General features: G+C 52.9%; 8 protein-coding genes across 11 annotated transcripts; 2 read left to right on the top strand and 6 right to left on the bottom strand.

Moving 5' to 3' along the window:
- Nucleotides 1-15,399: 15,399 nt before the first annotated feature.
- DGUOK (deoxyguanosine kinase) lies at nucleotides 15,400-17,866 on the bottom strand. Its single transcript, XM_086477253.1, has 7 exons — nucleotides 17,788-17,866; nucleotides 17,268-17,380; nucleotides 17,000-17,181; nucleotides 16,413-16,560; nucleotides 15,908-16,023; nucleotides 15,685-15,784; nucleotides 15,400-15,462 (listed from the first exon to the last, which is right to left on the bottom strand). The coding sequence occupies exons 1-7, from the start codon at nucleotides 17,864-17,866 to the stop codon at nucleotides 15,400-15,402; spliced, it is 801 nt and encodes a 266-aa protein (XP_086333379.1).
- A 1,024-nt stretch (nucleotides 17,867-18,890) lies between these two features.
- On the bottom strand, nucleotides 18,891-21,209 carry ACTG2 (actin gamma 2, smooth muscle). Of its 4 annotated transcripts, XM_086477271.1 has the most exons (8): nucleotides 21,031-21,209; nucleotides 20,802-20,930; nucleotides 20,601-20,711; nucleotides 20,117-20,201; nucleotides 19,854-20,015; nucleotides 19,575-19,766; nucleotides 19,156-19,337; nucleotides 18,891-19,034 (listed from the first exon to the last, which is right to left on the bottom strand). In XM_086477271.1, the coding sequence occupies exons 1-8, from the start codon at nucleotides 21,154-21,156 to the stop codon at nucleotides 18,891-18,893; spliced, it is 1,131 nt and encodes a 376-aa protein (XP_086333397.1). In that variant the 5' UTR covers nucleotides 21,157-21,209. The 4 variants fall into 4 exon arrangements, with proteins under 4 accessions (XP_086333397.1, XP_086333396.1, XP_086333393.1 ...); XM_086477270.1 differs by lacking the exon at nucleotides 19,575-19,766 and having other exon boundaries at nucleotides 21,031-21,156; XM_086477267.1 differs by lacking the exon at nucleotides 20,601-20,711 and having other exon boundaries at nucleotides 21,031-21,156.
- Nucleotides 21,210-25,994: 4,785 nt separating this feature from the next.
- STAMBP (STAM binding protein) lies at nucleotides 25,995-39,393 on the bottom strand. The gene is made up of 10 exons (XM_086477252.1): nucleotides 39,364-39,393; nucleotides 37,239-37,479; nucleotides 32,533-32,608; nucleotides 31,785-31,880; nucleotides 30,725-31,100; nucleotides 29,869-29,993; nucleotides 28,763-28,900; nucleotides 27,497-27,609; nucleotides 26,971-27,070; nucleotides 25,995-26,555 (listed from the first exon to the last, which is right to left on the bottom strand). The coding sequence occupies exons 2-10, from the start codon at nucleotides 37,451-37,453 to the stop codon at nucleotides 26,499-26,501; spliced, it is 1,296 nt and encodes a 431-aa protein (XP_086333378.1). The 5' UTR covers nucleotides 37,454-37,479; nucleotides 39,364-39,393; the 3' UTR covers nucleotides 25,995-26,498.
- Nucleotides 39,394-39,757: 364 nt separating this feature from the next.
- DUSP11 (dual specificity phosphatase 11) lies at nucleotides 39,758-44,526 on the bottom strand. The gene is made up of 9 exons (XM_086477114.1): nucleotides 44,486-44,526; nucleotides 44,093-44,168; nucleotides 43,056-43,187; nucleotides 42,333-42,456; nucleotides 41,790-41,850; nucleotides 41,423-41,469; nucleotides 41,171-41,246; nucleotides 40,771-40,899; nucleotides 39,758-40,485 (listed from the first exon to the last, which is right to left on the bottom strand). Exons 1-9 carry the CDS (start codon nucleotides 44,518-44,520, stop codon nucleotides 40,221-40,223), a joined length of 945 nt encoding a protein of 314 aa, XP_086333240.1. The 5' UTR covers nucleotides 44,521-44,526; the 3' UTR covers nucleotides 39,758-40,220.
- Nucleotides 44,527-47,190: 2,664 nt separating this feature from the next.
- Nucleotides 47,191-53,349, top strand: LOC104352494 (prominin-2). Its single transcript, XM_086477053.1, is given in 22 exon segments — nucleotides 47,191-47,407; nucleotides 47,625-47,674; nucleotides 47,799-48,001; nucleotides 48,123-48,243; nucleotides 48,437-48,500; nucleotides 48,586-48,675; nucleotides 48,782-48,981; nucleotides 49,068-49,168; nucleotides 49,170-49,282; nucleotides 49,399-49,558; nucleotides 49,675-49,827; nucleotides 50,181-50,304; nucleotides 50,850-50,941; nucleotides 51,027-51,111; nucleotides 51,239-51,385; nucleotides 51,469-51,540; nucleotides 51,615-51,872; nucleotides 52,269-52,349; nucleotides 52,555-52,623; nucleotides 52,773-52,862; nucleotides 53,065-53,171; nucleotides 53,286-53,349. Coding segments are annotated over 22 exon segments (2,661 nt in total).
- Nucleotides 53,350-66,856: 13,507 nt separating this feature from the next.
- Nucleotides 66,857-67,651, top strand: PRNP (prion protein (Kanno blood group)). The gene has a single exon (XM_009958848.2). It carries the CDS (start codon nucleotides 66,857-66,859, stop codon nucleotides 67,649-67,651), a length of 795 nt encoding a protein of 264 aa, XP_009957150.2.
- Nucleotides 67,652-76,679: 9,028 nt separating this feature from the next.
- Nucleotides 76,680-87,249, bottom strand: RASSF2 (Ras association domain family member 2). Its single transcript, XM_086477138.1, has 11 exons — nucleotides 87,134-87,249; nucleotides 83,915-83,997; nucleotides 82,594-82,669; nucleotides 82,275-82,426; nucleotides 80,627-80,715; nucleotides 78,910-79,061; nucleotides 78,722-78,823; nucleotides 78,490-78,541; nucleotides 78,256-78,377; nucleotides 77,443-77,540; nucleotides 76,680-77,223 (listed from the first exon to the last, which is right to left on the bottom strand). The coding sequence occupies exons 2-11, from the start codon at nucleotides 83,971-83,973 to the stop codon at nucleotides 77,154-77,156; spliced, it is 972 nt and encodes a 323-aa protein (XP_086333264.1). The 5' UTR covers nucleotides 83,974-83,997; nucleotides 87,134-87,249; the 3' UTR covers nucleotides 76,680-77,153.
- Nucleotides 87,250-96,722: 9,473 nt separating this feature from the next.
- SLC23A2 (solute carrier family 23 member 2) lies at nucleotides 96,723-124,125 on the bottom strand. The gene is made up of 15 exons (XM_086477136.1): nucleotides 123,990-124,125; nucleotides 123,262-123,360; nucleotides 117,816-117,932; nucleotides 116,438-116,595; nucleotides 111,826-111,914; nucleotides 110,255-110,325; nucleotides 108,924-109,105; nucleotides 105,926-106,046; nucleotides 105,062-105,218; nucleotides 102,800-102,947; nucleotides 102,094-102,199; nucleotides 99,005-99,134; nucleotides 98,710-98,847; nucleotides 97,552-97,647; nucleotides 96,723-96,999 (listed from the first exon to the last, which is right to left on the bottom strand). Exons 1-15 carry the CDS (start codon nucleotides 124,119-124,121, stop codon nucleotides 96,767-96,769), a joined length of 1,977 nt encoding a protein of 658 aa, XP_086333262.1. The 5' UTR covers nucleotides 124,122-124,125; the 3' UTR covers nucleotides 96,723-96,766.
- Between the last annotated feature and the right edge of the window lie 252 nt (nucleotides 124,126-124,377).

Raw genomic sequence — 124,377 nt, 5'->3', positions numbered from 1 at the left:
CATTTATTTTTTTAATCTGTTTTTCCTCTTTTTTTTTTTTTTTTTTTTTTTTTTTTCCGTTTTAAATGCCTTAAACAGAGGGAAGGGAGGAAAAAATAAAATAACCACACACGCAGAGCCTGGCTTGGAGGGTTTCCAGCCTGGGCTGCGCTCCCTGGGAATAGTCCGGAGCTGTTTATAACCCGGTGAGTGCCGGGGGGGAGCCCCGGCGGGGGCACGGTGCCGGATTCGGGTACGGCTCTGGCCGGGCAGCACTTACGTGTGCGGGGCGGGAGGCGAAGCCGGAGGCGACGGCGGGACAGTCCGGGGAGGAAAGACGAAACGAGTTGTTCAAGCCTCAGCCGCCCCGGCCCTCCCCGCCCCCTGCAAAACCAGCTGGAGGAGCCATTAGCCCCGGCGCTGCGCGCACGTAGGGATGGACGGACGGACGACGGAGGGCCCCACGCCAGCCCCCACAGCCCACCGGCACTGGTCGGGCCCCCAAAGGCGCCTCAACGCCCCACGGCGGGACATGGGGGGGGACCCTGGCCCTGCGAGCCGGCGGGGAGGGACGGCCGCAGCTCCACCAGCTCCGGCAGGGATCGGTAGCCCCCGCCGCTGGTGGCCCTATAGATGCCACTGCCCTCTAGACCCTGCTGCCCTATAGATACAGTGACCCACAGAGCCAGCAACCTGCGGAGTCGGCAATCTTGTACATCTAACCACCTATATATCCAGCAACCCTATATAACCAGCAACCTACATACGCAGTAATCTTATATCTCCAGCAGCCCTATATATCCAGCGATCTTATACATCCAGCAATCTTATATGTTCAGCAACCTGCATATCCAGTAACCCTATAGATCCAGCAATTTGTTACATCCAGCAACATATATATTCTGCAATCCCATCTATCCAGCGGACAAATATATCCAGCAGCCCCGAACACTCAGCACCCCTAAATACCCAAGCCCTATATACCCAGCAACCCCATATATCCAGTGACCTATACATCCAAGAACCCTATATAGCCAGCAGTCTATACATCCAGCAGCCCTATATAATCAGCAATCTTATACATCCAGCAGCCTTAGTTATCCAGTAACTCCCCATATCCAGCAACTCATTATATCCAGGAACTTGTATATTCCACCATCCCACATAGCCAGCAGACCTATATATCCAGCAACGCTATATATCCAGTGACCTATACATCCAATGATGCTATATGGCCAGCAGTCTATATATCCCATAGTCTATACATCTGTATTTCAAATTACTATTTTCAACCTCCCCACTGGGCTGTAAGAAAAATGAACTAAACCCCCCCAAAGCCAGCAGGGGAAGAGGTTTTACATCCCTCATCCTCCAAAAACACCCGATCACCCCTGCTGGGGCCCCAAAATTTCCCCTGTACAAATATTTTGGGGGGTTATTAAATCCCTTGGCAGGTGCCGAATGGCTCAGCTGCAGAGAACGGAGAAACTCGGTGCATCCAAAGCAGCTTGGAAGACGCCGCTTGGTGTCATCCCACCGCAAAAAATGCTCATTTTTATTAAAAGTGCAGAATTTGGGAGCAGGAGGAGAGCAGAGGAAGGCTCGACCGCACCGGCGGGGATGCCGAGCCCTTCCCGGTGGCATCTGGGCGGCAGGGGGGATGCACACACAACACGCCGTGTGCCGGGGCTGCGGCGAGGGCACGGCGGGGTGTTTGGGAGGTCAGCGGGTGCCGCTGCCAGCCAGCGGCACGGGCCGGCCAAGAGGCAGGAGGCAGCTTGGCTGCCGGCCCCGCGCCGCGCCGGTGGAGCCCGGCCAGCCCCGGCTCTCGGCTTGTGGTTTTCCTGCTCTGGCAACAACCCCGGGGATCCTCCGCCGGGACGGCGGGTTGGGGGGCACCGCCGGGGGGAAACCCCGAGCATCCCTGAGCGCAGGAGACCCTACAATAACAAACCGCCTGGCTGGTGCCACCAAAGGGCCTTGCCGGGGAAGGAAACGCTGCCGAAATCACACACACACATCCCCATGGGGACTGATGCTCCTGGGGGGCACCGCCACGCCTCGCCGGACCCCAAGAGATGGGAAAAAACCCTCTCGCAGTCCCAAACCACCACCACAGTCCCCAGGTACCGGTGGGGCCGATGCCAGAGACGAGCCAAACAGAATGGAAGCCCCAAATGCACGCTCAACGCCCCCGAAAATGGAAAATAAAGGAAATCTAGGAAGCCCGAGCGCTGAGCCAGACCCCCGATAGCCCCCGGCTCCCCCCCGGCCGGGGTACCCACCGCACCGGCTCGTGGTCCCTCTGCCTCCCGGCGCCGCGGGCAGCCGCGGCTGCCTCTCCCGCCTTGTTTTCCAAGCTGTTTCCATGGCCCCAGCTGACCCCAGCGCTGGGTCTGAGCTGCTCGCTCCTGTCCTCATTTAGCCCGGAGAAAAGCCGGAATAGCACCGATGCCGAGGGAGCTGAGCTGATTTACGCCGCGGGAAGCCCGGCTCTGCTTTACGCAAGCCCTGGGAGCGCTTTTGGGGACCCCCGTAGCCGTAACCGCTCTCCAGACGGCGCTGGGGCAATTATTTCACCCCCTTTTCCTTCCCACCATGGTACAACGAGCCAGTTGAATGCCCTAATACTCCCACTCCCGGCTCCTACACCGGCATCCTGCCAGCGCTGGGAGCTTCCAAGGGAGATGGGAGATTTCTTTTTTTCCAGGCGGAAAAAAATTTGTTCCCATCTCCATGCTCCTCATTTCCTCCAGGAGAACTTTTCCCTTTTGGAGGGGCCGCAGCAGGGATGCTTGGGGCGGGGATCCTTGGGGCGGGAATGCTCAGGGCGGGAATGGTCAGTGGGGGGATGCTGGGGGAGAAGATGCTCCGGGTCAGGATGCTCAGAGCGGGGATGTTCGGGTGAAGATGCTCAGGGAAGGGATGCTCAGCACCGGGGACGGGCGAGAGCTGCCCCAGCAGAAGCTCCCACCAGAGCAGCTTTTGGGAAGCGAGCTGCCACGGCCAAGCCACGGCGTGCGTTCCCACTACGGCGTGCCTTCCCACCGCGGCGCGGAGCCGAGCCGGGAGCCGCCAGTTGGCGCGGGCAGGGGGGAAAGGCTTGGCACGGCACAGAGCCGCGTCATGCTGCCGGCTCCGGCCGGGCAGGGAGGGAGCTGAGCTCTTGAAAGGGAAAAGAAGGAGGAAAAAAAACCACGGCGCTATTTTTGTTTCTTGGAGCGGTTTTTTCCTCAAACACAGCTGGCTCCTCTCGTGCCGGCACTCGGCTACCAGATTGGCACTGGGGCCGGCTGGGCAAAGCCAAATCGCTGGCTGGTGGGGAGCAGCAGCTCGGTGGGGAGCAGTGCCTGCTCTGTCCCTGGGGAAGGGGAGGGAAGGAGGGGATGGGGAGGAAGGGGAAGAGGAAGAGGAAGGGGAAGAGAGGGAAGAGGAAGAAGGGGATAGGGAGGAAGAGGAAGGGGAAGAATTGAAAAGAGAAAGGGAAGGGGAAGGAGAAACAGAAAGGGGAGGAGAAAGGGAAGGGGAAGGAGAAAGGGAAGGGGAAGGAGAAAAGGAAGGGGAAGGAGAAAGGGAAGGGGAAGGAGAAAGGGAAGGGGAAGGAGAAAGGGAAGGGGAAGGAGAAAGGGAAGGGGAAGGAGAAAGGGAAGGGGAAGGAGAAAGGGAAGGGGAAGGGGAAGGAGAAAGGGGAAGGTGAGAAATGGCATGGGGAAGGAGGGGAAGGAGGGGAAGATGGGGATGAGGAAGAAGGGAAACAAGGAGAAGAAGGGGAAGGGGATGGGGAGGAAGGGGACAGGGTCAGGGAGGAAGGGGTCGGGAAGGAAAAAGGACCCACTTGGGAAGGAAGAAGGAAGGGGGTAGAGCGTGGGCTGCAGGAAAAAGGCCTGGGGCCTCACCTCGCCTCTCGCCCTGCCCAGCAGCATTTGCAGTCCCACCCCAGCCGCCCCCGCGGGGCTGGGCCGGATTCCACAGCCCGGCTGCCAGTGTCCCCAACAGGACTGGCCTCGGCCCCCTCCCGGCCCCTCCAGCCCCACCACCACCCCTGGCAGGACATTTCCACCCTGGCGATTGCTTTGCATTGCAAAATGGGGATGAAAAGCCAGTTTTTCAGGAGCGAGGAGGAAAGCTGCCCCACACCCGAGCACTCACCGAACTGCACCCCAGTGTTCAAGGCTTTGCCCCCCTGGTTTGAGCGGGGGAGTGTCCCTGCATCCTCCTGGCCCCCGGGTGCAAGTCAGGGATGTGCCACCCAGTACCCACGGGGGCTCGGCTCCCCTCCAGCCCATCCCTGTCCCGTCATACCTGGGGGATGCCGCAGTGTCCCCCCCTCCCCGGGACGTGGGGGTTCCTCACGCCGCCGCTGCCACCGCCGTGCCGCACAGCCCAACCTTTCGGCAGAGGAGGAGGAGGAGGAGAACCGTGTGCGCCACCGCCCTCCCGCCCGACAAGCGCGGACAAGTCGGCGGCACGATGGCCGGCGGGCAGGAGCCGGGAGATGAGTGGGAGCCCGGCCCTGCCCCGTCTGGGAGCAGTGAAAACGCCGGCTCTGCCAAACCCGGAGCTGGTTTCACCACCACGACCCGTTCCCCGTGGGGAAAAGCATCTTGCAGCAGGTGGGAGATGCGACCCTTCTGGATGAAATCCCTTTTCCAAAGCCGGAGGAAGACACGCGGGGCGGAAAACATGCGCCGGCGGCACGGACATCGGCTCAGCAACAGCAAAACCATTTTGCAGCATGCTGTACAAAAAAAAAACCTTTTTCTGCCCCAAAATTTAAAGCTCCCCTCCATCCTGGCTGCCTCCCCGGGGGCCGGTGGCGCTGAGTCAGCGCCGGCACTGCTGAGTCACCACAGCCACCTCAGCCCTGACGCCAACCGGCGATGAGCTCAGCCGCGGGGGCTTCGGCACCTCCACGCTCACCGGCAGCCGCGGCACCAGCACTGCCGGCCCCGGGGAGCCGCACGGCGAGGCTTTTGCCAGCACCTCTGCCTACATTTTGGGGTCTCACCGGCTTTTCCTCCCCAAAACGTCACCCATCCCCACAATCGCGCTGATCGGCATCATCTTGAATCCAAGGCTACCGAAACGCGGACGCCGGCTGGGCGAGGAAGCCCGCAGCGTTTCAGCTCTCCCACCCTCCAACTGGCGCCACGGTCCTCTCCGAAAACACCCCATCACGGACCACCCGCGAGCTGGGCTGGCAGCTGCCCATCACCGTCCGCATCTTCCCCACCTCGCTCACCGAACGAGGAACGAGAACGATAAAAGAAGGGGGGGAGGGGGGGGGAAATATCTAATTTTGCCTTTTTTTTTTCCCCCGCTGGGGTCATCAGCACCAAGGGGGATGTGCCGACGCCGCCTCCGGCTTCCCCGGCCCGGTGACGGGGTTGATGACTCACGGGGAAGGAGGGGGGGAAGCGGCGCGTGCACGGGGCCGTCATGTTTGTAAACCTAAAAAAAGCCATGTGCGGGCAGGCAGCGTGCTCCGGCCGGCAGCACCGGCTGCCAGCGGCTGCAAGCGAGAAGCACGGGGACAGGCAAGGGACAGGCAGCGGCTGCCTTCGTGCCGGCATCCCAACCGGGGAAGACTCGGCGAGGCGCCTGGCATGGATGGAAGGCGTTGGCCCCGCCACACGGGCTTGCGTGGCGACGGCTGTAATTGCTGCGGCTCTACGAGGGCTTTAATTGCAACGGCGTTAAATGCAACGGCGTGAGGTGCGACGGCGCGAAGTGCGACGGCCTGAAACGCAGTGCCCGTCACCGCAACACCAACCGCGGTTTCCAAGAGGCTCAGGGTCTTTAAAGCCCCTCGCCCTGGCGCTCCTCATCCCCCTCCTGCACCCCATCGCCTTCCAACAGGCGATGCAGCTCCCAGGATGCTCCTCCAAATTTTCAGCCAGGTTGGGAAGCTGGGAGCTGCGGTGACCTGGGCCGTGCCACCAGCAGCCACCAGCTCTGTGGTGAGGAACCCTCCAGCCATTACGCAGCATCCCCCGGGCTCCGTGCTGATGACTGCAGCAATTACAACTTGCTCCAATCCTCTTTTTTTTTTTTTTTTTTTTTTAAACAGCATTTTCAGGGCTTGGGGTGGTTCAGGGTTTTTTTTTTTTCCCCTCATTTGGCTGCGATGGAAATTGCAGGCTCAGGAGCTCGCAGTCCCCAGCTCCCCCGTTCGACAGCAAAATCTCATTTAATCAAAAGATGCGGCGACTGGATGTGCAGAGGCACTTCTTTCTCTTTTTTTTTTTTTTTTTTTTCCTCCCCTTAAGAACTGCCATTTTAGCTGTAGCAAACAAACACACCGCATTGTCCCCGCGACACAACTCCTTCCGACAACCTGGCAGAATCCTGCCTGAAAATTCCCGCTGCCTGCACGCTGCCAGCCCCGTCCCACCACCGCCGAGCATCCCGGTTCCCTGGGAAAGGGGATTTTAGCCCCGGGAGAGAGGAGAAAATTGGGGTTGAGCTTGGTTTGCGGGGCTGGCAGCAGCGTGGCGGGCAGATGTGGAGCGGGGACGGAGCCGATCGCAGCTGTTTCACCTCCAGCCTCTTCCCGTTTCATTTCATCTCCCCTTGGATGCCGGCCCAGGGAGGGGAGGGGGAATAAAATAAAAAAAAAAGCTCTTTCATCCTCAAAAATGGTTTGGCACCCTCTTGCACTGAGCTCAAAGCAGCGAGATTAAAGAGCTGGCAGAAGAGGGGAGAGGGGGGACCAGTCCCCAGGAGGGCCGGGGTTTGGGGTGCATCGCATCCCAAGCCGCGGCGGGGACAGCGAGGGGACGGCGATGATGGGCTTTGGCGCTGGCGCCTTTGCTGCCATCCCGTTAGAAAGGCTCCCGGCACACATGTGGAGCGAGGGACATGGCAGGGACCCCAGCACGCACGGGGCAGGGAATGGGGAGCCCATTGCCACAGGAATCGGGATCCGGGATGCCAGCACATGAAGGCAGCGGACTGAGGACCCCAATTTCATAGGGACAAGGACAAGGGAGGCCAGCACACACAGGCACAGGACTGGGGACCCCCCATGGCACAGGGATGGGGAGTGGGGACCCCCACATATGCAGGAAGGGGAGCAGGGACCCTGACACTGCAGAAACAAGGACCCCAGCATGTGCAGGCAGGGGACAAGGGACACTATTGCCATAGGGATGGGGACACTGGCGCACACGAGTGGGGGCCAAGGACCCTGATGCAGTGGGGATGGGGACCAGGGAACTCCCACACACGCAAGCAGGGGGTCAGGAACCCTGATGCTATGGGGACAAGGACACACAACGCCACAGGGACAGGGGGCTCTGGCACACATAGGCAGGGGACCGAGGACCCCGACACTACACGGATGGGGACCAGAGACCCCAGCACACACAGGCAGGGGGCCAGAGACCCTGATGCTGTGGGGATGGGGACCAAGGACCCTGGCACATGCAGGCAGGAATCCAAATATCCCACTGGCATGGGGACAGGGACATGGGACACCAGCACACGCACAATGCCATAGGGATGAGGACCAGAGACCCCAGCACATATGGGCAGGGGATTGAGGACCCTGATGCCATGGGGACAGGGACTGGCGACCCCAGCACATGCAGGCAAGGGACCGAGGACCCTGATGCCATGGGGACAGGGACTGGCGACCCCAACACATGCAGGCAGGGGACTTGGGGACCCCAGTGCCATGAGGACAGCTCACTCCCAGCATGCCAGCGCTGGGGACACCCCGGCGAAGGCTTTTAGGGACACAGACCCACAGCACAACCACACGTCCCAGAGGCACCGTGCCACTGCTTCGCCATCCCCAGTGGGGCCAGCAAACCCCACCAGCAAAGGCCAAAGTAGGGGGGGGACATTTTGCCTTCCCAAGGTCCCATAGGCTCCTCCTCCAAGCCACCTCTCCCCTTAATTACCTGCGATAAAGAGTCCAAGTCGACAATCCGAAAAACAAACCTCGTCACAGTTAATTAGGTGCCAAAGGCCAAGAGCGGGGCTCGTTTATGGGGCCACCATAACAACCTGCGAGGACTCTGCTCCGGCGCTGCCCATCCCTCCCCAGCATGATGCAACCTCGGGGCCGCACCGGCACTCACCGCACCCCGGCACCCCGCGGTACCCAGCACCCCGGCACCTGCGATAGGAGGTGCTTCGCTCGGCTCCGTCTCTGTCCCCACAGAAGTCACCGGCGTCTCCGCGGCAGGGGGAACGGTGACGGCGTTCTGTCCCTCTCACCGGGCACCCGGTTCATCTGCCAGCACGATCCTGCCACGGGATCCCCCCACGGCAGAGGGGAGCCCCGAAATCTAACGTTCGCCCCAGATGCAAAGCATCCGCGGATCCGGAGGCAGCTCCGGCGTTGGCGGGCAGGCGGGCGCACGCGCCGGCGCATCTCGCCGGGTGCGAGATCTGAAGCATCCCCGTCCCTCGAAAAACACGTGGTGCCGAAGCTGCTCACCGCGGACTCCAAACTTCGGGGCGGCCGCACGTTTCCGCACGCTCTCCCTGACCTCGGGGATGTCCCCCAGTGCCACCAGCATCCGCAGCCGGTCGGATCCTGCCCGTCGCCAAACCACGACGCTCTTGGCATGGGGACAACCCAAATCGCCGCCGCGGCTGGCGAATGAGACCCCCTCCGAGCCGCCTTTTCTCCCCACCTCCATCCTACCCCCGTTATTCCCGGTGTGACGAAAAGCAGGGGGCGGCGGGGGGGATGGGGGGGTCCGACCCCACCGGACCCCGTGTTCTCGTCACGACGAAGGGATGACAGCTGCCAGCGGTCGCGTTACGTCAGGGTGACGTCACGCCAGGGGAGCCTCATCGCCCTTGTTAGCATCACCCGCCGTACCTCTGAGCTCAGCACATTTAGGGGATGGAGGGGAGGCGAGAGGATTAATAAAAAATAATAATTAAAAAAAAAACCCAACACCAGAGCTGAAAAGCAACGGGGTAATAAAGATGGGGGGGGGGGGGGCCACATTAGGGCTTACCCCCCCCAACCCCCATCCCCCCCCCCCCCATCCCCCGAGCTGCCGGAGAGAAAGAAAAGGGCTAAAACCGGTCCAAAATCACCCCGAAGGGGAGCGGGGCAGAGCCGGGGCCCGGCCGGGCGGTGCGTGTGTGTGTCCGTCGTCCCCCCCCCGCCGGCCCCGCCGCTTTGTCCTCCCGGCCCCGCCGCGCCTCCGCGCCCGCCGCGGCTCATCCGCGCCCGCGGAGCCGCAAAACACGCGCAAACACCGCGAGGGGGGGGGGCGGCTTCACCCCCTTCTCCCTCCCCCCAGCGCGCCCCCGCGGTTGCATGTCCATGGGGGGGGGGGTGGGGGGGGGTGGGGGGTGCGGGGTGGGATGCGGGGAGGGGGGGGAAAGCACGGGGGGGAGGGGTAAATGGGGGGGTGGGTGCAGGGTAGGGATGCAGGGGAGGGTATTTTCTGTGGGGAGCGGGGGGTACTTACCTCGCCGCTCCCCCCGCCGCTGCCCCCTCGCAGCCCCCGCCGGGCCCCGGCACGGATCCGGCCCTCAGGAGGAAGCCATCTTGTCTCCCTCTCCTCCGCGCTCCCTCACCGCCGCCCTGCTGCAGCCGGGGGGGTGTTTGACCGGCGCATCTCTTCTTCGCCCCCCCCCCCCCACACCTCCTCCTCCTCCTCCTCCTCCTCCTTCTCCTCCTCCTCCTCCTCCTTCTTCCCCCCCTGCGCGCAACTCTTTCCCCCCCCCCCCACCCCACGCAGCGCGACACCGCCCGCCCGCTCCCCCCGCCGGGGCCGCGAACCGATCGCGGCCGCTGCGCAGGAGCGGGGGCAGCGGGGGGGGGGGTAGCGGGGGGGGGGGGTGGGGGGGGTGGGGGGGGACGACGGGACACGGCACACGGACACGGACCCCGACAGGGACACGCAGGGGAGGCACCTCCTCCGCACACCGCAACGCTCCCGCCGGTGCCGCTCGCCGCCCCCCCTCCCCCCCCGCCCCCCCTAAAAAAAAAAAGGGGTAACAGGGACCCCAAACCCCGGTCGTGTGTGTGTGACCCCCCTGGGGAAACTGAGGCAGCAGCCCACGCTGGTGAGTGGGGGCAGCAACACGCAGGGGCCGGACCGTCTGTAGCAGCCAGGGCATCCCCAAAACCACGCTTTGCCCCCCCCCCCCCCCCCCCCAACTATTTTCCTGCTGTGAAACCCCCGGCGCCTTCGTTAATTTGGGGTAGTTGTTAATTTAGGGACGTCGTTAATTTGGAGACATCAGAGCTTGGCGAGGCTTAAACCCCGCCCAAGAACGCATGCGTCGCCCCCCTTCTCCCCAAAATCCAGGCCCCGGTGAGAAAAGGGGGGGCAGGAGGGGGCATTTTCCCATGGGAATGGGCCGGCGAAAGGGTTAAGCCAGGGCTGGAGTAAAACAGCCCTGATGGGATCCGCACCAGCTTTTCCAACCCCAGTCCGGAGCTGGCGGGTCTCAAGATACACACATGTATTTTGGGGGGGGGGTTGGGGGGGGAAGGAAAAAGGGGAGCGGGAAAGCCAGTTCCCCCAAAGCCTTCCCCACCCAGGGCTTAGAGGGGACGCTCTTGGTGTGCTCCAGCCCGCTATGGGTTTTTGGAGCCTATTTCCAGCCGAATCACGGGCAAAACTCCTACAGACTCAAAGGTCCCAAAGGTTTCCCAGGAGCATCCCAGTAAAAACAGTTTTCCCAAGGGATTTGCGGCAGAAAGGGGCGATCCAAGGAGCCCCAGGCCTGTGTAACTCCCGGTGGGACGGATAAACCAGATGCCGAATCCAGGTGGAAAATGCAACCACAGACCCACAGACCCACCCCTGGGATATTTGCTCGAGCTCGTCTCTTCCCGAAAAGGCCACGCGTGAGCCCAAGAGCCCTCTGGCAACGCCAAGCCGGAGCCCACCGGGGATTCGACCTTTGCTCCGAGCGACGCGACTCCCACGGGAATAAATAGGATAAACTGGTGCTGGGAACTGGTTTTCCCCCCAGTTTCCAACCTTGCACGACGGCGCTGCGGGCTGTGAAACCCGCGGCCAAGCTCGGCACCGCCGTGCAACACGTCGCTGCAAAAAAACCACGGTGGGGATTTAATTAACGCAGGCGCCACCTTCCTCCCATCCTCCTCCTCCTCCTCTGGCCGGACAGGGCAGCGTGTCCGCCGGCATCCACCCGGCGATTTGCTCCCGAGTCATTTTCGCTGTTAACATCACAGCCGAGATCTGAAATATTTTCAGCGGAGGCATGGTAACGGCGAGCATCGCTCCGGATTAACCGAGGACATCCTCCCCCCGGCAGGCGGGCGACGGTCCTTCGGGTGACACCGGGATGCACCGGCCGAAAATGGGGTGAACCCTGGCCAGTCCTTCATCCCATCCATCACCCTGATGCTCTTTTTGGAGATGCCAGACCCGGTTTGGGGTGATGCCCGTGAAAAAAAAAAACAAAAAAACCAACCCACCCCAACCCAGCAGGGAAACCCCTCGAGATGGACAAATTTAGTAACTTTTATTAGTAATGCTTTAAATGAGATTATCCCTAATCTCCAGCGTTTGGCACCGAGACAGCCTGCCCAAATTCAGTTAGGGGCTTTCATTTCCCAGTGCCGGGGATGTGCCGGGGACACCTTGAGCTGCGTTGTGTCCCACTGCCACCCAGCAAAGGGGTTTTGGGGTCCCGGTGTAACCGTTCCCGCCGGGAATGGAGTTTCCCGTGGGGTTTATTTAAGGTTTGACCCCCCCAAGCTGGGGGAGATGGGTCAGAGCATCCTCCCCTCCACCAGCCCCGATCTTTGCCGGGTGGTTTGGGTGGTTCTTGTTGGAAACCGGCGGCTCCCTGGCACCGAGCAAGGCTTTGCCGTATATTTTACCACAGTGGTAATAAGCGGGTTCCCAGGACGTTGATTAGTTATGCAAATAGCAATGGAGCTGCCTGGGGAGGGCGGGAGAGGGTCCGGTGGTGCTGCGGGATGGGGAGCAGAGCAAAAACTCGACCTCCAGCGTCTTCCCTCCTCCTCCTCTCCCAAAACTCTCATGGATGGAGACGCGTCGCCCGGCGTGGAAACCAAACCCCAAGGGACACAGCACGAGCGTGGCTCCAGCGACGGAGGTGCGAGGCGAGACGCCGGCTTTCCCGGGCCCAGCCAAGCCGGAGGAACGGGAAGAACCGGTGCCGGGGAAAGGGGCTGGCTCCCCGGCTCGCTTTGTCTGCCAAACCACCCCGGGAAAGGTGCCAGGACGTGGGAACCGTGGCACACCCCTCGCTCAGCCGCCGGCACCACCGGGACCAGCCCAGGGTGGGCAGGGACCCACCAGCACTTGGGTTCCCAGGGAATCCCACCACTGCCGACCTCAGCTCCAGCAGCATCTTTATAAATCGCCTTTTTTTAGCACGTCCACCCCGGAAAAGTGCCGGGGCTCAAATCCCCACCGTCAGCCGTTTCCACCGGCGCTTTGCCAAGGGCAAAGTCCTTCCCCCTGCCCTGCCATGTGCCAAGCGCCAGCCGAGCCGCCTATCCCCACCGCCCCGTCCCATCGTCCCACCACCACCACCCCAAGGGCAAAACCTGCTGGATACAACTCGAGGCTCGCAAACCCCCCCCCCCATACCCCAAAAAAAGCAAAAGCAGCAGCATTTTTTGAGGGGAAGAAAGTCCTAAAAATAACCTCCCTCCAAGCCAGAGATGTTTCTCCTTCCCCACTTCTCCGCTGCAGAGGCCCCCCCAGCCGGAGCAGGTCCCCCCTTCAGCCGTCCCCCTGCCTGCTTGGGCACGACGGGCGCGATATTAGAAATCCCGGTTACAACCACCCCGGCCGGTAAAACCAGAAGCACCGAAGGAAGGCGTTGTAATTTTTGGTGGAGAAAATGCCGCGACTTGTTAGCTTGGCGATGCTCCCCCCCGGGCACGGCTCCATCCTCCCCACGCACCCTCTTCCTCACCACCCCCTATTTTTGGGGGGACACCCTCCCCCCCCGACGCCGATAGCACTGGGGTGGGTTTCAAGCAGCGTTTTGCTCTTTTATACCAAGAAATTCAAAGTAAAGGTGTGTTTTGCCCCGTGCATCCCGCTGCCACCCAACCTGCGGCGGTGTTTTGGGGACGCCCCAAGGACCAGCTGAGATTTTGGGGGGGGGGATTAAGGCATCAAAGTGGCTTTTAAGGCAGCAGAAGGTCCCATTTCCCGCGGAAATACCCTTAAAAAAAAAAATTGAAACCATCAACCAACCAAGCAGGGGCTTTCCCTGCCCACCCCGGCGAGCCCCCCTACAAGTTACAGTGACGTTACAACCGCCGCAAAGAGGCCACAAATCACCCCAAAAAGGTGAAGGCACCCAGCAAAGGGAGGGGGGGATGGACGCAGATGGCTTGGGGGGGACTGGGGGAGCACTCACCTCCCGGCGAAGCCCCTCGCACCTCTCCATCTCGCTAACGTTAGATTTCAGGGCTCCCCCCCGCCGCGGAGGAGCGGGGGGAACCGGTGGCTGGACCGGGCTGGCAGATGAACCGGGTGCCCGGCGAGAGGGACATAACGCCGTCACCGTCCCCCCCGCCGTGGGGACACCGGTGACTTCTGTGGGGACAGAGACGAAGCCAAGTGAAGCACCCACGGACGCGAGTCGCCCCGAATTTAATTTCCACCCTGTTTCCACCCCCCCGGGGGCGGCCCCCTCTGACTCCCCACCCCTCCTTCCCCTAAACTCCCACCAAACCGGGGTGCTGCCACCCCCTCTCCCCAATCCCACCCACTTCTTTTTTTTTTTTTTTTTTTCCCAACCTCATTTCGCTTTTGCTTTTTTCCCTCCCCCCCCCCCCCCCCCTAAAACCACGCAGCTTCGCACAACTCCGCCCCGCCGCCGCCGCACAACTTCGGCAACTTTCCACGCATCTCTCCCCCCCCCCCCCCCCCCCCCCACGATTTAAGATTATTAAAAAAGCATTTACCAGAAAAAAGGGGTACGGCACCCCCTTGGAAACGGGGGGCCGAGCGGGCTCGACCCGGAGCTAAGCTCATACACGGCGGCGTTGGGGTGATGTTGGAGGGGGGGGGGGGAAGGAAAAGTGGGGTTGAAATGCAGCGGCAAATTTCCTCCCCCCCCCCCCCCCCCTTGCACCCCCCCACCCCCACCCCTCTAGGTGGGTGTTGCGGCGGAGCTGCACGTTGGTGCTGCAATTCTTGCTGCTGCTGCTGCTGCTGCTGCTGCTGCTGCTGCTGCTCCTGCTGCTCCTTCCTTTGTTCTGCAGGCGCCCGCTCGGGGGGACCCGCCGGCCGGGCCGGGGGGCTCAAGGGCAGAGCCCTGCGCCCCCTCCCCCCCCCACCCCCCCCCCCAATACTTTGCAGCAAGCAAGGGTTGGGGTGGGGGAGCACCCAGACACTCTGGGGTTATTGGGGGGGGGGGTGTGTTTGTGCACCACGGTAGTGGTGAAGGGAAGCTGGGAAAGGGGCGGGGGGGGGGGTTGCGGGTTGGGGAGGGGGGGGTGTGGGGGTGTTTATTGTGGGGGTGTACGGGGTTGTCGCCGTAGGGTGGTGAGCCGTGGGTCCGTACGAGGTCGACCCCACGTTGATGTCCCCGCTCTCTTGTTATTGTAGGGTCGCTGGAGAAAACCCCGGGGGTGGCAGGCGGGCTCCTGTGCCCCCTCCCCTCCATCCTGCCCCACAGCCCCCTGCAATCCCCCCACCTCAAACCCTGTCCCATAGCCCCCCAACCCCCTCCCCGGCAAAAAACACCCAGCGGGTGCCAAATCCCCGTAGTTTTCCCCCAAACCCAGCCCAGCCTGATCCACACCTGTCCCCCCCCCAACCCATCCCGTTCCCCACCACCACCTCCAGGGGATCACCTCCGCTCCCTCAGCCACACACACACTAAAATCAGAGGAACAACATCCCCCCCATGGGACAGCACCCACTGGAGGACCCCCCAGCTCCCAACCCCACGCTCCCCCAACCTGTGGATCAAGACACAAAAAAATCTCGACGTCGTTTTGTTTTTAATTTAAGGGAAAACCAAAAATAAATATAAAATCTGGGGGCTGGTGTAACTTAAACAGGAGCCACGATGATTTTCCGTTGGAATTTAACCAGTGCATTAAATCCACCTTACGGAGCATCCTTGGCTCCAGCATCCCTGGCGGGGGGATCCCAATAGATGGGGAGGGGGTCAAGGAGGTGACCCAGTCCCCCAGGTGCATGGGGGAGCGTGGGGAGCACACCACGCCGCCCCGAAGCTCGTCACACGCCTGCACCTCCGATTATTCGCCTTAAAACCATCCCGTGCTGTCAGCGCTTTAAATACACCCCTGGCCCAAAAGAAAAGGACCGAGGGGGACAGTTGGGGACCAGGACTCGCCCCTTGGTGTCAGGATCTTCGGCCGGAGCTGGCGGTGGTGATGCCCTTTTCCCAGCTCCGCCGCTCGGCGCAGGTACCGGTGGGCAGGGACGATGCTGCCATGGCTCAGAGGGGGTCGGGGTGCGATGGCAAAGCCTCGGCTCGCAGCGCCGTCACAAAAGCCTCCACCTGCAAGGACAAACCGATTGAGAGCGCGGCACCGGGACGGCACCAGGATGGTGCCAGGATGGCCGAGGTTCAACCCAGCTCGGACCGAAGATGCGGAAATTATTTTTTCCACGGAGAAATGAAGATAAGGTGGAGGCTCAGCGGTCAGCACAACCCCCACCGCGCTCCCGGCGCTCCCGGCAGCGGGATGCCACCGAGCCGTGCCACCTCGGCCGTGCCCACCTGTGCCATGAGGCCGCCCTGCACGGCCACGTCGTGCTCAAAGTCCTTGTCCACCTCCAGCACCAGGACGGGCGCGTGCTTCATGCCCGCAAAGTGGACCCTGACCAAGGGAAGGAGAGAAGGGGTTAAAACAAATAAACCCCCAAATCAGGAGGGGTCACCCCAAAACCACAGCGGGTCCAGGTGCCAGGGGGGAGCGCGGCAGGGACGGATTCGGACTCACTCCGTGGTCTTCTCCACCAGCCAGCGCTCGTGCTGGGCGTGGAGCTGTTGCAGGTACCCCAGCTGGACGCCCCCCTCCTCGCTCCTCGCCCTCCGCCGCAGCCGCTCCAGGCACGTCTGCACCCACAGGAGAGACGGGAGGGTGACGGGAGAGACGGGAGGGTGACGGGATGGGAGAGATGGGAGGGTGACGGGAGAGATGGGAGGGTGATGGGATGCGGGTTTCCAACAAAGCAGCCCCAGGGGAAGGACCACAGCCGGGCATCAGGCATTCCTAGAGGATGCTGCAGCCCTCCCTCCCCAAAATCCACACTAGGACCCACAGCAAAACTCCCACTGACATTCCCATGGGAACGGGAGCAGGCCCCGCTCCTCCAAGCCAGTGATTTATGGTTAAAACCCACCATTTTGGCAATTCCAGGAGCTCGCCAGGCTCAGAGCTGAGCCGAACGCCTGCCTGCGTTCCCCCTCCCTGCGGAAACAGGGGGGCTCTCGCCGGCACCCACCTGCGGCGTCGCCCGCAGGTAGAGGAAGCCGTGGAGGGCGGCGCGGGGCCCCAGCTGCCGCACGAGGAAGCCGTGCCAGTCCTGGTAGATGGCCCACTCCAGCGGCTGCAGGTGGCCGGCCTCAAAGAGGTTCTTGGCAAAGATGTACCTGGGAAGGGATGGAGAGAGGGGACAGGGCAGCTGGCATCGGGACCTCCAAGCCATCCAGGCAGCTCCACGGCCCTTTTTTGCATCAACTGGGAACCGCACGTGTTCAAATTAAGGTAGAAATCCTTAATTTAGGGCTGAGTGATGTCAGGGGGGACACACAGCCACCCCACCACAGCTCACCGCTCCTGAGCCCACCCGTCACCCGAGGGATTGCGAGCCGCTGCCTGACACGGGTGAGGATGGGCCAGCCACCAGCAAAAATTATTCGGGGGATAATGAAGCCCCAAATTATCCAACAAGAGCATTTCTGTAATTAAGCACCGCTCCGGGCTTCACCGGGGACGGTGGCTTTGCTCACGCCGGGGCTCCCAGGGGAGTGGGGATGCTCGTTATCCCGTTTAATCCCTCCATCCCTCTTCTTTCCTATTTTAGGGTACCTGTCGCTGTAGACGGAGCGCTCGAAGACCTTCACGGGGTGGGGGGTGCTGGGGAGCTGCTCAGGAGGTGGCTCCAGCATCGCCTTCAGCCGGCTGATGCAGGAGAAGGTCTGGAAGGTGTAGGACCACCGCGCCGGCTCCTGGTACATCATCTGGAGAAGGTTGGTGGAACCCACGGACGCCTACGGACGAAGAGCTGGGGGGTGAGGTTGTCCCACCGCGGCGCGATGCCGAACGGTGCCGCGACGCAGCCGGTACCCGCCGTTACCTCCGCCGTGCCGCCGGCTGGCACCTTTCGCCATTGTGCCACGGGTTCGGTCACCAAGTGCCACTCGGGGAAGGTGGCCCCCAGCAGCTTCAGGAAGGTCGATTTCCCCACGGCTGCGGGGAGGCGGGGAGGGCAGCGCAGGGTGAGCGTGTGCCCCCCCCCCTCCGGCTCCTGCTGCGGGTTTTTGGGGTGTCCCCCCACTCCCCCAGCCAGGGTTTTTGGGGTGTGTCCCCCCTCACCCCAGCCAAGCAGCAATAACAATTAACTACAGACATCAAATCGGACCCCGAGAGGCTCCGGGCTGCCCCCTCTCCAAGCACCCCAAATCCCCCCCCGCTGCCCCCTCTCCAAGCACCCCAAATCCCCCCCATCTCCATCGCTCCCCAAATCCTCCTGCCCCCCCCCCCCCCCCCAGGCAGCCCTGTGTACCCCAAATTGCCTCCCCCCCCAAATGCCACCGACCCCCCCCAGCACCCCGGGGACCCCCGTTGTCCCGTGTGCCCCCGCCCCCCCCCGGTACCGATGTTCCCCTCCAGGGCCAGGCGCAGGGCGGCCCCGCACCGCCCCATCCCGCCACCGCTTCCGCCTTCCCGCGTCATATGCTAATGACATGGTAACGGCCGGCGCGCGCTGCGTGACGTCAACACGCGGGAAGCGGAGCGGGGGGGGGGGGCTTGGGGGGGGGCGGGGGAACAGCCGCGGAAGCGGCAGCTGGAGGCGCGCGTGGTGCTGGGGTGGGATGGTAATTTATGCAAATGTGACCCCGCCCACAGCATGTTCCGGCAGCGCTGGAGCGGGGGGGGGGGGAGACAGGGCGGGGCATCAACCCGGGGGGCGGGGCACCAGCAGGGGAGTCGGGGGCACCAGTATGGTGGGGTCAGGGGTACCGCCATGGGGTCAAGGGCATCGACATGGGGTTGGGGGCACCCACGTGGGGGCGGGGCCACCAACATGGGGGTTGGGGGCATCACACAACATTGGGGGCACCAATGTGGGAGCGGGGCCACCAACACGACCTTGGGGGCACCAACATGGGGGCGGGGGCAACAACACGAGGTCAAGGGCATCAACACAGGGTTGGAGGCATCAGCATGGGGTTGGGGGTACCAACATGGGGTCAGGGGTACCACCATGAGGTCAAGGGCATCAACGTGGGGTCAGGGGCACCAATGTGGGGTCGGGGGCACCAACATGACATTGGGGGCACCGACATGACATTGGGGGCACCAACATGGGGTCAAGGGCCTCGTTACGAGGTCGGAGGCATCAACACAAGGTTGGAGGCAACAAGATGGGCTTGGGGGCAACAACACGGGGTCAAGGGGATCGATATGGGGGGCATCAAGGCAGAGTTGAGGGCATCAGCATGAGGTCAGGGGCACCTACGTGGAATCATGGGCACCAACATGAGGCCAGGGGTCCCCCGTCCCTCCCCCTGTTACCCTCAGCCCCCCCCCTCAACCCCTCCCACCTCCCACCTCCCCAAAATCTCCCAGAAAAGGGGCAGAGCCTGGAGAAAAGGCTTTAATGCACAGTGGGCGGCAGGGAGGAGCAGCAGGGACCGAGGAGGAGCAGGACACCCCAGCCCGGGCAAGGGGGGCTGCCGCGGGGCAGGGAGGGGGCTTAGAAGCATTTTCGGTGGACGATGGAGGGTCCGGCCTCGTCGTACTCGGGTTTGCTGATCCACATCTGCTGGAAGGTGGAGAGGGACGCCAGGATGGAGCCACCGATCCACACCGAGTACTTCCGCTCCGGCGGGGCGATGATCTGCCAAGACATGAGCCGTGAAGATGCACCCCTTGGTCCTTGCCCCCCCCCCCCCCCCAACCTGCAGCCAGAAAGGATTTGGGGTGTTGAGGACCATGGTTTGCCCACCACCACCACCTACTTTGATCTTCATGGTGCTGGGAGCCAGCGCCGTGATCTCCTTCTGCATGCGGTCGGCGATGCCGGGGTACATGGTGGTGCCGCCGGACAAGACGTTGTTGGCGTAGAGGTCCTTGCGGATGTCGATGTCGCACTTCATGATGGAGTTGTAGGTCGTCTCGTGGATGCCGGCTGACTCCATGCCTGGGGTGGAAGGGGGCTGTCAGCACCCTGACCCCCACCCATGACTCCTCAGGGCTTCCCAAAAGAACCATGGGGTCACCCATGGGCTCGTCCCCCCAGTTTGGGGTGCAAAGTGCTTGGGGGAGTCCCAAAACGCTGCTGCGGGGCACCCATGGGAGCTGGTTGCCCATCAGGGGGGGTGGTGGGGATGGGGGCAACCACCTAGGGGGCAGCCAGGACAATTCAGCGTGGGCTCACCAATGAAGGAGGGTTGGAAGAGGGTCTCGGGGCAGCGGAAACGCTCGTTCCCAATGGTGATGACCTGCCCATCGGGGAGCTCGTAGCTCTTCTCCAGCGAGGAGGAGGAGGCAGCCGTGGCCATCTCGTTCTCGAAGTCAAGGGCCACGTAGCAGAGCTTCTCCTTGATGTCGCGCACGATTTCCCGCTCGGCTGCGAGAGACAAAGGCGAACGGGCTCAAGGCGGTGCCGTGGTGGCACTGCAGGGACCCCCGACACCCCGTACCCCCCTCCCCGTACCCGTGGTGACGAAGGAGTAGCCCCTCTCGGTGAGGATCTTCATGAGGTAGTCGGTGAGGTCACGGCCGGCCAAGTCGAGACGCATGATGGCGTGGGGCAGAGCGTAGCCCTCGTAGATGGGCACGTTGTGGGTGACGCCGTCCCCGGAGTCGAGGACGATGCCTGGGAAGGGGGAGAAGGTGAGGGATGGGGCTCGAAGCCGGCTCGGTCCCTTCCCCATCACGGATGGTCTCCGGGTGGTAGATGCCGCGTGTCCTACTCACCGGTCGTGCGGCCGGAGGCGTAGAGGGAGAGGACGGCTTGGATGGCGACGTACATGGCGGGGACGTTAAAGGTTTCGAACATGATCTGGGAGGGAGGGTGAGAAGGGCAGCGGGTTACGGGGGAGCACAGGGATCCCCAGTACATCCCACCCCGACCCACGGGGGCCGTGCATTGCACGGAAAAACACGCGGATCCTTGCGTTGCGTGGGAAAAACAGGTGGGTCATGGCGTCGCACGGAAAAACGGCGGGTCCGCGTGTTGCGTGGCAAACCCCACGGGGCTACACGGTGCAGAGAAACCCGTGGGTTCACGCGAGCGCAGCGCCCGGAGCTCCGCCCTTAGGAAAGCCCCAAGCTTCACCCCACCGCCCGCTCCTCCCCGCCCCACCGGTGCCTCCTGTCTCGCTAAATCCCCAAATCCCCCAGCCCTTCCTGTGGTTTCGGAGGGTTCCTGCCCATCCCTGGGGGTCCCACGGCACCTTACCTGGGTCATCTTCTCCCGGTTGGCCTTGGGGTTGAGGGGTGCCTCGGTGAGCAGGGTCGGGTGCTCCTCGGGGGCCACACGCAGCTCGTTGTAGAAGGAGTGGTGCCAGATCTAGGGCGGGCAAAGGAGAATTGGGGTCTTAGCCCAAACCAAAGCTGGGGCCAGCACCCACTCCCCATCCCGGGTCAGGGGGCGTCTCACCTTCTCCATGTCATCCCAGTTGGTGATGATGCCGTGCTCAATGGGGTACTTGAGCGTGAGGATACCCCTCTTGCTCTGCGCCTCGTCGCCCACGTAGCTGTCTTTCTGCCCCATGCCTACCATGACACCCTAACGCCGGCGAGAGAGACGGCCTCGTTAGCCTCATTTCAGTGATTACAGCAGGGTGGGGGCTGGCTGGGTGCTGCCGCTCACCCCCCTGGGTACCCACCTGGTGCCGGGGCCGCCCCACGATGGAGGGGAAGACGGCGCGGGGAGCATCGTCGCCGGCAAAGCCGGCTTTGCAGAGGCCGGAGCCGTTGTCGCAGACCAGGGCGGTGGTTTCCTCCTCGCACATGGTGGGGCCGGGAGCGGTTGGCGTTCAGGGGGACCTGGGGGAAAAGCTGGGGCGAGGGGGGGAAAAGAGTTAAAGAGCGGGTGGGGGACAGGGTGACGCCGTGCCACCGCGTCCTGCTCTGGGTGTCGGAGTCCTCGGGGATGCGCAGCCCCACAAAATCCTCCGCGGGCTGTGCCAAGGGGCGGCCACCGGGTCCAGCCCCCGGAGTGGCGATGCTGGGAGCGGGGTGATGCTCGTTCCCCATGGGTGCTGCTCCACGCCGGTGCTGCTTCTCCATCCTCCACCAGCCAGTGCCCAAAATGGGTGCCAAAGCCTTCTGGCCCCGCTCGCCCGGCGGTGCTGCTCCCCGGGGAGCGCCGGTGTCACCATCCCCAGCCGGTGCCCCCCAGGCGGGCAGGGGAAAGGCAGGCGATGCCTTCTCATCCGGCCCCGTCTCCACAGCCCTTTGCTGCTCTGCCCTCGCATCCTTTCCCAAAAATGGGAATAAAACCAGCCCTTTCCAGGGGGTGCCCCACTCCGCCGGCAGATGCGCTCCCGAATCCAGAGGAAAGCAGGCAAAAACCTCAAAAGGAGCCCAAAAAGTTAAAAAAAACCAAAATCGCAGGGATTTCTGGAAAAGCACGACCCGCTTTGGCCGCAGCCCAGCTCTCGTCACCTCCACGGAAGCCCCCGGCTGCGGGGTCGTGCCGGGGTTGACACCCCACCTCGTGCCTTGCAAACCAAGTGGGGGCCACCCCATAAGCGCTGGGGCCCCCCCGAAACCCCCTGGGGTGTTTTTCCTTCCCCCTCTCCCGCAAGCAAAAGGGAAACCAGGGCTGGGCAGTACTCACCGTGGAGGCGAGAGCTCCTTTCCTCTGGGACCCAGTCCCGATGTGCCTTTGGTATAAATACCAGCAAGCCCGTGAAACCTCAGAGGCGGATCCTCTCTAAACAAAGACCCTAAATAGGCTAAGTGATGGTGTGTTAGCCATATGGCCATATAAGGTGTTTTATTTCATTAAATTGACCTTAGACTGATGGTAGGACCCAGCACAGTTAATTATTGTAAGAAAAATGTATGCAGGGATGCTTGGGAGGCAACATCTCATTTGTGAGCCTGTTCCTTTTATGCTCCGCTCCGATAAACAAGCAAGGCACAAGTCCTTATAAGCGACGGTCTCGGCAAAAAGGAGGTGGAAGCATCTCCAGTTCCTGGGGACAGCGTGGAGAAACCCCACCCGGGTGGAGGTGGGTGTCGGGGCTCTGCCGTGGGGGATAACCCGGAGCCGGGATGGGAATTTGACATCACTGAGACGCTGGAAACGCACCGGGTTGGTGCATCGTTTCCTCCCGGCCTCGGTTCCCCCCCGTGTCTCCCTGGCATCTGGCACCTTTGGGATGTCTCTCCCTGGGGTTTTCTCTCTCTGCCCCCATTTTTGGGCTAGCGATGCCCCAAAGCCCCTCGTTCCCCCAAAGCTTCGGCTCGAGCAGGGCCAGGAGTCGTGGGTCCAAAGCCCAGCCCTGTGTCACGGGCGCACCCAGGCCTCACCCTCTCCCCGGGAGGATTTTGGAGGCAGGATAAGCCCAGACCCGCCCTCCGCCCCCCCCCCAGGGACAAGGGGGGTGCTGCTGTCCCCTGGCTCCCCTGCCCAAATGCAGCGTGGGGTGGGGGGCAGAGCCACCCCTGGCCCTGCAGATGCAGCTTTGGCAGGTGGCACAGGGGTCCACGGCCATCGCAGAGGCCAACCAGCGGCTGCCAAACTCCCGGCTGCCTTTTTAAGGGCAACGGTCCCACACCGGGGACTCTCCTCGAGCACCCAGGGGCAGGGGGGAGGCAGGAGAGACGCCCCCAAAGCCACCACCTCAGAGCTACGGGGACTCGGGTTGCAGATGGGGAAACTGAGGCACGGGGTGCCTGGGCTGCCTCCTGCTTTGCTTGGCGGGGTCCCGAGCTGTGCTCAGGGCAGGGACATCAAGGCACTGGTGCAGCAATAAGGACCAAGAGCTGCAGGGTGCCACCACCACCACCAGAAGGGACCCAAGAGTCCTGGTGTCCCCCCCTAATCCTGGAGGGAGGGAGGGAACAGACTCTGGGCTGTCACCCCCTGGGGGCAGGACAGGGACATGGTGTGTCGTGTCCCCCCCCCCCCCGCACACACAGCCCCCTCGCACCTCCAACAACATCCCCAGTAAAACAGCTCTGCCCCAGTTATCCCTTTTCCTCTGGGAAAACCCCAGCACCCAGGGGCTGGATTTGTCCCCACCGCACGCCCCAAGCCCCGGGGACCTGCTGCCGCCTCGCATCCCAGCCCGGTTCCCTTGGGGTGCCGCCAAACATGAGGTCACCGAGGCAAAAGGTTGCCATATATGACATGCTGAAAAAAAAAAAAAAAATTAAAAAAAAAAAAATAAATTTAACCCCAAACCCAGCAGAGAGAGGGGAAAAAAAATGGATGGAGGCCGCAGCCCATGCCGGCACCGGGATAACCCCACGCAGAGGGAGCACGGCCCGTGCTGGGGCCTGTGCGGTGCCGGTGGCAGGACCCTGTCCCACCTGAGGGGAGGGTGGGGGGGGGACTGTGCCCAAAGCCACCGAGACACCCCCAAACCCTCTATCGACCCCAGCCCCCCGCTGCATCGCTTTTCCGCGCCGGGCGCTTGCTCGAAGCTCCCCATCCCCGCAGGATCCCCCAACCGCCCTGCCGCAGGGCACGGCCGCCGGCCGCCATGGGGCCACCTCGGCACGGCCAGTTTGAAGCTGGAACCGTGGCGGCAAAGCCCCGAGCCGGAGCAGGCGCGCAGCCTAAAAAGGAAAGGTTCGGCCACCGCAGCCAATCCAGCCGCCGTGGGGAGGGTGGCCGGCGGCCCCGGGATGCTCGCAGGAACGCCAAGCATCCCACGGCCCAGGCGAGGCTGGGCCGAACGTGGGATGAGGAGGGGGGTGAGCCCCGGTTTGCCGTGGGATTTCAAAACTCCCGGCGTGCCGGCCGGCCCTCGGCACCTCCGTATAAGGGGAACGTTCGCGCTTTAAACCTCCGGGGCTGCCGCCGAGGATGGAAGAACCCAGGGATGGGAGCTCGGGCAGGGATTTGGGTCTGTTCCCACCCCGAGGCAGAGATAAGCATCGCTCCCTGCCTGCAGGAAACCTCCCAGAACACGCAACGCGCACAGTCCAGCAAACCACTCCTGCAAAGCGTGGGTTCCGTTCGGGTTTAGCTCCTGTTAAGATCCAACCCCCCCCCGGTTTCGAGTGATTTTAAGGTCGCGCAGTCACATCTGGTGCAGCTGGACAGACAGGGCGGGTTAGCGGGACACAGGCAGTAGTGCCAGGGTATCAGCATCCACCCCGACGCACAAACTGATGACTCAGGGACTTTTCAGCGAAAAAATGTGATTAAAAACCCGCCAGCTCGGAGAGTGGGGCTGGGTGCGCGGCAGCAGCTGCTCGCTGACGTGAGAAAGGCAGCCCTTGCGCAGGGCCGCGCCGCGAGGCAGCTGAGAAATCCTCCACCAGGGTTTATCGGTCACTGGGACGACTGACGAAGGAAGCAGCAGATTTGCCACCGGCTCCTCTCCCCAGCTGGTGACCTGGGCTCAGACCTGAGCCCTTCAGGGCTGGGGAGTTGAGAGAAATTCGGTGCCAAAGTCGCTGCCCGATTGCAGGAGCCGCTGCTTCGCAGGACGGGCTTTCCCCGAAGGAGCCGCTGCGTCAGGGCGGGGGGAGAGCACGCTGCTCCCTTCTGCGCAGAGTCCTGGGCTGAACAACGCTCCACCGAGGTCGCAACCCCCCCCCCTCCGAGCGTGGTTTAAATAAATTCAGTCTGAAAGACAGTTCCTACAGCTGCCCTCAAGTCCCTTCGCTTCCTCCCCCCCCCGCCCCGCCGGGGGTAGCCTGGTTCCAAAACTGACTGCAAAAACGCGGCCAGTTTGTCACGCAGGAGGCAAGGAGGGGGCTGGTGTGAATAAACCCCTAAATAAATTGATTCCCTCGCTGCTGTCAGCCACGCCGGACCCCTCCAACCCCCTGAGCGAGCTCAAAGACACCAAGTGGCAAAAAAACCCCGAGCCCAGAGACCACAATCCGTCCGTGTTAAACCAGAGCCTGTTGTATGTAGGAGTACGCGGACACGCCCCACGGAACACGGGTGTATGCGTGCCAGGTGGGGAGGCGACTCCAGCCTCCTTCCCCTCCCCGCCCGGCCATGTGCTGATCATCAGAGCATCCTGCTGGAGGATGTGGAGAGGCTCCGGATCACGCTCAGCCCTTGGAGGCCAGATGCCTTCCACCTGCCAGCACCAATCCTTCCCTTTCCGCGCCGGCAGCAGCAAGGGCGGAGGCTCAGCACGGAAGGCGGCAGGGAAGGAAAAATCCCCGCTTGGCTTCTGACAAAAGTCATTCCGAGGAGGTCCCCGGCTGGCGTACCGCACAACGGTGACGTCACGGAGCGCTTGATTTTGGCAAGGAGGGACTTAATACTGCTCCGAGGAGCAGAGATGCAACAGGGGGCGGTGGTCTTCGAGGATGGAAGGGGGAAAAGCCGCTGGAGTGCCGTACCGGAGAGGCAATGGCCTCGCAGAGCCTTCACACGGCAGCCAGGAGACCGAGAGCCTCCTTTGCGGTCATGCCAGCAAGAAACCAAGGCCTCACCGGGCAGCCTGAGCAAATCCCCCACATCCAGGACAAGGAATAAAGTAACCAGACACACCTCACCGCTGCTGGAATGAAGCATCCAGGCACCTTCTCCCCCAAAACAGGGGTTCCCAAAGGAGGTTGGGGCCCCTTCTTACCTCACCAGGCAAAGACCCCAAGTACCAGCAAGCAGGACTCGCTCCAGCTCAAGCGACAACAAGCTCTTGCATGGGGTGAGAGGGGTTAGGGAGGTTTAATCTTAAACTATAGCAAAGGCTTAGCTACTCCAGCCAGCTGCCCTGAGACCACAGCAACCCAGAGAGAGGCGGAACAAAGCATGGGTTAACTGGGGCAAGTCCCGCTTCAGAAAGTGCTCGAAGAGGTTTCCACACCTCGTGGCTGCAGCAAATCACAGGGAAGCCCCCCCAAGAAGCTGTTCAAGCCACAGATTAGAGTATTAAACGATTTGCTTCAGTGTTAACTTCTGTCTTTGAGTTTCCAGTTCGCTTTTCCCCACACCTTGATCCTCAGCACCGCTTCGCCAGCCCGACGCCAGGCACTGAGGTTTCACGTGCTGCTGCTGAGGCCAGGGTACCGATTTCACCGTGATTACCGGGGAAGGACGGGGAAGGATCACTACACGGTAGAAATCATCTGCTACAGGAGGAAAAAAAAATTCCCAAGGCTTAGAAGGAAGGTAGATGGTTTTCTGTAAACGGTTACGGCAAGAGGCCTATCGGAGATCCATCAGGACCACGTCTCTCTCAACCACTGACACGTGACTGCAGGTCTGGAAGAGAGGGGAAGAGAAAGAGGGGTCGGGGCGTTAATTCAGATGTTCCCAGAGCTCCTCTACCTCCTGACACAACCTCCACCCTGTGTCCTTTGCAGAACAGCTCTCTCAGACCAGGAATCCTGCCCGTGCCACACAGAGACCACGGCAGGACACAACTACAAATCTCCCTCCCTCTCAAATCCGGCCTTTTGCCGCTCCCTTGACCTGTTTCTGCAGGGAAGCGCTCTGCGTCGCACCTCCGCCACACGCTAACAAGTCAGAAAGCTTCTGCCCCTCAACTCTAGGAAGAGACAAGCCCCTGCCAGGCTGAGACCCTCCTGTCCTGGGTCACAGCCCAGCACCTCAACACAGACATAAATTCAAGTGTCCAACACGCCGACTCGCGGTCCAGCCCCGTGGGGTGACTTACAGTGAAGAGCGGGGGGTCTTTGGAGTGCGGGTGGAATCCTTTCTGCCGGCAGGAAGAGATCTCCTGCAGGCCATGCTCCGTCAGCTTGAAAAACCCCGTCCTAGGGCAAATAAAACACAAGCTCTGGGTAGCTCAAGCCTCTACAAACAGAAGCACCTCCTCCGGGGTCTCGAGGAGGACGCTTGAGTCTGCTTCTCTCGAGCGAGAGCGGAGATGGGCGCTGCAGGACGCTCCTCCGCCCAGCCCTGCGGCTGTGGGCCAGTCTCCCTTCATGGGTGGGCAACCATTGCCCAGACACGACCCCCCCCTCAGCAGCTCTGACGAGCTGTCGAGTCACGGACGCTCTTCCAGCCTCTTTCGGTAAAACTTTCACTGCGTGATTTGACATTTTATTCCCACATCAGGAATCTGAGAGAGGAAAGGTCGTGGTAAACAGCCCTTCAATACCTTCTGAAGGGGCCAGGCCTTTGGGTGGGGCAGCAGAGGCAGAGGGAAAAGGCCTTCCCTACCCCACATCCATACTCACTCCTGGTATTTTGGAGAACACACAATAGCAATGGACTCTGGCAACATCATCTGGTAGGAGCAGTGCGTGTGTAGGTCGACGCTGGAGAGGAAGGCTGTCTGCGTGGGGTGGGTCTGAAAAGCAGGGCAACAGAGAGGAGAGGAGGTTACAGCAGCTTTGGAGAGCTAGTCCAAAGGGACCATGTCTGCCAAGAGAAAGTTGTGCGAGAGAAGAGACACAGCTCCGTGGGTGGCACAGAGGACACGCTTGCACCCCTGAAAATGGCTTGGATTGGCCCAAAACATCTGCTCCTCTCTTCCATTTGGAGTAAGTACAGGAGCAGCTCTACAGTTCTGGCCCTATCTCATGGAAAGTCCCACTTGAAGGCACAACGCAGGGCACTTCACACGTTTCTGAAGTGCAGCTACCCCTGGGGCACAGCATCACCAGGCACGTAACACACTGCTGAGGCACTTCAAGAGATCCCATTCCGCCAAGATTTGTATGATCACGGAGAACCACCACCTTACCCAGCTCGGGCTAAATTTCACAGCCTAACTCTTGCTGAAAGGTCTTTCTCCTTTTCCTTGCTAGGTTTTTGTTGCCAAGACCAGCAGGAAGGGTCAAAGGGATTCTTGGGGGGGGTCTCTGAACGTCACAGGGCCGCCACTGAAGAGTTAACACCAAAAGCAGACACCCCGCACGTACCAGGCACACGCAGCAGGCATTTATTTGCCGAAGCCTGCAAGGCAGCTGCTGCTTTCGAGAGATTACTCAGCAGCACCAAACATTTTGCTTGGCACCGATCCGACTGCCAAAGGCTCCGCGGGGACAGGCAGCAGGGCAGCGCTGCAGCCAGCGGAGGAATCTGGAACTGGCACATCCCACGGCAGAGCAGCGCCCAGCTGCCTGCGAAAAAGCAGCGCTGCTACGGGGGGGAAGCACCATGGGAGAGGCCCTGCGCTGACAGCAGGAGCTCGGGATGCCCTGATGGTGCCTCTGGAGTCAGCTTTGAATGAAACACGAGCTTCACGCCCAACATCCCAGTTTCAAAGGGCCTGATGCTTTAGGAAGGGACCTAAACTGAAAACAGATCGGGATTTTCTCCAGCAGCGTGAGTAGTGATTGAGACTGCACCCGAAGAAGAAATCCAACCAGAGGATGCTGCCTGCTCCGTGCCATCTCCTCCAGTAAATTCTCCTCCAGTAAATTCTCCTCCACGCACCCCTTTCCCTCCTGGCTGAACGTGAGACCAGTTGGGCAGTGAAACAGGAATGAGAGACTCACATGGATCCAGCCAAGCGTAACAAGGCCGTGCTGATCCTGGATCACAAAGAGCTCCTCCTCATTCTCCGTGTTGCAATAATCGGGGCCTCCGTGCTGCTTGGGCACGATGACGTGGGTTATCGTGAACTCGTTCCTCATCTGCAAGGCAGCACGGGGAGGCTGTTACCCACCAGACGCCCCCCAAGCAGGAAACACTGCTGCCGCCCGCTGGGGCGAGGGTGATTTCCGAAGCTTTGGGAACACGGTACTTCTGTGTTCATCACTCAGGGGCACAGCCAGGGGAACGGCAGCTCTGGAAACAAGCCCACGGATGCATCTCCCGTCCATTTACAGGTCACAGAAATGGTAACTGCAAGCTACTGACAAAGGAGTCGCAGGATTTTCCGAGTCTGAGCATGACCCACGGCTTTCTACTTCATTTTCCCTGCTGTGTAGGGCACCCACAAGAACTCAGAGGAGTCCTGGCCACCCACCGAAGCGAATGCCTCCACTCCCTAGGAGATGATGCCTCATACTCAAATAATCACCAAGTGCCTGGAAGCAGCTGGACTGCAGAGATGTGCTACATCAAACAACTTCATTTCGAACCAAACTTCTGCGAGCAAAGCAGCCCCAAGCGACTCAGAGGAGACAGGCTGGAGCTGCCAACAGAAACACCCTTTGAGGGAGAACTGACTGTCAGTGTTTGCCCACCCAGCCTCTTCTGGGTGAGGGTCCTAGTCCACAGCTGGGGCAACCTCAGTCCTGCTGGTACCAACAGGAGAAGTCACCAGAGCTGCCAGTCACCAGCAACGCGGGAGGGCTTGAAGGTTGTACCCAGCACAGAGTCCCCAACAGGAGAGGGGAAGCTGAGCACCCCCAGGGACCTGGTGGCCGGCACCTCACGCAGCGTGAGGAAACCCTAACGTGGAAGGGAGGCAAAGGAGAGGCAGCTCATCCCCAGTGCTCACGTGAAAGCCTAGTCACCCGTGAAACTGCACTCCAGCCTTCTGCTGTCAAAATCAGCGTCCTCCAGCCCTTTTCCAAGCTCTTGCACACCTTGACAAAAGGCCCCTGCGCCACTTCCAAGGATTCTTTGGGAATCTTCATTAGGATTCCTGCCTTACCAGCTTACCGCAGAGGATCCCACACGTCTCTACACCCCGGATGGTGTTGGCATCAGCCAGCTGGAGGAATTTCTGGCAGAGCTCCCTAGGGACGATGACCTGGCGAAGGACATCCATACTCGCATCTGTGGGAAGAATGGGAGGACAATGAGCAATGACAGTCGAGGATGCTGGAGAAATGGTCCCTCAGGTCAGTACCAGAAGGGACTAGACTGAGAAAATTCACCCTGGAAACATTAACTGCTCTAACATTTACCCTCACAACAGCAGTCCCAGACAAATGACGTCATTTGGACATGTCATAAAGGACACTCACTACCTCTTTCAAAACAGGGACACGTAGAGAGAAAGAGACATTCAGCAATGTATCAAAACCAAGTATTTTGTTAAAGAAAACGAAACTACAAACACTTAAAAAATGTCATTTAAGTAAGATGCGTCACTGGTCAAGAACCAGTAATTTGGAAACGTCTGAATCAGTATTTTGGAGCCATATTTGGCAGAAGAGGAGAATTTGGTCCAGAGGAGAATTCAGTCAGCCTAGCCAGGACCTAAATCTCCATCTCCAACAAGCATTTGGATCTAGGAAAGCCAAATAGGCTGTAGACTCTAGAACAGCAGAGATTGGGCTGAAGGAGCATGGGGGGCCAATTCCCAAGAGGACACAGTTGCTCCCAGCCCTGCAAATCTTTACCGAACAACGGGAAGAACATTCCGTGACTCGGAAGGCCAAACCCCCAGAAGGGATGGAGCCAAGATCAGATACTTCCAAGAGCCTCCTAGACAAATCAGCTCCTCAGCGGCTGTGTTTGGCTCAGCCCCAGCAAGGGAGAAGGGTGCACTGAGAGGTACTAACTGTTTTCCATGCTCCCCAAAGCACCAGGTTTCAAAGATCTGTCCACAACAGGAGGTTTGGATGAGACAGTTCCCACCGATGGACTCGCAGGGTGAACTGGCGAGACGGGAACCTTTGGGATTAAATCAGTTGGGGGCTTTTCCACACCAGGGATGAGGGGTCCATCCAGAGCCTCGGGACTCGGCTCTGGCTTTCCGAACTCCTGCACTATCCTTAGTCGTTCCTTCTCCAGCTCCTGTCGTCGAATCATCTCCTCGAAGGCATGAAACTGCTCTTGCTCTGCCTGCTGCTGCTTCATCAGGGCTACCCGATTTCTCTCCTCTTCCAGCTGCTGCTGCAAAGCCAAGTTGCGTGCAAATTCCTCTTCCTCCTCCTTCTGCAAGGAGAAATACACCAAGGGACATCAGCAGAGAGGGGCTCGAGGCAGAACACGAAGGCTACGCGCTGCAAGACCCTCAGCAACCCCAGGCTGCTTCTAAAGGGTCTGCGAAAGGTAACCAGCAAACAGCACTCCCTGCAAGGAAGCTTCAGGGATCCGCACTTCCAGCAGGAGAGCCAGCTAGACCAGGGCCGTAAAACTGCTGCCTCACCCTCCCCTCTTCCACGGAAATATAATTTCAGGCTGATTCCTCTCTATCCTATTTCTAAAAATCGCGCTTGTCTGCAGCAAAACTGACTGGAGAGTTTCCTGCTTTGCCCACAGAAGCCCAGATCCTTGCCCGTGCTGTCACCAGCCGCCTGCTGAGTTTCTGGATCATAAGACCTAGACCTCACGTCTGCCCAAAGAGAAAAAAAACCAACCAAACAACATTCCCAGCTCCGACTGCCTCCAGGATGCGCAATGAAAAGACGCCTACGACAGATTCACCTACGTCACGGCAGCAGAGACAGGATGGGGACAGCCCTGGGCTGCAGGTGACAAGGCTGGACCCTGCAAGCTGGGGCTACCCAAACTTCACACCTCAGAGCACCCAGGGAGCCCTGGAGACCTGCCCTCTTCCAAACCCTTTGTGGCTGAGGGTCTTCGGGGAGCACAGGCCTCCAGTCTCCTCTCACTCACCTTCTGCTCCTTGTATTTAGCATAGTCCTTGGCGTACCTCTTTAACAGCTCCTCCTTGAGCTCTTCAGCTCTGGGGAAGGCTACTTCTTTCAGTTTCTGAAGGGAGGAAACACAGGCAGTCATATGAGTGGGACAGCCCCAAGGCAAGAAAAACAAGACCCGAACAGATGCAAGAACCAACGGACACGTAGCACCCAGAGATTAGAAACCACCCGCTCGTTCACGAGGCAGGAAGAGCCGAGCAGCTCCACCACCACGCGTGGACAGGCTGGCAGGCTGCAGACAGGCACGTTGTGGCCGGGTGGCACAGGCAGCCCCGCCAACAACACCGAGCAAGAGCTTAGGCAGCCTTGTCCTTTGCTGTTCTGGTCAACGTTGAGCAGAGGAGCAATAGCTTCTCGTAGCTGGGAGCAATCTCCGAGGATCCCCTTGAGGACCACCACATTGAGCATCCAGCTACCAGGCATGGAAAAGCCACGTGGTCTTCAAAAGCAGGGAGTTAAACAGGAAAGAAAGGACACGCCAGTGCTCAACCGAAAGTAAACTGGACAACCACAGCCAGCCCAGCACAAGTACAATTGGGTAAGAACCCAAACCATAACTCCCAAGGGGTCAGACCGCCTGGTCAAGCCAAGGCTTCTCAGCGTTTCTGTGGATCACTCGGCCCAGGGCCACGCAAACCCAAGGTCCGTGACCCCAAAACATTTCCGACAGCAGCCGTTAAAGACTTGGCACCGTTACTACTTACTTTCACCGTCTCCCTCTTTTCGGGTATGACAGCACTTTTGTAATCACGGTGCTGCGGCAGCTTCTCAATGAAGAGCCTGTAAAAGCAGGAGAGAAACTGCATTTCTGAACCACAGTAGAAAGGGACCAACTCAAAACAGCAAGTGGCATTTTGGGGGTACGGATCATTCCCTTCCAGCACTGTCCCCTTGCTCTGCCACCTCCCTGGGCCCTGTGCTCCCCACAATCGTCTGCCTTCCTGCAGGAAACCCTCCGTCATACAACGGCCTTCTGAGATCTTTATGGCACGCAGGAGACCTCGCTCAGTCCCAGGGTGGTGCCTCGCACAGATTTTTCTTCCACCTGGACTTTGGACACAATCCTCAGGGATAAATACATTTGTTTTGAACAGAAACATTAATAAACCGATCTAAAACACCAAGGATGCTGGCAGCGATTCAGGAAGGTCCTTGGGCACCTGCCTACACCTCTGTGGGCATCCAAGGGGATTACACACAAGCTCAAGGACTCCGCTGACTCAGTGCTCACACCGTCCTTCTGTACGGGGGAAGGAACAGTTTGTGCAAGAGATGGGAACATTAACTCAGACCTTGAAAAGAGAAAACTTGCAGGTAAGCTAAAAGCAAGTCCACAGCATCCCCAGCTGCTGCACCAGCAGCCTTTTATCTCCGTGGCCCAAGCACCCCGGAAGGTCAGGGCAATGTTTCAGGCAGAAGGGCTACTTCTCTGCAGACTCCTGGGAGGGAAATCAAGACTTAGCTCAACATCACCCTGCTCCCAGCACAACTACAAACAGGTTAATCTTTGGTTTCTCTACAAACAGGGTAACGTTTCTCCCCCTTTCCAGGGAGCTCTGCAAGACACAGGGGTGAAGATGCAGAGAAAGAGTACTGCAAGCACTAGAACAAGGCAAAAAGCCTGAAATATGGGGCAATTCTCTCTGGCTCAGCTCTACGAGGCTCCCAAGGCTTGAAGCATCCCTGAGTTATCTCTGTGAACGAGTCCCCAGTGGTGCACTAGCTGACTGCATGCTCAGGGTGAGCTCATGGCGAGCTTAGCTGGGTCCTTGTCTCCTGGAAGCGGAGCTGTGCTTGCTCTCAGAGTCCACAAAGCCTGCGGGCTAACGCAAAAAAACCCTGCCCTCCTTCGTGGCTCTTTGCTACACCCCTTCAGCACCCAAAGGAAGACACCCTCCAGCTTCTTTAGAGAGCAGCCTTGCACCCAGGCACAAGGAATTAAGAGCAGTGAGGACTAGACTGTGCCCCAGGGAGCAGCACAAATCAATCAAGCAGAGCCAAGCAGGAAAAACTCAGGGGGGACAGAGCGAGAACGCTCTTCAAGCCGAGAAGCCTCCGTGCGCGCAGTAAATAAACCCAGCTGCTTCAAAACCTCAGTCCTCTGGGAAAAGGAAGGACTTTTTGCAACCCCGAGTGCTCCTGGTTGCCACGGAGAGCTGGAGGATGCTCTCGCCAGAGCCTGCGGGATCAGCATAACCGTGTCACAGCCCGGAGCCACGGAGAAACCATCGCTCCATCTGAAAACGCCCAGCAAGGTCCCCGGCTCCCGGCTGGTGGTTGCGAAGTAGGTCACTGTGTCGAGGAGACAAAACAAGGCTGTGATCATTGCCAACAGCTAGCAGATTAAAATGGAAGGGATTAATTAAGAAGGATTAAGAGCAGATGCTGGCCTGGGGAGGATGGAAAAACCAGCAGAGACAGCTGGGTTTCCACAAGTCAGGAAGGGGGGAAAAAAGCGGGCAGCACTACGAGAAGAGGACTCAGGCAGCCAGAGGAAAACTCTGGGGCAAGACCAGGCAGCGGCAGGCTGGGGATGGAGGCAGGGGAAGGGCAGGAACAGCTCACGTTTCCTACCGACAGCCCAGCTGAGGCTTGGCAAGACTGAAACCTGCGGCTCCCCTCGCCAGGAGTTTCGGGTTTTGGGCTTGTTCAAACCTCCGCCTGCTCCCGAGTCCACTACGAGCAGCAGCTGTTTGGCACCGAGCAGCCACATCATGGGCTATTTTTAAGCGCTGCCACGGCACGCACGCCAAGCCGGCATCTCTCAAGTCCCTTGCAACACCCCACACAAATCCCCGGAGCCAATCCTAGCAGCTCACAGCCACGCAGGCAAACCAGGAGCCCCAACACCACAGAAAATTCATGTGTCTCTTTTTTTTTTCTTTATTATTTGGCTCTAACAAAATCAAACTTAGCGTGTGCCTGATGGTGATTCAGGGAAAACACCCACTCTGACCCACGGAGAAGCCGTTCAAGAAGACAAGCAAGCTGATGTGAGAAGATACACGTGTTGAAAGTCCAGCCTGGTTATTCTTAGAGATAGCCATGCTGCCCTCCCGCCCCCCACGAGGGCTGGGCAACAAGCCTCACTTCTGCATGGGAAAGAGAGGTGCTGTGCAGCCAAACGACCTGCATGAGATCGAGCAGGTGGCCAGAGGCCAAGCAGGAAACTGGCTGCCTCAACGGGAATCTCCGTACAGATCTGTCTTGAGATTACCCCGTGTCTAGACAAGATTGTCTCAAAACCGATGGCTCTCCAAATCTGGCGCCACAACGCAGACCTCATCGCGTAACTGAGGCCTCGAGATCAGCCTTGAGGAGTGCTGTGTAGGGAAATAAAGAGAAATCCAGCTTCCTAAAGCCACAGGGACCACGCCTTGCTCCCAAGGACGATGTGCTCACTCCCACCAAACACACCAAGCCACGAGCCTCTCAGGTACTTCTCAAGGCTGGAGTCCTCCCCTTCCCAAAGGGGCAGCCTGACGCAGAAAGTGCCTGCACTAAGCCACACACTCCGGCAGGGAGCTGGGCTCTGAGAAAGGAGCAGCCACAGCACCGACTGCAGATGTGGGCTGAAACACCGGGGAAGAATCCCAGTCCTGTTTCCAGAAAGGGGAGAGCAGAGCAAGTCCCGTGAGAGGCTCCAACGACCAGCACCCTGCTCTCGGGGCCGTGGGGAAGGAAAACCCTAGAAAACCCTACAAAACCCTGCATCAGGCCTACTGCTTGAGCTACAGCTTCACATCTTCATTTAAAGACATGAGATGGTGACACGGAGTTTGTATCTTGAGACAAGCCAGGACAGAAGCTCATATTCATCAGCACTAGACAAATTGCACCGCTGAGGGAAAGTTTTTTCACCTTCCCAGCAACCCAGCAGCCAGGCTAACGTAAATGCCCCGAGCATCTGAAAGCTGCTGGTGAGAAAACACGCCAGCACCTAGCGCTGCTCTGCTAAAACAGCGAAGGTGCTTCTAGTTCAATTGTTTAGTTAAAGCGTTTCTCCTTCGGCCACGGCGACGCAACGAGCCTGGAAACCTTCCCGAGAGGGTTTTACACTTCCCAGCTCCCTGTGCAGCCTCCCAGGGCACTCGCTACGATGCCCATAAAAGCTCAGCCAGCACAAAGCGGGAAGAAAAGCTAATCAGAGAAAAATGCATTGGATTTAAGAGGCAGGAACCCTGCACACTGGGACAGGGAGAGAAAATGCCCACGGAGATGCCAGCCACACTCTGGATAAGCTAGTAGCGTAGGCACAGCAAAGACCATACCAGAGCGGCACTGGGGGAAAGTGGGAGCAACAGGCTTTTGGCCAAAACCCTACAGGATCAGGACACTCTGTGCCGTTAGGATATTTTCTGAGGATCCAAGGTTTTGGCCCTTTAAACACCGACAGGCACACGTTTGCTCTGCTCGGACACGACCCAGACCTGACGCCGTGTCACCACGTTGGCGTACGCTCCGGCTCGGCGGGCACGGCAGCGGGGTTTCAGACCTCATTTTTGGGCAGCTGCGGAGATGACAGCAGGAACCTGCGGCTCTGCACTTGTCTACAGGGAATGTAGACCCTACGGCTGGAGACCTGGCGGCTGAAACCCCAAACAGGGCGTTGGCTGGGTTCATACGCGATTCGGAGCTTTCCAGAAGAGTGCTCAGTACCCAAGAAACTCACCAGTCAGTTGGGATCAGGTTCTCTGGAACCAGAACTCTTCCCCACGTCGCTCCTGAGAAGGGCTAGGGTGTACGCGTGCGTATTTGGGGCCAGGGGGTTATATTCTTTCCGAGATGTAAAACTAAACCTACAACTGGATCCTACACCTGAAGGTGGAACTTGCTGCCTGTTGTAAAAGGCTGTAGTAACTTAAGTGTAGAGCAGACTTCTCCTCCAAAGGCGGTTTGTCAGACAAACCACCAACCAGCCCAGATCCTTCCCAGGCAGATACCTAATAGGGAGGTCCTTGACCACAGATCTTTGCCAATTCATATGATGTCACAGCCAACCTAGCGCCAATCAAGGCCAATCTAGCCACTCTGCGGTGATAAAACACCACGAAGCTTCAATGAACAGCGAGCTAAAACCTCCCTCCTGTTGACAGGAGTCTCTACTAGCAGAGGGACAGAGGGATCCAAGATCAGCCTTCAAAGGGAACTTTTAACAGACGCCCAGCAAAGAGGTGAGCGGTGGGTCTGTGCCTCGCACCTTCCTGATGTCTCCTCGCCAGTCTAACCAGCTGCAGCCTCACCTCTGTGGGAACCGAAATTCAAAAGGAGCAGAGCTGTGGACAGAACCCAGTTCTTCCAGCTCAGCCAGGCCTCACGATGTTTAGACACGCTCAAAATAGGCCACACCAAACCCACAAGGCCTCGTGTCGACAGGGGTTACTCGCAAACAAAGCTGCGCTGCTCTTACGTGATGTATTTGTTGTACAAAATGAAGGCCCGCTCGATGTTGCCTTCCTCCGAGTAAATGGTCGCCATGCGGAGGATTTCCACCCCGGAGCGGTAGTAGCGGCGCGGTGGGATGTCCTCGTTCACTTCCACGCTGCTTCCCACATGGATCAGCCTCCGTACTCGCTCCTCCGGCGGGAGGCTGACGTCGGCGTGGTCGGGCATCACGACACACATCCAAGCTACGGCGAGGCTGACAAACTCTGTGGCGGGAGGAAAGTCAAGCGCCTCAGAACCAGCATCAAGCAGGTAAGTCATCCAGTTTCCTCAGGACTGCCCCTCCTCGATCGAAATCACCCCCTCATCAGCAGAAAAGTGTTTAATACCTGGGCCAAGCTAGGCCCTGAGGGTGGAATCTGGGAGAATCCCAGCTCTTTTTGGGCACAGTGCTTCGATATTTACCTTTATGACCTGAAAAGCAGCCACGAATTCAAGGTCAGTCCTTAGTAATTGATCCCAAGCAAGGGTTTGACCCACCCAAATCCCACCCAAAGTAGCGCTTCCGTCCCCGTTGTCGCTCCGCACAACACAACTAGTGCCGGTCACTAGTCTGGGGGGAGATGGCCCAAGTGTCTCATTCAGACCGGAGCAGAAGCAGCTTCCCACAGGGTTTCGACACCGCAGCGCTGACTGCTTTGCTTACGCAGCAGTGAGAACGGAGCTGAAGGCCATCCTTCCAGCCGCTGCTGCTCAGCAGATCTCTCCTTACCCAACAAGCTCAATCCCAAATTGCTCCTGCCTGGGCACAGCTACAATCCCTTTCTCCCCCGTGCTGCGGGAGGCACACCCGTCCCCCCAGGAATGCACCTCGACCTGCTCCGTGCATCTGCCTCACGCTTGGCTCCGACAAATCCCTTCTCACCCACGGCACGAGCCGGCAGAGGAAGTGCTGAGGCTACAGGACAGCGAGCCCAGAGCCCCCCCATAATGCTCTTCCCCCTACACCAAAAGCAGTTTTCCTCTGGAAAATCACCCCGGACCAGTGGGAGGGTTAAAGCTCCCCATGAAATCCCAGCGCTGAATCCAGAGCACCTCGAAAGCCTTCAGCAACGCGGCTGCCACACGCACGTCATGATTTACTGCGGCTCCTTCCGAAGTGGGGGAAAGGTCCTGAGCTAAGCACCACCTGAGGATCCTGAGGTGCAGAGGAGTTGCCTTTCTGGGGTTACGTTGGAGCAGACCCCCTTTTTTAAGGCGGGCAGGCCCACAGTTTTTCAGCCTATGTCCTGGAGGAGCCTCCATAGGTCTCTTACCCTAAATACGGGCTGTCGGGTTGGGTCTGGCTATGCCAAAGCACTCACTCCCGGGGTGTGATAGAGCCACAGCTGAGTGGGCTTCAGCTTCTCCTCACTGGTGCTTCTGCTGGGAGGGTGGGTTCAGTTGCTCCCCCAAGCCAGAGCTCTCAGTCACCTCCCCGAACTGAAGCCCCCTCCGACAAGTTCTACAGTCCTTCTCCCCCAGGAGGGAACAGACACCGCTCACACACCATAACTCCTGGTGCCCGCAACCCACAGCTGCCCCCCTAATTCCTACAGCACCCTTCAAGATAAAGAGAGTGCCCAAACCACCCCTCCCCGAGCTGCCAGCCCCAAAACTACAGACAGCCCCAGCCATTGCCCACCAAGAGAGAGAAAAACACCCCCCCCCGCAAACCAGAGCCCTCCAGAACTCCCACAGCACTCCCAAGGGAACCCCCCAGGACCGCCTGTCCCTCCCAGAACCGCCTCCCCCTGCCCTTCCCCTCTAATAAAAAAATCTATTAAAAAAAGGAGTAGAGGACTGCGCAAGCAAAGCCCCCATGGGCTCCCAGCCCCCCCCAACACAGCGAGGCGAGCCCCAAACCGGATCTCCCTTCCCAAAGGGAAAAACACCCACACTCAGAGCCGCCCTGACCGGAGCCTCACGAAGGGAACCCCTAGACGAGACATCCCCCGCCCCCCCCCCCCCCCGGCACCAACCGGAGCCCGCCTGGCCCGTCCCCCCGGGAATGGAAGAGAGACACCCCCCCCCCCCGACCGGTGCCACCAGCTCCCCCCAAACGAGGAAGGGACCCCCCCACAGCCCCCGGGCCCGGGCCCGGGCCTGACCTGCCGCCGGGAGGGCGCCGCCAGCCTCCTCCTCCCCTCAGCGCTTCCGGGTTGTTGTCGAAACGCCCACTGCACCGCCCCGCCTCTCTTGCAGCAGCCAATCAAGAGCCTCTGCAACATCCGGGCATGCCGTTGCCCTCCCCACTTCCGCCCGGTCGAGCTGCCGCCTACTTTCCTTGAGCGGAAAGCCGGGCGTCATGACGTCAGAGCCCGGCCCAGCCCCTTAAAGGGGCAGCTCCCTTCGCGGCTGCACGGCTCCCTTCCCACCCCGAAAACACGCCTATTCGTCCCAAAACGGTCCGGTGGCGAGGCCAGAGCCCACCGCCCCCCCCCCCCCGCTCGGGCGATTCCTGCCGGGCCCATCCGGGGGGAAAGAACCGTTCCACACCAGGGGTCCAGGTTTACACACGGCAGAAATTTACTTTAGCAAAAGTGGGTGAAAAGGCCAAAAAAAATATAATCATCTATAGCTTCAGGCTGAATCCTATTTCTTGTATTGAGGAAGTCAAGGAAAAGCCCTTTTTGTTGCAAGATAATGCTCCTGAGGATTATTCCAGCTCTGTTCGGGTCCACATTTATTCTCCACGTCCCTACGACTCTGGTACAACGGAGGATTAAAAAGTTTCTGTGTGATTTGTAAAAGTACCAAGAGGGGGAGTGGGCGGGGAATCAAAAATAAAATACTAAAACCCACCCAAGAGCTGTGTTAAGGTTAAGAACACCTGCATTTGCAGTTCCCGACTGCTGGTGGAGGTTGCAGCAAAAGCTGCTCGTTCAAGCGGCGAGAGACCCATCTCGGAGCTCCTCCGGGGTAAAGACGCAGCCCCTGGACGGGTTTTTGTTGCCCACAACGTCCCCTACGCTGTCACGACAGGTTTCCGGTGCCGGCGGCGGCGTTTTCTGGCCACTTGCGCTTCCTGGGGCGGGCAGAAGTGGGGGGTCCGGGGGGGAAAGCAAAGTCCGTTGCGCGGCTCGTTGGCAGGCATGGCCGCCCGACAGTTCCTGGCCGCCCAACTCCACGGCCGCCTTTGCTCCGCCGCCCCAGGCTCGTACGCCAGCTCCTGGTGTCGTGCCGGCGCCTTGGCGCCTTGCCTGCGGTTCTTCTTGGAGCCGCTGGAGTTTCTGGAAGAACAATTCAGAAGTCGGGACCTGAAGTCGCGTCCACGGGCACAAGCGCGTTCGAGCTCTGCCGCTGCCGGCACAACGAACGCTGAGCTCTGCTCTAGACAACTTTTGGGGAGGTTCTTCTCTCCCACCGCAGAGCTGGCAAGGCAACAGGCGCTCTCGTGGGCGAGCTGCTGCTCGGCAAAGTGCACGTTTAGGTTTCTTCAAGAGACAAAAGCAGCTCTTTTTGGTGGCGCCGGCTCAGCTGCCCGGCACGCGCAGAGGCAAGAAGCAAACACCTACCTGGGCCCCGCCAAGGGGGACTGGTTCGAGAGATGTGGATGGGGCTTGGCCACCTTCTCTCTAGCGTTTGGGGTAGCGCTGGCTTTTTCTTTGAAGGGGTCCGAGCCCAAACTCCTCAGGCCGCAGCTCCTTAAAAAGAATTCCGTCTGTCTTACCTGTGCCCACAAACCATTCACCGAGGGATCACAGCAGCTCTTTTACACTTAAACCCGCCCCTTTGCATCACTGCTCCCCCAAAAATGGCGGGCAGCAGGCCTGGGGAGATCCTTCAACCCCAGTCTCCCAACTGCCCACCTTCCTCCTCACCCACCGGCCCTTTCCACCCCCTTCCTAGGAGCCACTGACGTCAAACATCTCTTGCCTGACAGCAGCTCTCCCTCGCGCACACAAAAGCACTTACTTTTTCACAGATCTCTTCCGAAGATCTTGGATATAGTTGGTTCTCTCTATAGGGTGCCCTCGAGCCCTGTTGAACACTGGAGAGAGACAGGTCTGAGTCACCACCGCGGGTCACCCTTGGGGCTGCAGAGCACTTAAACCCTTTAGAAGGACCTTAACCCCTTCAGCCAACCCTTCAATCGATTCTGGCCGTCTAAACCCGCCAGCCCACGACCAACGCTTCACATCTGACCAAGAACAGACACGTACGTACACTCGATCGCAGCGTTTGGCTCCATGCCTTCGACGTCAATCAGGTACCTGAACAGATCAGCAAGAAAGCCCTCATTACACAGCGAACCACGGGAACAGCGACAGGTTAGCGATGATTCAACAAGAAAAGAGCAACTGGGAAGTTTTTACACCTTCTATTTACAGGCCAGAACGGAGCATCAGCGTTTAGCCTGCTGAAACTGGGCACAAAAAGTGCCCCCTAACGACAACCCTCCTGAAGCTGAAAAGCTGTAAATCCTTGCGAGTCTGGGACGATGGAGATCACCCGACTCGTGTTTCGCTGGCCCAACCCTACCTCCTCCTGGGGCAACCAGGAGCTGGCACCGCCGCCTCCGAGGACCACTCACCTACACACCAGGTAGCCGGTTCTGTTCAAGCCGTGCGTGCAGTGAACGCCGATGAGTTTGTCTGTAACGCACAACCACCGGGTCAGAGCGAAGGGCTCCTCCTCCCACACCCCACCAGAACAAGCCCTTTCACATTCGCCCTCTGACGGAACAGAAACGACCACCCGACACCACCACGCTGCTGGGTAATTAGTGCCAGCTCGTTAACTCATGTAATTCCATGAGCTCATCTGCAGGGAAGATGGATTTGAGCCCCACAAAAAGCCGCCCCGCGTTTCCCGAGCGCTGACACCTTGCTGCTTACACTGCTACCAAGAAGCGATCGGTATTTACAGCCAGTCTGGAGATGGGAGTCTCAAACTCAATTAAAACCCGACTCACTGCTAATTACCAGAGCTCCAGCAGGAATTCCTTTACCATAACAAACCATCGACGCTCACGTGCCAAGAGAACGAACGGAAATTCAGGCTTTTCATTCAAACACCACCGGTCTCCGAGTCTCTAGCGCCCAACAGCAGCGACACAAGGGAAACCCACACTTACCGTTGTCTTTGTTGTCTCTCAAGAACTTTTTGACAACGCACTTGAACTGAAAAATGGTCTGTCTGTTCGGTATTTCGTGTCCCATTGTCAAGATCTTTGAGTAGCAGAGTGTGTCTGGGAGCTCCTACAAGGAAGAAAGTCAATAATTTCCAGATAAAGCACAAGGATTCCTACCCATTAGAGAACCATGGACCATAAGCCACAAGATGATGAGCTTTTCAACAAGCCCAGAAGAGCAGCAGCACAGTTTTAGGTAAGAAAACCTCCGTTTCACTCCCTTGACGCAGTACCAACACCCCAGAGCAGTCTGTTTGCACCTCGTGTTTCTTGTGCCTTTGCTCTTCCCTCCCTGGGGAAGAGGAAGCACGCACAGAGGCTGGAACACCATCCCAAGCAATCATCCACACATTTGATATCACAAGCCAAAGCTGGTTGTGATCAGCTCTTTGCTCAGGAGAGCCTATAAACAACAGCTTTAGGGTATCCCAAAACTTGCCCCGGTTGGCACAAAGAGGATCTGCACGATGGGGGTTGAAGTCGCCAGGCCTGTACTTGACGGAGGACAACGACCCCATCCCGATGCGCCTCCAACGCGTCACCTCATCCCCCTGCCGGAGGATCCGAGGGCCTCACGCTCTCCTGGCAAGGAACACCTCCCACTCCATCAGCACCACCAGGGCTCACGCAGGGCGTCATTTCCCCAACAGCAAGACCAAGACTGACCTCTGGCCTGTAGTAGCGAGTCGTGTACGTCAGGTCAATGATCAGGCCCAGCTCTTCCTTCTGCTCTTTGATTTTCTTGATGAGGTCATGAGGTGAAAATCTGTCCTCTGGGTGAAGCTTCTGATCAAAGCTCTGAGGGGACATAACGTTTTTAGAGCAGATATTAAACTCAGGTGGCATTGTGGCTGGTGGGCAGAGGTCCACGCTGCAGAACGTCCCAAAGATCACCCCTTCAAAGAGAAGGACGCAGGCAACGAGCAAAGGCGGACGAGGCTGACACACAAGTTATGCTGAGCCCAACCAGAACGCACTCAGGCCCTCACTGCTTTGGGACTGCTCAGATGAGGGATTCCAGGACTGACCGACGACTGGAGCCCGGGCAAAGCACTGCAGCGCGACAAACACATCCCAAAATTGAAGTTGTCCTTTGGTGAAAGCTATAAAATACGCTTGCAGCTCGAATGGAGGTGAGCAAACGGCACTGCTCCCCATCACAAGCTCTGCCACCCCCACGGACATGACACACACCGATTGTTTGAGGTATACCTGTTGAGCTCAAATCACTCTGGAGCAGAGCTCGCCCCAGCACAGCAGCAGAGACCTCCAGGCACAGCCGGATGGGCAGCGGCGCTGCCCCACCAGCTCCTCGCGGCCTCTGCTCCCAAAATTCGGCTCTGGCACCGTGTTTTTCAGGCTGTTCATCTGGCACCTGGCAGCAGTGGTGGGGGCTGCCCACACCATCACTCCTGCCAACACCCAGAAAGCTGCTGCTGACCCCCAGGAGTCACCCCTGGTCACCCCCACAGCACCAACACCACTGCGATCCCATCACACGCTCTGAGCGCTCAAACAGCCGTGGCCACGCTGCGCTCCTGCCTCCCCCAGGTTATCACCCACCCAAAATAAACACCAACACGATCTACTGACCCTTTTTCTCATTCTTTGGAAGGAATTCGCTCATCAATTCTCCGCAGAGCGACACCTTCCCGCAACCGCTTCCCGCCCCGAACAGGCCCAGGGTGTCAGCAGCCACTTACCTTCCTCAGGGGGACCTTGAAGGCGATGAAGCGGGTGCCTGGCATCCTCCTGCCCAGCGGGACGTAGTCGGTCCACCTAAAGCCCGCAGCACGGAGGCGTTAAACGGCTAACTGGGAACCGGCCCTGCACTCCTCCTGGCCCGGGGACCCTCATCCCGCGACGTGTCCCCCCCCCAGGCTTTAAGCTACGGCTCCCCACTGCCCGGGGGCTGCGATCCACTAAACGTAACAGGCCCCACAGCGCCGCCGCTGCCAGGGCCCGGCCGGGCCCCGCGGCTCCCGGCAGCACCGGGCCGCACGCCCCCGCAGCGCCCCGGAGCAGCCCCCGGGAGGTCCCAGCCCGGGAGGAAGCTGCGGAGCTGCGCGGGGAGAAGAGCGAGCGGCCGAACTCACCGCTCCGGTACGCGGAGACCCCTCCGGCCCACCATGATGGCGCCGGCCCCCGGCCCGTCGAGCGCCACTTCCGCTTCCGCCGCTGTCACCCCGCGCGGCCGCCGACCACGCCGGTGAAACCGCAGAAGCCCCGCCCACAGCGAGGAGGCCACGCCCCCCCCCCCGCGCGGCAGGACCACGCCCCCTGGCCGGCGGCGTGTGAGGCTGTGGCGCCGCCTTGCGGTTACGAGTGGGTACAACAGCCCCGGAACAGACACGGCCATCACCGCCCCAGCGCCAGCATCGCCTTCCCAGAACCAGCATCACCGCCCCAGTAACAGCATCACCTCCCCAGTACCAGCAGCACCGCCCCAGCGCCAGCATCCCCTTCCCAGAACCAGCATCGCCGCCCTAGTACTAGCAGCACCATCCCAGCGCCAGCATCATCTCCCAGTACCAGCATCACTGCCCCAGTAACAGCATCACCACCCCAGTGCCAGAATCACCGCCCCAGTACCAGCAGCACCTTCCCAGCACCTGCATCACCACCCCAATACCAGAACCAGCATCACCGCCCCAGTATCAGCATCACTGCCCCAGTAACAGCATCACCACCCCAGTGCCAGAATCACCGCCCCAGTACCAGCAGCACCTTCCCAGCACCTGCATCACCACCCCAATACCAGAACCAGCATCACCGCCCCAGTATCAGCATCACTGCCCCAGTAACAGCGTCATCGCCCCAGTACCAGCACCACTGCCCTAGTGATGGCATCACCTCCCCAGCGCCAGCATCACCACCCCAGTAACAGCATCACCTTCCCGGCACCTGCATCACCAACTCCAGTACCAGCACCAGCATCACCGCCCCAGTACCAACACCAGCATCACTGCCCCAATACCAGCATCACCCCCCCAGTACTAGAACCAGCATCACCTTTCCAGCACCAGCATCACCTTCCCAGCACCAGTGTCACAGCCCCAGGACATGCATCCCCACTCTGCGCCAGCACTGGCACCAGCATCCCCACCTTGGCACCAGCATCCCCAGTACCAGCATCCCCTACCCTATCCTGGTACCGACATCCCTGGTATCAGCGTCTTTACCCCAGTACCAGCACCACCCCCCCAGTACCAGCATCTCCCACCCCACCAGGAGCAACCCCCACAAGTACCACCTGGGGACCTCCACAAAGAGCCACCCCACGGACTCCCCACCATGGGCACCCACTACCAGGACAGTTCAACTGCACCCGGGAGAAGCGTTTGCCCCTTGGGCCAGAAAGAGGGAGGACAAAACCAACCCAAAAGTACCCCCAACCGCCCCCCATCGGTGCAGGACACACGTGTCGGCATCACAGGGTCACTGGTACCAGCTCCATCCCTGCCCCTCGGACACGAAAATCACTTCCCCTAAGAAATACCATGGTTGGGATGGGAAATTGTTGGTGTGGAAAACCATCGTGGGGATGGGAAATCATCACCGGCATCACCGTCCCCGTCCCAGCACCAGCGCGAGAGGCCGGGGCTCCTTTACCGGCTGCAGACACATGTACATACATACACATACATGTACCACGCACGTCATTGCTCTTCAGGCTCCACACTTTCCTGGCCCTGGGAGTTTTGTCCCACAACAGGGACTCACCCAAGGCAGGGCAGGATTTTCCAGTCGGCACCATCTCGTTCCCAAGAGGGTGGTGGGGAGCAGCACCCTGCGCCCAGCCTGGAAAGATGCTGCCAGCATCTCCAGCTGGGAGAAAAGCCCCTTTTCCGGAGGGAGGAAAACCACAGGGATTAGCATCAACGCCGGGAGGACGGAGGCGTCAGCAGCCGGTGGCAGCGAAGGGCTGGCTCGACTCGTCCAGCTGAGCAGGGGGCCCAGCTCTCAGGGTGCCCTGCGGCCACCTGGGCACACGGGGGCTGTTCCCCCTCCCCCTGCGTCAGGGAAATCAGGTTGAACCTCCTTCGTTCCCAGCCAAGCCTGTAATTAGCACTCGGCCCACGCTGGCGAGCAGGATGCGACCCTGGGAAGGAGCCACGGCCGCCTCGGGGTGTGAGGCAGGGACCGGCTGAGTCCAGAAAACTCATCTCACATCTGGCCGGCAAGCAGGCATCGCTAGCCGGGGCTCACCGTCCCTCTCCACGTGATCCCCCCCCCTGTTTTCTCTTCTCCTTCCCAGCCCGTTGCTCCCTCGAGTTTTGGGATGCTTTTTCAAAGGGCGATCCTGCCCCGTGGGGACCCCGTCTCCAGGCACGGATCCACCCACTAGGGCTTTCCCCCCAGCCAAGGGATGCCCAAAGCCCAGATCCCTCCTTCCAAGGTGGCTGTGGTGGGGACGAGCACCCTCCAGCCTGAGGACAGGGGCTTCACCACCACCTGGCCCTCTCCTCAAAACCCCAGGGGGGATTTGCCACCCGTTTTAGGAACGGCCTTGACCGTGGGGACCCCACGGCGGTGACTCAGGGGTGCCGGAGGTTGTGAAACAGGCCCGGGATGGTTTGGGAGACGCCTCCACGCAGCCCCGCCAAGCCCAGCCGCCCCGGGGAGCCCGTCAGGGGAACAAGCCACGGCAGCGTCTGGGCTTTGCGTGGCTGCCGACCTGTCAGGCAGGTTTCCCAGAGCAGCGAGCCGAGCCGGAGAGAGCCACCCGGCGCTGGGCATGTCCTTCCACCCGCTCGCAGGCTGACGGAGCCCCCCTGGCTCTCTCCTCACCGCCGAAGCCATGCGGGCAGCTGGGTTGCTGCTGGCTTGGGCGCTGCTGCAGCCTGCCAGCACCCAGCAATGCCACCTCGCCAGCCCCGGCGGTGTCCTCCGCTTCACCGACACACACGCCGAGATTCGGGTGCCGGCGCTGCACCGGGTACCCAGCTCGCTCGATCCCCTCTACGGTCTTGTCCGGCGCTGCCTGGACCTCATCCAGCAAAACCCCCTGCCCACAGGTGAGTCCTGAGCCGGGGAGCTGGGACCCCACCGCTGCTGGTGCCGGGACTCTTGGGGTTTTGCCGGCTGCAATCACCGTGTCCGGAGCTGCTCCGGGGGGGTCCGAGCTGCTTCACGGAGGGGGATGCTCTCTCCATCCTGGCCCTGCTGCTCGGGGAGGGCTGGGGGTGCATTGGGTGGGACTTCTTTTACCAGCGCCGTGGTTTTCTTTTGCAGAGCTGCTCAGGGCAGCCCTGAACGACCCCGGCTCGGTGCGGACGTCGCAGGTGAGCCGGGACACGGCGGGAGGGGATCCCATGGGGATGGCACCCACCCAGCGTGGGGCACCCGGGCACACGGAGCACCCTAAGCTGGGTGCATTGGTGCTGACTGGGCTCTCCCATCACATAGGTGGTGCAGTACGAGCTAGGCTACGTCGTCTGTGCCGTGGTGGCTCTGCTCTTCACCGTGGCTGTGCCGGTGGCCGGGATGTGCTTCTGCTACTGCCGGAGCCGCCGGCGGTGCGGGGGCCGCTTGCGTGCCCACCGGCGCTCGCTGGGCTGCCGCCGCCACTGCCTGCTGGTCTGCCTGTCCCTCACCTCCCTTGTCATCCTGTGAGTCCCCCAAAGCACCCCACAAACTGGTCCCCTCGCCATGGCTCGGGGGGAAACCGCATCCTACAGGGCCGGGAGGCTCTGCCGGGCAGCCCCGTCACCGTCTCCTCGTCCCCGGCAGGATCAGCGTCATCTGCGCCTTCGTCACCAGCCAGCGGGTGAAGGGGCAGATGGAGCCGGGGCTGGGGGCCGTGCCGGCCACCCTGCGCACGCTGCGGCAGCACATCGCCAACGTCCCCCAGGTGGGTCCCCAAACGGTCTTCCCCCCGGCGTGGGGTGCAGCCCAGGGGTGGCCCCGTTTCCCTCACGGAGTAGTTTGGGAGGCGAGAGGAGGTGGCGCGGTGGCATTAAAAATATATTTTGAATGGCAAAGTGGGGCTTCCTCCCCTCCCGGCGGCTGCCACCCCCAGCCGACCGGCTCCTCTCTCCTGGCAGGGGGTGCAGATGGTGGTAGACCAGTTCGAGGTGCCGCGACAGCAGATAATCTCCGACCTGGGTGGTAAGCACCGCACTGGGCACTGGCGGGCACCGTCCTGAGCTTCCCACTGGGATGAGACGCTGACAGGGCACCCGATGCCTTGCAGGGCTCAGCCGGAGCGTGGGGCTCTCCATCCACGCGCAGCTGAAGGCCATGACCTACGCGGCGCTGGCAGACCTGCAGGACAGGGCTGGAGGTACAGCTGAGCGCAGCTTTCCCCCGGGGCCGGTGCCGAAGCCTCGCCGGAGAGCCGGGGCGGGCGAGCGGAGCCGTGTGAACTAGCCCTGGGCTTTCTCTTTAAGACCTACAGACCTCGCTGCACCATTTACAGATTCTCGACAAGATGGTGCGGGCGCTGGCGGCAGCACGGGCCGAGCTGGAGCCGGCGCTGCGAGAACGGCGTCGGCGCGTGGTCGCGTTGCTGGACGACCCGCGCTGCACCTCCTGCGCCAGCGTCCTGGGCAGGGCACAGAGCCTGGAGCTGGGCGCCGACTACGGCAAGGTGGGAGCGGGGGCTGGTCCCCCACCGTCGCCACCACCATCCCTCTTGCAGCCCTGAGGCTCACGGCTTGTTTCTTCCGCTCCAAGGTGCCGTCGGTGGAGAAGGTTTTGAAGGCGCTGGCCGGTCTGCCCCGAAGTGACTTCGCGGAGATGATTCGCCAGGTTGGGGGGTCGGGGTGAAGCAGGGGGTTGTGGGCAGCCCCGTCCGAGCTGTTCAGCACCCCCTCTTTCCTCGCAGGGCAATGGCACCTTCAACTCCATCCCGGAGCTGGCCGTGGAGAGGATGGCACAGGTCATCCAAGGTGAGTGGGACGGCGGGACTGAGCGGGGACACCCTCCATGGGGCGCATCCCAATTTGGGGACATAGGGTGGGACACAGGGAGCATCCACCCCTCCAGCGTGGCCTTGGCCCCGCAGATTTGCGGGACGAGATGGCCCGCATGGCGGAGAAGGTGCAGTCCATCGCCGATGGCTTCCCCCTCCCTGACTACACCCGGCCCGTCAGCGAAGCCCTGGTGAAGGCAGAGGACAGGAGCCAGCCATACCTCCGGGAGGTGGAGCGCTTCGAGCAGTACAGGTGACACTGGGGAGAGCGTGAGGGGGCAGAGATGGGTGCTGAGTCCCCCTCCCCAGGCCCCAGCTGGTGCACCAGCACCGTATCTCGAGGCTGTGCCCTGCTCTTCTTTCCTCCAGGTGGATCGCGGGCACAGTGCTGTGCTCCATCATCCTCCTCATCCTCGCCTGCAACATCACAGGGATGGCCTTGGGGGCGTACGGGCTCTCCAAGCGGGAGGACCCAAGCGACTACGAGTGTCGAGGAGAAGCTGGCGCCAAGTTTCTCCTGGTGTAAGCATCTCCCCGGGTGCTGGGGTGGGGGTGCCACCTCACCCCCCGCCCCCAGAAACAGAGGGGCAAAGCCAAGGGAGGGACCGGGAGTCGGCCAAATGGAAAAGCTTTTGAAGCCGCCGCCTGCGCCGGCGGGTTTGGGAGAAGCCGCTCCTCCCTGGGAGCTGGCAGCTCCCGCACCCCAGCCCCGCTGCCCGGCACACCCCGCTCCCGCGGGCCCTTCCCAGGCAGGCCGGCATGCCCGGGCGCAGGAGGGAGCCGCGGGGCTGCAGCCGGCCGGGCAGGTCCCCACAAGCCTTTCTGCCCGCTCGGGTCTGCGAAGCCGCCACCGGCGCCTCCTCTCCCTCTTTCAGTGGCGTGGGCCTGGCTTTCCTGTTCTCCTGGCTCCTCATCCTCCTGGTTTTCGCCACCTTCCTGGTTGGGGGCAACATCCAGACGTTGGTTTGCAGGAATTGGGTCAACCAGGAGATTTATAAGGTGGGTGGCCACGCATCCACCCACTACCCCACAAATCTCCGCTTGCGTGCACCGAAATGCCTCCAAATTCTCCGTGTCCTCCCCTTAAACCCATCCGGAAAAGCCCCATCCTAAACCAGAAGATTAAGTTTAGGATTAGGTCCTTGGATTTGCATCAGCAGCAGGGAATTGCCCTTGTGCTGTTAATTCACTTGAGGCGATGACGCTCCTACCTGCAGGACTTCTGTCCTCTAGTCCTCGGGGATCCCTGGAGTGCTCGGGGCTGGCGGCATGCTGTGACGGGGCTGGGAGCAAGGTTGGGAATGGGATCTGGGCTCATCTCACTGCACATGCAGGCAGGTCCCTGCACGGGGCTGTCCGCTGCTTTCCGGCCAGACGCTGCCCGGTGAGGTTCTGCCACGGGAATCATACAAATAAAGGCAAGATTAGCTCTGGCTGGGATGGGGTAGCCCAGGACATACCTGTGAGGGAAGAACATCCCCAAAATCATTGCTGGGAATGCCTACGCCTGACCCTGACCCTCTTTTTCCTCCTGTTTGGCCCAGTTCATCGACACCCCCGGGAATCTGCCTCCATCCATGAACCTCACCCGCCAGCTCAACCTCAGGAGGGATTCCAACCTCAGTGCCGCGTACCGGTGGGTGCTGCAGGAGCCCACCTCTGCCCCTATACATCCGAGGGCTAATTTGGGGTCATGCCACCCACTTCCCTTTGCCTTGCAGGGAGTGCAAAAGCGGCGCGGGGCTGTGGGAGGTGCTGCAGCTCGACAGGTCCTATGACCTGGATGAGCACCTAAAAACCCCCAAGGTGAGGAGGGCTGGCTCCAGCCAGAGTTTCTGGTAACGGTGTGAGGATGTACGAGCTTTACTGGGGTTAATGGGATGGAGATGCCCGGCCCCAACCCCACAGCATCCCCTACATCTCACCCCTGCAGTACACGGCTGATTTCCAAAAACGCCTGGGTGACTTCACGGCACGGCTGGGCGACGTGCGGCTCCTCCGCAGCGAGGGCAGGCAGGACCTGGAGACCTTCGCCCGCAGCGGCCTGGATGAGGTGGACTACGGGCGCTTCCAGGAGGAGGTGAGGGGATGCTCATGGGAAGCTGGTCCCCACTGGCTTCTAGGGCTGGATTTCGGGCAGCTGCCAACTCCATCTTCCCCCAGATGAAAAACCCCGTGGTGCAGACCAGCCTCCCCGGCTTGGCGAGGAGCCTCGAAGGGCTGCAGAAAATGCAGGTGCGTGGCGGGGCGGGCGGCAGGGGCTGCTTGCGTGCCCGTGGGGATGTCCTCACCCCAATGTCTCCCCGCAGAGGAACGGCACGGTGGCAGGGCGGCTGGCCGCTGAGGCCCAGGCCCTGTGGCAGATACAAAACTCCACGGTACAATCGCAGGAGGCTTTGGTGGTGAGTCCGTGCCGGGCTGGTGGCTCGCGGTGCTGCCGGCGTTTGCTCAGTGGTGTCCCTGTGAAAGGGGAAACGGGGTTTTTGTACCCTTCTCACCTCCCTGTCCCACAGGCAAAGCTGGGGGAAAGCGTCCAGTTCCTCTCCCGCTTGGCGCCGCACCTCCAGGTACTTGCACGGTTTCTTCCAGCTCCAAAAAATATGTGGTGCCTTATGGGTCCTGCCCGCCAGGGCCCCCCAAAAGCCAGTCACAGGGTGATGGGAGACCATCCAGGGAGGATCGGCCTCCTTTAGTGATTAGATTTGCTGCTGCAAATCAGAAATCCCCCTGCAGCACTCACAGCGTTTCAGTGTCCCCAGCAGAGCTGCCCCACGGCTTTTCATCTTACTCACTCCCTGCAAGGAGGTTTCTCTGCTCAGGGCAGCTCCCCCTTTCCCTGCCCTCTGGCAATCAGACCAAATTCGAAGCTCTGCACGTGCACGGCCCTGCACGTCCTGCTCCTGGCACCCCAGTCCTGCTGCTTGGTGCTCTAAAGATGCTCTGCCCTTCCCATGCTTCCCCAGGAGCGGGTGAAGACGACACTGGCCACCACGGCCTCAGTGGAAGCCCAGCTGCCTGTGCAAGCCCAGCAGATCCTCCGGCAGGTAAGCCAGGGCTTGATTAACCCTTGTAGGGCACAAAATTACCCACAGCCAGAAAGAAAGAGTGAGAATGGGGCGCTGAAAGAGGGCAAGTAGCCTCCAGCCCTCGTTCCCGTGCCCAACATCAGCCCAGAGGTGGTTGGAGCGGGGCTGGAGCTGGGCTGGGAAGCACGGCGCTTGCCCTCCATGCTGCCTTTCCTCTGCCCAGGAGATCGGCTGCTTCACGAGGAAGGAGCTGCGGTACTTTGCACAGTACCTGAACTGGGTCGGGCAGACGGTAGGTGCTGGGCTTCTCTGCAGGGGGATTCTTTGGGGTGGGGAGCCCCCGTGGATGCTGCATGCAAGCCCCTCGTCAAGCTGAGGCAGCAAAATGCATCCTCTCAATCCAGGAGTGGGTTTATGCCTTGTCTCTGCTCCTTGTTCCAGCTGAGGGAGGACGTGGCTTCGTGCCAGCCACTCGCCACGGCCCTGGACAACGGACGGGTGATCCTCTGCGACCGCATTGCTGACCCCTGGGTAAGGATCCCATCCCCATCATTACACAGTGCATAATCTCACCACTAACCAGCATGAATTTGGGGCAGCCATGGCTGAGAGCAGCCCTGACACCCCCCCCCCCTCAGGACCAGCCACCTCAAGGCTTCCAAACCCCTCCAGAGCCTGGGGGCTGCCTCTCCCCACGCAGCTCAGGGGGAACCCCCATGCTCTCTGCTTGTAGAACGCTTTCTGGTTCAGCCTGGGCTGTTGCACCTTCTTTCTCATCCCCAACATCATTTTCGCCATCAGGCTCACCAAACACTTCCGCCCCATCCGCAACCGGCTCATGTAAGTGGCCAGCACAAGCTGGGCAGGAGGGCTGCCCGGGCTGGGAGGATGCAGGCAGGGGAGATGTGGACTCCTCCTTGACCCCCCAATGTTTTTTTCCTTCTCCTTCTACAGCTCTACGGGGTCGGAGGAGACCTGTCCTTTCCACATCCCCCGTGTCACGGCACTCAAGCTCTAGGATGGGGTCTGCCAGGTGCAGCAGTATGCCCTGCGCCCCAGAAGCTCCCGTCAAACTTGTGCCCAAGTGCTGCAGGGCTCAGGTCCCTCTGATGTCTCGCAGGGCTCCGGGTCCCTCTGACGTCTCTTTCTCAGTGCCCTTTGGGGTCTGAGCATCCTTCCCGGGTGCGGGGCACGTGTCTCCACGCTCTGTGGGGCTCAGGATCCCTCTGACATCTCTTCCTTGGTGTCTTGCGGGGTCTGAGCATCCTTCCTGGGTGCGGGACACTCATCTCCATGCTCTGTGGGGCTCTGGGTCCCTCCGACATCTCTTCCTTGGCCATCTTTGGGATCTAAGCACCCATTGGGGTGCTTCCAGAGCCCAGCTGATCCAGGGCACAGCGGAACGTTCACTGCAGCTCCCACTAAACGTTGGCGTACCCCTCGCAGACCCCACAGGGAAAGACGCCCGCCCGCTGCCCCACAACGCTTCCCCACACCCGGGATGCCCAGGCAGTGGGCCCATTAAAATCCTCCCCAGCCAAACTCGCCATCGCCTGCTTTGTTTCGCCAACACCATCTCCCCAGTTTTCCACAGGGAACCGTTCACGTCCTTGGGGGGGGTGTGGGTGGCAGCCCTGAGGGGGAGCAGGCCCAGCTTACCCATTCCCACAGGAGGCCTCAGTGGTGCCAGGACTGGGGCTGGGGCCTGAGGCCTGTCCTGTGGGCCGTGCCAGGCCAGGCTGGGCCTTACCGGGCCACGGGCAAGGCCACAGCGGAGGGGACTCCGGGGCAGGGGGGAGGCCATGGCCAAGTGGGCTCCGGGACCAGGGTGGCGCAGCTGGGGAGATGCTGGGGGGGGGTCAAGGCCTCCTGGGGCTGAGAGGAGGCCGCGGGTGGAGGGACAGCGGGGCCGGGGGAGGCCCTGGGGAGGCAGCTGAGGGACCACCGGGGCCAGGAGGGCTCCAGGGCCACCAGGGCTGAGTGGAGGCCGGGAGCTCCAGGGCTTGGGGGAGCTTTGAGGCCGGGGTCTGGGCCCACGGGACCCCCCCCCTCTCCAGCTCCCCCCGAGACCCAGCACATATAACCCCACTCCGACCGCAGGGCCCTGCTGACCCTCAGGCTGCTGCTAATTAGAGCTGAATTAGAGGTGGGGTCTCGGGGGGGCAAAGCTGCAGGTTAAGGGGGAGGATACACTGCAGGTAGTTTCTGCCTCCCCCTCCACCTCCCAAAGGAGTCCAGGCAGGGCCTTTGACTCTCAATTTATAGCACCGATGGCGTTACGGTGCGAAATGCCCACTTTTCGTTCATATCCTTCACCCCCTGATTTCAAAGCGCTTTGTCCAACCAGCAAACTATTTACAAAATCTGCACAAGAGTTAGTGGATCAGCCCTTTCCAACCGAATGAGGATTTCCCAGCATTTCCCTGTCTGAAATGCTCTCTGTTTGCTAACCAACAAAGAAATGCCCCATTTTTATGCATTATTAAAAAGCTATTGCTACCCACAGCCAGCAATATTGCGTAAACCACCTGTTTTATGCATTATTTATGTTACTGCTGCCTGGAGCCAGTTGGTTTCACGCAGTATTTGCCTGCAGAGGTCAGCATTGCAAAGGCTTTTTGCGAAGGGATTTGGGGCGCTGAAGCCCAAAGGAGAATTTCTGCAGGAACCTCCGTGCCCAGGGCTGTCCTCAGCCCATCTGGAAACTATCCGGTGGTGTCACCTGCAAAAATCAGCGTTAAAAATGGAGTACTTTGTGGTGATCACAGGAAGGTTGGTGGTGGGGAGAGGCAGGGGTGGGGAGAAGTGGTGTTGGTACCAGGGATTCAATCAGAAAATACATCCATGACGCTTATGCTCCCAGCTGGGTGTATTTTGAAGTCTTACAATTATGAAATGTTGAAGTAATTAAAAGGAAAGGTCTGCCCTATTTTTATAAGCCACTCTCAACAGTAGTAATATATTTTAAATAAAATATCCACTACGTGGTGCAGAAGAGCAAAGAGATTATCTACTTTAAATGGTAAGTAACATAAATGCAATAATATTTGTTTAGCAGATCCATTGATCAAAAAATGATGCAGGTTTGCAAACAAACAAGCTGAATTCAGCTGGCTCCTCTTCCTAAAGTTATTTCTTGTAGCTGGGTCACAATAAATAACAGGCAAGCACAGAGATAAGTAATGAATAACAGAGGAATTTGCCCCAAAATAGATGCGTATTATAAATATGCATTGTCACCACTGCAGTATCTCTGTGCCCTGCCTGGGAGGTAGATGCATTAAAAATGTGAGTGGTTGCATCTCTGAGTTAATAGTAAATCACCAACAAATAATCCCGAAAAACCAATTGGACAGCACTCCAGTTTTGGGGCGGGGGAGGACAAGCTGGATAATGATTCCTTACCCAAAGCAAGATCATGGTTTATGATTAATGTGCAAGCCCTCCCCAAAGGGGCCCCCTCGCTTAGGCCAACACACCTTCCCTCAGCTTGATTACTCGTATTGATAAATTAAAGACTGAAATTAGCTCATTTCCAGCTCTTGGATGTGTTGTTTTGGTTTTTTTTTTTTATGAAAAGTGTTTATCTCCTCCTTTGGAGGTTTTTTTTTTTCTATCTCAGTTTGTTTGGGATCCATGTTCTGTGCACTGACAAGCACTTAACTAAACCGGTGTTGATTAAACCACTTCTGAAAGCCTTCCCTCTTGAAATTCAACTCCTGTGACACCTCACTCAGCACACTTTCCTCACGCTCTACCTACTGGCCCCGAGAATGTCTATAATTAATATATATAAGATCAATAATTCAAAGGGCTGGAGGGCAGCAGTGCTGTCCGCTCTCCCTTGCTGGGTTGGGTCTGCAGTGGAGAGCCGGGAGCTCTGCTCAGCCCAGGTGCAGTTCCCTGCCGACACCTATTTCAAGACATAAATGGTTCTTCTCTATTCCCGGAACTAAGGAGAAATACAGGAAAAGCATTTGCAGCCAATTCTGCCAGAATCAGCCTATTCCTAGAATTAAACTAGTATCCAGGCTTACTATTGTTATTTCATTTCCCTTTTTTTTCCCCCCCCTCACCATTTTTCAAGGGACGCCAACTTCCTTTTTTCTCCAGAAAAAGGATCTGCAACCTCATCCATCTGCTTTTCTCACCATCCTCTGAAAACAGCTCAGAAAGCTGAGAGACAAAACAGCTGCCATGAAGAGTTGGTCAAAACTTCATTCCCATCCCAGTCCCCAAAAATGTTCATTTTAAAGCTATTTGTGCAGGAGGGATCCAGCGATTAGCAAGGCCCCAATTCTCAGCTTGATTTCATTCAATCTCAGCTGAGGAGGTGGCATAATTATATCAAACTTTTATTATTTTTTTTTGAGCAACAGATTACCTAATGAATCCTTAGCAGAATAACCCAAGCTCCCAAACAGGCTAAGCTCTGTGAGTAATCTAGTCCCAGAGGCTTTGCTCCAGCTTCCTTTGTTTTTAAAACGACAAGCTCCTTGGATTGTAGATACCACAAAACTATTTTGGATGGAACAGATGTTTCAGGACAGAATATGGACAAGAAAACACCCTGGGAAAAATAAAGCGTGGTGTATTGTTAGTGCTAATTATTATTTGCTATTTAACGGCTGCGGATGGGGCTGTCCCACATGTGAATGATTTTCCCGACTCTCCCCCGTCTCAGGATAAACAGCCAGTCCTGACCTACTGCCATAAATGCAGTGTTTTTGTCCTGTTTTTGTACTTTAATTGTTATTTTCTCTCCAGAGACCCTTGGGGCTTGCTGAGAAATGAAACGGACTCAAAAAACAAGCCGGGGGCCAAGGTTGCTGCAGCTGCTGGGGAAAAGGGCACGTTAGGGTTCCGTAGTTCAACCAGGCGCAGCTTTGGGGGTAACTGTAGAGAGAAAAAACCCTCTTTGCCCATCGCTGGAGCAAAACGCTGCTGCCCAAGCTGGGGCTTGTCCTCCAGTGCTGCTCCCGCACGTGGCCTCGTAGTAAGGTTTATATTCAGCATTTTACAAACTATTTTCCTCTCAAATTGTCACTGGATAAAAAACTTTGCAGCCTGTGCTTGACACCTTTGGTTTTTTGCTTTTGGTGGCACAGAGATCACGCGATCCCAAGCCCCGAAAATCCTGTGGGCGTCTTCCCTTGCGATTCAAGCCCTCTGCACAGATTTAACAGGACTTTTTCTGCCCCAGCTTTCTCCAGGCAGGCTGCAAGCGTTCTTCACGTTGCGTTGGGAGTCGCTTTGGGAAAGTTAAGGAGATAAAATTAAGGAGAAATCCTTTAGGGGAGTTGTCAGCTCTGGCATCTCCGCTCAGCCCCTAAAGCTACCACACCTCAGCTCCAGGCTGTATTAACTAGATGGTCATATTGTGCATAATCTTTGCTTTGAAAAAAAAAAAAAATGCTAGTTGGGGGAAAAAAAACCCTCATTCCAAAACATTTCCTTCTCCACACTCCAGTCAAAACTCAACTTCCTTATCTATACACGGCTTTATTTCTTAAGGTAGCCATTCCCATGGCACAGTCTTGAGTCAGAAGCAGGAATGTTACCTGGGTTTTTAAATCACATATTGGCTAAGGGTGAGTAAAAACCACCTGAGCCTCATCTGAGTAGATCACGCACTCGTCCTCCCGTGCATCCACCGCAAAAATACCTTGGGGAAGGTGCTACAAATTTCAGTTTTTCATAAATACAAACAGTTGCAATCTCAGCTGCCTTGAAGCTCCAGCTAAAAACCAGCTGTCATCCCTGGAGATAAAGCTCTTGGATGATCCCAAACATTACTTATTTACACCAGCTGAGAGAGAGCACGCAGCATTTAGACGGTGTTCCTCCGTTGCTTGCATCCCCTCCGCTCGCTGCCGAGGTAGCCATGGAGATGAGTGCGGAGAGCATCGTGCCCATGACAACTCCGCGTGAGCATCTTGAGCATCTTCAGAGCAGCCTCATCTCTTCCCAGGCTTTTTCTCGCTCCAGACGGCGATTATTGGCTTGTTCTTGCTCCCACACAGGCGAGGGTAAAGCTTTCCCCCATCAGCAGCTCCCCTTCCAAGATAAAAGCGCAGAGAATGAAACATATGGAACAGGTTTGGCAGATAACGCCTGAATATTTGGTGTATAATGTCTCTTTGGAATATAATGTCAGCCTGATCCTCAGCACAAGCTTTATAAAGACCCTTTAATTTGTTGCTTTAGGGGAAAGAAAAGCTCTGGACTAAGTCACACGTGGTCTTGGGTCGACATCCCACCTCCAAGATGCTCCAAAATGGATGGGAAGGTGCACATCACATGGGAGACTGTTTCAACAGATTGGAAAACCCCAATGGCTAAAAATCTGGCCTGGTTTCCCCCATGGGTGTGTTTCCCAAGCCCAGTTCACCTTTGCTTATTCTCATTTATACCCGGAGAAAAAGGGGATGAAACCCCTTAAAGCCAGCCCCGGCCCTGGGAACCCTTTCTATGGAGGGAGAGGGATGAAATCAGGATGGAAACGTACTCACCGGCTCAGCTAAGAGGATTTGCACGACCATTTTGTGAGCGAGTTGGGTTTAATCGCCTCATCCTCGCCGAGCACACGAGTTAGAAACCAGGTCATGGGGTGTGAAAGCTCACCTCATTCTCACATGAAGACGAGGACCAAAATTATGTGTATGGAAGAAAAACATGCACCTGAGAGAAAAATGTAACGGCTCCTTTAAATGTTTCTCCATCTCCAACCTAGTCCTTGTTTCAGCCTATTGCTTGACTTTTATTTTAATGAAAAGTCAAACAATTGTGTGTATATCCTGGAGTTCAGCTTTCCCCATCTCACCCCACCGGGCGAACCGATTTCTCCTGCCCTTTTCCTAACACAACCCAGCCGGGAGCACCAAGGACTGCGGCATTATCCCTTCACCCGCCACACCTCCGAAAGAAGATGCTCCTGCCCGTGGCCATGCCTGGGGATATATCAGCTGGGATTTCTGCAGCTCCTACAAGCTCTCCACACACAGCTGACACATTTCGGGAGAGGAGTAATTCCTCAAAGCGGGATCCAAGGCTTGCACGTGTGATTGATGTAAAAACAATGACAATGGGAGCGCCTTCACCCATCTCGGGTGTGCCCTGGTTTATTTTTAAGAAGGTGACCTCAGCGCAGCCACGTTATGTCATGCAACGCGCTTATGCCACTGCTCTGATCTCGGAAAGTCTTCCGAGGGGATTGCAAGTTAAAAATAAATGGGAGAGAGAGGCAGAGGAAAGCCTCCCAGTGAGTCACATATTACAAGCCCTTCTGCGAGGAAAAAAAAATACAGCCATTCAGCTTTTCCTGCGAAGGAGCCAGCTGAGGGTATTGCACCGCTTGGGGAAATTTATGGGAAGCTGGATTATAACATCACTGGGAAAGTGTTCGTTCCTGCAGCTTTATGGAGGGGCATTTTGTTTTAAAAGAGCCCAAACGCCAGGCTGCCCTCGGCTGTCCAAAACCCAGGAGATTTATCGATAGGAAAGGACATAACGAGCCCTTTCTCGGAAGGGTTGCGGCTCTTGCCCTCACTCATTCTCACGAACACAACAGGGAATTGTTCAAGCCCAGAGGCACAAACTCACGCGGCTGCTCCCAGGGCACTGGGACGAGTTATTTTTAAACAAAATGCTGGGCTGAGAATAGGACAGCAAACATCTTCCTCAAACAAGCATGACTTCTCCCATTTCCCATAACTTCATCCAGCTGGCAGCAGGGACGCTCAAATACCCGAACTTGAGGTTTTTTTTTTTTCCCCCTTCAAAGCACTTTTATTATCAGTGCTTATTCCAGAAAGACTTCCAAAAAAAAGGTGTTTTATTTTATATTTTCCTTAATAAAAGCTATTCTTTTCCCTTCTGGCTCACCTGGGTGATGCTGCCAACCCTGGGAGGGGTCAGAGGCACATTTTTGGGAGCTGTGTCTTCTAAAGACGCAGCGCATCATTGGGAAGGCATCAGCCTGCGGCCAGGGAGGGTCCCATCCGGTAAGGAGCTTACGTGTGTCCCTGCCTGGAATAGCAGCCACCACATGAGCAGAGTTAGGAGTTATTACACTCCTAATCAGCTTGTAGGAGCTGGAGGAACATTTAGAGCCTTTTTAAGGCAGTTGTCCGATAGTAAAGAGAGGGAGCACGCGTGCAGCCTCCAACGTTTTATATCTCAGCTGCCACTCCCTGCGGAAGAGGGATTCATATCAAATTAATTTGGCTAATCTGCTTCCTCAGGGATCCAGCTTTGTCTTTGAAACGCAACAATGCCTTCTTCGCTGCTCTCTCCCACCCCAAAACCACCTTTCAAAAGTCCCTCACTGGACCCTCCCACCAGCAGGCAGATGCCAGCAGGATCCTGTTGCCTGTGAGTCACATCTACCCGTAGATTTCATTGAAAAAAAGACGTCCCTGGTGAGGAAATACGGTCAGCACAGGGGACACACACACGAAACTCCTTCCCAGCATCACGGCTGCGATGAGTCTCATTTACTAGAGCAGCCGCAAACTGATTTATTCCTCCCATGCCCGCTTTGTGCTCCTTGGCTTTGCGGCAGGGCGGCAGCTGGCCAAAAGGAAAACCCCTCCTGGAAGCAGCACGAGATGTTACAGGGTAAGTTTGGGTTCCTCCTCGCTTTCCCCTCCTCCTTGAGGGTTGCTCTCTTGGCACGCTCTTCGTGCCCTTACGTGCCACTACGTTGGGGACTTGCTGGGACTTCTCCTCGCCACTGTCACGGGTTGTGTAACCGATGACGCTCCAGATCTGTGTGTATTCAATGTCCTGCTCCTGCCAGCTTTGCCTCCTGGCCTGTTTCTATCCGTGGCAAAAGGCTACACATTTATATAGTCCTTTTACCTTGCTCGTTCTTTTTACAGGAAAACTTGGAGTCGCCAAGAGCGAAGGGGAAATGCCATCCGTCATCCTGCAGTTTAACGCAGAATAAAGGTGCAGGTAAAGATTTCTATGCAGCACGTGGAAAACTCCTTCAACTAAAAATGGGCCAAAAATGACATTTCTTTTTCTCTCAGAGGGGAACTGCCCTTCTTGGGGTCTGCAGGGCCGCGAGCCCTGGCATAATTTTACCCCGTGTGTGCATGAAGCCTTTGCCACCAAAGAAAATGCAAAATACCCTAATAAGGCTTCATTTTTTTAATTACACACTGACATGGGAAAATAACTGCCTGACTGAGCGGCACCTTTCCTTTTTGCTGGGAAGCAAGTGCTCCCAGCGCTTCCCTGCGCTCCCGTTTATTCCCCAAATTGCATTTGCTCTGCTCTTGTCCAGGCAGGAGCCGAATATGAGCGAGACTTCTGGTTCCCAAGAAAACCCCAAAGTAGAGCATTTTAACTTAAAAGAGACTGTTCTGTGGTGAGATGAGAAAATAAACTGATTTCTGCAAAATGCTTTTCCTTAACCCTCCGAACATAGCACTTAATTCCATTTGGTTTTCCCTTTGGAGGGTTTAGAGAGGTTTCCCGACGAGCTAAGCGTGATTTGAGATGGGGTGAGCTTGAGCCCAGATTTTTTGCCGGCTCCAGGAAGCGATGGTGGGATGGGGACAGGCCGTGGGACTTCATCCCCACCTCCAAACCCCACCAAATCACCCCAAAACTCCCACAAACTATTTTATTGCCTTCCCCTGCCTTCGTAACCTGCGGCCATTTCTCCAAGTAAGCCCAGAGTTATGTGAATAAAAGCGTTTTGCATGAATTAAAGCAAAAAAAAGAATAAATCAATGAGAAGCAATGAAGCAGGGTCAGATGAACCCAGGTCCTTTCCCAGCCGAAATCAAGATTTTCCATTTGTTATGAGAAAACCCCGTCCCATTAATGCTTTCTAACCTGCCACGAACCCTTGTCACACTCAACATCCCATTATTTCCTCCGTATCCTGTCGCCGCCTGAGCTGCAGCTGAAAAAGGGCCAAACCTCCAGCAGAGATTGATGCAGCTCTTGGCTTGCTGCCGGCAGAAGTTTTACCCTGAGATGTTAAAGAAACCGCTGCACACGGCTCCATTAAAGAGATGCTGTGGATATACTGGTTTGGGTGGTTTTAGCACTGCTAACTTCCGCAATAAATTAAAAATTAATTCGTAGTCAATAGGCTGCTCCTGCTCAATTTGCACAGAGTCTCTGTATTTCCCCAAACGAGCCCAGAACTTCCCCTGAAACGTATTATTATGAAAAACACTGATTTTTTAGAAGCCACAGATTAATTCATCCCAACCATCCCATTCCTGGTGCTGTATTTCTTTCTTTTCCTGGCTTTGGCTTTTAGCTAGCCCACTGAAGAGTGTTTAAACCAAAGCAAGGGAATCAGGAGCCATCTATGCATTCACACGAGGAATAAATACGCCTGTGGATTGTGGGAGAGAGGTTCGACAGGCTTCCTGACCTTAATCCTGCCCCCCTTATTTAATTTTCTCCTCCAGAAATTTATATGCATGCCTACGCGGCGCAGCCAAAGCGCCCAGCACAACCCATTTCCCCGCCAGACAGAAATGACTATTTTTTTTTTAACATAGTCTAGCCAGATGGATAAACAAGCATGTAGAGCATCGGGGTGGAAATCCTCTTTATGGCCAGATGTTCTCCGCGGTCCGGGGGTCGGAGCATCTCCGGGACAGCCATACCTGGCCCAGCTATTTCGGGCAGCAAAACCTCACGAGGCTTTTGGCTAGATCATGTGGCTGTGCCAAAATCAGCCTCAATGCAATTAGTTTCAAGCTTCGTTTGCATCTCCCACCCACCACGCAAGCATCCTGGGTTGCTCTGGGCTCAACCTGTTTATTACAGCCCATCCTAACCCTAAAAGACGGGAATAATTCCCTATCCTGGTCTTTAGGTCACATATACCCTCACCCTCCGAAAAAGGATGCCATAAAAACCCCAGCTTGCTGTGAGCAACCCATATAAATTTTTAATTGCCTTCTGTGGCGTTTCCCCCTGTTAAATATCAGGGCACCTCAACAGAAACGGTGACCGCTCTGTGCAGGAGTGAGTTTTACTCCTCTGGAGCGAGACAAACTCAGAAGACAGACTCATCCCTTCCCCCGTAGGTCTGAGTCTTTTATTTTCTATCCATCAACGCGCAAAGCATCTCTCTCTTTCGTGGGATAATGGATTTGGAACCACAGCCGCCAACAGCTAAAAGCATCCTTTCCTCTCCCAGAGCCTTGAACCCCGAGATTTCCAAACCAGCCCCAAACCCTGCTGATCCCATCAATATTTCTTCAATAAACCACCCAAACGCTGCAATTTTCCAGCCACCCATTCGGTCACCGATGTTGCCTCCCATGTCTGTATCTGCCAGGAGGGATGGGGCGGGAGGGGGAACCCAAATTTTGCGGGATGCTGGCCACAATATTCCCTAGGGAAGGAGGACGGGTGCTGGCCAGGCTGTGCAGGGCTGGGCTGCGCAGGAGCCAGCTCCTCCCTCTCGCTATTTATTCCTCCCCGTAGCTCTGCGGCCGAGGCTGGATCACCACAAACCGAGCAAGCAGCGGGCTCCCAGCTGGTGAGTGGCGGGGAAACGGGACACGGGGGGGGTTCGGAGGGGGTAAATCCAGAGGTGAGGGGGCTTTTAACACCAAGCAGCATCACGGGAGATGGGGGGCTGCCTTCTTCCCCCGCCATCGCCGCCTAAAAATAGACGACACCAGCTCCGAAGGCGAGCGTCCTCCTTAAAAGACAGAGCTCTGCTTCTCGCCGCTGCTTGTTTATTCAAGGGCTTATTCAAAGCCGACGCTGGTGAGGAATTTCTTCCCCACCCCAGATCTACCTGGAGGGTTTTGTTCTTCCTCGCAGCTCCCAGCTGCACAGCACTGTGCTCCCCCGTTATTCAGGGGGGGTAAAAAAAAAAAAATAAAAGGGAGTGGGGGATTGTTAAAAACTAGGGGTGGCATTTTCAGAAAGCAAACGACCAGCCTGCAGCCCCCTTCCCCATAGCCCCAGCCCTCAATTTTTATCCCCCACAAGCCAGGACCTTCCCAGCATCGCCAGGAGGGTCCGGACAGCCCCATTCCTGAGCATCTTCCCACCTTCCCCACTGCACCGCTCCTCCACCTTCCCCTTCCCCACCTCCCTTCATTTCTGCTCTACCCCCGGGCACCTTAACGAGGATTTGTCCGCAGTTATTTTGGCACCAGGGTGTTGGTTTTCCTCTCCAAACCCGAAGCCGCCTTCTTGCCAGCCCTGCGCACGTAATTGCTGCTTGCGATCGCTCCTCGCATCCTCCATTTTCCACTTCCCCTCCTGCCCTGAAGGAGTGCTGGGTTTCCTCCGGTTCTCCAGCACAAGCACGGGCATACACCGCTCCGGTAGAAATCATCTGAATTAATTTCTCACTGCCTACCTTCTCCGGCAGAGAGGAAGAACTGGGGAGGAAGGTTAAAGGCAGTCAGGAAAAAATACTTTCAAAACCATTTGATAACATAATTTAATAATAATATTATGGTCACACCATAAATTTTATTTCCAAGCAGAGGGAACCCAGCTCTATGCCCGAGAAAGTTGCTTCTCAGTCCCCGCTGCGTGTGGGGGGGGGTTTGGGCCAGCGACCGCATTTGCTCAAGGCAAAGCTCAGCCGCCCGAGGAGCTCGGTAATTAGCAGCACAAACGCAAACGAGCATTTGCCCTGTTTATCAGAGCTCGTCTCTCGTCTCTGCGAAGGCAATTAGAGGAACAGGTCGGTTCTGCCAGGCTGGAATATCCTCCAGGGCTTTGCCGTAACCTGTTTTCATCCAGGGGCTGATATTTCCCCGCTTTGCAACTCGCTGCGGGGAGTCACACGTCTTCCAATAAAATGAGGCCAATTTGCTGCTTTTCCCCCTTCTTTCCTTTTTTTGAGCGCCCAAGGAGCGTTTGCCCATCTGAGTTTTTGTCTTTCGGCTATTTTTAACCCCTCTGATCTCATCCTCGCGCGCTCCCAGTGGGTGGATGCTGCTGGGCAAGGGAGGGAGCAAACCCGCTCGAAAGTGGGTGGCTTGCGCCCAATTTTTTTACAAGACGGTGCCGAGCAGGCAGCCCAAGCCTGGCTTTCCTCCCTGTCACAAGGGACGGGCTCTTGCATCTTCCCTGCTCTTTTAACTAAGCCTCTAGCTAATGACCCCAACCAAAACACGGACGTTAAAGGACCTTAATTCAAACATTTCCAGATGTAAAACCAGATTTTTTGCTCGGGGAGGGGGGAGGAGAGAAAGAGCATCATTATCTGAACCCAAAGAGAGATTAATTTGCTTTTTGTGGCCCATGAAACCACAGCTAACGTTCAACAGAAGAATTTCTGGCCTAAACAGGGGTTTGTTCAGTGCCTGTTTGCACCGCTAAGGACAGATCTCGTGAGAAAGAGTCATCACTTCTCTGCATTAAACTTATCTCTGGCTCGAGTGGTGACTCTTAAGGAAGCTGTTCTACTAGTTCCTGCAAAAAAACCCTCTCGAGACCCAAACCTCAATTGTTTCTGGCTGTAACATGAGCCAGAAAGCACAAATGGAACATCCAAGGATGCTGCAAAATGCCCACCTACACTTTGCCAGGAATGCTTCGCTTTCCCTCCCCAGCATCCTGGCACGCGTGGGGAGATTTTTGGGAATAGCTCAGCCTCAAGCAGGACAGAAAAACCCTTTGCTGGACTCTCATATTCCTGGGCTCTCGTATTAAACACGAGGGTAACAGTAATTCAATGCTCCTTGGCATTGCAGGGAGGCATCTGAAGGGATTTTGCAGCTTGGGAGGTGTTTTCCAAAGGTCTTTCCAAAGGATTTGCAGACCTGGGGTGTATTGTACAGGCTGGATTACACATAGGGAGAGAAACGGCTCGTTAAAATGGGATTTCATCCTCGCCAGGCCACGGGCTAACGTAGGAGACGCCTGGCATGCCCCTGGGATGCCAGCAGCAAAATGCTGAGTAAGAAGATATTTGTGAACACATTAAACTTGAAAAACGCTGTTCTTCAGTTCCGGCCTGGTGCACATAAACAGGGACTTGGGCAAAACATGTTGAACTTCGTTCTTGGGGGAAAAAACCTCCAGGGCAAGGCTGGGGACTGCCCTCCTTGCAGCCCCAGGTACCCGAAAGCTTTGAGACTGGGATGAATCTGCTCATAGCCATCAATCCTTACCCATCAGAAATCTCATTTATATCATTAAATTGGATGGAGCAGGTTTGATAAGTAGGTTTTTACCTCCCAAGTGGAGCATTTTTCCCTGAAGCTTTTCTTCTGCTACTTAAAATTGCCATGACCAGCAGAGGACCTGTTGGGGAGGTGGAGGATGTAGATACACATCAATAAATATAAATATAAAAATATTTTTAAAAATATATCTAAAAGTAAGGGGTTTGGGGGAGAATAAATATGCATTTAAGTCCAAAGCTGTTCGTTCTGCAGCTGGATTAACGAGGACGACACATGTTTTATACGACAAGGAAGCCTAAAGCCCGTGGTGGCGCAGATGTAGGGGCTGCGGGGGTCTCTGCCTCCTGCCCGTAACACTGCCTGTCCTTGTGTCCCGCAGCCATGGCCCGGCTCCTTGTCACCTACTGCCTGGTGACCCTGCTCCTCAGCGCTTGGACCGACGTCGCCTTCTCCAAGAAGGGCAAAGGCAAACCCAGCGGAGGCGGCTGGGGCACGGGAAGCCATCGCCAGCCCAGCTACCCCCGCCAGCCCAGCTACCCCCAAAATCCCGGCTATCCCCATAATCCAGGGTACCCCCACAACCCCGGCTACCCTCACAACCCGGGGTACCCCCACAACCCAGGGTATCCCCACAACCCAGGGTGGGGCCAGGGTTACAACCCATCCAGCGGAGGAAGCTACCACAACCAAAAGCCGTGGAAACCCCCCAAATCCAAGACCAACTTGAAGCACGTGGCTGGGGCGGCGGCGGCAGGCGCCGTGGTGGGAGGTTTAGGGGGCTACGCCATGGGGCGCGCCATGTCGGGGTTGCACTATCGCTTCGACAGCCCCGACGAGTACCGATGGTGGAACGAAAATTCGGCGCGTTACCCCAACCACGTTTACTACCGGGATTACAGCAGCCCCGTCTCGCAGGACGTCTTCGTCGCCGACTGCTTTAACATCACGGTGACCGAATACAACATCGGACCCGCCGCCAAGAAGAACGCCTCGGAGGCTGGTCCGGCGGGGAACCAAACGGAGACGGAGATGGAGACCAAGGTGGTGACGAAGGTGATCCGGGAGATGTGCATCCAGCAGTACCGCGAGTACCGCCTGGCCTCCGGCATCCGGCTGCATCTCGCCGACGCCTCCCTCGCCGCCCTCCTCCTCCTCGTCCTCTTTGCCATGCACTGACGCTCCCCGGATCCCACGGCTTCGAGATGTCACCCGTGTCCCCATGGGGACCCCCCAGACCCTCCCCGTTCTTGCTTGCGGTCGTCTTTGATGAAGAGCCCTTGGGGCGCACAGGCACCGACGCTCCCCGTCACCTCCCTGGAGGCTCTGGTTTAGGCAACCGGATGAAAATTCCCTTCTCCACCCCAAAATGAGTCCCTGGCACGGCAGGACAGTGATGGAGCTGGATGCCCCCCCCCCAAATGGCCTTCACCACCGCCACCTCTTCCTTGGGGCCACCCCAAGAGGCATGGGGCAGAGAGGAGCTCACTGGGTCCTTGGCATCCCTGTAAGAGCGTTTCCAAAAATCCTCTTTGCTAACAAGCAGGGTTTCACCTAATCCCCTTAGTCCCGCTGCCACCAAAACCCCTTTCCCCAGGACACGCCGCAGCGTTGCCCCCGAGCACCCACCTACCCCACAGGGGTTTTAGGAGGCTCAGATATGGGTTTTTCAAGCAACAAGCTGCCGGGTTGCAATTTTAATCCTTTAATCCTAAAAACCACCCTTCCTTGTATACACACAGACCTGCCCGCTCCGCACCCTGCACGCTGCAAATACTTCCTGCAGCAATACACAAAAATAAAGTGATTTTTTTTTCCCCTCCTCTCAGCAAGGCTGAAGCCCCGGCTGGGTTTTGGTTGACCCCCACGCCGCTTCGCTTTTGTTTGAGCCTCGCTGTCTTTCGTGGCCTGTCTAAAGGCAAAAAGTGCTGCTGAATGCCCCCCAGAAAACCCCCAAAGCAGTAATGCTTGGTGTGTTACAGGCCAGAAAAAGCTATTTGGGATGCGCTATAGGTGACAAGTCACACTCACACTTCAGCACCTTGACCTAAAGGACGTTAAAACACAGCAAAAAAGGATGCTCGGGGGGGGTCAAACACGTAGCAACAGATTTAATCAGCTAAATCAGATGGTTATGGCAAACAGCGTCAGGAAAATCAAGCCTGAGGGATGGGAGATGCTTAAAAAACCCACCTTTTGCGAGTAATTTGTGGAAGCGGCAGGCGAAAATCTTGCTCTTCTCGTGTTTGGGTCGCCTCTGGGTTTTGTATAATCTTTAGCATCTGTAAAGTTGCGCTTGTCAAACTGGTCGCTCCGAGTTATATTTAATATCTCTCGTGTATTTTTTTTGCAAGGCACTGAATGACACAGTCTTAAATAATTTTTTTGCATCGATATAAGCTAAGTGAAGAGATATATATAGAGATATATATATATTAAAAAACAGAGAAAAGAAATCTTCCAGGATATTCACCGGAAAAGCAGGGCTTTGAGGTAACCCGAACTTTGTGATACGCGAATGTTTTGTAAATCCGTAACGGTGCATGCACAGAATTTGCCGTTCCGAGACTTTTCTAAGTGTTCGACGTCTGGTACAAATTAAAACCGATAAAGCCAAGACGCACGTCAGCCTCCTTCGTGCAAACAGCTCTCGCCCATCCCCGTAGCGCCGCAGACAGAAGCGGCATTTTTCGCCTTGGCTGCCCCAGCCTGTGGGCGCCTTTGTTCCCTTTCAGCGCTAAATTTGGCCTAAAACCCACAGTTTCAGTTAACCTTTTCTCCTCCCTGGCTCCCACTGACGGTATTGCTACCGTGCAACAGCTGTTTCCTGATAAAGCCAATGCCCTGGGAGGGGTCAGGGATTTCTTCTCCCCATAGAAAGTCAACACCCATTTATACCTTGTATTTACTCCATCTATTTTCTGTCTAATAAAAGAGTTTTTACAGTTGCTGTTTCAGTGGCGTTAAGCCCGACCAACTTCACGTGAAGCCCCAAGCCCCACTTAACATTGCCAAAACTCCAAATCTCCCCGGTACCTAAACCAGCATCACCGTTAGAGGACTTAGACCATAGCAAGGGTTAAAAATTACAACTGAAAACCCAGAAAAGTTTGGACCCTTCAGCTGGACAGTGCTTTAATTTTAAGCTCAAGACCAAGCCTCGGACCTGTTTGGTTTGAGCCTGCGCAGGATGTGACTTACTGCGCTGCAGACCCCCCCCGCCCACAGGAATTTGGTCCTTAAGTGGTGCTCCAGGTAAACCCCAAATGTGACTTGCATAATTTTGGCAGAAAAATACAAGAAAAAAAAACCTTTTCAGCACTAAATAGACGATTATTCCTGCTAGCAAGCAGCTTGCTCACGAAGAGCAAACCCTAAGAGGTCTGTAATGAGGATCCAGAGCTCCCTGGTGCCCGGAAAGAGGGAAATAAAAGAGTTTTTCTGCTTGAAGTTGGCTCCTGGGCATCACCACCTTAGCTCTGAATAAGTGGAGCAGCAAATAGGGAGTGGGGCAAAAAAAAAAGAGATGCCAGGCAAGGTTTCGTATTGGGAGCTAGTTTCCAAAATGAGGAAAATAAAAATAAAATGTCAGGATCCCCCAGCTCACATTGCAAAAGCAATTTAAAAAATGGTGGTGGAAAGGAGGAGTTGGGGAATAAAAAGCCCCCGTGAGGTTATTGGGTCTGTCCTAAGCATCCCCGCGGCCGCTGCTCAGCCTTCACCAACTCAGCATCCAGCTGCAAAACTCTCCAGCCCCAGAGAAGCTGAGAGTTCTCATAACTGAGTATCTCAGAGGTTTCCCCATGTCATTTAAAGGTGGGGGAGGGGGCAAATAAATGCAAGACCCCCCCAAAGTCCCCAGCTCCGCTGCCCTGTGGGGAAAGTGCTCCACCTGTCCCCGAGCTACAGGGGGGCCCAGGTGATCAGGGCCATGGGGAGGTTTGTGCAACCCTTCTTATTAATTAGGATTTTTTTCAAGGTAAACCGGGTGATTTCAAACTTAAAAGAGGAAGAGGTGACAATGAAGATATGGGCCTTTAGTGGTGGGCTCAGAGGACCCTTCCAAGAGACCTCACAGGGGTGAGCTGCAGCGTAGTGGTAGGAGGAAAAAACTCCAGCGAAGAAGGGGAGGAAAAAAAACCACAACAAAGAAAGAAGAAAAAAACAACAATGAAGGAAAAAACCAGCAAACAAGGAAATACACACACACACAAAGATGGAACCCCCTCTAAAAAAAGTAGGACACTCCCCCCCCCCCAAAAAAAGGAAAAAACCCCTCCAGAAACACCCCCAAAATAGAAGGGAAAAAAAGAAATCAAAAGGAGAAAAAAAAACCCAAAGAGAAGACAAGACCAAAAAAACCCAAAAGAGAAGGGAAAAAGCCCACCAAAAGAAGGAAGGAAAAAACCCCAAAAGAAGGAGGGGAAAAAAAAAAAAAAAAGAAACCCAGAAGAACAAACACAAAGAAGGGAAAAAAACCCCAATGAAGAAAGACCACCCACTCCCAAACAAAGAAGGAAAAACCCCAAAAAGACGGAAACCCCCCATTTTCTGGGGTGAGCACGTGGCTGTTGCCAGGGAGGGGCTGGCAGCCGCAGGGAGGGTTTGACCTCAGTGGGCAGCAGCACAAAATGCCAATTTTTAGCTCTAACCCCCCCCCCCATCCCAGCTCAGGGAAGCTCCGCCGAGCTCCAAGCCCCCCATCTCCCCCTTCCCCGCACACGCAGCACCCGAGGGCTTCGTCACCCGCGTGAGGGCCCGTGGGGTTACGGCGGCTGCTGGAGCCGCTCGCTCGCTGCCGCGGGGTCGGTGGGGGATGTCGGGGCTTACCTGGCTCTGAGGGTGATCGGGGAGGACGTGGGGACGCGGCCCAAGCCCTCGTGTGCCCTGTGGATGGTTGGATCCAACAACCCTGGAGCCCCCCTGGGCCCTAGAAGGGGGCTGTTGAACCAGATCAATTAATCACTCTGTATTAATTACCAAAATACTCCAAATCCTGCTGCGCGGGCAGGAGCCTTGCTGCCAAGCAGGGATGGGAAGGTTTCTGATTTACCAGGCTGGTAATAAATACACCCCAAAGTACAAAGGCAATAAAATTTGGGGCATCGGTTACTTCTACTCTCCTCCAAATTGCCCGTCCCTGCGGCGCTTCGCATCCCTCATCTCCACAAACAAACATCCCCCCCCCGCAGGCAGAGCGGCTGAATATATTTTTCTAGCCTGGAAAAAAAAACCAAACAACGCAAAAAGAGGATTTTTTCGTGGACGGCTGGACAGTTTGCGAAGAGCTGGAGGAGAAAGACTCGTGTTTGGAGGCTTCAAATGCAAAGCAAGTGCCCACAGCTCATGTGGGGGTGATTTTATCCCTGCGGCTGAGCCGGTGTTGGGGGTGACAGGAGATGCATCGCCGAGCCGACAGCACCATCTCCCGTCTGAGCCCAGCCCCGGCTCCCAGGATCAGCCCAGGGGATGGTTTTGCAAGGCGGGGTCTCCCAAAGAACCTTCCAAAATTAGGCTGAGCTTTGAGGCCAGCCACGCTGGAGGCCGGCGCTCGCTCGGTCGCTGTTTCAGAGCAAAAGGCATGAAACCGCCTTGATTTTGCCCACAACCGCTCGCCTAGAAAAACACACCTCCGAGGGATCTCGGCATCACAGCTCCCCAGCACAAGGTGATTAACGAGGACGTTAATCGCTTTTAAAGCCTTTTCCTGCAGCACAGCCCTTTGCAAGGGGTGGAAATTAAATCGAGGGGGGACATCGTGTCCCTGTGTGTTACATGCTGAAAAACCAAAAAAAAAATTGGGAATACAGCATAGGAAGTGCGGGATCATCCCTGTGGCGTTTCTGAGCTCAGGCTGCAAATTAGGGAGCAGCGGATGCTCGTGATGGGGTCTGGACATTGAAGCATAAGCCAGGCAGGTCTGGAAGCAAAATATATGCTGGATAAATGTAAACGTGAGCCGTGGGCTGGAGTTTCTGCCAGGTTTATTGTTTGTTTTAAACAAGCACATTAAAAAAAAAAATAACCCCTCGGTGCATTATAGGAGTAGTTGGATTTGTTCAACCTGAAAGTTGTCCCTGAGCCAGGGGAGAGATCACGGTGATTTGAAGAGCTGTAAGAGCATCAGCCTGGGGGGCATCCCCCGCCTGCCTGCTCCAAAACTGCTCTTAAGTCCCTCAGGAGCCAAATGACTTCTGTAAAAATTAAGTAATTGTTGTAGAAGAGCCCAGAAAATCAACGTACACCAGCCAGGGCTCCTTCCACCCCTTGAGAGAGGTGAGATGCGACTCAACAGCTCTCCTGAGGACACGATAAAGATATTCACACCCGTCAAAAACCCACTAATTCCAAGGGGACACATCCTGCTCACAGACATCCAGGCTCAAAAACACTTCAGTGGGGGACTTACCTGCTGGAGGACAGCGATTGTGTCTGCCCACAGGGTTTGGTTTTTTTTAAATCCCAAATAATTTGCTCAGTGCCTCTTGATTTTCTTCACTCACAGCAACAGCTGAGCTGCTGCAGCTAAACCAGGTTTTAGGGAAGGTTTAACCACCCAAGACAGGGACTAGAGGAGAAAATAGAGATGCCAGAGGGAGAGCATCCCCCACTGCTCCCTTTAAGCTCTTCCCAGGGAGGCTCTGCACCCTCTCTGCCAAACACGAAGCACCTGAGGGAGGGGCAGTCCCTCAGCTGGGCCTGTTTTGGGCTGAGGATTCTAAAGATTGGGGTGTGTTTGATCCTATCAAAGCCAGAGAGATGGGGGTGGGATGTGGGGGTTTGTCCCTGAGCATCATGCTCAGCCCCCCCACCCCCCCGCAGCATCCCTTGAAGATGCGGCTCTTCCTCAGTGCTTAAACGCGCTGGATTTGGTTAAAAAAAAAAAAAAAAAGAGAGGATGTCTCAAGGCCAAACTTTATTGCAAGGCAGAAGGGTCCGTTTTCAAACCCTGCATCCCCAACTCCCCCACCCCTGAGTCCCAGTGCTCTTTTAGGGGGAAAGGAGCATTTTTTTGCTAAAGCCGTGCAATGGGGAACCAGAGCCGAGCGCTGGCGGGGCTGATCCAGCATCTCTCCGGGTGCAAATATCCACACGTCCTTGCAGGGCTGGATTTGCTCATTTGCAGATGGGGGTTTGCAGGATCCGGCCGGCTCCCGGGTGGCCCCACGAGCACGGGGGTGACTGCCCAGCTCCGGCTGCTGGCACAGGGTCCCGTCGCGCCGGCGGGGGGAAGCTGAGGCCGTGGTGGAGCATCTCTTCTACCTCCCCAAGCCACATCTAATCTCCCAGGAAAGTCATTCACTAAGAAACCCCAGCGGGCTCGGCCGGCGGGGGGTCACCCGGGGTCCCCTCCCCACGCTCAGCGCTGCAGCTCGTGGCTCACGAAGCAGACGACGGGTGCCAACAGCAGAGCGGGGCCGATGCCACCACGCCTGTCCCCGGGGGCTCGGCTGGGGGGTCCCCGCTTGGCACCCACGTCCGGCCAACTCGGGGCGTGAAAGCCACCCGCCGGAGGGGGCTGCCGGGCTGCCGGGACACCGTGACCCAGGCGGGACGGCCGTGGGCGCCCCAAAAGCCCCATGCCGTACCCTGCGGCAGCGCCAGCCGCGATGGCCCCCGCCATCTTAGAGCCACGGCCGGGGGTGCCACCACCACGGGAGACGGCCCGAAAGCCCCCGCGCAGCCCCCCGCCGCCACCGCCGCCACCTCCTCGCCCGCCGGTTCTCCCGCCGGCACCGCGGCGGCCGCCGGCGACGTCGCTGAAGAGGGCGAGCAGCAGCATCACCACCCAGCACCAGGCGTCGCGGGGCCTCATCCTGCCCAACCTGTGAAATGGGCACAAGGAGGGACAGTGAGCGCAGGGATCCCGGCTCCATGCACCGCAGGGTTTGCCTTGGGCTCGGGCCCACCTACGTTTAATCTAATTTTTAATGTATTTAATATTTTTAACGTGTTATTGAACAGCTTTACCATACTCAATATATATATAACTTAATATATTCGCCGGCGCGGTGCAACGCAATCGCTCCCGACTTCCCGAGCAAAGTCGCACCTTCATTTTTCCACCCCACTACAAAGCGCCGGAGCGTCACGATGCGATTCCCCCCCTTCCCCCGTCCTCCACCCCGCAACCCCTCCAGCCGGCGGCTGAGCTAACAGGCTCATTGTACCGAAGCTGCTGAGCCATCGCGGCCCCAAAATCATCCCAAAAATAGCAGGAGCCGTGTTGACAAAAGCCTTTTGAAAAAGCAGAGCCCCCCTGGCCGCCCGCCCCGGCCGCAGCAACCCTGCGTCAGCGTTTCCCTCCCGCGGCCCTCGCTAGAAGGTGCCAGGCCTGACCCCCCCCTTTGAAACCCAGCGCTTCAGAAAAAAAAAAAAAAAAAAAAATAGGGCTTGATTAATTTAATTTGCCTCCTTTCGCTGTCCTGCTCCGCCAACTAACAGTTTATTTTAAGAAAAGCCCGGAAAAGCACGTGTCCCCCTTCCAGATGTTTGCAGCTGCATCCCCACCGCTGGAAACGCCGCAAACCCGGGCAGCAAACCCCGCAAAAATTAAGAGATGAGGATTTTTTCTTTCCCATTTTTTTCCCCTCTTTACTTCCCCTACAGCATCGAAACTTGTGGACCGCAACCGGGGGAAAAGCCTGGGGTGGAAGCAGCCAGGCAGGGCATGGTGCCTCCCCAGACTGCTCTCCCCATCCCAACCTCCAGCTCAGGTGTGTGCCAAAACCCCCCACTTTTCCCCTTCCTACCCACCCAATTCCTTCTCTTTTCATCCCTCGCCTCCGTGCTGAGGATGCCGCCCTTACCCGTGCACCCGGTGCCGCGCCGGTGATGGCTCTTCCCGTCTGTGCCCGCCGGGCTCGATTCACACCGGACTTTTCCCGGCGGATAAAGCTTTGGTGAGTGGAGCCAACGTCACTCGTATCCCCCTCCTGCGCGGGGAGGGATAAATGGGCTTCACTGGGCTGGCTAACGCGGGGCCGGCGGCTTCGGGGCGAAAGCAAAGCGTGGCTGGGGATAACCTTGGGGATGAAGAGCTCAGCCTTGAGGAGGTGAAAAAACCAGAATATATTCAGGTTTAGAAACTCAATGTGTTTAAAACAAGGCTGAGCAAGACAGAGGTTTTCTTCTAGAGGCGAGTTTTCCCTTCTGGAAGGGAAACATCCAGAGGACGGAGCCCACTGACCATGGTGCATGGGGATAAATAGTCTCCAAGGCCTGGATAAACCCTAAAAAACCTCAATATTCCCCCAAAATCCTCCAGCAATTTACTTGTGAGTCTCCAGAACTGCAGGGCAGGAGCATTTCTCCTTCAGGAAACTTCTCCACCAGGATTCAGGCAGGTTTTGCTCTTCTCCCTCGTCACTCCTAGCCTGCACGGAGCCGATTTCAGTAGCATTTCTATCCACAAAGTGCTTTATTTTGAACAAACCAGGCTCTAACTCAGGGATTTTCATTCTGTATTAAGTTGCTACATATTTTGTTTTCTTGTTAATCAACGAAGCAATGCCACAGTCATCCTTCAAATACATAAAAAGCTTCTCTCGCTGTACAATACTTTCCCTAATGTGTTAAAGGTGGAAAAGGTACCATTAAATTTAAAAAAAAAATTACAAAGATACATTGCAAAAACTCAAGGGAAGGAGAAAGTCAGAGTTTTAGTTCACATCGAGGTATAAAATTGGTATTGCTGGTTTAGCCTGGGAGGAAAGAGGTTTTTCCAGGTGTGATGGTGGTAACGGAGCCAGTCCCAGCCCTGGTTTCACCGGGACAACGTGCTGGCCCCGCTGCAAAACCAATTTGCAAAATAAAACCCTCTTTATTTCTGCCTCCTCCTCCTCCCACCACCCTCCTGCTTTCCAGGGAGCATCCCTCGAGAGATGCTCAGCGCCGCCCACCGCTCCTGCGAGCCCTATTTGGCATGTTACAGCTACCAGAGAGGTTTGACATCGTGGGTTTTTTTTAAAAAAATCCCTAATGCTAGTGCAAATTAGAAAGGGGGGAAGGAGGGGGTTACGCGACCAGGTGCAGGTTAAGGGAACACGCCGGAAAAACGCAATTTACTCTCCCGCTGTAAATGCAACCGTCAGTTTGCTTTCGGCAGCAAAAGTGTTAACCCCCCCCCCCCCATTCTCAGCCGACCCTTCCGATTTACAAAACCTTCCCATCACCTGCAAATTATTGCAATAGAAATGTGCTTTTTTCTAAAAATAAAAAAAAAGAGGAATTATTTGTGCTCTCTTGCCACCGAGCAGCGGGTTCTCCGCCGGGAGCCGCGTGCGGGCGCCGCTGAAGAAAACATCTTCAAACTGGAGCCCAAAATTCTTGCTCACGAACGCTTGTGATCCCATCGCCCTGCTCATGGATTTTCTCTTTTTTTTTTCTTTTTTTTTTTGTGTTTTTCCTCCCTGTTATTTCCAGGGATTTAAGGTTTTGGCCGAAGCTGCCACCGGCCAGAGCCTTGCTGGGAAAAGCTCCCGTTGCAGAGGAGGAACCCCCCGAGGATGCTGCGCAGATGAAGGCGCGGGTGGATGGGTTGGCTCAGAGCAGGAGCGATCCGGTTGGACACTGGGAGCACCTCGGGAACGACGGGGGTTTGGGGTTCGGCCCGGTACATCCTGCAGGCAAAGGGCTCTTCGTGCAACTCAACCCGGAGCCGGGGCGCTGGCAAAGCGTTTCACATCGCCGTCGGACCTTCGGAAATCTCCTCCAGCCTTTGCTCGATCATCAGCCGGAGGATGGAGTATCTGGAGAGGCCAAAGACGAGGAAAAGAGGGGTTTTGCAGCATCAAGCTGGGTTTTTAACCCAAATTGCCAAGAAAACCCGGGAATAATGCAAATCCCAACAGCTCATGCAGGCATGAGGGCTGCAAGGCTGTGCAAATGAATTTTCAGCCCCGAAATAACCCCCCGACAACGTCCTTAACTCTCAGCATCTCCCCTCGATGCCGCTGAGCCCGGCGTACTTGCGCTTTAGCTTCTTCACTTCGCGATCCTCCTCTTCCTCCAGCTTCTGGATGAAGCTCCTGAGGACGGGCATCTCGAATTTGATGTACTGAGCAACCTGAGCGGGGGAAGAAACGCCAAGCTGGGCGATGAGGAAGGTGATGCACCGACCTCACAGCACCCTCTCCCCAGATGGAACCAGGGAAACGAAGGATCCCCACGATTTCTGCAACAAACCCTAAAAGAAACCACGGTTCCTCGGCGCAGCATGAACATCAGCTTGTGCAAACGAGCGCTAGCTAATTATTGGAAAAAACTCCACCTAAGGTTTATTTTATTTTACCAGCTGCCTGCAAGACTTGGCTCCTTCCTATGGAGAGCCCCGCGCATCCCCAGCGTGTCACTGAGTGCCGTTTGAGCCCAAATATACCCCAAAAAGCGCCTCTTTTGTGCTCTGATTTAAGAGCAGAGCAGCGGCGGGGTGGGAGGGAGCCGGCAGATGGCATGAACGAGCCGTTCCCCACCCGCAGCGCTTTCCCCGGCTGGATAAAAAACCCCACAATTATGCCAAAGGCTGCGCAGCAATTGCTCATCCGCGATCAGCTTTGGGATGGCGAAACAGGGCTGGGGGCGTTTGCTCTCGGTTAAGAGCTGAGAGCAGCTCTTTAGGCACGGAACAAGGGTTTTTCCCAAGAGATGGGGAGTTTTCACAGGGAAACGTGGGAGTAAAGCGAAGCAATCCCTGCATCCCCAGCACGGAGAATTCCCCCCCTCCAGGTTTTCCATCTCCAGCCCATCCAAAAGCGACGAGCATCCCGTGCCACCAAACTCACGTCGTAGGTGACTTCTTCCACCTGATCCTTCTCCATGAGGAAGACCTTGGAGACCTGCTCGCAGGGGCCCTGCAGGATGCGGGCGATCAGGGGGTAGTCGCTGGCTCGCAGCTTCTGCTTCTCTGCAACGCCAAAAGCACCGGCGTTCGGCCCGGCGGGCAACGGGGCTTTGCCGTGGCCGACCCGCCGGTTGCACCGGGGCGGGGGTTGTGGGGTTTTTTTCCCCAGACTCACCTCCGCTGGTGTGGACGATGTACAGCGCAAACTCCTCCGCTGAGTTTTCAATCTGGAAGGAGACATAAATCACTATAAAAGGTGCATGTTTCTACCCTGGACTTTCCCAGTAATTAAACAAAAATCCCATCATTTGGCTCCGCTGTTGCATTTCACACCCATGGGATAGAAAAGCCCCGTGCAGAGCAACCCAGGAGCGCTGGGGTGGGGTGGGGGGGAATATCTAACACACCTTGAATTTATTGAGCAGCAGTTTGAGGACCTGGGGGGTCGTCATCGTGCTGTTGATCCGGACGTTGGTGACGGAGCCGTACGCCGGCGTGAACACGGACGTCTACGGGGCGCAAAATCCACTTAAACCCCTGCCCTGGATCTCCCCACCGAGCCGTCAGGAGAGGGGTAGGAGAGCTGGGGGCTCACCTTATGGTTGTAGAAGTGCCCGTTGATGGAGAAGCGGTGCCGGCGGATGCGCCGCTGCTCGCTGGGGGTGCGGGCGCTGCCCCGGCGCCGTACGCCCACGTCGCTCCGCGTCCGCATCAGCTGCGGCGTCTCCTCCGGCTGCGATCTGGTGGCTGGAGAAGACCCGGTGGGAGGACGGGGCTGAGGACCAGGGGGTAAGCGAGAACCCCCCACTGGGGTCCTACCCCAGCATCTCCCTGTTGCAAAATAGCTCTTGGGAGTCCCCCCCGGATGCAAAAGGCCCCATCCCAGAAATACAACCCCGCAAACTTCCCAGTGCAGCTTTAACCCACCAGTTTAAACTGCAGCAGCCACTGGTTTATATTCTCCCTGCTCCTGAAGGAGGCTATTAATTCAGAGTTAACTGCGAAAATCCAGGGTGCTACCTGGATAAAGCCTCTTCTCCCAGGGACTCGAACATCTTTACTCGCTTTTTCATGATTTAACCTTTTTTTTTTTTCCTCCTTTCGTTTAATGAGAACAGGCAAACGAGGCCACCGCTTCAGATCTCTGCGTGAAAACTGGCCTGGGTCCAGATTATTATAAACTAGCTCTTCATCCATTTTTAATGAACCTCTCCGGCTCGAGCTCGGATGTTTTAATTCAAAGCATGTCTGCAGCAAGAAAAATCTCCGGTGCGCGCCGTTCCAGATGCACACCACAGTGACTAAGCACTCACGAGGAGCCGTGCACGCACGGTATGCACGGATTTTAGCAGGCTTTTTGCAGAAAAATATACGAAAAGACTTCTTTCTTATGCGGTGGCAGAGGACTAACATCATACGGCCGGCTGAAATAGCCACTGGGTTATTTCTGCGGTGCGATGCGTTGTGGATATTGCCCGGGCAAGCTTTAATTAGGGGGGCAAAAAAGGTGTTGTGTGTGGGGAGATGAAAAAAAGAAAGGATGGGGGGAAAGGTTTCATGGATCAATGAGTCTTGCAAATGCTCAGCTCCTCCCCAAGCCAGGAAGCGGGATGAGTATCCCAAAGCCGAAAGGATCAGCTGGTTCTTCTCGGCCCCCAGGGTGTACTTCCATAAAAGCATCTCCAAAAAAAAAAAAAAAAAAAGCCAGGCACATCTGCAAAATGCCCCGATCACACAAGAAAATTGCATAAAGCAGGTTTTTCCGGTGGGAATTGCTGGTGGGACAGCTCGTGTCCCGCTCAGCGCTGCCTGAAACAAGGGGTTAAGGAAGTGCCAGGAGTCTCGCCCCTCTATACAGAGGAAAAACCAGGGAGGGGGAAACAACTTTGCAGAAATGTTGACTTCCCCAAGGTAAGGGCCCTTCCCAACGCGCCTATTCTTCTTCCCTAAAAGCGGAGCCGCCGGGAAGGGGAAGCACCGACATCCTTTTCCCTACAATCCCACGAGGCTCGTGGCTCCATCCCCCTGTTCCTCTCCAAGCTCCTCTTCACCACATCCCACCACGGCCCTTGCCCTGAGCGAAAACAAAACCCCTCAGGAAGGGTTCCGGGCCAGTGGGGTTCAGATTTTCTTGCTGCAATTAAATAAACTAAATATCGGCGCTTTGGGGTTAAAGTAACCTGGAGCAAGTTGGGGACACTGCTTTTGAGAGGAAAAAAAAAAAGCCTGGTTCCTATTTTTCCCAAACAGGAGCATAAGGCGGCTCTTCCCAACCACTTGGCCAAACCCAAGGGGATCCAAGCTCAGCTGACCTGTGTCACTCCTGGGAGCCTCGGCGTTCGGTGCGGCTTCCGCATCCGTCACCTGGATGTCCGGCAAGGTGCTGGGCTTCAGCACGGACCTGGCAATAAAAGAAAACGGGGGGTGCCCTGGTTGCACGCAGCCGCAGAGGGAACAGGAACCAGGATCTGGATTTCCCCGGGTGGGGAGCAGCCCGTGCTCCCTGCGGATTTAGCAGAGAACCATCCCCGCAGGGTCGCAGCACAGGCGAGGTGCAATATAAATCCTGACTCCTGCTCCCAAAAAACCCTTTAGGGGGGCTTTACCCCAGCTGCCCTCAGCCCGGGAAGAGATGCTGAAGCCCGTAACAGCCTCTTGGCGAACCCCAGCCCGTGACGTGCCCAAGCAAAGCTGAACCTGCCCCTTTGATTTTCCAACCCCTTTGCAGACCTCTGCAAAACCCTGCGACAACCACAGACACCCCCCCACCCACCCCCTCCCCGGGCCAGGACAACCCACGGCACTGGGGGACCAAGCCCAGGGTCCCGCGGGTGGTTGCAGAGGGTGGGTGGTTGGGAACCGGGTGTCCCGGGGGAATTATTTGGGCCCGGAGCAACATCCAGCGTTACATGTGTGTTAAAGTTAAACCCCAGGCCGGGTTTGGAAGGAGCTTCTTGCAGGCAAAGGGGCTTTGCAAAATGGGGGGGCGTGTGTGTGTCTGCAAAAAGGGAGGGGTTGCAAAAGAGAGGGGTCTTTGCAAAAAGGAGGGGTTTTGCAAAAAGTGAGGGTTTTGCAAAAAGGGTGGGGTGCAAAAAGGGGGAGGGGTTTGCAAAAAGGGGGCGTTTGCAAAAAGGGAGAGTTTTGTAAAGGGGGGGGTCTGCAAAAAGGAGTTTTGCAAAAGGGGGGGTGCAAAAGGGGAGAGTTTTGCAAAAAGGGTGGGTTTGCAAATGGAGGAGTCTTCGTAAAAAGGGGGAGTTTTGCAAAAGGAGGGGGTTGCAAAATGAGGCGTCTTTGCAAAAGTGGTGGGGTCTTTGCAAAAGCTTTTTTTTTTTTTTTTTTGCAAAAAGGTTTGCAAAAGGAGGAGTCTGCAAAAAGCGAGAGTTTTGCAAAAGGAGGGGTCTTTGCAAAAACGAGGGGTTTGCAAAAGGGGTGTGTGCAAAAAGGAGTTTTGCAAAAGGAGGGGTGTTTGTAAAAAGGAGGGATCTTTGCAAAAAGGGAGGATTTGCAAAAACGGGAGGTTTGCAAAAGGGGGGGTCTCCAAAAAGGAGTTTTGCAAAAGAGGGGGTGCAAAAGGATGAATTTTGCAAAAAGGGCGGGTTTGCAAAAGGAGAAATCTTTGCAAAAGGGAGAGTTTTGCAAAAGGGGGGGGTTTGCAAAATGGGTCATCTTTGCAAAAGAGGTGGGGTCTTTGCAAAAAGGGTTTGTGGGTTTTTTTTTTTTTTTTGCAAAAAGGGAGAGTTTTGCAAAAGAGGGAGGGTCTTTGCACGGAGGGGCGTCTTTGCAAAAAGGGGGTGCTTTGCAAAAGGTGGGGGCTTTGCAAAGTGAAACCAAGCTACTTTATTTCGGACTTGGCTTCTTCAGGGTGTTGCATGTTGGCAAAAAAAAAACCCAACCCAGCAAACGCTGCCTTGGGGTGGGGTTGGGGGTGATGATGGTGATGGTTCTTTTCCCTCCGCTCACCCGTGGGCTCCCAGGTTGCAGCCCGAGTGCCAGGAGGAGGAGGAGGGTGGCGGGCGGATGCGCTGGTTGTCATCCTGCATCTGCAGGCGGATGGGTCGCCGCAAGCCCCAGGAGATGTTCAGCAGCCCCTCCACGATGAGCTCGCCTTCCTCCTGCGCCAGAGAAGGGCAGCTCAGTACCCCAGATACAAACAGCGATGAACAGTACCACGAGGCATCGTTTTGGACCTCAAAAGTCTGAATCAAACCCAATTCCCTCGGTTTTTTTTTCCCCTCTCCTCCCAGAGCTGAGCTGGGTGCCTGGGCCAGGGGTTTCTTACCTCCCGGTGCCGCAGCTGCAGATTTTGCCCTTCGTAGTAGATGTTGTACGTCTTCAAGTGTAAGAGCAGCTCATTTCTGGGGAAAAAAAAATGGGAAAGATGTTGGGAAGAGATGGGGAGGAGTGAGGGGGCACGTGGCAGGCACTGTTCGGTACCCAGTGTGATGCCCGCTGAGCCGGCTGGGTGGAAATATAGGAGATCTGGGAGAAAGCAGGAACTGCTTCCCAGGGTCAGGCTGAGTGATGAACCTGCTACGCTGCTGGGGGACCCAAAACAGCTGCATTTGAGGCAAATGTGGGTCTTTTGCTGCCTCTAGATCTCTCTCATTGAGGACATCTGCTGAGGGTTCAACCAGGGGTTGCCCTTTCCAAGCACAACTCGGGGGACAAGCTCCCTGGAACGGTGCCCTCCATAAACCTTGCAAAGAGACGTAAGAAAACCCGTCAGACCTTGGTGGAGTTGGTCACAAGGCTGAAAAACAAGGAACTTTTCGGAGCGCCCAAGCCCTTGGGTCATGCCGGAGTCACAAGTTATCACGGGCGAGTTTATCACGTCGGCTCCTTGATCCTGACCCTGACCTCGAGCTCAAAGGAAAAGTCTGAGCCCTGCTCCAGTTGCAAATCAATAATCAAGATGAAAATAAAATGAAAATACAAACCCCAAAATTAAAATAAATACACAGAATAAAAATACGAAATATAAAATATGAAATATTGAATAGAAAATAAAAATAAAGAATAAAGAATAAAAATAAGCCAACCCAGGCTGTCTAAGCAGAGCTATGAATCACGGGGAAGCGACGCCTCTGGCACTAATTCATAAAGCTGTCATTAATTCAGCTGGGCCGGCTGATGGAGTTTAAGGATGCTCAGCACCATCACATTAGTATAAAGAGGCACAAATCACGGGGATTTAGGGTTATGAAAAAGGAGGGGAAAAAGTCACATATATGCTTTATCTCCTCCAAAATCTCCCTTGAAACTTAGGAATCATTTTACTTCTTTACCAAAGCAGAAAAGAGCAATTACTAATCAGGCCCCTTTTCAGCAAAACCTGTATTCCAGGAAAGTTTTTAGAGCATTTGGCCTTGCTCCTAAGCAAAAAATTTCAATATCCCGTCAGCAACCCTTTTTTTTATTTAAAGGAAATTGCCGTTTCTTGCCCCAGAACAGCTTTTTCTTTCCAAATCCAACTGAATCGAGATAAAACCCACTCCCCTCCTCCCAGCTCAAAGGCAAAACCCCCTGAGAATATGGCAAATAACTCCCCAGCTCCTAACACCGCCCATATTTCTGCATTACGGCCCTGCCGAGAATCTTACTTGGAGATGTATTTGTCTTTTCCGCAGGGGACCGAGTACTTGCAGTCGCCGTAATCCATCCTCCTGCTCTTCTTTCATGGGAACTGAATTGCAAAGAAGGAGGAGAGAAAAGCATCAGCGTGAACCGCCCCGTTATCGTTCCCTGCCCCCGTTATCGTGCTCCTGGGGAACGGGGGAGAAAAAAAAATAAACTTGCTTGGATTCGGAAGAGCGCTTGGGAAAAGGCTCCAGGGGATGCAGCTGTGGGTGAAGTGGGATGCGGCTCCATTGGGAAAACCGATGGGGAGGGAGGGGAAAGCAGATAAGGGGAGAAGCACTTTAAACCCACTGAAAATTTAATACCGGCAGAGATACGCTTACGCTAACATTTGCATTTCGAGCATCCACGGACCGCCCCGGCGGTGCCAGACCCAGAGGTGGAAGGGTTATAAGCAGGATTTGCTCCTTTTCTCCATTTATTTTACTAGAGTTGTGTTACGAAGCTCCAGACATGCAGCTCTGGATCCGGCTTGATGCTTCCTCCAGTCCCGAAACCAGGCAGCAGGCACGAGGGCTGATGTTCCCAAGCAGCGCGAGACGCCGGGCTGGCTCCTTGGCCTTTTTGTACAAGGACAGTTACATTTTCGTGTGTTTCCTCCAGTGCCAAAACTTCGCCATCGCTCTCGTGCCAGCCCCTGGTAACTCCCCTGAAAATCCCACCTTTGGAGGGGCCCCAGCTTACAGCAGAAGCGGGAGTTTCGGATGCTACAAAGCGGAATTAAAATGAGATTTAGGGTGAAGCCCTCAGGGTCACTCATGGGCTCAGAGAACTCTGGAAATCGGTGCAACATCAGGGTGGTTTAGAGTGACGAGATAGGGCTTCTTGGGTTGTGCTTTTCCTTTGTGCAAACCCTCCTACAGACGGGCTTTCGTTTTTCCGGGGTCTCTCCCCTCCCTTCCCTCATGCAGAAGGAGAAACCGAGGTGAGAAAAGGGCATTTGATCCAGACACTGCTGTTTTCTTCCACCTCCCGCATCGCCATGTGCTTCCTCCCAGTCCCCTGGGAAACAAACCCATTTTCCTGCCCAAAAGAGCCCCAAACACCGCGCAACGAAATCCAGGCAGATAAATGACTCAACCAATGCCGTGTGGCAAAACCTGTGTCGGAGGACGGACCTGCCCCTAAAACCTCAGCACTGCGGCAATCCCCGCTTCTTACCCCACACGTTGAGATATCCCAGAGCAAAAACGTTATATGCAACAGCAAAAACATTCTGCGTCACGCTTCAAACCACGGAAGGGGTTGCAAAAGCAAAGCTGGTGTTTAAGCAGGCAGAATCAGGCAGGGGATGGGCAGGAAGCCGGCCCGGCCCCCGGAGCTCCAGCTCTGCCTGGAGAAAGCAGAAGAGAAACTCGCCACCAAAAAATCGCACGTTGCGGCGGAAAAGCTGACAAAGCCTCGGGTTTCCTGACGAGCCGAGGAGCCGGGCGAGCATCCCGGTAAAGCCCGGCATCAACTCTCCTCCCGCAGCCGGCAGCCCCCTCTCCCGCATCCATCTGTCCTCTCACAGGGAAGAAACCCAAAAATAATCCTATTTATCCCTCAAAAATGGTATCGGGAGGGGATTTTGCAGCCGGCTTTGTGGCTTTGCCGGTGGGGACCCAAATTTGGGGGTTACCAGCTGTGAGACACCGGAAGGGTAGAAATAAGCATCTTGCTTGTGGGCGTCCCCTGAAAGCGGATGAAAAAGCTCTGGGGAAGTCACCACTAAGGCATTGCTACACAGAGGAAGGATGAAACGACATGGCTGCTTGGCCCATGCAAAAATGTTGCCAAAAATACCAAAGTGGATGAAAAAAACCCCCCCAACGCCTTCACCAGCACAGCCCAGGGTGGAGCCTTCAGTACCGCAGGGAGTTTTGCTCCGTGGCATCGTGGCGATACGAAGGGTTGAAGCCAAAGCCCTGATTCCCTCGAAGGGGACATCGGGGTGAACTCCAGCTGGAAAAAAAAACACTTCGTTTTGGGATGGAAGGGGGGCCCTGAAATGCAGTTTCATCCTCCTGCGCTGAGGAGCCCGGTTTCCTGTTTACTGCCCCAGCGCTGCCACCTTCGCCTCCGTCATCACATCCCCTTCCGAGCAAGCAAGGAAAGGGGCAAATTCTTCCTTTTTTGGGTCTCGAGAGTGCCAGGCTGCGGGTGGAAGGGAGTGGCGGCCGCCCAGAGATCCCCAAATGGAGACCTGCCACCGCCACCCCTGCAATTTTCTGCCACGGCTTTGGCGAAAGGCTGGAGATCGCCAAGAGAAAAGGGCTGGCACGATGTGCAAATTGCCTAATCAGTTGCTCAAACTCATCAGCCTGGCAATGTCTTCATTTCCCGGCATGTCCCGTGCCTCAGTTTCCCCACTCCGAGCTGACACGCTTCCTTCATGCCTGGCACGGGCTGAGGTTTCGCTGCTGTCTCGCAAAGTGCTTTTAAAAACCCATCAGATCAAATCAATTCCCCCTGCACACGTGGCAGGAGGATTTCAGCCCTCTCGGCCTTCCAACACGAGCCGTCAGCTGCTTCCACAGTCGCTTTCAGGCCTGACGAACCCCAGACTTATTCCCCTCCCTAAAAATAACCTTAAAACCCTTCCCTGCATCCCTACAGCCCCATCTGCCCCATGGTGCAGAGGGAGTGTGGCCACGCTTGCAGCCCTTCGCTGTGGGGACAAGCGTTCGCTTTTGCTGCGCTCCCGGGGAGATGCGCAGCTCAAATACAAAAAAAAAAGAAAAAAAAAAGATTAAAAAAAGATAAAACCCCCCCAAAGATCATGTTTTCAGCAGGAGAGGGATGGTCTTCCCTGCTCCTGCAAAGGAAAGAGCATTTTTCAGGAGATTTTTGCTTTCTTGAGCCCCTCCCATGGCACGCGGATGCTGTGGCAGCATCCCTGCTGCCGCTTCGGCATCCCCCCGCTCAGGAGGGAGACGCGCTTTTGGCGCAGCTGAGGTTTCCCCCCGGCCATGCGAGGGATTGTGGGAATATCCCATTCCCCGGGGAGGCCGTGATGCTCCCTCCCGCACAAACCCTGCTGCTTCCCTGCAGCCCAGGACGGCTTTTAATCAGCCCAACGGCGCATCGATCCCGATGCAATCGGTAGCGAAGCATCATCCGGAGGCGACAATCCCTCGTAGGAACCGAAGGCCTCTCAAAGCTGCTCTGCTCGGCAGTAGGATACGACCAAGAGCTCTCACCCTGTCCTGGCAGATCCTTTCCTCGACCGATGGTGCTCGGCGGACGGCTCCCACGAGCCGGTGCAGTGATGGCGCTGGCCCAGGCGCTGTTTTGGAGCTGGGATTTCTTCCGAGCGTCCGGCCGGCGTCCCTAAGCGCGAAGGTGCAGCGGCTCCATTGTTTTCCAGCGCCGCTATTGTTCGCCAGCCCAACTGCTCAGCCCCGTCCTGCGAAGGGGAAAGGAGGGGAGCGGTGAGCGATGGCAGATCCGCCGGTGGGCGATGCCATTGTGGGGCCGGCTCGCGTAGGGACAAGTGAAGGGACACGTTGGCCACGCTCAGCGGGTCGGAGCCCCCCTCCCCCCGCGCAGAGCCTGTGGCCATCAGGGGCTTGTTGTGGGCTATGGGAACGGAGCTGGTGGCTGTGATGGGGACAGTGGTGAAGGTGTCGTGACCGGGCTGGGGACCAGCGGGTGCTTGCGGCTCCCTCCCAGCCTGCAAGAGCAGCCAGCCCCCAAAAGAAAGGGTGATGCCGCGGATGCGCGTTGGGTGCAGAAGTGGCACCCCTGGGGTGTGGGGGCCGGATTCCTCCCCCTCCCCCCCCCCCCTAGGGTGGGCGCAACCTTCACCTTCTGCGGACGGGGCTCTGCCGTAGCTGCGGCTCAGCCCCGGGGCTGGGGACGGAGGTGGAGATGGGGAGAGGGATGAGGGTGAGGATGGAGATGGGGAGCGGGGTGAGGATGGAGATGGGGAGCGGGCTGAGGATGAGGATGGAGATGGGGAGCGGGCTGAGGATGAGGATGGAACTGCCCCGTTCCGCCCGCACTCACCCGGTCCCGCTCCGCGCCGCTCCGCAGCCGGCGCCCCCCGTAGGGCCGCCCCTCGGTGGGGCGGAGCGGGGCGGAGCGGGGCGGAGCGGGGCGGAGCGGGGCGGAGCGGGGCGGAGCGGGGCGGAGCGCAGCGCGGACGGGACGGGGGCACCGACGGTGGGAACCCGGGGGCGGGGAGAAGCACCCGGGGTCACCCCGGCACCGGGATCTCAAGGGACGTTCCCTACCGGGTGCCAGGACTGGGGATCCCCCCCCCCCCTTTCGGGCACCCAGTTTTTTACCCCCCCGGCACTGGGATCTCAAAGGATGCTCCATCTCAGACCCTTAGTTCAGGCTCTGGGGCTGGGTTCCCAAAGGACACCCAGTTTGTAGCACCCAGGTTGCACCCCAAGCCCAGGATCCCAAAGGATGCCCCATCCCATGCAGCCGGCTTGGAAACGCTCTTAGGACCGGGTCCAGCTCCCTGAGGAGGAGCGAGCCTTGTGGGCTGCATCACAAAGTGGTTATTTCTGCCTTAAAATGCCCCAAACTCTGCCCTATCCAACACCAGAGCCAGGTGGGCATCGCACTGGGCTGTCCTGCCTTCCAAGATGGTGCAACGGGGCCGTGCGCTGGCAGCGATCGGTTCCCAACCGCAGCCGTGGGATCCCGTCTGGATCCAAAACCACCCCCGAGAAGGGGATTGAAGAGGAAATAAAATGAAAAAAAAAAAAAGAAATAATAATAAAAAAAAATCTGCCTGGAAGCAGATGTTGCAGCTTGGCAGTCACAGTTACCTCCGAAACGGTGCTCAGCTTCCAGCCTCCGCTCCCGGGCTGCGGGTCCCATCCTGCTCATCCACCCCGCACCGCTCTGGGGAGGGTTTGGGGGAGCGCGGAGGTATTAAGTATTCCAGAAGAGCAGCGGCGTGTGGCCGCGTCCCTCCGCCTTTGTCTGCTCCTGACCTTTCCCAGTGCTTTGTGGCTTCTCCGGGCTTTTGCTCTGTGTAAGGAATTTGCCTAGAAACAGCCCACACGGAGGGAAAAAAAACACAAAACCAAAAAAACAAAGAAATAACCTAAACAGCTGCTTTAGCAGAACAAGCGAGTCTTTACAACCACGGATTGTGATCGGCCCTTTTTTGCCCTTATTTTTTTTGATTCGTATGTAAAATATGAGAAGTTCAGGAGGAGCCATCTGGCTTGGGGAAACACTGACTCGGCGAAAGCAAGCTGGGATGGGGGTTAGTATTTATATTCCAGCAGCATCTTCGAGGGCTGGCGGAGATGAGAGGCCCTTTGTGGTGCGGAGAGCCTGGCCGTGCCGCACAATGGAGTGGAGCCAGCCCCGGCTGCCCACTCTGCGCAAACCCCAGCCCCAAAACTCTGAGATTTAGCCCCGAAACTCTGGGATTTAGCCCCAAAGAGAGAGAAAGCTTCTACTGTATCCCCCATGCCGTGGGGTGGATGTCATCGAAGGGAAAGGGAGGGGTTGGGGAATAAATAAAGGCTTTTGTTGTGGGCACCTGCACAAGCACAAGGAGGAACTTGGTTGCAGAACTGGGGTTGAATCTTGATTTTGCAACATCCTGCTCGTGGCCTGCAACGCACGCGTGGTGGGTCGGGAAGGATTGAGCCTGGAAGGAAACATTTATTCACCAAAATAAAAGGAATTTGACCTGCTCCTGCCATACAAGGACACCCGGCAACCTGCAAGGCCGGGACAGGCCGCCAGCTCCTCCCTACCCACACAGCGGCTGCGAGCACAAACCCAAGAGGACCCAAACCCACACGGCAGGAGATCAAAGCTTCTGCCCCGCCAGAGCCCGAGCATCCCTCCCGGCTGCCGAAAATCTCCCGGGAAAAGGATGCTCTGAAGTCAGAGCCTGCGTTTTGCCGCACAGGGATGTTACAGCACCCGTCCCGCAGGTTAAATCAGCGTTTCTGTGCGAAACCCACGCACAGAACGCGGTTGATGCCTTTTAAACCATCAGCTTTGATGGATTTACTTCTGTTTGCACCCCCACAGCTGAGCCTGGAGGTCAGGGACCTCACTCAGACCCAAGCATACAGCATCAGCTCTAAAATTCTCCAAAATTTAAGTATTTCCCCCCCGCCCAGACTAAGCAAGCATGCAGACTCCCTGCTTTCATACCCTGGCAGCTTCCCCTTATTTCAACTTTAAGACCCCCAAGCTAATTGTCAGTAAATACCAAACAATATTACGCATTTGGATACACGTTAGCTTAGGAGCAGCTGTTAGCTGTTACGCAGCCTCCGGGAACCAGATGGGATGAGACGTGGCTCTGGGAAAGGCCTTTGCTCGTACCTAACGTGTTTCTTCGAAAGACAGTCGCTATCCTCGTTTGAGGAGGTTTCAGTCATTCTGAAAATCCTCAGGTTTTGAGACTCTGCCTGGGATAAAGCCCTTCTTATTGGGTTGATGCAGCTGATGCCGAATTTTGATTCGGGCAAGACACAAGGAGAAAACACAATTATTTCCAGAGCTCTGACCCAGCAGCACAAGGGATTAATCAGGATTAAGATCAGAGCAGTTTTCATCACGGACTCAAACCCAGCCCAGCTCAGGAACAATTAGAAATCCCTCGCCCTGGTCAAACAGCTGCTCCACTGGCTTTGATACCGGATCGACCTTCACCCCCTCTCGCTGCTGGCTGAGGTGGCTTTTCGCTATTTTTCTTTCCATCTGACCACACCGTTTTTGAGCTAGTTGTGGAGGGCTGTGTGTAAGTTAAGAAAGGCAGTCGGGTGTCTTAATTCCCCTTAAAATCAGTAGCTCCCTTGAAGGCTGACAGACATCTAAAGGCGCTGTGTGTCCTCAGCCACACATTTCCAGGCCCTGATTCATCACCGGCAGCTACCGCACACGGCTGGTGCTCCAGGCCAGCGTTCAGAATTCGGTGTTACGGCTCCAGGTAAAACGAACGAGTTTATTAAGCAGTTGGGGACGAAGCGAGGTACTAATCAGCTTTTGAAACGCTGGTGACGAGGCCAGGCGATGCTCAGGCCTTTTATCTGTACTTGCTGCCCAAGAGGAGCGACAGGACGCGTCCCGATACGCTGTGCCCCTGCGACAGCAGCAGCCCTGACCAGGACCCGGGAGGCTTCAGCTTTGGCCAAAGGTAGGGCACGAATTCAGACAAATTCCCAATCCTAAGGCTTTACCCCAAACCAGAGGTTATTTCTCTGCTGCTCGTATTCTTAATTGGACAGAGTAACTCCAAGCCTCTGCTCAGTGAATTAAGAGAACTTGAAGGTTGGGGTTTAATTTTAATTAAGAAATTAAGTTCTGCTGCATGGCCATCGCTCAGGAACACACCAGTGCTGTCCCTGCAATGGGTTTTACGGGAAGTTTTGCTGCCCCTTGGCTGCCTGAGATTGGAGCTGTGAGACAGGCAGTGGGTGTGGAGGGGGGACAGGTCCCCACGCTGCAGCCAGCAGCTCCTCGAGGGGACATCTTGGAGGTCCCTCAGCCAAAAGGAGGGACAGACAGCAAATAGGAGGGATGAGCTGTAAGCAGCGCCTCTTCCAAGTAAATCAAGGAAATTTAACGTGCCTTTGTGGTACGAGCTGCGGGCGGAGAGGGGGAAGGCAGCGGGGGGTTGTACTTCTGGGTGGCACTTGCTACAGAGAGATGCTTGGTCTTCACAGCACCTGGATTCCCAACCTGTCAGTTCTCCTTCGAAGGGGATGTTTCAAAGGAAGTGTAACACCACGCTGCCAGGTTGCATCTATGCCCGCGTTTATTTATACTGAACAGCTTTAAAAATACAGAATAAAATAGCTTTATCTACTATTATTCACAACATCTGGTCCAAATATTACATTTTTAAATATTTAATTGTTTAATGAAGCAATGTTAGGAAAAAAAAAAATGAAATAAAAAAACTCCATAAAAGAATTACACATCTTGGAACAAAAACAAAACAAAACAAAAAACCCAAAAAACCTCTTGCTGTTTAACAAAAAAAGTTTTACAGCCAAAGTCAGTCACGAAAAGTCATGGAAAAAAAAAAAAATTATCCCCACTGCCTAAGAACAGTCAATAGTTTGTTACGCCAAAGGTTGTTATAAACAGACAAAGTACAATAATTTGGACTGGCAGCAAGATGATTTACCTGGAAAGATGTAGTAAATGCCATAGTACACAAGGCAATTCTAAATATATCTCTCATATCAATATGTACGGATGACAATGCACAGTCACAGTCAAATCAGAACTAGACAGGAATAGTCGGGATGGCTCCGAACACGGACCCCCAGTACGTAAAAGCAGCCCAGCACTACGCTGTATAGACTCATGGGCAGAAGCGAAACACTGGCAAACTCGTGGCCTCCTCCAATACTGCAGGGCCCTATCGCAGCCAGATCAACACGAGAGCACAGAGTACCTGTCGCCCCACGGCCGCAGAGGCCATTAGCTTGAAGAAGTACTAAGAAACATGCACCAAGTGGGACATTTTCGGCAAAAATGAGTGACCCATCATGCCCCCCCCTCCCCCTTGAAAAAATAAAAGAAAGAAAAAAAGTCGCTTTTGGTTTAAGAAGGCCACGTAAAAGAAACACCGTAGGTCGTGCTGGTCTGTCACACATGCATTTTCTACATGGATATACAAGTTATGTCAAGCACAGGTTGTTGTCGATGGCGGGTAAGCATCCAATGGCTCACTCAAACCATTAGAAGCCGGCTACTTTGAACCATGTGTGCCTGGAGTGCTGTTTAGACCACAAATGATGTGATTTTTCAACACTTTTTATTCAGGATGCAATGCTATAAATGACCGGTCGCACTCGCTGATGCTCCTTGTGGTACAAACAGTACTGAGGATTTCAGTTTGCAAGCGCCAATTCTGCATCGGGAGTACCAAGATCTCAGTAGGGAGATGAACAATAAAGAAACCCTTTAGTTTTTGGTAGGAACATAAACATGGGTAAATAAAGTATACACAACTACTATAGATTCGTCAATGAAGAAATTCTACCATCACATGACATTGTCATGACAATCATACCACTCCCTCCCAGGAAAACTGCGATCATTATCCTGAGTGGAAATGTTATTTTTAATATATGGAAATAAAATACTGCAATATTCATGTACAAACCAAGTTGCCATATTTAAAGTCAGTATTAAAAGGCATAAAGCAAATTCTGGGTTTAAAGTTTGAACTTTCTGAGCGAGGTACCTGATTAAGTTCCTCCGCCAACGCACTCTAATATGACAACATTAATCAGTCATAGCTGTTAGCTATGAAACCTAAATTTCTATAGGTATAATTTGCAAGTATTTGCTTTAGAAAACGTGTTTCAACATGTTAGCAAGAATTCTTAATTTAACCTAAAAAAAAAAATACAATAGAATAGCAATTACAAAAGTCCCAAGTTATTTTGTCTTGCATACATCGATACCATCTTTGATATGACAAAATGATATTTCTACCATGAATATTTGCCCTTCCGTCTTAAAGTCTGGTTGAAACGTCTCATCGCCTCTTAACCCACCTCTCAGGTGTCGCCTTCCCTACGTGGCTGTGTTTAGTTCAGCTGTTCGAAAGGCAGGCAATGACAGATACAGGAACAACCCAGTCTCGCATTCACAGTCAGATTTCGATACCCAGCCACCCTCACGCATCAAAGCCTGGACGTAACCAGCAAACACGAAGCATTGAAACGCTTTTCAAAACTGCAAGTGAATCCTCTGCAACACATCTGCCAGCAGCTCGCGCTGCACGCCGTGCTGCCCCCGGCCAGGGCACGTCACGACAGCCGCGACACGGCCCGCGTAGGAAAGCGGACGTGGGAGAAGGATCGAAGGGTCACCATCGCCTGCCGCGCCTGCACGAAACCGGGGCAATTTGGAGTTATTTCCCTCGCAAAGCAAAACGCGGTGTCTTCTTCGGCTGGCAGCTCTGGGACGGTTCCAGCTGCCTCGGAAAGAGAAAGGGGAGCTTCTCTTTCCAAGGCACCCGTGCCTCACCTCCGCCCTTCGCCCACCTCTCAGCCACCCGCTGTAACAGCGATGGCCCGGGCGCAGCAGCTGCGTGCCCTCTGCCTTCAAGGTACCGCCAGCGCCTCCATCGCAACCCTTCGCCATCAGTACAGGTGCTTCAGCAGATCTCCTTTGCAAAACTGAGGCTCAGCTTTAACCATTCATGTTCGTAATAAGATGGAGAGAGTTGTTACATATACAAATTCGGTTACCAAAATGAACTGCTAACTACAACTACTCGTTTTAGTGTTACCAAGTGGCCAGAAAAGCAAACGGGCTGGCTCAACGCTACTGCACTTCTCCCAGCCAGTCCACAGAATTGGCACGGTAGGACCCAAAGTCATGAAAAGAATCAAATCCAACAGTTAAACCCAGCGATTGGACTTCACCTACTCGGATTGTCTTTCCTACGCTGCTTGTGTTCTGCTCTGGGAAGAAGAAAAAAAAAATACCCTCGGATTCGTTGCCCTGGAATTGGGCTGAAGCATCTTGGCAATTCTCGAGTGAAGGCAACGCAGAACACGCACGGCCAAAGGAGAGAGAGGACCAATGCTGTTTCTCATCGCCTCGTCTCTTGACTGCGAAAGCACTGAAGTTATCAAAAGAGTATTTGGGGGGAGAAGTTAGAAGAGCCTCGGGACACAGGTGCGCTGCTGCGCTCCGTGCCCAGCAGCATCACTGGACTTGACATTTCAGTATTTCTGAGGTGGCAAACAAAAAACAACCCTTTTGCCTCCCTTTCTCAACATTTGTAAGATAACCAACTTTGGCTTTTTACATCATTACAACCACCATACATAGGTGGCTTTTTTTTTCCTTTTTTATATATATATATTTATATATATATTTAACTCCCCCATGTCTCCTACACATCTTTGGTTGCACATAAAGTTGGGAAATTTGGAAGCTTCGTGCCACTGATTAGAGGTCTCCGCACTCAAACTATCTGCAAGTGGATGTGGAAATCTAACACCTCGCTACCTGAAGAGGAAAAATGTAAAAATAATAAAAATGACTTCATTTCACAGGCAAACTAACCTTGTCTACTACACAATAACTCTTCCGACCAGCTTTCGAGATAGTCCAATTGACACCAAGACTGCAAACTACTGAAAGTTCCCTGAAGCAGGAACGAACGCATGCTTTGTTATGGAAAAAGCGGTATAAAATAGTTTCTGGAAACAGCCATGGCATGCTGAGAACGCTATCAATGGAATCATTCCGACTCTACACTATTCAGTACTGATCCGTTAAGCTCTTTCCTTGCCCTCCCCACCCCAACCCTTCCATGCTTCAACAACCAACAACAAATTCACCTGGAAGCAGACTCAGAGAAAACAGAGTTCCTGCGCTCCTGTCCAGTAGTCAAACTTTGATAAATATATTAGTGAGTTACAGGATCTACTGTTATGTTTTTTCCAGGAATACAAAACGCAAGCACCGTAGAGCATACTGGCCTTGAAATTACATTACACTACATTTCCCTGATGATCTCCACAGCTTAAAAATGCTTTTGGGGCCACACTGAAGTCTAAAACTAACTTGCAATAGTAAGAACATTAAACATGAAGAAAACTTTTAATTATGAATGCATGATGAGCATGAACACCCACATAACGTCAGAGCTGAGACTATTCCAGGGAAAAAAAAAAAAAAAAAAAATCTGAATGGTGCCCTGATCGGACCCAATACCCGTTAACCCATCCAGTGGATGAGGACACCAAGTGTAGTGTCTCTGCCGTTCAGGATGCCTCCCGCAGCAGGAACCAGCTTTTGCAGAAGCCCCACCGAGAGAGAGAAGAGGCAACGCAATGCAAACCGCTCGTAGGCAGCGTCAGCTCTCGACATCCGATCGAGAAAACTCTGCCCAGACCCAAACCAGCAAACGCCGGCAGCGTCTTGACCGCGTGGATTTCCCTGCAGGGAGCTGCATGTACACAAGTGTTAACTGCTTAGAGCTGCCCAACAGATTAGCGGGAAACGTCTTGCTGGATACAGGCATTGCACTGCCAAAACTGTTATCGGGTCCCGTCTGGAAGTTTAAAGTCTCCCACCTCTAAAATTCAAAGTACACATGTGTCTTTTAAGAGAACCTGCACCTGGACACTGTAATTGGGCGGTTAAAGGCCAGGCAGAAAAAGTAAACGTTTAAAAATGTGAACTGACCTGAAGTACGTGGTTCCTTCTACAGCACTAAACTATCAAAAGTCGGTCATAGTCTTCATACAGACTTTCTGTCTCAACACCGGACAGCTGACTGAACTACCAGTAATTCAAAAAAATACTCTCATGATTTGCCAGTATCAGCTGAGTCTGGTTTCCAGGGGGCTGAAACAATGGAATGTGCAAATCAGTGAGCAGAAAACAACACATATGGGACTTGACATGACTAGAAGTAGTTTCCCCACCCTGCCCCACCTTCCCACAGGATTCAGATTTTCTGGCGTGACTAACATTGCCAGCAATGAATGCGCCAAAAACGCCAGCATCAGTGACTTAAATAAAATCACCCTAAAAAGTAACATTTTTCAGTAGCACCTACAGACTTCCAGAACCTAAGCCTCATTTAAAATAAACGGGCTCAGGCGCGCAGGTACCTATAGCTTTTGGAAAATCAAAGGGGAGCATTTGCAAATCTGACCCAGAGACACTACAACTGGCCACCACCACCCACAACAGGAAAGCTTTTTTTTTTTTTTTTTTTTTAAAATCCGTCTCAGCTCTGGTTCCAGAATTTAAATGCAGATATACAAAACATATATTTTAATGCTTCTTAATCAGCAAGAAACTGCAAATACATCTTTTACTACAACTAGATAATAGAATTTCAGCTAAGGCTATACTGTAGCTTCTGAGTCTTCATCTGAACTCCTGCAGTTACTGCTTTTCCTGAAGCCTTTCCACGTGTAACCCATGAAGGTCGGGCTGATGGGCAGGAAGCTGAAACACCTGTATTTTTTGATAAAGTTCATGCCAAAAGGCAAATCGTACGTTTCCATGCCGTCCAGTGACTTGCTTCCTTTACCAACCCCTTTCTTCCATTTCCGTATTCCCCTTTCTTCAGGGCTTCCTAGAAATCAAAATGCAAGAAAAAGGGAAAAAAAAAAAACCCCATACATGATTATCTCTGTGTAAACGTAGCAGAGGTTAAGAGAAGAAAGAAAACCCCAAGTCTCAGACACCACGCTCAGTAAAGCACTGGGAAGATCTTCCAGACTCCTCAAAAAGGCAGGAAGAAGGAAAAAAATGTTTACTGGAAATGGCTAGTATCTGTTTTATATTTTAACTGGAAGTCAAGGCAAATTTTTCCTCTCAAATGAATGGAAGCAGGTTTGCATCTTAAAAAGATTTTTACTCTGTCTTCTGAAGAAGACTATTCTGGTTTGATTTTTATCAGCTATTTTATACGTTTAATAGGATGGAGACCTTAACCTGAGAAAGATTCAAAGCGTTCTCAAGGAAACTGAGGCAAGCAGGTGTTAAGCACTCTGCTGTAGGTGTTACAGAAGTCACAACAAGGCAGTAATCTCTTCCTCATCTCCTGCCTCCACAAAATGCTGTGCAATCTTCATTCAGAAAGGCAGTTATTATTTCAGATCAAATAACAAGTTCACATGCTGACCTGGAATGGTATTATCCAAAATAAATGCAACGCAGCCACCGACAAACATGGCTGTAGTGAGAAGAACGTTTAATACTTGATCAATGCCCGCTATTCCTAGAGGAAAAAAAAAAAAAACACCTTAGAATTTGAATTTTTATTGTACATGTACACATCCTACAGATTTACATGCAGGTCAACTAAGAAAAGTTGCTGCTGAGTTCACTGAGGAATTTGCTCAAACACGACGCATCTGGAAACAGATGCAGAAAAACCTTCACCTAACATAGTCCGCCATGGGGATGCGTTCTTTCCCAAAATGTAGCTCCATGAACTTTCAGTTGCTTATAAAGAGTCACGAAATGCCATTTTACTTTCTACTGCTTGTTTTAAACTAAACAGAAAACTACAAAATGGAAAAGGAGAAATGTTTGCAGTGTGAAATCATGTGGACCGAAATAATTTCTTTCATAAACCTTTAAACCTTTTTAAAAGGGCAAGACCTTCATGGCACCAATGCACAGAAGAACTCTGTATCATCACCTAACTCTGCTTGAATCATCTACTTTTCTGAACAAGTGACAGCTATAAAAAGTTAGTTAATATTTCCTTTTTTGAAAAACCCAACCAAACCCAAACAAATTAAGTATGCCTGTAGAGAGTCCTGCTTTGACGACATACACTGTCATGACCCCTATTGAGAAGGCAGTATTACCTAGAAAACCTCCTCCATGAATTCACCAAAACCATAATCTGGTTAACAGTCTGAAACAGAGTTTATTAAAATTCAGATCCACAACACATGTCTGCAACGATAAAAAAATTCCAAAACCCCAAACAAATTCCTAGTGTCCAAGCTCCACCTTGATATTTCCCCTTATTCATTTAACATTATTTACAACTTGGATTCACCCTGTTAGTCCTTCTTTTCACCCTTTCAACTGCAATCACCTCCTTCCATTGCTCTACCATCATATCCAGAGAATGCAGATGCATTCAGTTTGCATCTCAATTAATTCTCCTCTGAACACTCCTGCCTTCTTCTCCGTAGTTTTTATTGTCTCCACAATACTTTGTTTTTTCTCTTGTTCACCCTTTACATTACCTTGTACTTGTACGTACTTTGCTTGTGAGTACAAGGTAAAAGCATGCTTTGTGGAAATGAGCAGAAACACATACCTGTGACCAGTGGATTTTGTTTGAGATAGCTTGGAAGGACAAGTCCAAAGAAAATGGAGAATCCGAGTACAAACAGGTTACGAGAAGAATTTAAATCTATGAACTGGAGGTTAGACAGACCCACGGCTGTAATCATCCCTAAATAAAAATTAAAAAAAAAAAGTCTCAGCTTTTATATAGTCTTTTTCTTCAAAAAAAAACCCCCAAAAGACAGCAACATACACGTAAACACAGCACTGGAGCGAAAAGATACAGCCACACAGTACACAAAGAGGAGCAGAAAAACATACGTTACCAAAGAGAGTGCAGAAGAGGGCACCAAGCACGGGGTCAGGCAGCGATGCAAAGAGCGCACTGAACTTGCCAACCATCCCAAGCAAGAGCATGAAGGCTGCCCCATACTGAATAACCCTACGACTTCCAACCTGCAGGAGAACAAAAAGGCCAACTTCACAACTTGCATTTCATTTTATTACGCTCTTTCACATTTAAAACTTCTTTTCAAGCTTCCATGCATGTTTTTTGGGTGGCGTTAAAACACTGGCTTGCAGAGCCTTTACAAAGGGCTTGGAGGGCTCAGCTGTAACATGGCTGCCCTCCAATTCTAACATAACTTCGGCTGATTTTGTTTTCGTTAACATTAAGTCATCTTTAAAACCATCTGTAACTGCTATAGCCACAATAACCATGAAATGTGGTGTAGTCCCACCTACAATAAAGAAAACAAACAGACTGTAACCATTGGCAAATGGATCAATCGGAATGCAAATGGAAAAAATAATAAAATCCATGTGTCGCTGCTCTTTTACACACAAATATTATGTATTAAGTACCGACCACGCAGTTCACTTGAAGGAGACGCAGGCTTTCTAGACAGAGATTATGAACCGATTTTATAACATCCCTCCGAGATCAGAACTGAACTCCCTCCATATGCAAATCATGGCTGTGCTAAACGCTGTGAAACCAAGCGCCTGCACTTCCTTCCCGGTTTTATTTTAAAGCATTCAGACTTCGGGCGGTATTTCTCTGGCACCGTGTTGCAGTGGCAGTTGATAAACCTGAATGGTCAATATTTTAACAGTGTTGTACTTGCATAAGAGGTGCACCAGGGACAAAAAAACCCGTTAGGCTGGTAAGGTGGTGTCTAGTAAAGCCCTTCGTAGGTCTCGCGCTACAGAGTATTAAACTTCAAAGAGAAGTAGATATTAATTTGTTAATCGTGTGTGACTGGGCTAAATGAGTGAAACGCAAAAAAAGGATGCAGTAGTCACGTGTAGGGTGAAAGTACTTCCTTCCCCCACATTCTTCACTGCTTAACTGTCAGGTGAGATGTATGCACCACAAACAGACACTGGCCCAGGAAATTAGGGTGTTCACTACAGCAACAACACAAGTTAGCGTGCACCTTTCTCGGCTTTGTATAAAGATACTCATTTCCTTAGGACCACCAGTATCTTGCTCTAAAATTATCTTCCTGCATGAAATAGGCAAATTCTTTAAAAAAGCCGCACGATAGCGACATTTATTTATGCAAATGCTCAATCACTACAAGGCAAATAAATTAAGCTCCTTTTGAAAGCTACTGAAAGCATCCTGGTCAGCATGTAACTCAAACTGCATATTTATTCCCAGGCAGCCATACACACACTTTATGTGATTATTTTGGAGTGCATGATAAGGCACCCAGTACCTTACTGGAGCATCCATTGCATCATCAACATTATGGCATAAGCTGCCTATACTTTTGCCCAAACTGATCAGATTTAATTGATTCTCCTCTCATCAAATAAACTTGCTCACAGACTAGCTCGAAGACTTTGCAATATTTACATCCAGTTGAAGCCTCAAATTTAAATTTTAAGAGTAATCGTACACTCTCTATATATTCCAAGGCAGGTGAACGCCTTTTCAAACGTTGCACTGGTATAACAGGATCACCAGGACTATGTAGTCTTTGCTCATGAGCACTCTCCCAAATAAAAAGCAAAGTATCTACACGTCAAAAATCTACTTTGATATAAACTGAAGCTGAAAAACCACTAGGTTTTTAGGTATGAGTATGCAGTCAGGAAAAGAAGGCAAAACACTGGAGCACAGCCATCCAGCTGTGCCATGCTGGATAAGGCATATTCACTCTTCCACCACGTGCTCGGAACAGACCCAACTGTAGTCAACTGTTCTCTGTAGCAGCTGCCAGTTTAACATTAATTTTTTGCCATTTCAAAGCAAAATGTACACTGACTTCTGTGGACTGTTAATAAGAAAAAATGCTGTTAATTCATATCAAGTCCTACGAAGTAACAACAGAAAGGGAGCAGAACAGAATAAACGTTTCTTTAAGGATTTTTCTAACTAAAATTTCTTCTGGGAAATTTCCATCAGCAGCTGAATGGAAGCCTTACACAGACAGCAGATGGTGCTGTTCGTATTTATATTCCACCCTAAAACCGAACAGAATCAGCCTTTGTGCAGGAGAAAAAATGGCTGAAGATAAATTCATCATCTATATTGGATTAAGTCAGAGGGATGAGTTATTTTAAGTGGGGAGCATACATTTTCTATCTGGCAGGCACGAAGTAGATTTATGGCTTTCCAAGCAAAATATGAAACAAGATGTATGGATTTACAACATAAATTACTCTTACCAATTTTGCTGGTATTTCTTAACAAGGTTAAATTAGCCATATCAAGCAAATCTATCTGCAGGCCAAGGTCTCCCAGTTCAGCATGTGAACAAAGAAATGCCTCAAGTGCTTATACACTTTGCTGAGTAACACTCCAAAAAATATTTAATCCCCTAAGCATGCTGAGTGCCTAAAAAACCTATCATGACAGAAACAAATGCGTAGGGTACATCTAACTTTAGAGTTACCTTGACTGCAGCTCCTGTTCTAGTATGTCAGTGTGACGTCCTAGTACAAACGTAGATAAGACCCAAGGACCTCGATTTGCATTTCATTGTGTGTTCAATCAAGACAATAATCATCAATTTTCTAGAGGTGCTTTCAGATCCATTTCTATACAGTTTACAGTGTTCATGCCCGAACTCAAAACACCCCAGAGCCCTGGAATGCTGCCTTGGTTTTCAAAGGGATGGCTTATTTAGCATCACCTGCTCTACGTAGGTTTTCTAACTGCCCTTTACTCCAAATAAAAATAAGACTTTTGATGTCCTTATTTAGAATGCATTTGCATTAGACAACGGCTGGTGCGGGCAAGTTAGGTAATTTCAGAATGCTGGGTGAAGTTTGTCAGCACAAAGGACTACGCAGTATGGTTTCCTGGAAGAGGCTCATGCTGCGAAACACGAAAAGGGCACAAGCCATCCACCAGAGGAGATAAAATACTCAAGCTACTGAGTGATCAAGGTAAAGCACATACCTTTGTGATGCCCAAGACACCGATGTTGGGGCTGGAAGAAGTGGATCCATTCCCTGTCCCAAACACTCCGTCCAGAACACAGGAGAGACCCTCAATAAAAATCCCTCTGTAAATCACAAACAGAAAAAAAGAAAGAGTCAAACTTGCCTTAGCGCAGACTCACTTCAGATGGCGCTTTATGGCTGCACGCTACCTGGGGGCTTGTTAAGGCATCTGTCCCACATGAATTATTCGAATTCAAGTTGCAAGCTCCAACCCACCTGGAAAACCAACCCAAGTTCTGTTTTCTATGTCTTAGATACCCATGTTCTTAAGCTAAGGAAATTACAAAATAATACAAGTCAAACTCAGAGCTTCTCTTTATTTCTAGAACTGCCTTTCAGGCCAATTTGACAACTACCCCGTTGATTCCAGAACCAATTTAGAGTTCTGTCCCCACAGAAACCGCACTGTTAATTTCCACAGACTCCAGCAGTCACGGGACTAAGTTTCCAAAGCTTGTTTGCAACAAAATAATTCAACGTGACAGTTGCATCTTATATTTCAGATCCTTGGCCCTTGCGTTTGACCAAATTGTACCATTTATCTGAGAGCACATTCCTGTCTTATCCCAAGGCGGGGGGGGGGGGGGGGGGGGGGCGAGGAAGAGAGTAGAAAAAAAAAAAGTAGCTTAAGACACTGAAAAATACTACTTTTTTTGACATACCTGTTTATTGCATGAATAGGTGGAGGAGGAGCACAAGACAACCTGGCACAGGCGTAGTAATCTCCTATTGATTCGATAATGCTAGCGACTACGGCGCTAAGCATTCCTATTACTCCAGCAGCTGAAATTGTTGGCAGTCCCCACTGAACTGTGAAGAAAAGAAAACTGAAATCTCTCACGCCACAGAAAACAATTTAGATATCAAAACATACGGCAGTTTCATAGAATCGTTTAGGTTGGAAAAGCCATTTAAGGCCATCGAGTCCAACCGTTAACCCAGCACTGCCAAGCCCACCACTAAACCATGTCCCCAGGCGCCCCATCTACAGGTCTTTTAAACATCTCCAGGGATGGGGACTCCCCCACTCCCCTGGGCAGCCTGTTCCAGTGCTTGACAACCCTTTTGGTGAAGAAATTTTTTCTAATATCCGACCTAAACCTCCCCTGGTGCAACTTGAGGCTGTTTCTTCTTGTGCTGTCACTGGTTACTTGGGAGAAGAGACTGACCCCCACCTCGCTACAACCTCCTTTCAGGTAGAGAGCGATCAGGTCTCCCCTCAGCCTCCTCTTCTCCAGGCTGAACACCCCCAGGTCCCTCAGCCGCTCCTCACCAGACCTGTTCTTCAGACCCTTCACCAGCTTCGCTGCCCTTCTCTGGACACGCTCCAGCACCTCAGTGTCCTTCTTGCAGTGAGGGGCCCAAAACTGAGCACAGTGTGTGAGCCCCACCAGTGCCGAGTACAGGGGGACGGTCCCTTCCCTACTCCTGCTGGCCACACACTGTTTATTCATATTCAATGGAATCAACAAACTCCCTTCACAGTAACACAGTCTGGCAAGTTCAAGTAGATGAAAGGAGCAAAGGGAAAACTGCCTAACCAACTGCTTTGATCATGCTTGGAAAAAACCCAAAAAGCCCTAAACCCCACCAAAAAAATTCCTCCTGTTCAGAAGGAAGGAATTTGAACTACTACTGCTTGTGAAAAACCAATTCTGATCAGTGAGGCGAATGCCACTTAATTATTATTGCTCTAAAAACTCAGTCTTTGGTTACAAGTTTAGTCTACCGAAGAGAATGGCCAACAACCAGCTATGATCGCTGCACAAACACGTTTCAATTCAAAATTTTTGTAGAACAGAAAATAAGATTAATTTAAGCCTGTAGAAAAGCTTGGCAGGTTTTCCACAGCAATTGCCTTGATGCTTTTATCTCTTTGAAATAGATGAGCCTCTCGCAACAAAAGGAACTTTAAGTCACACAAATGTGAATGAACAAGGCTTCACAAATAAGAAAGGTCTAATCTGGGTGGAGAAGTTTTCCTCTTCTTCTCTCCCAAAAGCTTCTATTGTACATCTTGCAAGCACTGCTTTAGAAGAGGTTTCTTTTAAGAACTAATCAGAACCAAAGCATAAGGAAAACCACAGTGAAGCTGCCTCATTACAACGTAGTGGAATTCCTCACAATTTCTATTATTCTATTCTAGTAGAATATTATTCTATTATTACCCCATTAATTTCTGAGCAGCACAAGGAGGAACCAGTTGTGCAACTCTATCTCATGCCATAAGAAATGGCCTTTAACAGCTTTAGACTTAGAGGTGGCCAGCAAAAGCACACAAACATCCAAGACGCTGTGTAAAGCGTTCTGTGTGCTCTTGTAAATACTTTTTTGCCCTTTGATAAGCATTGACTGGCATCCTCTGACTTGCTCATCGTCCCCATTCACATTTTTGTGTGGTTGTTACGTTACGCTAAGTCAAGAACAAATGTGTTTGGGGCAGGGAAGTGCATTAAGCTGTAAAAAACTCCACACACTACCGATTCTTTAGACTTCAGCAGCTCTACAGGAGTTGTAATAACCCATCCTTATTATTGTACAACACTACCAGCAGCTGACCACAGCATCGACAAGTACAGCTCGATCAACCATTCCCTGAAGAGCCATGTTATCTGTACAGTCACACGATGGAACTAGAAGTCAAGAGTTCTGTTGAATATATCCGTTGGATATACCCTGCAAGTGCCTTCTACAAATTCAAGCTTCAGAGGTTTGGTCGTTCTTGGGCGAGACATTAAGGCACCAAATTAAAGAGGAAAACAGGAAAAAACCCATCATGCCTACCTACAGTGTCTTCAAATCAGTGCATGCTGAAGTGCATCATATAGCACTGAGAGAAAAACAGCAATGCTTCTGAAAACACCAGAAATGATACTCATAGGCACATTATTAGAAAAAGAGCCCTTAAAACCAGACATACTTACAAGGATAAGGAACCTTGAACCACGGAGCTACCAACAGCACTCCTCGTCGGGCGTCTGTGCGAGCGTAGAAACCGTACTTCGAACTGTCAGGGGGAAAGACGTCTGTCACAGTGAAGATGAAGCAAAGCAACCACGACACCAAAATAGCTAAAATAATCTGTGAACGAGGAGAAAAAAAGCTGTTTAAAAAAACCTATCGTTGGCAATATTCATCAACAGCAAACAGTTCCTGCACAGAATATCTATTACACACGTACTTGAGTGTGATCTTATGTGAAATGTTAAGTCTGAACAAGCAGTAAATCCTGTAATAGATCTGTTAGGTGTTTCCCCCGGTCCCTAAAGAAGGTGCTGTTATAAAAGCTTTAGAACTAGAACAAGCCTCTTCTCTCCCCGTACAAACAGGAAAGCCTCCAAACGGGCACTTAAACGAACTAGTGAATTAGGCTCAGCTTTATCAGAGAAATAAATAGAAGTCTTTTGCATGGGGGAACGGAGTATTGCTTTCATAAAACTAGAAGATAACGATCTCGCCATCCCCTTTTGGAGGGTTCAGCTGAGGCTTTCACTGCATGCACAAACATACCTTCTTCTCTACTCCCTTCCCTCCCCTCCATGATCTTCATCACTCCAAGGACTCTTCATCAGAGACAGATACCAGAATGGGATCGGACAAGACTAAAATATGAGACTCTTTTCTGTGGCAAATAAGCCATTTAGTTAAGTTTCCCATAAATCCATTTAAGCTTTTATCTCACCTTTGTGATCTATCGTATTACTGAGAAAAATCAAAACAAAACAAAAAACCCCAAAACACAATGTAGGGGGTTTTCTGCCAACCGAAGAACAAGTTTAACTACTTACAGGGAACATCTTGAAAAGCTGCAGCCTGTATGCTGTCCATCCTTTCTTGGATTTGTAAATAGGTAAGGGAAATTTGACATTTCTGGCATACTGAGAAAACAACAACACTAGGAAAATAGTCCTGAGAAAAAAGGAGGAGGGTGGGACAAGAGAGGCATGTCATTAGCACCAATATGTTAAAAATCCTTCTCAGCACAAACCTGTTCAGGCTCTTCAGACACAAAATACAAACGTTCATTTTCAATTTAGAACAAGACAAGGCATCGTAAGAGACCATATTTTAAATAAATTATTATTCCACGAAAGCCAAAACAATATCATTTGTATTCTCCAGCGTTGCCAAAATAGCCAGCAGCAAACGGGTAAACGAAACCAGGAAAATGAATCAGACTAAAGAAAGATCTTCAGAGCTAAGCAGCCATTAGCAACGAGCGGCGCTGCGCTGCTTTTCGACTCAACCTCTACCTGTGTGTCCAGGTCTGCTCTGCCTAGGAAGCACAAAGGTTGCTGCTAGCAAATGGGAAGAAACAGGAAAACTGGAGGCCAGTATAAAATAATTTTTTTTACATTTCAAAATTTGCATAAAACTCTAAAGCACTTCAAAAATTTCTGTCAGGGGAAATTCTTTCTTCAATTCTTCAGAACCCCAGTTTTTGTTTTGTATGTGCATCTTTCACTAAGCAGCTGTAAATCGAGCTAAACAGAGCCCAAAGAACCAAGGTTCCATTCAAGTGCAGTTCACCAGTACCCCAATCTATTACAGTTTTTAGATGCCTCGAGTATTACGCATTTCCCCTTCCTTTGTCAAAACGGCTAAGCTCCTCTATACGTTAAAAATTAACTCAGCTCTACAGTTAAAGTAAGTGTCCACTGCAATGAGAAATAAAAAGCCAAGGCAGCTTGCTCAATTCTGAAATAGCCCCAACCAGTTCTGCGATAAAAAGGCTACACAAAGAGGCAAGTTGTCTGAAGAAGCTTTTCTGAAATTTGAGATTATGTTTTTATCAGCTGACTTAAAAAAAAAAAAGGCGGATTTTAAGCCTCCCTCCCTTTTCTGTCCAAGATCAGTTTCAGTCTGTAAGAAACAAAACAGAGCTTTATTCTCCCTCAAACTGCAGGAACAAAGAGCTCTGCACAAGAAGGGTGTCATTTATAGCCTTTACCCCTGACTAGAGCCCAATGATAGAGGCACCTTCTCCTTGCATTCAGGGAACTTTTTGGCATCTCTCCCAAAGTCCATTATGGAAAGATGGGCTCCACTCCCTAACAGCAGCTATCCTGCCCAGCTAGCCCTGAGGAGAGGTGGCTTTGTATTTTGATTTATTTAGTACAGAGCTGTAAATAATGTAGTAATATTAAATTGGCTACATGGCAGGGCAGCTTCCTGCCATTCTGTGAAATATTACCAGATGTTTAAATGCCCAAAGAAACAGTTTTGTTCACCAGATACACAAGCAAAGACCAATCCAGGAATAATTTCCCTTTTTACAGATGACGATGCGATGTGTTTTATGGATTAAATTGTTTCAGCTTGGCACCCGCAGAACAAGCGAGGTCAGAAAACCGTTTGGGAAACTGAAAATCTTGTCAAACAGCATCTGCAGCTAATAGAGGATAATAGCTCTTACACAGCTATTATTCTGCTGTGCTAGACAGCAATACATTATTTTTATCTCATCAGAACAGTCATGACAATTTCAAGTGCCACATCTCGTAGAGATCAAGTTACTTTTGAGTGGCTCTAGGTGGCTACGGAGTTATTTTCAACAATCTAGTGCACATTTTTGTGTGTCAGAAGCCAGAAATACTTATTGACTGGGTAATATTTAATTCCTGTTCCTAAATTGATTTATTTTTTTCCATCTGCAAAATGTCAACTTTAATTACATGTTTCCACATCCAATTCACCGAAGGTCTGTTTGATTGATTTAATATTAGTCCCAACTTGCATAGAATTTGTTTTACAGGAAAATAAAACGTTCCTTTGGGTCAGCTGCTTAACATAATAGAATTACAAAAACATTCACGACGCTAACATCCAAGATAAAAGAGAATTAAACAGCCCTTTTATTCATAAGCTGCACTTATGGATACTTTACATGTTCAAAATACTGTGCAAACAGATTAGTCAGATCAAAATCTGATCTCATCAAGTCATTCCTTCCGCTTCCAGAGCCAGCACAAAGTTGGTCGCTATACACTGGATATAGCTTTGGGCAATTTCCTTCTCCCTAAGATATGGTTTCTGTCCTTATTTGGCCAGTTACCCACAGCATCTCAGAGGAAGCTTTTGTCTCCTCTCCATCTCATTTTCCTCAGTTATTCCCTTTCATACCACTAATCTCGATTCTTTGATTTCCCTGGCCTCTAGACCAGGGAAAGAAGCACACACACATCATGCCCTGAAATTCACTCGAAAAGCCTCTTTGTCTGCCAAACAGAAACCTGTCTGCCTGGGCCTCACCAACTGATGGCATTCATGGAATTACACATGCTCTCTGTCGTCATACAAGTTTCTCTTGGCTACAGGTAAGCAAACCAGTAAGAATGACACATGGACCAATACTACCAATGGTATTTGCTCACTGTTGCAGCATAAGCAACATACACAGCAGCAGCATGGAAGTAGAAATACGAATTGCTCACTCATCTCTCTGGTGTTTTGCTACATCATCTTTTCCATAGCACTGAATTAGGCCCAGCCAATGGCTCCCAGACCAACGACTGTTTTGTAAAATTCTCTGTTCTCCACACCTCACTTCCAGCCGTTGTCCTTTCCTGCCTCCTCAAGCTGCTGCTGTCCTGATTCCCAAATTGCCAGCTGACCCTACCCAGACCCAGTCACATTCCTGTGGACGGTACTTCTCCGTGCTGGGAGCACTGCTACCTTTGGCAGCCGAGCAGACGCTGGCTTTTCCCTGGTGCCCCAAAATTCCTGCATGACGACTTACCCACTGGGACCCCCTGGCCTAAGCCAAGAACACCCAGGAGTACTTACAACATCGCGATACCCCAGTGTTTGCCTGCTCTTTCTCCAGCAGCTTGGAAACCGGAGAGGCCGATGAGAGCAACAGTTGGCGTGATGGTCAGAGGTCCAATATACCGCAACAGGGCGCCGGGGAGGCCAAGCAAACCGATCACCACTTCTATCAAGGAGGACATGATAATAGCACCTTGGATCTGAACACACAAGAACGGGAGAGACAGTTCCGTCAAACCTTACAGGCAAACCCAAAACATTTCTTTTTCTGCTCTGGATTACAAACTGCAGTTAAAAGAATTCAGTGACACAGAAGAACTCAGCAAATTTTTCGTCATAAAACAGCTCATTATGTTTAAGTGACTTATTGCTTAAGCATAACACTTATGGTTTTCTCCACAAAACTATTACACAACAGACCAGTGGGCCAGTCTGGTAGTTGTGTGGATAGCACATCACACTGTCAGACAGGAGACCTGGGTTCCAGGCTAACCTTTAAGCTCTCAGATCGAACCGGCAAGGGTTGGTGGCGCCACGGAGGTGATGCTCCTAGCTCCTAGGGGCAGAGTGTATGCTGCATTGTTCACAAGTGCTCCTTAGAAGCTGGTATAGAGCAGCGTTGTGGTCTCAGGAGACTGTCAGCCCTCTTGGCTGCAGGGCTCTTGGCAGGATGTAGCTATGGTTTGAACATGGGGAAGAGAGAGGGGTTGTTTTTAATTAAGAAAAAGTTTGCAGCCCAAAGCAACGGGATGGGAGATAAATTCCATGACACACGCCTTAATTTGGACTACGCTATCTACCACTCTAGTGTGATGCCTGGGCACAACCCTCATCCTGGGCTCTGCAGAGCATGACGGAGTTCAGACTGCAGTGCTGCGAGTGGAGAAGGAGTTTGATATATTTCAGCAAGTCTCTTGGGAGAATCAACATCTTATAGAGTAGTCTCCAACTTAAAGACACCTAGGGATGAACCAGATTTGCTAACTGCATATTTACCTTCCACGGGACAGCCTACTGAACAGAGTGACAGCAGGCAAGTGGTCTGGTAGCAGCTCAACTGCTACCAGCGAGCACAAATCGCAAAGTGTTACAAGAAGAGTATTCGTCTCGCTTGTGCGTTTTACTGCACATCTTTTGGCATGTGGCAACTAACTCCTTGTATTGGCTGTCCAGCAATGAACAAGTTGAAAAGATGAAGACTTTCATGAAATGAGTGAAGGGATATATTCAAATGAAAATCGCAGTGAAAGAAGAAATTACCAACTTAAAGACAAGAACACAGAGATGGTTAGGTGAGAAACTTAACTGGAATCGGACAGATCAACAGCTAAAGGCTACTCCTACATTACCTCTCGTATTCTGGGATACCAGATGTGCTCAGTGTGAAGCAGTTCTGTTGTTCCGTTTGTAACTGTTATATCTTAACAAAAAGAAGAAAAGAAAAAACACAGGTATTTATTCCTCAGCCACTTTGCCATCATTTAATACAAAATAAATCTCTCCTTAAGCTGTGTCTGACAAATGAGCCTTGATTTACACAGAATAAAAGTTCTACAAAACAAGTAATAGCATGCTTACGCTCCCCAAGAGCTAACCACTAATTTTACCCAGTGTACTAAACTGGAAAAAATTGTTAACTTTCACAAAGAAAGGTCAGTTGGGTATTCTTTTCCCACTCCAGCGAACAGATGAATGGGGAGAATTACTCAACTACACACTAGGAACCAAGTACTCCAACGTTTGGTGTTCATCAATTCAGGTCACTCACTGAATGATGAGCTGACCCGTGGTTACAACCCCATCTGACACCTTTTGAAGGTCAAAAGGTTCCAGAGCAAGATGCAGGAAAGGCTCTTTTTGAAAAGCTGAAATAGTGGAAAAAATTGCTTTGCCATCAAAGGTTGTCAGAGTATTTTCTTTTGACAAGGTGTGTATTAGGATGCTGGCACATTCTGGTGCACAGAAATAGCCCACACAGCTAGCACCACCAAAGCACACCACAGTTTGCCTTCACCTCTTGGGCACTGAAACCCACGTGCTATTTCCCAGTAGCTAAATCTGACTCCCCCAGTGAGAAAGTGTGAACGTTCAAAGCTAAGTTTTCGACAGAAAAAACATCAGGAAAACTAATTGGATGGTCGTGAGTGAATCAGAAGAGATGTATCAACACATGAATAATACAAATATAAATTATTAGAGAATCAAAAGCACCCTTGGGAAGAACCTCAGTTAGAAGCAAGCAGCCTGCTTCTCTATCCTGCTGCCTTGCACTGCCCACAGCCTTACTACTGAATAACCACACTCCATTAAAACAAAACTGCCAGAGCTCTTTCCACTTCAGTTTTCTAACCTAAGCTAAAGCAAAAGCCTCCTACCCGACCAGTTTCACTGCACGCTGTCACTCTAAATAAATTCAAAACCTTTCAGGATGATGACATTAGCAAAGTAAAAGTTAAAACAAACATCCCAATACTGTCAAAAACTTGCTCTGCAAAGCCTGTCAGGTATGAGTTAAACAGGTAAAAATACTGGTCTTGAGGTGATGCTGAACATTGCTCAAACTTCCTGCTGCTCAACTTACGAAGACTCGATTGAACTCACTATTTCCAAATACTGGAAAGGAACATTTACAGAATTCTTCTGCCTTTCTCTACATTGTTAACAAAAGAGCTGTTTTATGCTACCGGTGCGTTTCTTTTGTCAACGTTTTTTATATTTAAAAACCCCAGAAACAGAATTCCACAAGGGCATTTTTAGGAATCTTTTTCCAAGGCACAAAGTTTTAACACTGTAGAAGAGGGAATTTTTCATACTCCCCGCTCATGACTTCCCGTTGCTGTATCAAAAGGTTTGGCAGTTGCACTATACGTGATCTGGGTCATTTGTCACTTAAACCTGAACAAGCATAAACAACATTTACCTGTATTATTACATTTCCACTTCTCCAGGGAGAGTATTGCTCTAGCAGGTGCTAAGAATGCAAAAGCACTCGCCTGAAACAAGGGTAACCTGGTGGAAAGGCAAAGAAGAGATGCTGACGTTTCTCGGTGTTACAGTGCTGTGTCGGGATATCAATTGCAGCTAGGCGGTTATACATCCTCAAAACCATCCTTTATTGGAGCTTATTAAAAATGTGAAATACGAGAACTTCTTATTAAGAACAGCCATAGAAATACCAAGACTTCACAAACCAAAGACCGGACAGAAGACACTACATGCATGAAGTTCCTAACACAACCCCTATAACAGAGAATTGCGGGATACCAGCACGCAGGTACCAGACGTTGACTTAAGGGTTTGACTCAGCAGCACAACAAGGACACAGATGCACGTTCTGATGTAAGTACCAGCCAGACTGCTGAATGTGCAGCTTTTACCACCCCACCACATTAAAAAAGCTCCTTGATGGAGCAGTGCGCAGTCTGCATACTCAGTACTTTCCCTCTGCATGACTTGAAGTACAGTCATTCACACATTCATCTTGGAGTACATGTGTAAATAACTATTAAGCTGATAAGAGCTGATTAGATGTTCCAGGTGGCTAACAACAATAAACACAAACACTGCAAGAATTTCAAGATTACATTCTTAGCACTGGTGTTTACACTTCCCAAAAGGTTTAAGACCTAAAAGAGCATCTATCAGCACCAACTACATATTTATTGAATCAACTGTAGCTTGCATAACATCATCACAAACATCCAGATGTTTCCTGCCTACAGAGAAGATGCACTTTGAACTATTCTATAAATACCATCATTAATGGATTATAACAAGCTTCTCTTTAATGGCAGATCTCAAACTGTAACAGGTGGAACATTAATTGCTCACACAGCTCTAGTTACTGCACCGCATTTATGGCTGTCTTATAGCCACAATGAAGTGCCTCGATGCCAGCACAAACACCAGTAAAGAACTAACTGTAGCAGATTCAGGTAAAGATCAGAAAAGTCACAAAGAAAGGAAAAAACCCCACAAAACCAAATCAGAAACTGTGGAGGAAAAGAAAAACACACTTAACATGAAAAATATCAAACCAGAAGCCTGTTACTAATAGCAGTTGTAAACTTCACAGGCAGGAAGTTAGAACAGTTGAACTACCATTGGAAAGGAGTTTGGGCCATGAGCTAAAAAGCTGACCCACCCACTACGAACGCTGAAAACTGCCTTAGAAAGTCCAACTTCATTAGATACATGAGGCATCTGAGCACACCTAACTGGCATGCAATTCCCTTCTACGTTTCTCCAAGCAAAAATCAAAGCTTTATCTTTGGTGAAGAAACGGTTGGTAGCTATGAGTGAATGATTCACCTTATTTTTCAAGGTTCATTAAGCAAACTGAGCAAGCTGGTGCCCATGGCAAAATATGCAATACCTGCAACAAGCTGTTACTGCTCTATCCCACCTACGCAGTACTCCGTCTGCCCCCGATGATTTTGTAAGTACACATTGCAAACACATTCTCTGGTGATGAAGTCAGTGGTACTGGGACTTAGGTCCAGACTCTGAGAGTTCTGTATCACATAAAATACCCTGCATACACACTGCATAGTAAGGTCTTGGCACGTCTTGCTTAGCTATCCGCTCAACCTCTGTATGAGACAGTTACCCTGGAGTATTTACCAAAAGAGCCAGTAGGCTCAAAATACTGCTGCTTTTTTTTTTCCCCCCTAAGCAGAAAAAGAAAAGGTGTTTCGTTTTGTTTTTTTTTAAACTTAAGATTCAAAAAGATCAATCTCTTTCTGAAGAGACAGCTCAGTTTGGAACATGACTTATGAAATATCTTTCCTATTGCCAAGCCAGGCATTCATTACTAGCTGGATAAAGTACCACCAGCTTACGACTGGGATAACATTTTAATTTCATGTCTAAACTGTGAAGTTGTTCAATTTTGGCACCAGCCCTCGTGGAGACAGAGCTTTTTATGCAGTTAAAGTCATCTGGAAATGTCTTCATTATCTTAACAGGTCACACAGATGGAAGAATGCTTAGACAACATGACAATGGGCACAGCAACAAACCTAAAATGTTTTTGATTGTCTCAGTCATAGTTATCACTCCGAATGCTTGCCAAATCTTTTGGCTTATTACATAATCTAATAAATAGCTTGAATTCCTAAAATTAGTATGGGTACCAAATTGACCACAACTCCACCTCATAATTGAGCTAAATCTATCTTTAAGGACCTTTAAACCATGGAATTTGACCTTTCAAAACCGTAGTGGCTTTATCTGCTGAAATACTTGGCAGCTGGCAGACTTGCCAATAAATACTTTAAAATCTCATTTAGAGAACATCGCTGCTATATCCCACTCCCACCCTTACACAAAACCAGAATCACATGTTAAATACTTATAAAACATTCAACCGTGGATATTTTCTCCTTAAATACAAGTTCACTTATTTTAAGACCCAAACACAATTCCTCTTCAGTATATAAACATGTACTTCACAGGGCAAGTAGAAGCCACTGAAAAGGAACAAAAAAACCCAACCACCACCATAGAGGGCAGAGGGGGGATTCTCCAGAAAGAACAGAGCGTTTCGAAATGACGGGGTCCCACTGGTTTTGGCAAGAGCCCAAAACTACTCTATAGTAATTAATAAAGAGAAAAGAGCTCAAGATTAGTTAGGGAAAAAACCAAAATAGGACAAACTTTAGTTTTGCGAAGAAATACAAGTCTCAGGAAGCATAAAACCTACGCTTTTTCTGATCAATTTTGAGGCAGAAGCAGCACGCTGGCAGAAGTACAGGAAAACAAACCTCCCTTTTGAGTTCATCTCCATCCACAACTCTGCACTTCTTACAAAACTGGAAGATTTTAAACTTCAGTAAATCCAGGGAGGAGACACTCAAAGCCGAGTGATAAAAGACGTTATCATCCAGTTCCTGCCTAGGTCAACAATCCCTCAATTTCCTATATAAAGTGCAAATAGAAGATGGGGGGAGGTGATACATCTCTCCCATTAAAAGAGAGGTGCAAAACCCTAAAGGGCACAACTCTGCTCCTTTGCCTCCTTTCAGACAAGGTACTTGAAAATTTATGATCACAGCTAAGGCAAACTACCCTATGAACACAAAACGCCAGTCAGGCAGAGAATATGATTGTTAACTGCAGGCAGTCTTAGCTAAAACAAAATACAATAGGAAAAGAAAATTTTCTCTTTCAAAACTTTGTTTATGCCGTTTTATCACCAGAATGAACTTTTCATACAAAACAGCGGAGCGATTTTGTAAGTTGAGTAAGGCACAATAAAAAAATAAAGAGAAGGTTTTTCTCAAAGGAAAAAAAGACAAGAAAGCGAACTCAAGCTAACTGAAACAGCAACTAAAGATTACATTGGAAAACCTGAAATATTTGGAAAATTTTTAGATGAAAAGCTGATCTACAATTGCAAGTGGTCTACCACAGGCTTGCCTTCTGCACCCTGTTGAGATAACTATTCCACCCCAAGATTCTGTTTCTTAGATAAATCTTTAAAAATAGGGGTGGGGGTGTACTTGTCCACTTTCTACTGGAATGCAAGATTTCAGCTCATATTGTTCTTAAATTGAACTAAACGATCCATGAATTATTCAAGTAACCATATGAGGGCATACTCTTAAAATATGCACTTTTCTTCTGGTTTTACTTATCACTCTTGGTTTATTCAAGAAGATGCAGAAATAACTCTGCAGGTTTTAGTCATTCCTGGTTCTCACAGAGTCAACAAAAGTTTAAGTAAACATGTCAAACATCTCTGCAGTGTTTTCTGTACAACATACATTTTTTTAAAAAGATTTATCTTCATGTTAATAAAACTTTCAACATCCTGTTCCTACCAAGACCACATTTTTACAAGTATTTGCTAACACTTGGTCTCTTGCATCCTCCTAAGGAGAGCAGACCAAAGGAGAGGTACAGGCACCCCTGTAAGGCTACACTAACAGGTGTGTTTCTTCTCAGCTCACAGGAGGATCATTACCTGCAACTCAGAGCAAATAACAAATAAAACCAATTTTTTTTATTTGTATTGAAAGGTACCAGAGACACGCAGTTCAGAGAATAAAAAGTTACCCCCATCATTCTTCCCTACCTTTTTAATTTGACAAAAACCTTATAGGAACAGGCACAAAATTTGCTGCAGGATTAATGACAACCATCTAAATGTTGGCCAGAATATAGTATCATTAAAGCAACTAATAAAAATATCAAAATTAGTTCCCCTTTACCAAGGTGTGTGAATTTTTCCTTTCCCCAGAAACACTTTACTTTCTCTGTCCTCATGGATTTCCCTCCTCCTCCTTCCCTCTCCCTGTCCCTGCTGTATTTTCTTACCCTTTGAATGCCTTCTCTCATTTCAGATCCACCTTTTTTTGGGAGCAGCTTTCCAAAAGCTTTCCCTAACTGTCCTGTATTTGACCTGCTATCTTGCGTTTCATGTTTATCCTTTGAAAACAGACTACCTCCCCCTCTTGGATCTCAGACTGCATCCTGGAAATGTAGTCTTATCACCATCTCAACACCTAGAAACAAGTCCTAAATCTCACCTGCACCCAAAAGTTGTTTGTAACAATGTAGTGATGCCCACGCAGAAGAAAATGGTCCCAATCAACTGGCTGGTAGCCCACTGGTCAAATCCAACACACATGGCATCAGCTAGCAAAAAGGGCACTGCTATAGTTCCACTGAAACATGTTAAGTAATGCTGTGAAGAGAAAAACGGTCTGTTAATACTGCAGCCAATATTAAGTAAATAGACCTAGGACTATCTTTTCTCTTGCATTGGCTATTTTTTGCTTTTGAATTATTCAGAGCTCTCACTTCCTGGTCCTAAGCATTTCTTCAAGGGTTTTCCCTCCACGTCAAGCTACCACAAGCCTGTTGCTAACGATGGCTATTTCTGTAGGATAAACTAGGTTATTTACATAGCTACACGGCTACTGTTCTTGATGAGGAGGTATCTAGGTAACTGTGCTGAAAACAGCTTCTAACTCAGAAAAGCAGCTAAATAACTCCATTCACTTTCAACCATGTGAAAAAACATTAGCTTACAAATGAACTTAGAGCACAGACAGACTAGGCCGCAAATAAGCTCCCAAGTACCACAAACTAGGTACTCATTAATTCTTTTTTCAATCCAAATACATTAAACAAACAAACAAACAAGAGTCACCATATTCAACAGTGCAAGTAAAAATATAATCCCTACAGAACTGCCTGTCCTTGAGGAAAGGCAGAAATAAAAAGGAGGCTCTGGAATGTATTTGTTTGGAGATCCCAACATACTTTACAGATATTAACAAATTCTCAGCATTCCCATGGGACAGATATTATTACCATTTGAGAAAGAAAAGAGATGAAACGAGCTGTTCCGCTTCACACAAGGAGCGCCTGAGCTGGCAGTAAGGTCCAGCTCACCACTACAGTCCTTACCCATGGCAGGAAGCACACACTCGCACTCCAAGGAGTGCAGAATTTTCCTGCCCCACTTACCAGCAAGACTACAGGTGCAGGACGATGCTATCAAGCTTGCAGAACTGAAATGACTACAGTAGCAGCTTTAATATTCAAGATTTTAGGACTAAACCATTATCTCTCTCCATCTTTACTTTCAGAGGTGCCAGACGTCACTTTCTGAAGTGCTTAGCATTTGCTCACTTATTTGCTAACAGCAGCTTAGGAGACTAAACATTGAAGTGAATCTCACAAGTGCATATGCCAGCAAACAATAATATAGATCATTATCAACACAGTAATCTTTGTGATCAAATTCATAAGAAACTATCTTAACACTTCCTTCAAACGTGTGAGTGTGGGAAGACTAAAATTACCACACACACAAATGCAATGAACTACACAGAAAACGCTAAACAAGCTTTAGAAGTTACAGAGGAAAAAAAATATGATAGCTGTTTTGAAACATACCTGTAACCCCAAAAATATGCAGAGATACCAAGGAGGAACATCTTCGATAGTGTAGATCATGTCAGTTCTCTGTGCATCTAAACTGCCACTGCTGTCCAGCGTCTCTGCCAAAGAGCTCTATTTGATAGGAAGGGTAGAAAGGTGAGGAGGGTAAAAAAGTGGGGGAGGACACAAACAACAACAGTAGGTCACTGTTACAAATGAATAAACTGAATTTGAACTACCAGGCAATTCCCAGATACTCCAAGGCTGGTACAATACTCCCCAGCAATGCTCACGTTACATTTTTAAAGCCTTTTACCCCTGACAACAAGCTCATCTCCAGCTGCAGCTACTGAACTTGTGCCGACCACATTCACTTCTATAACCCGTTCCTTGCTTATCTATACTAACCCAACAATTGTTTGTTTAGGACAGAAGTGATCTGGCAGCCCCAAAAATGGGATTATCCTGACAGAACTATTTATTAAAAAAGGAAAAGAAAAAAAGGAAGAATCGGAACTAAGTGGAAGAGTCAACAATTTCTAAAGCAGAATGGCTATCCTTGCGTAAGAGACCAAAAATCACAGGCAAGAGAGCTCCTCATTACGGTAATTGCTTCCCCACTTAATTCTTACTCAATTTCAGTCTTGGTTAACCTTTTTTAACCACAAGATTTATTATTTTTGTTTCGACCCCACATTGAAGCAGACAAGAAAAATGCTAATCATTCTCACTGAATACATCCAGGGCCAATTTATATTAGGCAAGCAGACTTCCTCTAAACCTACAGGAATTTAAGCGAGACCACATTCTGGCCTGCCGTGTGCCCTAATTCACAGAGAGCTAACAGACAGCTGACCACACATATACACGCATCAAAATCCCTGCAGATTTCCCATTAAAATAAAATTCAGTTCAACCGTTTCTTCTTTACGACTAAGTGGAACTGTTTTGTTCAAACTCTCTGGTTTTGAAATTCCTGAGAACAAAAACATAATGCTCCAAAGCCCAAATACCAAGAACAAAAGCAGGAGGAAGTATCAGATTTTATCATTTCACTCAACTAACCGAAAAATACCTTATATAACTACCGTTCTGACCTAATCCACACTAGAACATAACAAACTCATGTGAAGAGCCTTACACAAAGACCGGGAACTTTGCCAGACTCGTGACTCTGCCTCAAATAGTCTTTACTTCTTCAAAAATCACAACACATCCACAGATTATGCTTAAATAATCTCCATTTGGTTTATCAGCTACAAGGTCAGAGAAGCCAAACTGACCCATGGTATTTCCCTCTTACCTCAGATTTCTGTTGGGAAAACTAATGCCACTGGGTTAATTCAAATTCCAGGAGTATAAATGACCACACCACTACGGAAAGGTCAAAGGCATCACAGTGGAAAAGCAAAATATAGAAACACTAATTTCTGAAAACTCTTTTAAATGACATTAAGCACTGAGCAATCTGCTCACCAGGGTTAGTTTAAACAAGGTACAGGTCCTACAAAGAGGAATATGGGAAATTGTTCACTGCACAACTCATCTTGCTGATCTGCAGCATCAATGCAATTTTTCTCACTGACTGCTCTCCTGACCTGATCCTCTAAAAAATAAACCCCTGCAAATTAAAAAAAATCAGGAACTTGAGTTTTAGCACCTCACCTCATACGGGAGAGAGGGCACTGAGCAGGAGTAAAACAGCTTGTCTCTAACCAGAACTCAGGAAAAACGGTGTACAACCTCATGCCAGTGCAATTACGTGTAGGTCCAAGGCAGGACGCAAAGTGGCCGACGCATGAAGACCCGCAGAAGGAGGAAGAGTCAACAGCCAGCATAGTTACGGACAAACAGCAGGACACTTATCATCACTAGAGGCTGCTTCTAAGAACTTTCTCAGGAAAACAAAGATTCACCCAGAGAAGCTCCTGTGATACTTTCTGTGGTCATAAAGCGGTTTTGTTAACCTTTCCCCAGAGACTATACAAACACACACACATACATGTATATAAAAATGTGTGTATGATTGCCTCACCTCTCCTCTATTTCACTGCAACATTCGGTCCACCTGAGACCTTTGCTCACCAGTGATAGTGCCTGTTTAGTCAACACTTTAACTAAGAGGTCATCATACACTTTCAGAGAGGCAGAGGTCATGAAGGAAGAGTAAGAATCGTCGTGAGGTAGGAACAGAGAGGTATCAGCAGAGATTGTTTGCTCCAGGCATCACGCCAACGTTGGCTTGCTGAAGCCACCCAAATAGCAGCACAGGTTTAGGAGAACAAAGTGGGGATAGTTCCCCACCTGACTGCAGTGTGGAAAGATAAAACACCTACCACTGTGCACTGAGCAACCTGCACTGGAAGGAGGAACTTGGAAGGAGGAACTTGGAAGGAGTATTCCAAGCACAGACAGAAACAGGATTTTCAAAGTTCATGATGTTCCCATGCAGGATACCAGGTCTTCTAAAAATTCAGTAAGTGATTTGTGCAGATTGGTCACTCCCTTTTGGCCCCTGCCTTTTGAAAAGCCATCTTTTGGCTGCTTTTCTAACTTTGCCAGACCAATATTCAGTAGCTACCTAACTGTTCCACTTAAGTGTCGAACACTAATTTTTCTTCATAGGACTGATGAGGTTGCATCAAGTACATTCCTTAACTTCTCAACCTGCTCTTCCCTTCTTCGGGCAGCAGAAATCAGAAACGATGACCTGTTTCTACCAGAAAGACCATGGCACATGCAGCAAGTTTATTAGTCCTTCCAGAACTTTTCACTTGTGATGACATTTATGCCTACATTTGCCTGCGAAGAACAAAAAAGATCAGCAGGCATCAGGCCTAGGAACAAGCCAACTCGTCCACGGCATGCAGAAAGCTCTCTTTGGGCACAGATCAACAACTGCTAACCAACTTAAGATCTCCTTGAGAAAGTGAAGTACATAGGCCTTCTACCAAAAGAATTTCAAACTTTAAGGCTTAATCGTCTTAGAAATGTCTGTCCTACACAGCAAAGTGGTAGGATAAAAAAAAAAAATCCAGGATATGTCTCATTCCTTCCAAAAGCCAGACTTAGTCTGCTTTGGAAGAGGAAGCTTTCACCTTGATCAAACCTTTAGCAGATAATGGCTAAAGGGAACCAACATAAAAGAGACCAAGACTGAACAATGAGGAATTTGAGAACCAGGGTGAGGTCTGGCTATCCTGCTGAGAAGTCACTGGGTAGTCACTGGCCCCTTCCTACCCCGAGCGTGTGCCTGCTGGTTTAATACCCTGACTATGCGCTGGTGCTTGTCAAGTACGCCACAGTGTGCTGTAGGGAACCGCTGGGAATGAACTGCACCGTTCTGAATGAGATACTGATCAGAGACCAATTCTTTTTTTGATTATTATTTTTAATTGGCCAGAGGTGGGACACAACACAAAAAAGAAAAAAGCACAGAATAAGTATAAACAAGGGGGGGAAAATGAGACAAAGGTGGAGCAAAAACGTTGGGCAGGGGGCTCCAAAACAGCAAACCCACACCAAAATCCAAAGAAGCAACCACCAACAACTACTTTTCAAAAGAAAACTCATTAACTGCGGGGAACAAGGCCTTTAGAGAAATACCTTAAAGAGTTTACAACATGCTCAAATTCATTCTACTAAGCAATAAGCAACACAGTATTGTTTATTTTATAGGGATGCAGCAACACAGTTCTTTCTCATCTGGGCTAATTGTTTATTGGTTCGGCTAACAAATACTGCGAGACAATGTAAGCATTGGGCATCCTCCAGCAATTAAGTACATTTCAGTCCTCTTTCTTAAAGGCTTTTTATCCAAGGTCTTTGATTTGGGTTTTTTTGGTGATTGATCTCTCAAGAGGAATGGAAAGCCAAGAACAAACATGCTTCGTGCACACACTCATTTTAAGTGAAAATCAGGAGGTTTGCTCAGCTTACCAGAAATATCAGCCTCAAATACCATCTTAATACACAAAGCTGTTAATGGCTACAGCCCCTCCTTTCATTGTAAGCCACAGCAAAGCTTTAACTCAAGCAGATTTGGTTGATCAAAAGCTTATGCTCTCTTTAAGGTGAATTATCATCCATCATTTACAGTTCTGATCACATGGATCAAGTGGAAGGGAGAAAAATATATGTTTGGTAAAAACAGGCCATGAAGACATGCTTTAATGTCTAGAGATCGCTTATCTTAGTTGCACAATTTCATCCCAACACCTTTTGCTCAAGGCTTTTATCAGATTGTCTCTCTCCACACTAGTCTGAGCATGCTCAGAAACTCAGCCATCACAGACATATGCACGTCAACAGTTGCCAAAATTTGTCCATTAAAATATCAGCATGATCAAGATGGTAGTAGAGATGTATCCGAGACATGCAGACAGCTTATCTGTAAGAGAGAGTACGTGAAGGAACATCGTGGCATTCATAACATCAGAATCACCTGTTTAGGGTGTATTTTAAATCTGAAATTCAGAAGTGAATTTTGATGTCTGAACTAGAAGACCTTAACTACACCCTTTGACATCATCCTTGCCCCAACAAGGATGTTACAGCCTCAAAGAAAAGAGCATCATGATGCTCGTACTTGAAAACAAGAGAGTTTTGTTCTTGTTTCAATTAGGACATTTGAAAAATTTGGTCACATTGAGGCTTTCTGGAGATAGGGCTTAACCACAAAGCCAATTAGATATAAAAATTTCAGGAAAAGGTGCTCTTCAGATTTACTGTAATCCTCTTCCTTATTTTAAACAAAAGCTCAGATTCACACCATCTCTGCTTGCAAGATTATTATTGAACAGGCTTGGAGAATGATGGAATTGAGAAAAAAAGCTAGAAAAATCACAACCAAATTGGTCTCCTTTGAAACCTCAGCTGGGTCTTCCTGAATAGCTAAGATACAATCGTCGTTATCCTAAGCAAAAATGTTCAAGGGTTTTTACGAATGACCTGAGATTCACTCACAAAGCTGTCACTCAATAATAATAAGCAGCCCCCTACTTGGAAAAAGGACTAGAAAAATTAAGTTTGAGGTGGAAGAAACTTGGAAAGACAGTGGGAAGATCCCACTTTTGAAGGTGCCCAACACCACCAGTTTACCTGACTAAATGCACAACAAGTGAAGAACTGAAGAAGAGAACGGAATGACCTTACGAAGGAAACCATGCAAAAGGCCAGTGGAAATGAAGAAATCAAAAAATTGCGTATTATGAATTTCGGTGCCAGGTCAAAGTGCATTAACTGCTTCTGATATTTGCCGAGTCATTCCACGTGTTCTGCAACCAAAATGTGTGACCAGAAGAGTCATGAGGACAGAACTCCCCTGAGCCTGATCTGAATCTGCAAGTCAGCATGTTTGATTAGAGAAGGAAAATCTCTCAGCCAAGTAAAACTAGTGTGGACAAATAATAGAACTGAGAAAGCCCGTGTAAGCCCTCACCGAGAAGGAACCACTACATACCTTTTCTGCTATGCCATTTTCTGTGGTATAGATGGCCATCAACTCTGTGTCTTCTGTATCCTGATCACCGCTGGATGTTGCTCCACCATTTATCACGACCTTAAAAATAAAACAGAAAAAGAAACACACGGTCTTAAAACATTTTCTCTGCAATCACACCCCACGCCACTCAGTTTTCTCCCTCTGCGCTTGACATCTGCCTTTGACATTTTGTCAGGAAACGTTACGAGCATGGTGAGCAGTCATTTCTGTAACAGCATGCCGAGAATACACAGAAACTTGAAAGACATCACATACAGCTTCTCAAAGCCTGGGCAGCCAATGGAGGGTGGGGGAAACCAGCAGCTGACTGATTGGCAGACACGTACAACAGAATGATATACTGAAAATCTGAAGAAGTAAAAGACGACAAGCAAATGTTTCCTGCTAGTCTTAGGCAGGCAACTCAGGACACACCAAGGGCTGGTGCATTCTGCAGCAGGACAGTTAATTGTTCTAATCATGGGCTACCTGGGGTGTTGCATGTCCTGTGAACAGCTCTGCTTTAGAGCACAGCATGAAGTAACGACAGACAACATAATTGGCCGTGTTCATATACAAACAGTAACAAGTGGCAAAAGAGGTTTTACTCGCTACTTGTGCAAACAAAGGTTGTGTACAACGTGACGAGAACAAAGCATTATTAACTGATTCACACTGACTCTGTAGTACCTCAATGTGTTACTTACAGGCAGGGTGAAAAAGGTGGGATGCTTAGATTCGTCCTCGTATTTGCCTTCTGTGGAGCCTCCCGCCTCCACTGATTTCGAAGTGGTATTCTTACCAATCCCCATCGTTTCCAGAATGTCGAGGACTTGCATACAGTACCCAAGCGGATGCTTCTGGGATGACAGACCAAGTACTGAGGACAATTTCTTATTTAAACACCTCCAGGAATCACAAAAGGGCTCAGTAATCCAGCTGGGACATCGGCGTTGCTTTTTTAAGTATTGTTGGCATCAATGGCACCTAGAGTTGAAGAAATTAATTTTTTCTTGATTACTTAAGATATATGTACAAACACACATGCCCTGCAGCCTTGGTTTCCTTTCATGCTCATGACTCACCAACTCTTAT

The sequence above is a fragment of the Leptosomus discolor genome, chromosome 23 (assembly GCF_034619465.1).
Source record: "Leptosomus discolor isolate bLepDis1 chromosome 23, bLepDis1.hap2, whole genome shotgun sequence".
Taxonomy (NCBI): Eukaryota; Metazoa; Chordata; class Aves; order Leptosomiformes; family Leptosomidae; genus Leptosomus; species Leptosomus discolor.
Note: the sequence above shows the minus strand (reverse complement) of the source record. Positions and strands in the feature narration are given on the sequence as shown.

Bases quoted from the DNA above. Each gene is read 5' to 3' on its own strand.
- DGUOK (XM_086477253.1), bottom strand. From the start codon at position 17,866: ATGACGCGGGAAGGCGGAAGCGGTGGCGGGATGGGGCGGTGCGGGGCC. The intron at 15,785-15,907 runs GTGAGTCCGAAT...TCCCTTGGTCAG, and splicing joins CTGGTGGAGAAGACCACGGA to GGTCCACTTTGCGGGCATGA. The intron at 15,463-15,684 runs GTGGGCACGGCC...TTGTCCTTGCAG, and splicing joins AGGGCGGCCTCATGGCACAG to GTGGAGGCTTTTGTGACGGC.
- ACTG2 (XM_086477271.1), bottom strand. From the start codon at position 21,156: ATGTGCGAGGAGGAAACCACCGCCCTGGTCTGCGACAACGGCTCCGGC. The intron at 19,338-19,574 runs GTGAGCCCACGC...CTTCCACCCCAG, and splicing joins CTTCCAACCCTCCTTCATTG to GCATGGAGTCAGCCGGCATC. The intron at 19,035-19,155 runs GTAGGTGGTGGT...ATGTCTTGGCAG, and splicing joins CCAGCACCATGAAGATCAAA to ATCATCGCCCCGCCGGAGCG.
- STAMBP (XM_086477252.1), bottom strand. From the start codon at position 37,453: ATGTGTGTCGTGATGCCCGACCACGCCGACGTCAGCCTCCCGCCGGAG. The intron at 29,994-30,724 runs GTTAGTACCTCT...TTCTTCCCACAG, and splicing joins TTTGGGGAGCATGGAAAACA to ATGCGAGTATGGATGTCCTT. The intron at 27,071-27,496 runs GTGAGTATGGAT...TATTTGCCCTAG, and splicing joins TGTTCTCCAAAATACCAGGA to GACGGGGTTTTTCAAGCTGA.
- DUSP11 (XM_086477114.1), bottom strand. From the start codon at position 44,520: ATGGTGGGCCGGAGGGGTCTCCGCGTACCGGAGCG. The intron at 44,169-44,485 runs GTGAGTTCGGCC...TGCGGGCTTTAG, and splicing joins GGTCTCCGCGTACCGGAGCG to GTGGACCGACTACGTCCCGC. The intron at 41,851-42,332 runs GTAAGTGTGGGT...TGTGCGTTACAG, and splicing joins GAGAGACAACAAAGACAACG to ACAAACTCATCGGCGTTCAC.
- PRNP (XM_009958848.2), top strand. From the start codon at position 66,857: ATGGCCCGGCTCCTTGTCACCTACTGCCTGGTGACCCTGCTCCTCAGC.
- RASSF2 (XM_086477138.1), bottom strand. From the start codon at position 83,973: ATGGATTACGGCGACTGCAAGTACTCGGTCCCCTGCGGAAAAGACAAA. The intron at 78,824-78,909 runs GTGAGCCCCCAG...TGCGCCCCGTAG, and splicing joins GGCACTTCTACAACCATAAG to ACGTCCGTGTTCACGCCGGC. The intron at 78,378-78,489 runs GTGAGTCTGGGG...TTGGCGTTGCAG, and splicing joins CATCGTCCACACCAGCGGAG to AGAAGCAGAAGCTGCGAGCC.
- SLC23A2 (XM_086477136.1), bottom strand. From the start codon at position 124,121: ATGCAAGTCCTCGACATTCTGGAAACGATGGGGATTGGTAAGAATACC. The intron at 105,219-105,925 runs GTAAGTAGTTAA...CCTCGTTCACAG, and splicing joins AGCTTTTCAAGATGTTCCCT to ATTATTTTAGCTATTTTGGT. The intron at 98,848-99,004 runs GTAACGTATGTT...ATTTTTATTTAG, and splicing joins CCTCTTCTGCACTCTCTTTG to GGATGATTACAGCCGTGGGT.